Here is a 139,957-nt window from a genome sequence, read left to right as displayed (position 1 = left end):
TATACGTACGCGTTATTAAATTGATCCTTCAGCGGCGATCCTTGCTGGACAGCGATGGCGTACGGTTTCCTGGAGAACTCCTCTCCGACTGAGATCAGATCGCAGTTCGTCATGACGAGGTATTTGATGGTCGAGGCGTCACCGATGTAAGCGAATTGATTATTCGCGTATGGACCTTCGCTTCGGATTCGCCTTAGCGCTTCGTCGATACTGCTTGGAAAGCCAGCCTCTTTCATGGCTTGAAACATTTTCGTATACTTGTCGCTGACGGGATAATCCCAGACGGCCAGCTTCGCTCTTTCTACGTCCGACAAACTGTCGTTCAGGCTCATATCCTTCCAAATCCTACGATTAATTTAAAAGATACAATGCTTATAAGAGTTGCAAATAGTAAAACTATAGTTTGATATATTGAATGTGCAAGCAAGAATAATAAAAAATATATAAACCATTGCGATATAATAATCGCTTACTCGTAGAAACGCGCCTCGATGTTCGCCATTCTCTGAAAGTAGATGTACGCCGGCGACTTGAGCACCGGCGCGTACTGTATTTTGTACTGCTTGCTCAGATCCTCCAAGGTGTCGATGGTGACTTCCAGCCTGGACACTGTGAGGAAGGCTGCCAGGTTCGCCGTGTAAGATGCGATGATGATGAAGCCGAACAGCCACCATGTGGCCGCTACCAGCCGCCCCGACAGGTTCTTCGGCGCCTCGCCGCCACCCTGCGGCGTCAGCGAGGTCATGCAGAACCAGAAGCACTCGCGCAGGTTGAACTCCCTCTTCTCATCGTCCTCCGTGTACTTCTCGCGGTTATTCTGGTAACTGTACGGCGACCAGCGATCGAAGAACCACATGAGGAAGCTGGTGAAGAAGTAGGCCGCCAGGATGCACAGCCAGACCTCGCTCTCCAGCACGGTGAGGAACTTGAAGAGCGACGTCGACGTCTTCGACTTTTGCATCATGATCGTCAGGCCAACCAGATCGTAATAGGGCACCGTGAAGTCCACGACCTTCTCGCGTTCTGCCATCACCCAAAGTGAGCTCAGGGCAATGTCGGCGCGTTTGTCTATCAGCTCCTTGATCATGCCGTTCCAACTGCCGTTTTCGTTCAGTGATCCGTACTGCTGGTCCTCCACCTCGCGTATCTCATACTCAAAGGGCACAGACTGGCGAATCTCATCTAGCAAGTCGATGCAGAAGCCGAACCACTTATTGGTCTCATTGTTGTACATCATGAACGGCGGATGTTGCACGGTGACCACCCTGTAGCTCGTTACCGCGGTGTTGTTCATCATTCCTTGACTGGTGATCTACGCAGAAATATATTGAATATATCTCGTTCTATCACAGATTATTCTCTCGCGGATAATCGCGACGATAACGTGCAGGTCATATCAAGTCGACTCCGATGTGGGAAGCAATGCGGAGCGAGCTGGACTAAAATGGAAAAGCGAGCGCTTTCGTGACGCCGTCGCGAACAAACAGAAGTGCGTGCATACGTCCATTTGCTACCTTGAACTTTTTTTCAGGACAGATAAGCCGGCGTCATTAAGGAGAGTAATCAGACAGATATATGATGAGATATTCCAATGGAACGACAAAAGATTAGATCGAAAAGAATTTTCTTTTCTCAACACGCTTACGTGCCTCTTAATGAGTATCTTGTATTATTGCGTTTGCGTGTGTTAGTGCACACTCTTTGAGAAGGACATATAACTATGGAAATATTGCTTTAAAAGTAATCTTGACTTTCAGCACTCATTATTATTTATGAGCTTTCTTTATTACGTTATTGTGTAATACGGTCCCGACATTCTGTCCGAACAAATGGATATTTCATAAAACGCATTCCGACGACATTTTGCATGCAGCTGTGCAATTTTTATACGTAATCAATTTATCTTTATGAATTACAGAACCTATCCCGTGGTATACAATATAAACAGAAAAATATGAGCGATCGATCGCGTAAATGCTGCTCGGTCAGCCACGGCGGTCAGGCGTGATCAATAATCCTTGGACATAACACATGAGAATTGGAGAATGAAAAATCGAAAGGGTTGTTGCAACGTTGAAGACTTCTCGCAGAAAAATATTATCTGAATTTTATAACTCTAATCTCTCTACGTCGTGCATTCAAGTCTGAGTAATTCGTGCCAGCGAATCTCTGATTTCGGTAAAATAATAATTAGAGAATAATTTAGTTACATCATACTATCATACTAATATAATAAAGAGATAAAGTTTGTTCCATTGTTCGGGATAATCTCAGAAACTACTAAACCGATTTGAAAAAATCTTTCACTGGTGAATAGCTTAGATCTTCCTAAGTAACATAGGCTATGTGCAATCGTCTTGTAACTTCTAAAAATGTGCGCGTCGTAAAACAATACGTTCTTTATGTTTTATATTTTCCAAATATACCGAGCGCGCGAAGCGCGCGAGGAACAAGCGCCAGCTAGTATTATATAATTGGAGAGTAATTTAATTTGATATTCTCTATCAAAGCAGCGCGTTTCGACATTTCCATAAAATCTGTGCTTGCAGGAACTTGTACTTGCCTGCATGGGCGTCTCGATGCCTGCCTGCCAGTACCCGTTCTCCACCCGTGACAAGATCTTCTCATGCTCGATGTTCACCATGTACATGATCATCTTAAAATTTGCGCCATGTTCACCGTTCTTCTTCCCCCAACTGAAGCCCGCGTACGTCGGTGTCATGGTCTGCGAGGTCTCCATCAGTTTAGTGAAGAAGTCGAAGCCTCTCGTCGGTATGTTCGTGCCGTTATACGTATCGCAATTGATGTGAGTGGGTTCCAAGGGCCAGTCGCCGTTGTCCAGGGCTGATTTCATCGCGTTGACGCCCAGCAAGGTCAAATCGTAGTAAAAGCCGGACGAGAGCAGTGGTTTTGGTAGCATTGTCTTCAAGGTGGACTCCGCTTGACTCTGATTGCTTGACGTGGTCGGTGGTTGCGGCCTCAGGAACAAGATGGTGATGTTCTCGCACGCGCAACTCGGCCATACCGTGTCTTCCAAGGTCAGAATGAACCAACCGTACTTCCGCCCGGTGAAGCCCAACGAGTTTCCGATGTTCAGGATCCTGTCGATGGAGCTTCCATCGCCCAGTAGAAAGTAATTTACCACATCTAGATCTCGCAACCGAGATAACTGCATTTTTATTGCGTCCGGCGAGGCCTGCAGGTCATTGATGACGTGTCTGGTCGGCACGTTCAGCAGCAGGCTCTTGTACTTGTGATTCATGATGAAGTGCTTGTCGAAGAGGATGCCGGCGTTGGTGATGTTCAGCTGGATCGCCAGCTGCCGGATTACCTCGGGCATCAGATCTGCTGGTGGCATTATCTGAAGTGAAGAAGACCTCAAGCGATTAGCAAATGATGTTCGTAAATCAAACCGATTGTCGAATCTTTTGTTAACTTTGTCATACCAAACCATAACGTGATCCTTGAACAAATTACTTTTGCGCACAGTTGACCGCACTGCGTACCTGGATCAAATAGTCCTTTTGATCGAGGTCCAAGTCTCTCCAGTCCCGAATGTCGCCCTCCTGGCCGTACGTGGCAGACAAGGTCGGGACTCCCATCGCCGCGGTGAACGAGCTGGAAACACCGGTCATCGTCAGGTCCAAGATCAGATCCGGGACGGTGGTAGCGCCATTGGCGGTGGCCGAGCTCCATGCATTGCATATGGACTCGAGGCTCTCACTGATGTCGGTCTCGTTGATCTGCACGGACCACACGCTGCCTAGGTGACCCGGATATTTCTCCCGCAGAGCCTTCAAGGCGACGGTCATGCTCTCGTTGGCCACCGTGTTCCTCATGCCAGTAATTGTAACTAATTGAGGAAAAAGCGCCACGTCGGAACGTGGCATGCAAGAAGAAAGAAGGTAAAGTAAAGTCAGACGATTAATATTGAGTCGTAGCGCGCTCAGGCTGTTCCACTTAAATAGCCTGTTAATGAAAGGCTACGACTGCTCTTATATAAGACAAAGACGGTTATCGCGCATCGGTTCTCGCGAAAAAGCTTAATGGAATAGCTTGAAAAGCTGCCTTTCTTTTACAAGTGGAACTTGTCCGTGAAGAAAAGATGTGAAATTTTACCGAAATAGTAGTGACTAAGCTAGAGAGCTTCCAGCTTGTCGTATCGTTGCACGGACACGAGAATCTTCCCTTTGCGTAATGATAAATGTAACGATAAGTATAACAGCATCGTGAGCAATACTATACAATAATGATTACGTGACGGTAACGCGATGATGTGTTATACAATAATATACAATACATTAATTATAAAGCATCGTCACATCGCGCTACGACTCAAAATTTCCCCATAACACCCCTACAAAGGAAACCTACATAGGTTTACCGGTCTCGACTTTGCCGGTCTCCGTTCATCGCCTCCGCTCGACATCTCGACGTCTTCCGCTGCGTAGACCGCAAAAATGACCGACAGCATGTATAAAATACAGATCTTCATGACGCGATGCTCATACCCCATGATCCCTCGCTCGAGTCTTCCCTCTTGCGACCGGAAGCTGCGGATCATCAACCGCGACGGGACTGGACGACCCCGGCGAAATGGCGGAGGAAACCAACTCGATTTACGAGAAATACTTTCCGTGGACTCTCCGTGGAAACTCCGAGGACCTTGTGATATCAGTTATCAGTGTTTCTACATTTCCCCTCGCGAGGGATGACGGTGGGCGCATCGGGAGCAGTTCGGCAGCGCGGGAGTTCCTATCCCTTTAGGGAAACTTGTCGGTACTCCCTGAGCACCTGACGCGATTAACTTGCGTTCGCAACGAGCTAACAACGTTATTCCGAAGTCCGGTATCTCGGATTATTACCGATACTCGCTGTAAAAAGAAACTGGCAACGCCAGTGCGGCCTTTGCGGTTTAATTGCGATTCAAAGGGAACACGTGAGCGACGAGAACTCGTTATGGCATCATCAGGATGCTTTCTCCCGGGACGATTTTCCCCGGAACCACCGTACACATCCGAAAACTCAAAGCGGATATTGCGCGGACCGGTCAGCTGGCCTACTGGCGACTCTCAGGCGTCTCGCTCCAGGGTGCTCTCCGTTTTATTTGTGTTTGCCCATCGGTTGCCGCGGGGATGACCCTAATCAATCGTTTCAGCACGTGTGTCCGACACGCGTGTCATCACACGCGTTCCTTTTGAGAAAATTCGACGTGCCCGGCGTTTACGTGTATCGTCATACGTTTCACCGATAAAGCTACACGCGAGTTGATTTCGTCGTGATTACGTGCGAGTCACGCGCTACTCTCGTTTCTAAAAAAATTGTATAAAGTTGTAAGAAATGTAATTTTTATGTAATATTGTACATTTATAAATTTTTTAAAAATTATCTCCTTCGTAAGCAAGCAAGAGAAACCCAAAATAATTGATTACTGTAATACGAATTAAGTAAATTGTAACTGTTATTTTAAGGCGGTCGTAATCGACCGCTTTTACGTGGACACGTCTCGGACAGGATTCTGAAACGAAGAAATACCGTCCAGGAAGCAGAGATAACAGTTTTTATTTGCTTAGGACAGGACGAGTATTACGCGACACACTGTATTCCACTTCCGCTGACACGTGCGCTCGTACGAGGATCAGCGGGATGAATCTTCCCCGTGACTGTGATTTATAATCCGTTACAGTGCATTTTGTTCAAATACTGCATTTACATGTATTAAAAACTCGGATTGCATGTGCGCATTTTAATGACCACTCGATCGTTGTAGAGGTACCTCGTTACTATTGAGTGCTATTTTTAGACGGTATCACACGCAAACTCGCATCATCGGTACAATCACCAGCGGTTCTTATGAACGTAAATCGGTTATGAAAATGGTGGAAAGCTACATTCCCTGGTCTAGTAATTCATAACTCTGTGATAGCAACTAAACTACGTCCTTGACATACATGCACACTGCGGCGGTGCGAGCGAACAGGATTAAGAATCTCGAAATGTGTAATTTAAGCACAATCAACTCGAAGCCTTGTAATGATATCCAGCTCCATTTGTGCCGTGTTCAAGGCATCAGATATATGCAGATACCGCTTATGGCGGTGCTGCCGGATAATATATTACTCTCTCTCTCTCTAGCTTAGTCAATAATATTTCCGCGTTAATGCCAGAAATTTTACATAACAGATAGATATTACAAAAGCAATTACACTTTACATTTCCATTTACAAATTCAAAGCTGCAAATTAATTCTCTCTTTTTCTCGAACCCGAAATTTTCAAAGGTGCGATAAAAATAATTTTTCCTCGTGAAACGCGTTAAAGAGAAAATATCCTCCCCCGCTACTGTTGCACACTAAATTTTCGGCTTTGATATTGTTCACTCACGAAAAGCCGTTATTTTTCGTGGCACTTTTATCCCTGCCGCTTTCACAAACAGCCATCGATTTTTTCATACTGCGTCTCTATTTTGTACGATGAAACCGGTAATATTGTAGGCACAATATAACACTCGTGAGAAAAATGCCAATGGGAATGAGTAAAAATATTGCCGCCATATCACGAAACGTAAATCCAGAGTCAATTTCGTTACTGTTTGAACAGTGCGCTTTCGCTGGGTTCTCGTCCCACCACTTGTTTTCCAATTTCGAAGATATTCCTTGAACCATGGCTTGCGCAATTCTGCATACAAAACATAGAGAATTACATCATACGTTTATTACGCTATTAAAAAATTTCGTTAATTAATTCTGTGTACTCGTCAACAGAGCGGTACTTTGCACTCATAATAATATTTTAAATAACATTGTAAAATTATAAAAACGTAATTAGAGACACGTACGCGTCGTCAAGCTTGCTTTTCAGCGGCGATCCCTTCTTAACGGCAAACGCGAACGGCATCTCGCCAAATTCACGACCCACTTGCTTCAAGTCGCAATTTGTTAATACGAGATAACGGATTAGCATCGCTTCCCCTACATAAGCAAATTCTCGAGTGCGATTCACTTTCCGCACGCTGTCGACGGCTTCCTGTATGTTAGCGAAGAAGCCAGTTTTCTTCATCGCCTCGTATATCTTCGTGTACTTCTCCTCGACCGGATACTCCCATACAGACAGCTTGCTCTTCTCGTAATCCGACATGCTGTCGTCCAAATTCAGTTGTTTCCATAGACTGCGAAATATTTTCACGACTTACTGAGGCGATTCGATTTGTTGGAAAGCGTGCCTCGTGATCGGACTTGCTTCTTTCACGCTTGAGATGCGTCGTTTCGTATCGCCTCCTTAAGAACCGCTTACTTTTTGCGTCAATTGCTTCCATTATTTATAAACTACGTGAAGCTATATAATCGCTCCCGCGCACGAAAGATGCATATGTGCTAGGTAATTGCCTTTCAAATGACGGAATGGCTAATACGTATTGTATTAATATTAATGAATCGAAGCAAGTCTTACGCTAAATTTCAAATGTCAGTACGTCGACGCGTCAGTACGAAATTGTAATTTTCGAGTACGAGATAGTTAATTAAATGTGTTTGAATTATTTAATTAATATTATTAGTATTATTAATTTAAGCAATTCATCCGTATTATACAGGATTCAAAATCTATTATATCTATATGTATTGGGTTGGCCAAAAAGTAATTGCGTTTTTTTTTATATAAATAAAAGGCGAATTTTTCATGGGAAACAAAAACTTTATTAAACAATATATTGTCTATTTTGTTTGATTATCTTTTGCCATTTTTCAGGCAACTTCAAGATTCCGCGCTCAAAAAAGTTCTTATCTTTTTCAGCAAAAAACAATTCCAAGAACGATTTGATATCCTCATCAGCAGTAAAGGTTTTACCATTCAAGGCGTTTTGCAAAGAACGAAACAAATGGTAATCTGATGGTGCCAGGTCTGGCGAATATGGTGGATGTGGTAACACATCCCATCCAAGCTGCAACAATTTTTCACGAGTGACCAAACTTGTATGTGGTCTAGCGTTATCATGGTGAAACACAACACCTTTGCGATTCACCAATTCTCGACGTTTCTGTTTGATGGCAATCCAGTTGACGACAGTATACGTCTGAATTAATGGTTTGATTCCTTGCAAGCAGCTCAAAATATACAATACCTTTAAAGTCCCACCAGACTGACAGCATAATCTTTCTTTGGTGAATATCTGCTTTTCAAGTGCTTTCAGCAGGTTCATCACGCTTGCTCCACCATCTTTTTCGTTTGACGTTGTTGTAGACGATCCATTTTTCGTCGCCTGTTATCATGCGTTTCAAAAATCGATCATTTTCCTCACGTTTCAAAAGAGAATCGCAGATGTCAATACGCTTAGTGAGATGAATTTCTTTGAGCTCATGTGGTACCCAAATATCGAGCTTACTAATGTATCCAAGTCGTTTTAAATGGTTTTCAACACTTGATTTCGATATGTTAAGATTTTCAGCAATCTCTCGTGTCGTTAAACGCCGATTGGAATCGATCAGTGCCTTTATTTTGTCATCATCAATTTCGATTGGCCTTCCTGAGCGTGGTGCATCTTTCACATTAAAATCTCGAGATCGAAATTTAGTAAACCAATTTTGACACTGCCGCAGTTTTAAAGCATCTTCGCCATATACATGACATAACTTTTTATGAGCTTGCACAGCGTTTTTCCCTTTTCGGAAGTAATAAAAGAAAATATGACGAAAATGTTCTTTTTGATTTTCCATTTTGAAATCGACGGCAAAGAAACAATTGTTAACGAAATCGTGTACTTTCTTTTTGTAAAACAAGCTTGAACTGTGAGTTGTTAACCTACATAATGAATTTGCGGTTTAGAATGAAGTTAGTTACATTTCAAGACATGTATGTCCATCTATATTAGAAAAAAATGCAATTACTTTTTGGCCAACCCAATATATATCTAATATATCTATATACAGTTTTCTATTGAATAATAATTGCTTCGAGCGAAACACATATTACGTTTCAAAGTAGGTAATATAATTTACCTATCGCGAACTTGCTACTTGAGCGACTATGCACAAATTTCTATATTATTTTGATAAATCGGTTATTATCACATCACGTTCAATAATTGGAATTATTAAAGTTTATATCACAAGGTACGCGATCATCTTCAATTTATTCTTGTACCAAAAAAAAAAGACAAAGGCCATATGTACGGCCTTATAGCGTATTTACCGTTCACAACGCGGGTGTATCAAAAGAAACAGTAATAACAGTAATACCGCCCTGGATATTGTAAGTTCTCACAATCGCCATTGTCATCCGTTATCAGGGCTGCCTAATAATTCTTCGTTGGAGGATTTTCTCCACATTTGCTGAAGGTATCGGCTCGGTTCGGCTCAGCTTGCAAAGCTTCATCGTGCAAATACATTATCTCTCTCCTGTCGCGGCATATCGATTCTCCCGCGAGTTATAAAAAACTCATTATCTCTACCCGAACTTTCAGCTGTATTTTCGCATCTTTAGGAACGACATACGACGTTGCTTCCCAGACCATTATCCCGCGCCAAGCCTACACCCTTATTACCTCGTGATATCACAAATCATTCGCGTATTTTATTATCGATTATACCATTATTGCAGATTTCATACCGAGATTAGCCTGATCGAGAAGGAAGATCGAAAAGGAAGGAAAAGTTTCACTCACTTCGACAGAATCTTCTCGCTGTCTCGCAGATTCTTGAAGTACCTGTGGGCTGACGAATTGTAGACGGTCGAGTACTCCACCTGATTTTGCCTCCTGAGGTCGTCTATCGTTTCGATGTGACGCTCCAATCGATACAAGGTCCGGTAGACAGTGAGATTCGCGTTATACACCGCCACAATGACGAACACGAAGAGCCACCAGACAACGGCCGCCAATTTGCCGGCTAGATTCTTGGGTAGCTCGCCGCAGCTCTCAGACGTGAACGACATCAAACAGAACCAGAAGCATTCCCTGAGCTTTGCGTAACGCGAATTTGACTGGCCTCTGTACCTTTCAGGCGCATTTTTGTAGCTGATGAGTAAACAACGCTCGAACAGATAGATCAAAATTGATGTGAGGAGGAAGCCGGCAGCAAAGTTCAGCCAGACATGATAATCGAGGATCGTGAGGAACCACAGGAAGAAGGTGGCCTGCTTGGGCTTCCGCATCATGATCGCGATGCCGTTTTCCTTGTAGAAGGGCTCGGTATAATCCACTACCTGTTGAAAGAACAAAAGATATTTCTTGAAAATAATTGCTTTTGGACAAATATTGTGTTAGATAATAGATTTGTTACACTAAAGAAAATCATCACGGTTCATCAATTTTACGCAAATGACGTACCTGCCGCCGAGAATGCGTTATCCATAAGGGTGCCGCGCTGATGTCAGCCGCATCCGTTATCAGGTCCTTCACCATACCGGTCCACTCGCCCGATCTTGTCAGATGGCCAAAGTCTTTCGATTCCCGTATGTCATAGTCGAAGCCCGAGATTTCCGCTATCGCGTTCAGAAGATCGATGCAGTAGCCGTAGAAAGTACCGCTGCTATCGTTGTACATGACGAATGGCTGGTAGATGGACGTTACCACACGATACCGCGGTCTCGTGCTGACATTCATCTTGCGGGTTTCCGCACCGCTAATTGCGCTGGAAACACTCGGACTGCTGCAACTACGGCACCAACTTTGTAAGGTCCATCCGGGTTAATCCGGGTTTTAACTGATCTCCAATTAGAAAGCTCCGCGATACGCGATACGCGTCAATTCACAGGCGAGTAATAACGTAATCCGACCTCGGTATTGAAAATACAAGTTTATAGCAGAGAAAGAGAAAGAGAGACGGCTTGCAAACAAATTAAATTTTACAACGATGCAAAATTAGTGGCCCATAATTATCTTCCGTTTTTCAAGCTTGAAATCATTTCACGGGCGCTAGCTGCTGTATAATGCGCCACTAAAGCAAAAATTCGCCTTGTGCTCCGAAGTACTGAAACTAAAACGTACGTGCCCGCCCGTGTTTTTCGTTTGCTATCACAAATTTTCCCGCGCTGTGCTCGACAATGTAATATATCGTGCGAAATGCGAAGAATGAAGACCCAGTTGCGCCGGAAGGTCTCACCATCGCCGCGATGGTGGCTATGAATTTCGCCCCATGCTCCGTCGGAGCTCTTATAAAGTTCGCGCGGGTGTATCAAAAGCGTGAAACGTGCGTCGGTCTTTTCCGTCTGTTATCACGATTTTTTTCCCCAGTCACAGTGATATACTCACCCACACGTAATATACCGCGCGAAAATACGGAAAATAAGAACTCGCCGGCGAAGGCGTGCGGCCGCGAATCCCCGCGAAACGCGATCTCTTTACAACCCTCGCGCTTGTGTTTCCGCCCCGGTTGCCTCGGGGATGGCGCGCGGTCGGTGCTTACTTACCACCAATCTACCCTTTTCCTCCTCTTCGCTTTCTTTTCTACTTTTTTTTTCAAAGTACCTTCCTCCCCGTCAATAGTCGATACGGGGTATTACCGCGAGCTACTTCTGTTTTTACGTATTTCCGCGCGGAAATTGGACCGCGAGCACGTACGTCTAGTATTTTCCAGCACGCGCACGTTTCCTGTGCAACGTGCAATTTCGTTTGGCACGGTTTACGGGAATACCGTGCCTGTTACATTACGCCGGTTGTTACATTCGCGTCTGTCAGTGCAGAATTCTTGATGCTTGCATGGGAATTACACTACTTTTTCTGGGATAGTCAGAGACTCTCGGGTTTGACAATGAGATTTTCATTCTGCGGGACGTCTTACCTGGAAAAGTTAATTTAAATATCTCGCCATGTCAGAGCAGAATAAAACTTGAATCGCGACACTCGAGTAAACGCTAAATTGCTGCGTGGTTTAATTAAACTCTAAAGTAGCTTAATATTATGATTTGAAATTTTCACCGGAGCGTGGCTTGATATTGCCTCCAATTTTTTGCTGCCACTTCGAATTCGAAACGCGCACCCAAGTCGAGGGCTCGTTATAAACGGGAAAACGCGCGTATTCGCATGAACGGCATGTTAAAAACATGACAACGAAAAAATACGGGAAAATCACGTTCCAGGCCATAAGATTTGCATATATGCTGCGAACTGTTATGAAAGCATGTAAGTTAAAAATGAGATTTACTGGAAACGTTGAGCGCCGCGTGTGGTATTGCGGGCTAATTGCATTAATACCTCACGTGCAGCTTATATGTATTACGCTATATATTCGCCACTCTGGTAATTCAACGCGATCGTGCGTCGTACGTCGGCGAACGGACTTGCACAAGAGATCTCACAATCAACGACTCGCGAAATCCGCCCTTCATGAAAGAAAATTAAATTCCGTGCTCGCCGGTGAGCTGTAAATTATAATGGATTACGTTGGGGGATCTTAGACTCAATTCTCGCTAATTTAGAATCTCCCGACCTCCGTGGAACATTAAAAGAATAATAGCACACCTCATTAACATAAATTTTCTTTACTCGCGGCTGTGTTAACGCAAATTAATAAGACGAGTTTTTCCTTCCTCTCACTTTTTTGCCTGCCTGTCTGCCTGCTTGCATTGATTTAATTCTCGTTCACTCGTACGCGAGCCTTAGAGGCATTGATTGCACCTTACAAGCATGACTTATAACACGAATTATGATATGCATTATACTTGGCGCAGCTGAGACGTGACTAATTTCAAATTAAACTGGATTTAATCGTTTCTACAGTTTTGCACGACTTCCCGCAAATTGACCTGATAAATCTGTAATCGTAATGTGTAATCACTTTAATCGGAATTATTACTTTTATTATTGCAATCGCGAGAGATAAGAGCGCAAGCTTAGTGTGGCAGAGGGTGGTATTGTACGTGGCCTCACACTTTCATTTCGCATTCAGAAAGTAATCACGATAATTCCCACCTGGTCCCAAGCACTCGGTTGTTCCGTTAACGAATAAGCGGAAATCCATTAAAGAAAATTGCCGGAGCAATTATTCGATCGATAAGAGCGCATTTATCTGTAATAGAATCCTCGAAGGCGAAGAAACAGGCGACGCCCGCGGAGCGAAATTTGCATCGGCGCGTCTTCTTTGGAAACGCAATGAGAGGGACCGAGAGAAAGAAAAGAAAGAGATCGTAATGTGTATCCGAGTAACCCAGTGAAACGTAATGCACGAGATCGAACCAATTTCTCGACGCTGCTTTCGCAGATGACGTTTGCGAGAATCGCGTTCCACTTTCCGTGTCACTTCGTGAATCATTTCGACGCGGAAACTGCGCGCTGCGCGTGATTGCGCAAAGAAACAGTTAGAGAGCTGACGGAAAGTGCCCGGGGTTAACATCGATTTGCATACTGAGTTCGCGTGTCTGCGGAGTCTGGAAATGAACGTTTCACGAGAGGCATTAATGCGCTCGTGCATCGTCCGCGGAGGCATGCCTTATTTAATTGCAAAATTCTTCGTGGATTCTTATAATATAAGCCTCGGTGTCCCGAGTCGGCGTTTCGCCAGATGCTCCGCCTTCTCGGATCCGCCGTGAGATCATCATCGCGACGTCAATTCTGTCTCCACGTTGACGTTTATTCGCTCCAGACCTTCCCTGCTGATGAAACAAGTTAGATTGCCGGGTAATTTTACGAGCGCACGTGTTTCCGCGCGCGGATATCATCATCAACCCTCGAGAACGCAAGTGATACAAGGGGGTGGTTTTACTATCCGCTCTTCCGGTGGAAATGCTCGAACTTTCTGTATGCAAACTGCTATATCGCGATCTGTCGATATATCTTCAGTTGACCCTTATATCTTACTGGAATTTACGGTTACGATACACCCTCAACGCTCCCGTCCTTCGTCCAGCCATCCCTTTTCACCCCGTTGGACGTCCCGACACGCCGTAACATTCGGGCGACGTATCTAATAAAGAGAAATGGCCCGCGGGAAAATTATCGAGCGAAACGAAGAAATATACAAGTACTTACGCTTCACACACGTGCGATGGATTTACGCTGATTCACCGCCGGCCATCCTTCAAAGCGGAATTTTTTCATTGTAACCCACGATGTAATCCACGTGCGGTAAATAATGATGAAAGAATTCGGAGAACGCATTAGCACAGAGCTCGCGCGAGGCGCACGCCCGCGCAAAAACCCGGGAAAATATTTTTCAACCACATTAAGTGACCACCCTTTCGTCCCGCTTGAGTGCCGCCCCTTGCTCGCACTCCGTGCGGCCGCCCTGTATTATCCCGCGCCGGGTTTACGCACCCCTACGCGTATGTAAATTAAATTTTTCAGATCGGACAAGAGACGCTTTGCAAAAAGCGCCTATCATACTCTGCCGGCATGTTTCATTATTCCCGCAATATGTGGGTTGTCCCGGCCGCCGGGTTGTACGCAGAGAATTGCCACGTAACACGAACAATGCGGGAAACACTTGGCGCTTGTAACAATGCAATTGCGAGACGTGGCGCAGACGATTTGCTGGCGTTCTCAGCGTCGCGTGCAATGCGTCATACAAAATGTAGTTCGCATCGTGTGCTTCGCGTCTATGAGAGCAGACGACGAGAAAAAACCAAGCACCACCGAACAGCCAGCATCCGGATTTGCATAATGCTGCGCGTACACGCATACACGCGCGCGATGTGGAGAGAACTTCATTATCGCGTAATTTGTTATTATTTATTACCTCCGCTATCGGTGATACGTATAAAACCGCGAGATTATCGCGAATGAAAGTTTGCAAATTAACAGTTAATTACACAAGACGTGGGTGTATTCATCTCCTGCGTGCCTGCATCTCCTTTATTTCTACCATTATAATACTCAGCCGCATAAACAGCCGCGCGGAACCTGCCAGGGATTCAACTGGTGAGCACTACGTAAAATCCATAACATCGTATATATAACATCGTTTATTTTTCAATATTCCATTAGTATTCTCGTACATCCACATCTCACACATAGTATCTCTTTAAAATTAACGGTGACGTTTAACCATACGCCGCGCATCTATACAGGAATTGTGACACGTTCTCGATAGTAAAGAAAACAGGAAACGCACCAAGAGGACTACAAGGACTTGAAAAAGAAATTCGCTCGAATTGCTCGCGCGCAACGACAATAATTTCCCATGTGTGCACGTAGGGCCGAGGGTGGTTTTTCGGCAAGAATTCCGTCACGGAATCGGTTAAAGCTACGTTTGTGCATCCCCTAAACGATCCTGTCCGCCGGGGCTGCTCTCGAAGGAAATTTTTCACGTTGCTGCGCTTCCATCGTGGCGCGGGTACCTAATCGTCCATCGACACGACACACTCACCACTCGCACATTTACTTTACTGTACATACGCATACGCGTACATCAATATGTCTGATTTGTTCATTAATTGATTTTACATGCACACATCCAAGCGGCAGGCTCACATGAACGCTCGTTCGATCGGCGCTTTGAAATGCCGGCGGAGCTCTTCACTCCCTCACGGTCAGTTTACTCGTGACTATTTCAACGAAATTTGCAATGTATTTCTAAATTTTGTCGTCTGTTTTTCGTCCCTCTTCTCTTCCTCTCGTGATACAGATTGTAAATCAGATGAAAAATAAACGTTGCGTCCATTTAGTCGCAGCAACAATGAGATGGAAAAACTTTGAACCAAGGTTGCACACATAAAAGCTGAATACAACAAAGGAAATTTATAGACATGTGATTCTTTTTGTAAATTAGTGTATCCGAGGTACGAATGCAGACAGATTCCATGCTCTGATATGATAATACATTTAATAATGTTTCACGTGTCCGCGCTTTAAAGCACAGATATGTGAAATATGATAATTGCAAGTCTGTTAGACTGAATTGATGTGATGATGGATTTTATTCGTGTAAATTTTTATTAGGTGCTTTCCAGTATTTTTGAAACGGCACTTTGTGAAATGTCACGCTGCATAAAACTGGGTATTATTTGTCTCTCGGTACTTGCAATCTACGTTATATCGTAACCGGTATCTGTTTCCTATTTCTGCTTGAATTTATAAATATTTCGTTTCGTATACCCGCAGCATCGCGTTTTCCCTTGACTCACACTATGATTTCCTTTTCTGCAATATCGTATGTCATAAAACGCACCTGTATGTATATTCTCTTCGTACATAAGAGACATATCGTGGAAGATTCCAATCCATTTCCTCCTCTATGTCGCAAGAGAAAACAATTTCCAATATTTAAGCTATCAATATTGTTGCAAGCTTCAAGATCGCGAAATCCTGCTTACATGCAGGTAGAAATTAAACCTGTACCTGAATTTTCTCGAGAAAATTAGTTTTTTGTGTGCAAATAATTAGCTTGAACAGGAAGAGGGTGGCTCCGCCAGCAATACATTATCACGCACAGAAACGAGTACCTGTATTGCTATACTTGTAAATCACAACCAATGGAGTATCGGTTTATCAACTAGATGTGTGTGAGTGTATATATATATATATATATATCTTTTTTATTTATCATACGTATCTATTGTTGCATCTCTTGTTTTCATAATCGAGCGACCAGGCTCGATCACAATGTGGGATTCTCGCGCGTCACGAATCGCTCCGCGGCGTCTAAAATTCCGTCCGATGGTAGCAGATGATTCTCGAGACAATCCTGAAGAATTGAAGAGAGCAAACAGAACGGAAGGAAACAGTGAAGTCCCGAGTACCGGGTGCAGTCGGGGAACATGATTAAAACAAGCCGCGCGCCGATTCGTGAACCGCTCGTCGAGAACCGATACGCTCTTGATACGTATGTGTTATATTTAAAAAAAAATGCAATGCGATATAATATACAATATATATAATATAATATCATAAACTACGCATTTGAAATTCCTACCCAAGACGTCGACAACCGCGAAGAGCTCGAACGCCGCTGAATCTTTTTTACGAGGGGCAACGCGAGAGAAACGTCACGAGAAGATCGGAGATCAAGGGAAAGAGCGCGAAGGGAAAGGGCAGCGAGTTTTCCAAGTTCCATGGTTCACGTAAAGTGCGACGAGTGTAACATTATTTTGGCACTTGTTAACATCTTTGCGAGAAACGGCGAACCGGAGAAACGCGTTCTTCAAGTTGAAACAATGAGCAAATCAGGTTCGCTCCATTATGGAGCCTCCATATCGGACGGAGAACAAATCGAGATAATTTGTCGATGCATTTTGCATGAGGTGATCGAAGCACCAAAATTACGGGTGGCTCTCCTCGCTGATCGCGGATTACTATATTTCAATATTTTTTTTACATTTGAATCTCTTTCTCTCTTCCTCTCTATCTAGATTTGAATGAAGAAGCCCATAAAGGAACATATCAAATTTTCAGCGGGCTGTGCCAGGTTTTACGCGATTCTCTCGAAGCCGCCACGCGAGTTACAACCGAATAAAAAGCACACGAATACAAACACCGAAGTGTTTTACGTGCGTTTTACGCAAATGGGATCTACGTGATAGCTTTGGAGAAGACGTAATCCGGCGCGAGCCGCACCGTGCAACTACCTGTAGCGTTTTACAAGACAGGAGTTATGAGAGTTATGGAATTTCGATACCGGTTTAAAAACGATCGCCACATGTAATAGTATTCTGTCCTTCAGTTCCCTTATGCTCTTTCCCTTTCTCTTCCACTTTCTCTCTTCCTCTCTCTCTTTTTTTCTGTCTCTTGGGTAGGAGGCAACGCTGCATCGAAGAGTATAACTCGAGTAAAATGTATCTCCTAATAATTAAAAATCTTATGTCGTTCGTAGCACGGCTACGAACGTGTTCTCACAACCTTATCACAACCTTATTATAGAGTGCCCTGGTGACGAGGTCGAGCTTACACACACCTGGTGGTCACACGACCACGTTCTCTATCTATAGGTTTCTCTTAACTTCCCTTTTTTCCTCGTCTCTTTTTTTTACCCTAACGGTCGTCTTAATCCGTCGTTTGGCGCGGCACTCGAGGAGATGGCGATGTCTCGCCGCCTGTTCCCTCGTTTTATCGTTAGAGATACTTTAAATTGTATTCTGGTCATATAAATAGTACTTCGCGTGTGTGAGCGTTGTATAAATGTACGTGTATCCATGTGTGTGTATGTGTCTTTATCCACAGGGTATCTCGAAACCACCGATATGTATTCTATTAATGCGAGAGTGGGTGTTCGCTCGTCCGGAGTTTTACTCCCTCGAAGACGACTCCCGATGGCGAGAAAAGTTTCGCCGAAGATCTCATTCGAGAGCGGCTCCTCAATTCTCGCCGGCTGATGTTGCGATGATCAAGCAGCTGCTCCCGCAGAGGAGAAAAATTTTGCCAGACGACTGTAGCTCGCGTCTAAAATTTAATGTTTCACGAAGCGTTTCACGAACAGGCTGCAAGTGACTGACGCGATCTCACGTTCCGTTACAGCTAAGATTCGGATGAAACAAAGAGTATCTCACGATCAGAACGTCAGATGTTGAACTGCAACGAGCGATTTCCCCGTCCTTTTAAGAGCCGAGGGAGAAACCGTTTACGCGGGATAAATTAGGAGAGCCGTTCTCGAAACGGATAGCGATGATTCCGTGACACTTTGTGGTGTGTTGTACGTGAAACGGTAAAATCGCGTGTCGACGCGGATACATCGGGTTGGCGATTAAAGTGTAAGACTTTATACAACGCGCGACGTGCAACCGCAGGGAATTTACAAGAGAGCCGGTGTTGGTGACGTGGTGTGCCTGTCCACTCGCCCCTCGGGTAACGACTACTTTGTCGGGGTGCTGACGAGTGACACACGCTTCTTACACCCCGTCTCCTTACTAGCTACATGCCCCCGCGACTGAGATTCATGAGTCGATAATTAATTATTCACAACCATAGTACTTGCAATTGTTAAGGATCGGTAGACACGCGTCTGCCTAACCGGGTCTACTTAAAATACGCGCGCGTGAGCGCCATTGTTTTTCTTATTGATGAGAAGGGCACGTCCCTTCTTCTTTTTCTTTTCTCGTTTCCTCCCTGCTGGAACGACAAATCGGTCGACATTCCACGGGGACGCCTTCGCTTCTTCCTTGTTACTCGCACGAAAACTGAAGTTGCACAACGTCAAAACTGTCGCGCGAGGTGGAAACTGTAGCTTCGCGATCGACTCGTCACGCGTCTCCCTGATGACTTCGATCCTCTGTTGGGATCTGGTTGCGAGCTGATCATGATAGATTGCATATTTGTGCGCTCACCGGAAAGTGAACTCAATCATTAATCATCGTCTCCAACAGCTAGATTGTTCTTCGGAGCCACGGAAGAGAGAAGATTCACGCGGAACCGATAGAGGTTTCAATATTCGAGGAAGATGGTCGCATTGGCCAGCACAGAGAGCATAATTTCCTTTATTACGCTCGCGAAAAGTTTCCTTTCAACTTTCGCCCACGAGAGCTTTTCAGGGGCGAATTAGCGTCGGCCAGGCTGCCAATTTTGATTGCGGCGCACTGCGTACACCTCTCAAATGAAACCGCATCCATCTCCTCGGCATCTTGTCGAGATGCTTGATAAATTTTCGGAGAAATTCTGGTGATAAGTGCATATCACTCTTTCGGCTCTTCCAGCGTCATGGAAATCCGTTGTACCAATTGCGGAAAACTTTCGCAATCTTTTCTCATAATGTTCTAGTTCGCATACCAAAAGAAAGAATTTACTTGAGAAAAGTCGCGTAATCCGAAAACTTTGTAAATCTCTGATTTAAATCGGAAATTATTGGTCGATCTGATCTTGGTGACGATTTGATTTTTACAATGCAGTATTGATCTTCACCATCAGTTTTCGCGCAGACAAGACTTCTTCAATTTCTACCCACTATCTATTTTCAACCACGACGTCGGAATGATCGTATGACGAAGTTTACACGCGTTTCCTCCTTTCGGGACGTGTACAGCGTCGCGTCGCTACAAGTTTCCTGGGATAGAAAATTACGACTGTGCTCTTGATCGTCGCTTATCGGATACGTGTAACTTGCTAGATCGTTACTTTAATTAGTAGTCCTGAATGAATTGCCAGCGACCCGACTTTTGCAGCTCGTCGCAAAACGATAATAATCCCAGCAATTTACAATCTAGTAAATGGTAGTAACTTACTCGCGCCGGGTTCTCGTTTCGTAACTTGCTCTCTCTCGTCGTCGTCATCTTTGTGCAGACTTCGTTAAGGTTTCGTCGCGTAACGTAATGAGCTGCGTGCGAATAAGTGATCGGGGATAAGCGAGGCGTCTAAATTCCCGTTAATTGCGACGTACCGCGGCTGTCGCGGTAATACGACGAGCAACGCGCTTTTCCCTGGACGAAGAACTTACTACTTAACGACTCCCGTTGGCTAGCGAGACGGAAATCCCGCGAGTATAGAAGTCACGATGACGGAGCCGGCGACAGGAGTCCCCGTTCCGCGTGCTGTCAGCTCGCTGAGAATCTTCACCGTCTGAAAAGGAATCCTCCTCAAAGCAGACCACGGAGGAGCTGAGGAGCGCGGCTCTGCGAGGAGCTCAGCGGATTCGCAACAGCCGCCTGAACGCCCTTCTGTAATCGAGATTGAAGATCGTGTAGATGAGGGGGTTGAGAGCGCTGTTGACGTAACCGAGCCAGGTGATGAAGTACACCATCCGGTCCGACGGGCAGCAGGCCGGGCAGAACGGCACGATGACGTACATGAGGAAGAACGGCAGCCAGCAGACGACAAAGACCCCCATGATGACACCCAGAGTCCTCGCCGCGCGCCTCTCCTTGGACAACGAGATCCGCTGTCGCTCCTCGATAAACTGGTACACGGTGGCGGAAGTGACGGCGGCGGGGTCGATGCCAGCACCACGTCTGGTGGACGTACTGGTCCTACCGTCACCGCCTATCGTCACCTCCGTTGCCTCGTCGTCGACGATCAGCGACGGCTTCGCCTGCAGACGTGGCGTCGAGCGCTCGTTGTGATTCGTCTCCGAGCTGACCGATTCCTCGGCGTCGTCGGTCTCGCGGTGCCTGGTGGACTGCACCGGGCCCAGTCTACTTTGCCGAGCCCGTTCCCGCAGTCGTCTGCGTGTCGCCAGGAAGATCTCCAGGTAGACCAGGCTCATCAGCAACAACGGTATGAAGAACGAGCCCAGCGACGAATATATGACGTATCCCTGGCGCCTGGTGAGCTGGCAGGGCGTGCCAGGTTCCAGCACTTCTGGCCAGTCGTTCCAACCGGCCAACGGCGGCGAGCTGATCGCACCCGAGAGGATCCACACGCCGGCGATCGTCGCCAGCACACGCTTCACTGTGCGCTTCTGGGCGTAATTGATGGGATCGGTAATGGCCCAGTAGCGGTCGAGCGCGATGGCGCAGAGATTGAGGATGCTGGCGGTGCAGCAGAGAACGTCACACGTCAGCCACAACTTGCACAGGTGGATGCCGAAGGTCCACTTGCCCAGCACCAGGTACGCCACATTGAACGGCATCACGAGGATCGCCACCGCGAGATCGGCCACCGCCAATGAGACGATGAAGAAGTTCTGGACGATACGCAGCGGCCGATACGTGAACACACTCAGGATCACCAACACGTTGCCGAATATCGTCGCCAGCACGAGGAAGCCCAGGGTGAGCGTGGCCGCCACCGCCTCCCAGATTGGCAGGTTCGAGCCGGTCTCCTCCTCGGGAACGCTGCAGCCCACCTCGTAGTCCTCCGACATCGTTCCACCAGACTCGCCGCTTGAGTTCATGTCGTCCAGGGTGCCCCCTGCAAGCCAGGTCGTTTGTTATTGCACGAATATGGGGTAAGTAGATCCTTTGTCGGTGTGGTTCTTTCTTTCCCGTTCCGTCTCCCACGCTCTGTCCTCGTTTCGATCGACGTCATCGGGTAGAGCGCTCTCACCCTCCCTTTTCATATTACAGAGCGACGGAATCGGTTGAAATATGCAAAAATCAATCTGGCTTCGAAATCGTTTGTACAATTTGAATGACGTTTAAACAGCGCTCGATACGAAGTATGTGCATTCCTCGTGAAAGCACAGTCGCGTTTAATGAATATTCTAGGTAATACAATTGCGGATAATACTAAACGCTGAAATATCGAAATCGTGAGTGAAAATTAAGGCGAGCCCACTCCTTCCGCGCGAGAGAATTACACGGTGGTGGAAACGTATTTGCCAACTCAATTCACTTCTTTCAAGCAAACTTTTCGCCGTCGCAGTCCCCCGATAACGTTGATTCAGGACTTTGGTTTAGTTGGATCGTATTGGACCGCTAGATAAACACACTCGTATGCGGGTGTGCACACATGAAGGAAAAGATCGCGGTTTCTCTCTCCGTCATCGAGATCACACGTGCAACAAAGTTATTCCCTTCCCCCTCGCAGAAAAAGCAATCGGTGGTGATTAATAATTGTGAGAGCACTACCTCTCCCAATCTAAAATTAAAAATTGATAAAATCTTTCTCAACTGAAAAAAGCCACGTTTCAAGTGTCGGTCCGTGCACTTTGTTTATTAACGCGGATGAAATTTCCATTTTCGTGGACAATTAACTAATGAAATTTTCATGAACGAGTTAATGTAGGTAATAGAATCTCTGCGAGGATTTTCCGCGCAGCTCATTTAAACCTGTATCTTTTATCAGAGACATGACAACGTTTACGCTACCTGCATATAAATTCCCCGCGGTTAAAATGTTAAATGATCTCCCATCTGCATATTCATGCAGATAGACCAGGTGGTGAAAACTGATGAATAGAAGATAGATAGAACTATAAATGTCGATCATGCTGATCGCGAGATCGCGAGCACTTCGCGGTGAAGTTTTTCCTCTGCATTAAAAATTATCGGGTCGCAGATTGCGGCGCACGTTCGGTTTCTACATGCGGAGGGTGTTATTTTCTGCACGAGAGAGCTTGCGAAGGGTTTCAAAGCGCGGAGACTGTTTCCATTCTCGTGCTCGGAGTGTGCATCGAGCGCCGAGGCTTTGTCACGCTCTCTGAGCTCTTGGGGAAACGTCGTCGATGGAAATATAGGGTTTAACGATACGCCATAGATCCTGCCGAAGAAACGGACAACGACGAGCGCGAGCGGCGAGGCGATAAAGCACGATCCCATACACGCGAGGATCTTTCTATAAATCGTTAAGGACGCCTTTTCGATATCGCGTGTATCCTACAAAATCCCCCATAAAATCGTCCGAGGAAACTCGTCTCGTCCGGGAAGAATCTGAAAGCCAAGCTTTTCCCCGACGAAGGAATAACGATCGCGAGGCGCGGAACAACGCTTCCCAACGCTCGTTCTCTCACTTTCGCGCAATTACCGCACTTGAAAATCCGCGGGAACATCGCTCCGCCGAGTAACTACGTTTTGTTTACCGCTCGTCGTGTCAAAACCGTCCCAGGTACTTCATCATCCCGGTAGCCCCGCAGCCGGGGTTCCACCCTCTCGCTCCCGGCCGCTCTTTCGCCCTCTTTCGTCCTCAACCTTTCCGCGCCCGACTAATTCGAAGCGCGAGGGAACTGTCAAATTTCATTATTACACATGCTTGCTTGTCGGACAAATATTGATTCACTTAATTCTGAAAGGGGGACCGAAAGTGCACGCCAAGGGGGATATTTTTCAGGGTGGCGCGCGGGCGTTTTAATAACCACTCCAGCGGATCAGCAGCCCGTACGGCTGTATCGAAGAGATGAAAAAGAAAGAAAGAGAATTGCAGCGAGAGATTTTAATCACTGGGAAAATCACGGTGAGATCATCGTTCAAATCCTCGAAGGTCAACTGGCGAATTAGCCTGACTTTCGAGCCCTGCCAAAGTGCCGTATCAAGCCGCATTTGATTAAATGAATCGCGGAACTTTCATAACGCGTAACGTCGTTAGAGATTGGCTTTGCGCGCTCATCCGATTCAGCCGCCAATCGAGCGCTGTAACACGCGTAAAGTGCTCTCCATCTCGAAATTCGTCCTGTTTGCTGAAGGAAGAGACGTGAGAGGCACGATATCGCGCCCTCCAACTTGTCCCCGTCACATTGCAACGATCCCAGTGATCATCTAATTCCGAGTGAAGACATTATCAATAACGAATTCACCTCTCGCGCATGCAATCGCTCGCCCGAGCTAACAAGAAATCACTCCAACAATAACATTGAAACTTGCGATGTTAATATGCAAAACTTGCTAATCACGCGACTTCGGCGAATGCACGAAGCCGGGGAGGAGATTTTGCAGACAGCATCGACCCGTTGTATCACGTGCACCGTGACAATCCACCGATAAAATGCGGCCGATTGCGCGTCACAAGTCCCGCGCTTTTAAAACCGGGCAAATTCCGTGCGAAATTTCGAGCGGTATTAACGGCCGTTCGCAGCCGTAAACAATTTGATTATCATTCCCTCGACAAAGGAGTTGATACGCACCGGGCCAACCAAATTGCAAACGATTGCCATGATGAATAAAATTGTTTACGGCCGTCGTATGAATTTTCCGGGGAACGTGGTGCGAGCCACACGCGAACGCGTTTCACGGGTAAACGAAATTTTTAGGATGCCTCAACCCCTCCACATCGCGTCCGCCCCAGCTTGCACGACGACTAGCTGCCCTTAAAATCCCGTGAGGCGTGGATTGTGAACGGGCTTGCATATTTTTCGTCGGCATCGCGTCACGTGAGATCAATTCGTGCGCGATCGATAAATTCCGTTTTACGTGCCGTATAGTGTGATATGGTGATAGTGTATATAGCGTTACGTGCGACGGCGTCTCTATGAGCTTTTGCATACGTGCCACGGCATCGGAAGGCCCGCGACGATCTTGCACCCCCTCGAGTTGCGATCATACACGCTTTTGTCATATTTTTCAGTCGATTATGTGATGATGCCGGAATGCATTCTTATGCGAGTATTCTACGAGAGCGACATTTTCAGCCGCACGATCGTTTTATGTCTTTCAGCTTTCTTCGATGCATGATGTCGCATCTTCTGATGGGACATCCGATTGGCTTAATCTGTCTATTGTTCTGTAACTTCATCGCGGTTTGCTTAAGCTTATAATTGCAGCATCCTAATTAAAGTGCGGCAACTCATAGTTGTTTCCGAGTTCCGATTAGAACAGGAAGTACGATCGATACCAGTTGCACGGTCCAGTTTGAATAACATTCTACTATTCTATTGTTGTATCGTTGTTTGGTTCTCTATTGATAATCCCATCGCGGAATCGCACAGTGTAATTTGCCGGGATTAAACAAATTGTCTCTTCTCGACTTCCCCGATCTCTCGTTACAGTTTCAAACGAGAAACTCAAGGACCCGAAAATACAAGCCACGCATTTCGGAGAGCATTCAGGAGTTTAAGCATTCAACGTGAAACACAGCTTCCCCGCTCGCGCTACATTTTCTTTGAAACTACCGTAATGTTGTTCGCGATGAAATCCGCTTTTCTCTTATCTTGATTACTAATGCAATCGTAATGCCTTCGCGCTCGGAATGCGGACGGCGAGGCGTGTAACGACGAAAGACGTTCGAGTTTCGTGAATTTCAACGACAGCGGACAGATGATAGCGTCAGAATTATACGCGACGTGCGTCATTCACTTCGTTAGTAGATCGGACGCTAACTCGTAATGTTTCGAGCGTAGAGCATTAACCGCGGAATGGCATGCCCCCGTCTCTCGATGCCGATCGATGGGGCGCAATTGGCATGAACGTGAAAGGGCACTTGTCGAATATTCGGAGCGCATCCTGGCTTTAATCGCAAACGAGGTCACAGCTTTCAAATCACCATCGTCGTTAAAAAGAATTGCGTAACTTTGACGTGCCGATTAACTCATCTTTTTACTCTCGATCGTGTACACGTGACTCGTCAATTAATGCGACAGCAAATTCACAGATTCAAGTGCGTGGCCGGTCCAAATCACGCGAAGCGAAAACAAGGAACTATCATCAACGTGGACAAAGTAGAGCTTGATCGAACGATCGCGATGCGACGAAATCAGCGCAAGTTACTCTCGCTGTAAACTAAATTCAGGCGCACTTTCGAAGTAAGCCAGGAACACCGAAAGAAAGTTTCCGTCTTCCGTCCCGGAAGAAAATACTCGAAAATAATTGGATTTCCGCTCGGCGAAGTCGTCGTCGCGTTAAATTCTGCCCGCGAGTCGCTCATCGCGCCGTACCTCCCATCTTTCCGGTTGTACTCTTTCGCGCAATCTCGCCGGAAGTGTGAGCCATCAAACTTACTGTCAGTCCAACGCTACGCGTTTCCGGTCTTTCGCGCGAGAGACCGTCCACGGTGCATTGCGCGTCACATCTTGATCCCGATCTTGATCGACGATCGATCGGCTGATTTCAGCAAGGATCGCGGGTCGAGTCGGTCATCGGTTCCCACGGATTACACCACCTGCAACGGGAAAGTTCAGTCGTCACAATAATGCGAAACTACCCCCGTGAATTCGTTGGGGAAGCGGAATTTTCATTGAAAAGCTCGGTGCTCCGTTCCGGAGACAACGAACAAAGGGCCTCCTTCTTTTCCCTCGCTAATCAGGAACTGAGTGAAGCGTTCGAGCGGTAATTTCAATTTGCGTCACTTTCCATCATTTTATCAGGTCGGACGTCGATTATTAATTTTTTTGCGCTGTCACTGTCGGCATTTGTGTGCGAGTGACAAGTAGAAACGAAGTTAGCCTCCCTCGCGTCGCGGTAAAACGTGTAAATATACGCCGCGGGCAGCATCGCCGCATCGAAAAGTTTGCCCGATCTTTTTTCCCGATGGATGGCGAGGATTTCGTATACATGGTAAGGGGACGATTTATTTCGCGGTTTAACCCAGTTCTGGAAAAATGTGCACGAAGTTCGGGTCCATCCACACGCGACACGCAGTTACGACGCACCGCAGCGGCAGACTTATATCGCGACAAATAGCCAGGCTGATCATATTCCGGGAGAGAAAGGTGTACTGTTTTGCAAATTCCACGGGGAGTGCGATAAAACTTCCGGCGACGGAAGCTGCGAGCAGTAAAATCGTTCGCGTGCATGTTCGCCGTTGTAAAATGTAGGCGGAGAGCCTCAAGCTGGAGGATTCGAGTATCTCATAAATTAAGTGGAGGAAACGATATTGTGCGGAGCAACGAACGAGCAGCGTAAAAATAGAGTCTCGAGTCCCTTAACTCCGAATTGCGACGCGACCATTATTCGGGGATTTACCGGCGCGTTTTTTCGCGCTAAAAAGTTATTCGCTTATTTAGCGGCTTGCACGTTACGTTACGCAAGTGGTAATCATGTGATAAATGTGATGAGAGGTTTTTCCTTCGGTTCGGGACCCGCGTTCAGGACAAGCGAGAATTCGAGAATTACGTCATCGCAACTGAGTCAGCGTACTAAGTTGGCCTTTACGCTGACATTCACGGTGCTGCAACTTGCCAGCAAATGCCAGCAGAGATTAGGGAGAGCAAATTCTCTCCGCATCGCGTAACATATTCTTGGTTTTCCATTAAAGTAACAACGCAAACGCGAGCGTTTCTATCATACCGCGCGACATTATCGGAGAGAAGTCGTTGCGATTTGCGGAACTATATAGACGGTACACGGGGAAAACCTTTCTGCGAATGACAATAGTCGCCGTTAGCAGGCAAGGGGTTAAATCGACGTTGCGGCACGCTGCGCGTGTTCCGTCCCGGGCAAACTTCCACTTTGGAAAATGTTCGATTTCCGAAAAGGGGAGGGAACGTCTGCACGCATGAGGACCGAGAAAACAAAGGGGAGATTTAAATCGCGAGACGCGGGATGGCACTGTCACTACCAAGCTTCTATTGCGGAATGAAATTTCGATGCTGAAACTCGACAAAGCAGGAGAGATGTCAAATCTCTTCTCCGGGAGAACCGTACGGCCGAGGGGTGAAATATAATGTGCAGAGTATTACTCAATGGTAAGTTCTGCCCTTCGAACGAGGATCAAGATTTCAATTTAATTTATGCGCATTTTCTACTTTCTCCTCGGCAAGAGGCATTACATCGCTTTACTCGAAAAAAGAAAAATCTCTCAGACGCGGAAAGACATAGACCTGGGGAGAAAGCTAAAGAGATGAAGAGCACCGAGAGTAAGCAGAAATATTAATCAGATATAACGAAGAAAGGAAGAATAGGAAAAAAAGAAAGAGAGAGAGAACTAACATCTTGCGAAAGGGTGCGCGAAAGGTGATTTTTTAAAAATGTACGTCTGCATTCCCGCCGTAAATTCCTATCTCATTACTATTCCAGCAACATCCCCCGAGCTGACTACCGTCGGACTGACATATCGATTCCCGAGGGACTCATTTCTCAATCGAATTCGCTCGTAAATATACACAAGAGATCGCAGACTGGCGAGGATTGACCTGACCAGAATTTACGATGCTGGGAGCCTTATGGGATAATCGTCTTCTGCAAATCACTGCAAATAAAGTAATACGCGATGCATACGTTTTTTTCCGGCTAAATACGGGAAACGCGCGGAAAACGTGGGAATTCCGCGTAAGGAAATTACGACGCTCCGTTTAACGTTATGGTGGACATTATGCGGATCGCTCGGAACGCTAATTACTTCTCCATCCTCCATCCTCCATGGATCCTGCATGCAATTCGTCAAGTACTAGATATTCTAATCGCTTTACTTAGCACTTTACTTTAAGCGCGCTGCTTTAATCATAGTCTGATAAGTTACGTATTAATCACCTCTTTAGTCAACAACCGTCGCGCGTACAATACAATGACCAGACAATATTGCACAAATTTGATCCTCCGTCTTCTGTCGGTACTACGTGAAGCACGTTTCATCACAGTGCTTCGCGTTCCACAATTTTCCTTGAATTAATTCAGCTAACGTAAGAGGCAGACCGTGTTCAGCCATATAAATCAACCTTGCAGAGAGACGTATCTGGGAATTTTACCATGTAACCATCGTACACGTGTTGCTGGACGTACTTTGCATTCCACGAAACGAGTTTCACATGGGAAAAAGGAAAAACCATCCCGGACGAGATATTCAACGTGCCGCATATAACCGCCGTATCATGCATTTCCGTTGCCGGATTTCGCTGATGGATTCTTCTCGCAGGGAAATTGCTGTTCAGCTCCAGGGGAGCTTATTTCGCCGATCTATCTTCTCCACACAAAGGCTACGTGTAGCCGGCATAAGCAGCTACCTAAGAGAACCTCACAGTTTTCATAAATTTAAATTCCGTTTACGGACCTGGGTCGAATTAAACGGCCTGGAGATAAGGGAACGCCATTCCCGCGTATATCCTGCTTTTCTCGTTGCCGCAGCAAATTTCACTTTGTGTGCATAACTTCGTCGACTTTAATTGTAATAAACACACGCGTAATGTTGAAAGTGGCTTTCGGAAAAGTGCATTTTTGTGCGCCGAGCGTGACGCTAATTTACATATCCGTCAGTCGAAAGTATGTTGTGCGGGTTACCAAAACCTTCACCGCAAAAATGCCGCCGGAAAACTCGGCATATATAAATGTATAAATAACTCGCACGCGTCGTCGGCAGAGTTATTCGCAATTCTCCGCCTCTATCCGATAGCGCAAGTTACCCTAATAATTCCGGCGCGTCGATGCGCGAACAGCTCGACTATTGTTGCACAGTTCGAAACTATCCTGATCTTCAAGATTCCCATCCTTTGTGGGGCTGTTTAAAGTTGCCGTGCAAGTTACCTCCGCCGAACCAAGTCCACTTAGCCATCCTCGCCGGGATACGAGGAAGCTTGAACACGCGCGATTGAACGTGATGGGTTTTAAAAATATACGAAGCATTAATGCGAGAGTGAAGTACATGAGAATTTATGTGATGAAAACTAACTTTTCTAGAGGAAGAAAGCCAGAGAAAGAAAGAGAGAGAGAGAGAGAGAAATCGTATGTCAGAAAACACGTTGCATAGCTTTGTCTTACTATTAATGAGAGATGGTTTTATCAGTTTAAATAAACCGCATGTCCTCGCAAGTAGCGCAGACTCTGCAGCGTTCACTTCGCGAGAAGAGGACGATCGGCGAGATGAACACCGGAAACTCTCGCACTGATGGACCACTCAGTTATAAAACCCTCTTTATCTTTCTCTCGGTTTTATCGCTTTCGTACGGCGATAAAGGAGTGCGTCACGACTCGTGTACGCATTCCGCCAACTTCTCCGCACCTTTATGGCCCCTCGTATCTGCCTGCTGCTATCGTTCCTCTTTTGCATACTGACAACGTCCATGAAAGCATGTCCGCATAGCATAGACGACACACGTTGACCACGAGAACTCGTAACAACCGTGCAGATGAACCGCAAACATGGCGTGGCTTGTATCATCTTTCAGCTAATCGCGCGTAACTTCGTTCACGTGGGCCAGGACGGCCAGGCTCGGTGGATTTACGCGTCATTTGCCGACCGTGATGATGGCCGCGGGGGATGATTGTTGCAGCCATGATATATATGTCTCATTACAACGCGGTACTAAACACCAAATTGCGAAAGCGCGATAGCTACCACGATAGCTGTTGCTCTCCGTCGGTTGGACGGGTTTCCCTCAATTTAATACACGTCCATGCAAATTATTTACAGAGAGATCGTATGTTAATTAATTAACGAATAATGCTAAGTTCGTAATCGACCCCACTCATATTAATTAGCTGGCGCATCGAAGTCACATGAATTTCAACAAAATTTACAGGGTTGTATAACAGTAAAGAGGCGCGACCGAGCCATCGTGTTCAACGTTTTCAACGGCGAAGGTACAGTTGTCGCCGGGACAAACTAAACAGTTTCCACGGTTTATGGATTTGCCGATAAATTGCGCGCAACTTTCGGTGATACGCGCTTTATGGGCAATCTAGCGGAAACGCCTGCATTATCTGCTTCATTACTCTTTTGTCCGAGTTTAATCGGCTATCCTGATACGCGTTACGCAAACATTCTCTCGTCTTTTTCCTTTGCTCTTTGAACGCGCTCAAACTTTCGCGCATCCGAAGGATCCCGTTTCGTTGTCACGTCGAAATGACAACAGCTGAAAGCTGATCGCACGCGGAGGTGGAGCGGAAGTGCGTGTACAAATTAAACGAACAGTTAGGGTGCCTTTGCTGACGAGACCGAAGTATCGCAAAGTGTCCTGTCAAAGACCAATTCGAGGTCCATTACCGCAATGGATAAGCCGAAGGTTCGAGTGACATGGACATGGAGTATATATAAAGAGTCGAGTGACAAATACTCGATATAACAACACACACACAGTTCTTCTTTCAAAGATCCCTCATTACACATAAGAAACTTCGAGCACTTTACTGTGCGCGTGTAATATGTGTGGGCAAAAGACACAGCTGGAACCCAGAGCGGTGATAAAATGGGCCAAGCGACAATTACATTAATTACACACGTCGCTCGTCGATATTTATTGGGAATTTAATTTTTGCCTGTCGAGAAGAAGTTCTACATATCAGCAAACTGTTTGCGCGAGCAAAGTCGAACGCTTATATGCGATCAGTGAAATTGTAATTGACCAAATGAAGCTGCTTGGCGAGAGATGCAGCTATACACTCTTGTTGTCCGATCTCCCGAGTTCCATCTCGGTCAAGAATTTGCGCCCCTCGACGCCGCAATATTTCCCGATAAAATTATATTTGCGAGAAATCTTTTTCCTTCGTGTCGGAATTATCGGAATGAAGCCGAAAATGAAAGCGTGCAAGAGAGAGGCGCTCGTGGGGGGGTATGCAATTAATTTTATAATTATCCAGTACTTTACGCATTATGTATTACGTTAATAGACTACATACCATATATTACAACTAGCGCTTTTCGATCGAGTTAACGTTGTTACAATATTCCTTCATTACCGTCCATTGCAGAATTAATAAAAAAAAAGGATGATACGCTGACATTTATCGAGCGCTAGTCGTATTTATAACGAAATTACATATTGATAACTCGATCATTTCGAGAGTACACGGGATACAGATGCGTGAAACGACTCGATTTAAAGCGTAACGTGGGTGATGTTATTGTCAACACGTGGCGATATTAAAATTAGACTCGCTCTCTCTAATATCTCGATGATGAGAAATCCGTGCGCGAAGAAGAAATCGTAATCCAACGCGAGAGATTTCTTTAGGACAAGGACGTAGCCCTTGACATTTCCATTTTGCGACGAATAATGGGAGCATAGATGATCCGATGCGACTTGCATTTAACTTGCCCAGTCGCGGAAGTCTCGCAAGGCTGATTTTTCTTTTTCCCACTTTTTTATTTAATTCCAGTCCACACGGAATCACGTACTGGACACCGCCGCGCACTTATTGATCCCCTTTGTGCATCGTACATGAATTTTCTCGCGTGTGAATTTCCTTTAGGCCCTCGGACAAAGTACAAGCCGAGTGATATTAATGGAAACAACAAAATTTATCGGCGCCAGTAGTAATAACACTAATAACGAAAGAACGTATGATGGAGTAGAATAAGCTTTTAGTTCCCAGCAGAAGACACTTATGTTAGATTTGATGATGAACGAGCTCTCGTGACATGTACAATATATTGTATTACATATATATGTTACATATATATATATATAGTAATTTCTTATTTATCAGCGACATTAATCGGTCTCGCACTCGCACCTTACACAGATTATTCACACAGAAGAGAACCCACACGGGTACAATGGACTACTTGCTTCCGGTCAATCTATTACTGTCGTCCTATATACCGCGCATCAGTACCTTCGGCAATTTGAAAGAACATCCCCTGATCGATCACGATATCCGATCCTCTCAGCAGCATGAATAGCAAAAAAGAGATCCAAAGAATTTTTCGTGAAAATCTCTAAAGAATTCAGCGTCCTGTTAATTTAACCAAGGGGAGAACCATGAGTTGTTTATTCTTCTCTATAAAATGTTACTCGTATGCATGCTTAAGCGGAGAGACTCAAATGCCCCGGGCAAATTTCACCTTTTTCATGCGTGCAAGTTAATGAATAGGTAAAAAATTTAATAAACTTTCGCCGAGGGTACCTTTCACGTCGTTGACGCGAAACGCATCCAGATTAAATTGCGCGGTGTCGTTGATTAATATAAAATATATATGAAAGCCGAACAGAGAAAAGAGAATTTATAACATATTTTACCAAGTTATTCCACCGCGCACCGAACGACGCGTGCCGAAACAGGTCATGCGTGGAACCCTCCCGTGCGAATACAAAAATCGTAAATTAATCGCCGTTTTTTTTTTTCTTTTTTTTGTAAGATTACACACGCACGCCGAATTTCACCGAAAATCGGATTTCGCCAGATCGATTTCGAATTCACTTGTTTTCAACTGAAAACAGATTTGCGTGATCTTTAGCACAATTTTCCAATCTCACTGAGGAAAAAAAGGAAGGGAAGAAAAACGTAAGCAGAACGTAACGATGATCTCTCGCGATCGATGCATCGCGCGTCGATGCATTCTCCATGCGGTGATCAGAATCAACCAGTAGCGATTTTAAAGAACGGCTAGCCAAGCGATATTTACCGTCTCTGGCTCCTACACGATCAGTTATTTATAAAGCCATTCACGATAATCAATAACCTATGCCTCTTTCCTGTGCGGCGAAAATTCACTAACGTATCAGAGCGCACGAGCATCTCCATCACTATGGAGCGCGCCCCATTGTAATGGACCCGAAGAACTGTCGCAATCGAATTACAGGCCATATATCATTATTGCAGAACGGATATTCCTGATCTTCGCGCGCATTAACAGATCTGCACGGATTAAGGCGATTTAACTGTGACACGCGCGCGTGTAACGCGCGTTCATGCACATGCACATCGCCTACGCGAGTATCTGTGGGCAGCTGTAACATTCGCTTGCTGTTTAATCAAGACGTTTCTGGTTTGATACCTTGCAAGGAGATGCGAGTGGAGTACAAGGTAGCGCGCGGGATGAACGAGCAGATGTCCTTTCCTGAAGAGTCCGAAGAAATCGGATTTTGTGTTTTTTGGATCGTCTGTTGTACGATACACGATTCTCGTTAATAATTTATTCGGTAAAATATGATGATACAGAACGAAATTAATATAAATGCGAATAACATAAATGACACATCGAATGTTGGAATTGGAGTTTCGCGACAAATTTATTACTGAATTTATTATCGGATATGTGAACGCATTTCCACTATGTGTTTGAAATAAATCTTGTAATTTATTTGAATAGAATTTTCTCAGTTACAAAACAGTTTTACATTGCAGTCACCTGCAGAGATTAAAGTGCTTTTATAAAATGTGTGCCGTTTCAGCGATATTCTATTGATAAAAGTCAACTATCATATAATTATATAAATGCTCTTTGAGAGGAATCAAAGAAAAAACATTACTGATTAAATTGATTAAAACTGAGAAGAAATTTCGCTGTACAATTAAATATATCTCTCAAGGTTCCAGAGCGAGCCGCGCGTCAATGAACATTTTGCATGTAAATAGGGACAAAGTGATACAAATATATTTGATCAATAAATTGTACAACGGCCGATCCTGCTGTTTATGGCAAGTTTTACGTCAAGCTCTTGCGTTAACGCAATAATTCATCATGGCGCGTACTCCCATGACGCTATCTTTTCTAGCAGAGAGAGCAAATTGAAAAAATATTTAAACAACGTCAACGAGTCAAAAGGGGATTTCACGGAGAAAAGCGACGTCTAACCGAGGATAAGCTTTAACTACATCTCCGCCGAGGAGCATCTTCGACGTATATACTATATAACCGTTCCATAAAAGCTCTCACGAGACGCGTAACGCTCGTCGTCCCGAGCGTACGCTTGAAACACGCGCATCCCCTTAACATCCGCCGAATCAACCGGCCGTTTCGACGATCGCGATAGGGTGAGATGGATCCACGGGGAGAACTCGATTCAATCTCGTGGATCCTAGAAGAACTCGTAAACCTACCAGCAAACGATGAGTTATCCCACATTCGATTGGCTCGAGAAGACGATATCTATCAGGAGCCATCAGCAGGATAGATACTGATGGAAGCATCAGATGGATCGAATATGAGGACAGTTATAGCAGTCCTGCTAAAAATATGGGTTCTCTGGACATCATCGCGGGAGGAACTTGTATTATGAATGAGCATAGTTAATGGCGGATCGGTCCCGCGACCGATCCACAATCCTCTACCAGGAGCAAGTCACGGACGATCTCTGGCAACAAGCAATTTGTAACGTCACTCGGAGTCGCCCTTCGAGCATGGATTGCCGTCGGCGGGATCGACGGCATCCCTCGGGAAATAATGGGACATATCATAGATGGATGAGGATTCCTTTACCCTGGTGTACCTTACCTACCTACCTGTCTGCCTGCTTTCCTACCTACTCCGTCTACCTACCTCGCGGTAACTTTTCGTATTACGGATGAACGGATTGGAGGCAAGTTCCGCGACAAAAGTCGTGAAACTCGCAGGAATACCGTCCGTCCGTGATACATTATCTGATCTGATACACTAATTGATCTACTCCCGGACGCAAACATCCCGGTCGCGTGATCGATCGTGAACAATATCGGCGATCCTGATAGCAGGGAATCGGTCGAGACACTTCGTGACCCTCGTAGAACCGCATCACAGACAGTGGCGGTGGACCGTTCGCTCGTTGCTCGCGCTCTCTCACGGTCACCCTCGCCGCGAATCCGAAAAATTGCGACCACCGGTGCACACACGACGACGGAAGCACCAAAGGTAGAACCTCCACCAAGAGACCAAGGACCGCTCTTGCTTCACGTAATACTCTCTCGCGAATGCACCCGCGATCGCGCGTGAGACTCGGGTTCTCCATCGCGGAACGCACGTCCTCCGCGCGAGCTCGCGCGGCTCGCGCCGAGTCCTCGGTGGTCCCGCCACCCTGGGACGGATGCTGCGAGGAAGCCCCTTCGCTCGAGCGACGTTTTTCGCCGACGATAATCCTCTCTCGCGTACCTGAGATCGGTCGATCGGTGGCGCAGGGCGCGGCGGCATGATCCCGTCGCAGCGCGGCGCCGTTCGACGAGCACTGAGCAGCTATTCTGCGCCAACCCGGTTGCGTCGACGTCGAAAAGACGTGGACGCGCTCGCTCTCTCCGCCACCCTTCCGTCTCTCGCGCCGCGCCGCTCCGCTCGTCGTCGCGCCTTCCTTTCTTTCTCGAATTGGTCGCCGCGCGCGCGATCTCTCCCTCTCGCTCTCATCCGCCACCTGCAGCCACCCTCGATCCTTCTCCCTCTCGTCGCAGCTCTCCCACGCACCCTCGTCGACGACTGACGATGCCGCTACCGCCCGGTACTGCTCCCCTCGTTTGAGCGCTCCGCCGCTCTGCGCAAGCCTCCGTTGGACACGAGATGCTCTCTGTTGCTCTTCGCGAGGCTGCGAGAGAGACCGAAAGAGAGGGATTCGAGGTGGATGGGGTAAAAACGAGATAGTTAAAGAGACCAGCGCACGTCGAAGGGGATGCTGCACGCGAGAGTGGGATGAAAAAAAGGAGAGGCATTTTGTAAAATGCGCTATACGCGCCTCTGCTGCTTGACACCTCTCTCTCTCTCTCTCTCTCTCTCTCTCTCTCTCTCTCTCTCCTTCTTTCTCTTTTCCTCCTCTGCTCTTTCATTGCCCGATATCATTCCATCACTGCAGAAACTTCTTGTTGGATGTCATTAACCCCGCGCCCGGTCGTCCGATCACATTTTTCCCTTTGGCAGCCCGCTTCTTGTTCGCGGATGTATTGCGCCGCGGTTTAACTCCCCCGCAGTCAGGGGAAGGTGTCATTTCAATCCAGTAATGCTCGGAAACGCGCGATACTATTCTTTAGGTTGAAGCGTTACGCCGAGCTTCCTTATCTTTGCTTTTAATTACTCGGCAGTTGACGGAACCGAGAACCGGGGGATGAAGCTGCAAACGAACACGAGTCTCGCGTCATCCCTCGCTCACGATTCTTCAATACGATTCATTACTGGGCGCGCGTAAATTTACGCAGTGCTTGCATTCCAAATCCAAGATGGGATATGAAATTACATCGTTTCCTTATCTGCCGCGGCCAATAATGTATGCGTGCAGCATGTAAATAGCTTTCAATCTTCATTGTCCAACACAGGCGGCGTGTAATAGATAAATCGATACGACCAAGTAAACCGTCGATGCTATTCAAACGCCGCATTATCAATCGAGACAGATCGCTGACAATAACGAATAGATAGTTCCGCATGTTACATCACAGTAAAACTCTCATCTCTTGTCCTTGCAGAGAGTTTTAGATTGAGACATTGAAACATTTCTACAAAGCAATAGCAGGCAATATTTAATAAAAAAGACATCGTCTGACTCTACACATACCGTGGTCCTATAGCTATATAGCTAAGCTATTTAAGTAATTTATTATAGTCATAAAATTAGGTTTTAAAGTAAAATACTACACCTTTTTCATCATTTAGACTCAAAGAGCTACCACTTAGCTCCATAAAATCTTCTGCGGCACTTTAGATATAGAAATTGTATACCTAAGTTGCTAAAATCAAGCTGAGTTCCATGCGGCTGGGATAACATTTATGCGATATGATAAAGATGATGATGAAGGCGTAGGCTAAATAAACTATTTTTTGAGCTTCATTGGTCAAAACCCACACAACATCTAGTTTCCAAAACGCTCATTCTCTCGTTCAAGATATGAAAAGGACCAACGATGCCCGGAGAGACTAGAAGAATAAGAGTAAGAACAAAAGTAAAATCAGAATTAGAAATTCATAAAGTATAAGAACAAATTCGAGAGTAAGAAAACTTCGAAAGTAAGAAAATTGAGTAAGAGAAATTCGGATAAATTCAAGAATGAAAGCATTGTAAAAGTATTGTAGAAGCAGTGTAAAAGTAGTGTAATAAAATTAGATTAAACGAAACGCGAAGTGAAGTTGGAAAGACAGATAGTGTAAGTCGCAACTAGCATCAGCCGTGAGCGATCTCTAAAATTAAGGAATCATTCTATCGTTACGAATAAATTGTTAATTTTAATATCAACTTCGAAAACTATTCAACACAAATATCCCGATTACCATCGAATCTGCAAGGGTGATCCACGGCGCGTAGCTTATCGGGTCCGGAGAGTATTCAGTTTTGATGCAGAGAAAATAAGCATCCCGAATTCATATTCGACACTGCCGGGCGTCGAAACTTCGTAAATTTGAAAATCTTATTACGGTAACTTTGTTCCCAGAGTAAATTGCTTTAGTGCATGAATCCAAAGGAAAGGAGAATATCATATAACGCAGAATCGCAGCTGTAATGCATTTGATAATTAGATGTAGACGCACCTGTATGTAACCAGAGTTACCTCTGATAATACCTCGGACGGTGTTATCGCGTTGTATAATTTATAATCTGTCGTAGATTTGCTCAAGAGACGTGCATCATAACAGACTTGCACTATCACGCTCGTACTTTGCAGAAAAAAGCGCGAGCGTTTGTTCCATAATGCTCTATCTTGCTCGGCGAAAATGTGTTTGGACTGTTAAAATAATTAATTGCATTAAAATAACTTAAATTAAATTAAATTAAATAATTAATAAAGTCACTGTGTTTAATTTATTTAGTTTGCAAAGCAAACTTGTCATTAAGATAATTACAGATATTCCTGAAACACCCCATGTACATACTGGTCGAAGCTACGTTAAGCCAAAAAATATACTATCTTCATGAGGTGCAAGTTTATTCATTAAAATCATTAGCGAGTCTGTGAATACACATAAATTAAGGGAGAGAGAGAGAGAGAGAGAGAGAGAGAGAGAGAGAGAGAGAGAGAGCAGGGAAAGATTGTGAAAATTTATTCGAGAATTTCGAGGACTTGGTTTTATCGAACGTGAACAGACTTGTTTTGAAATATATATCCCTATAGGTATTTTAACGAAAAATTTTCAGTTAACTCGTAAGCCGCTTGCGGCATAGGATCCTAAAGAGGATTATTTATAAATTGAAGACAGAAACAAGAGCGGGTCGCTTTCGATTATTTGCTCGTTAATCTTTTTGGAAGGTTTCTTCATCGACTCGTTCGGCTGATAAATCGCTTCAATGATAATTTTCTGCATTATTCGCCTCGCGGCTCCCACGTTCATGTAAACCAGGGTTGTAAACCGGAGCAAAAATACGCTCTTTGGAGCGTTTTTGAACCGGTTCGAGTTTAAAAATTGCTCCGAAAACCGGATGAATTTATGGAGTAAATTATTTGGGACAGTATTGTAAACCGAAAAGTGAAGGATTACGATGAAAATAATAGTGTTTTATTTTATTATAAACACAAGATTATATTCCTATGACAACGCTTCCTAGTTGCTACGCACGTTAAATAAATGTTTTTTCTATTCGTTAATCTTTTTTGTAAATAACTTTTTAATGAACAACGAGCGCCGACTAAAACTTGTTGCATTTTACTTAGGGAGGATACTAATGATAATATATGTCAAGGTTATTGACATCGGAGGGTGATCCATTAATCTGAATACTTTATATATATACATATATATATTTATTTATTTATTATATTTGTCTGTTTTAATTAACTCCTTTTTAAATAAAGAAACCGCTCCAAAATCGGTTTTTTGTGCTCTGGTGCTCGGTGCGTTTTACAATATAATCAAAAACGGTTCGCTCCGGATCGGAACGATTTTATACTTCAAATTTTGATCTCGTTCTCTCGGAACGTATAAACTTCAACGGTTCGATTCGGTTTACAACCCTGATGCAAACACAACACAGGCACACACATACACACTGATTCTTTCCAAGCAGATAATTCTTCATTATATATTGTTAGTTCAAAATGCTATTTTTATCTCGCAAGTACATATAACGACATATCTCTTCACGCTTTTCCATTTTCCGTTTCTCGCTGCTCCTTAATAATTTTCCCACGGGAGAGATTCTTTTCCCGCCTGATACCCATGGTCACGGCTCCACGGGGACCCGTAAACGAGAGGAATTTGTTTGCAGCCGCGAGGGTGTAGTGGCGTCAAAGTAATCACTTCCTGAGAAGAGCGAGGTTTGTCTTACGTCAATCGCGAGAACATAAACGGACTTTTTGATAAATCGCGCGCGTGTCGTATGCGGACTATTGCGATGCAAGTAAATGTATCATCTATCACGTTACTTCTGACGTAATGACACGCGGTCAATTAAAGCCCGATAAGTATCATTAAAAATTCAAATGGTGGACTCGACTTGTGATACATATATGGATATGTATACGTCTCGAGCAACGATAAATCCCTGTCTACCGTCTGGATCATTGTAGATTTCCTGCAAAGATAAGTGACACTGCGATAATAATTGTCATCAATTCACACCTTGCACTCGCGATCGAAATAATTGCAAAAAATGCACTGTGCACCATACTTGCCTCACGTGCGATGTCACGCATCATTCAATTATTTATTTATAGATATAAGTCGACTCGCTCACGTCACGTCGAAAAAGAATGAGTTACGCGTTATCGGCGATGTTGTTTGTTCGACTTCGCTGGGTCGAAGTTCGCCAAACGGTCGAACATCATAGTGCAAATACGGTTTTCCTACATTCATCCCACATCCATCCTACAATCCACAATTCCAGATCCAGAAAAGCTTCGGAAAACGGTGACGATAAATGCCGAGTGACGTTAGGTGATAGGTTTCCACTGAAGAGGTTCCCGCATCTTGCCTCTTCCTACTCGATAACTACCCATTGTTTACTCTGTGATGCGTCTCTAATCTCTACAGACGCGATAACGACACGTCTTTTTCTGCCGATGTGATTTTGCGTAGAAAGCAGTAGTGTGTCGTTGACCATCGCCGCGGTTGCTCTGCTTCGCTAAAGAGGTACAAGATCAGTCCAGTCCTCGTCGTGCGCCGTAATCAATCTCCCTTTTCTTCTACTCGTAAAACCCGGGAGTAAAACTCGAGGAATCTCCAATTTGTAGATCACAACTTGCGTTGATCCCTGGTGTCGGAATTTCAAGAACGCCTGGCTGAACATTAACATATTTTTAGAATGTAATAAATATCCAAAAATTATATATAATAAAATAAGTTATATAAATAAAATTGTTCTGCACAAGATGAACTTTCCATGATCAGAATTATTCTGAGGAAACACCATTATATATCCTTTTGAACGTATCAGATCAGGATTATCCCGGATCTCGTTCAACGTCAATTTTAAAAGCTGTGTTTCAGCCTAGGTAGTTTTTAATTGCGATACTGTGCGGTCGGTGCGGATTTTCAGTTTGTTCAAACTTTGCTTGTGACATCCATTCTCCCTCTTGTAATAGATTTGTAATAGATTGATCACCTGACGGCGCCGGGTGATCAATCTTCTCCGCGTGATCCGATGAGAGTCGTTTTTCGGAAGAATAATCGATAATTGTCGCGAAAAAGTGGCCGATGAGTGTTCTTGATGGTGGAGCGATCGTAATTTCTGTGAAATTTTCAAGCGGCACCGATCCCGGTCTTCCTCCCGAGGGGTCGATAGTGGGAACGAGACGGAAAGACGACCAGCTGATTAATCGTGTTCCGAAGAAGACAGCATTCAAGAACCACCATGTATTCGATCCTGTTACTAACGAGATCCGTCCGACTCGAGCATTTCCCACGAAGATTGGCCTCCTCGATCAGCGGACTGCGCTTGCCGCAATTAACAACAGTACGTATCATGTGCAATGACTTTGTACGTTTGGCTGTCCAGAGAAACTCACGAAAATGAAATATACGGAGGACGGATATAATTATATCTTCCCTCCCCCCCTGCGACACCACCGGCGAGCCCCTTTACGCTTTGTCATTTTCTGCTGATTCTCTCGATCCTTCGATAATTCACAATGACGCGGCTGATGTCGAAAAATAAAAAACAAAAACAGAAATTCTAACGTGCACGAGATTCCGCTACATTGCACTACTGCAGCACGTAGTCATTCGTTTCACGAAAGTTCGCGTAAATGAAAATGAACGTGTGCCCGCGGTCTATCCACTATCAGCGAACACACGTAAGTAGCTCAGGAAGCTCGAACTCGAAAAATAGCTGATTCCCAGCCCGATACACGGTACCAGGGTATTTACACGGGGTATCGATACGCCCGCGCGTGGCATGAATGTTTCGAGTACATGGCGAGTTAGGCCGTTGATAATGTGCAGCACGTTTGCGATGTACCGCTCTGATAACGCACATATATTGATACGCAGCTATTGAACGCGCAGTCCAAGTCGGATAATATTTACTGCTACGAGATGCATTAGCGGACGAATTGTTAAATATCAGGTTCGATTGTTAACTGAATATTACATATGACGCGCGAATATCAAAACAGAGCTCGCGTGTAAGAGAGAGATGAATTCAATAATGATAAAATACCTAAAATAAAATATCTACAATAAAATACCGAAATTGTTGTTGGAAACGCTAGGTCATCAACAAGTTATTTTATTTTATTTGGTAATTTGAAATATTCCTGAAGCGTATAATGTACCACTCATATCAACTTACCTGTTAGATACGCAATTCATTGTTGCCATAATAAAAAAGTATTTTAAATTGTTATTTTGCTTGCTTTTTTCAGTCAGCAATATAGCTTCATACGTAAATTAAACTGTACAAATTAAATGTGGATCTTTTGTTTGGTTTTCAGCTCACCCGTTGTCGTTGTCGATAAATAGCATTGTCAACGTCGGCAAAAGTATGGAAAATTGCATTATCTCGAGTTACATAGTCGGCTTATATTGATGATATAAAGAATAGAACGCATCTCCTCAAGTCAAGATAACAGAATTACGCGATATGGTTTGTAATATACAATCGATAATCGCGTTACTGCCCCGGAATGCCCCCGCTTAGATGATGCGAAGGTTCACCTCGTGTCACTACTAATCCGGAATTGTATTTGTTGTGGAAGAGATGTTTAGAGTTTGAGCGTGGAAAGAAACGGGAATATCTTGGCGTATTATCTTTCTCATTAGGACATTAACGTTATCGAACATAATCGCAGGCATCAACTGAAATGTGAGATACGAGGCGGTGCTGACTACGCAGACTAGTCGCAAATAGATATTTTCGAGATGTTCGAGATACGAGTTTCTATTAGCTGCTCATACTCGAACTTTAATAATTTAACAGCACAAAACTATCTTGAGCCAAAATCGCTATAAGCCGTAAGGGAGAAAGCTGTACTGATACGTCTTTTAATTAAAGTCCATTCTACCTATCTGAAAGTTTACGCGATACGTGATAAGATTCCTAACATGTGTCAAACACATATAGCTGTAATATAACGTTTTCTTTATTCTTATCTTCCAAAGAGAACGAAGTTTTCTTTAGAATTGGCAGAACTGAAAGCTGAACCTTGATCAATTCTTATTTGTACACATTTGCAATTTTAAAAGACATGAGTAATACCTCCGATAAGATTTAGAGTGTATCTCTTAAATAGCATCTCGTAAATAAATAGCATCTGCAAATGCTTTATTGAATACGCGACAACGTAATGCCGTCAAATATAAACTGATAAGATCCAAAGATAATGATCTCACGCTTTAATAAGATTTGGAAAATACCCGCTGCTACTTGAAAAGTATTATTTAGATATTAAAATAAAAATTATCATTAAATAAAAGATATCATTTAGATATTAAATATTGTTTATCCCACACTAACGAAAACAAACCGATAGCTCGCGTGACGTAATTTCAAAAATATTCGCAACTTTCATTAGATATCTCCTATGAATATATTAAAATACTCGGTTTGCCTTGAAATATGAAGTACGACTAAACTACAAACAGCTCCGATTCTATTTCCATACTTTTGCTTAGAATAAATATTAATCACTCCTAGCGCGTCTCTTCGTTCTACATTATAACTTCATAACTTCTCGCAAACTACCGAAACTCTACCGTTGAACTGTTTAGCAATGCCAGACTTCTCTGTTGCGTGAATGTAGTATACAATGATTAATAATGTAACCCTTATTGAACTCACCAAGAAGTAGTAGTAAATTAATTTTTTATTAGCACAGTAATTTTCATCTTAGGTATTACCTCTCTCTCTCTCTCTTCTGAAATTCCATCTCTCATTATAACAACTTTAACTCGTTAAACATTTTTCCAAGGATAATGTCATGACGCAAGGGTACGTGCGCAGAGACTTGCAAACGTCGGAGCGACCACGAAGACAGCAGACCTTTACGGAGCGCACCGAGTTGAAGTACGCCCGTCGTCTGGTCATCAAACTTGGCAGCGCCGTTATAACGAGAGAAGACGAGCATGGCCTGGCTCTTGGACGTCTGGCCTCCATCGTGGAACAGGTAGCCGAGTGCCAGATCGAGGGACGCGAGTGCGTCATGGTGACCAGCGGTGCGGTTGCTTTTGGCAAACAGAAGCTCACTCAGGAGCTCCTCATGTCCATGTCGATGAGGGAGACTCTGAGTCCTACGGATCACACGCGGGAACATGCAGGTATACCTCCTTTTTTTCCTGAAGATCCATGTAGATCCAACTAACTGTTAGCAAAGAATTTATCTTGTTCGCTTGAAAATCGATTGGTGTCGATTGATGTGTTCTCATCAGCGGCCTGATGCGATTCCGAATCGTAATCTTGTAAGAACGCGGTCGGTCTGAACGCTATTCAGCGTCTGCGGTGCTCAAAGGCTATCGATCACGAACCCCTAAATTCAACTTGACCCGTTTCGTAAGTAATAAACCACCTTGCTTCCTTTACTCTTCCTGCAAGATAGGTTACTAAAGCACCGGTTATTGGCTGTGGTAATTGGCGCGGCATACTCCTGTGCCAATTCTATATTCTCCGGCACACACGCTCGTCTATCATACATATCGATATGGAGGGTGTGGCGTGTATATCCAGCGGACGTGGGTTTTAATTAATATTTTCGCGTGGAAAATTGCTGGAGACGAATTTCGCGTGTAAGTATGCGGGTCAACTGCTGTTAGCATAATTAAAACTGAATATAATGATCGTGTAGTGAAATCGCAATTTACGTTAATCCCTTTTGAGAGAGGATTGGTCGAGTAACGCTTCTAACCAATGATGCCCTCGTAATTTTAATTACAATTATACTGCGAGGCGCGTGTAAAGAAACCACGAGGCCGTAAGTACGAAGAATTAAGTAATTATCGATATAATTTCTGCTGCAGGTTCGCGTCCGCGCTCAATGCCCGTCCCGCAATGTAAGAGATAGTCATTTTACATATTCCACGATATTTCTATTACGAGGTAATCCAAGGAGACGTTAACTCAAAGAGAATTACACGATGCAATGATCGTGATATACGCGCGTCTCTCCGTACACAAATTGAATTAGTAATGTAACATGGAATAAGCTCGAAATGCATGGCATTGAGAGAGGAATCTATTTACCATTTATTTATTTTAAATAAATGAATAATAATGTGAAAAAGAGAGCGGAATGAAATTTCGCTGCACATTGTGCAAGACGGCGTACGGAGAATAAATGCGATTTGCACATGAAAATGGAACATTCCGCAGGATTATTTAATATGTATCGAATTTCCACGAGTATAATAACTTTCTTAATAATCTTCTCTTCACTGGGACATCATAATGATAATGTTCTTACTACCGTTGCCATCACCAGGCTTTCTTCATTAACGACTTATCGATCTGCAATGCACGTGGAGAGTAGACACGATACTGCGTAAACAATTTATACGGGTTGTTAATACTTTTACGAGAAAGTCATTTTCTCAGGTCGTACGTTTTAATATTCAACCAGTTATTAAAGAAACGCGAAATTATTAAAGGCAAATGCATGCCGCACATGCCGCTTACGTATAAAGTCTCAAGGAAAACAAAGCATCTTCAATAAAGTACGATGGAACTACTAAGTATTAACAATCTTCTTTTTTATACTTTACGAAAAAGAAGCAAGATCGATACGATCGTCCATTCCATAAATTCGCGTGTCCGTAAAAGTAGCCAAGCGGGAGGTGTTAACGCTCCGACAGTAGTTCCGGATGTCTGTCCGGGCAGCCTGCCAACTCGACAATGTCCGGTTTGCCTATGTAGGTTGAGCTAACAACTGCCCGACGACGAATTTCTGCGGGACTCCACTTGTCCCGGAAATCGTCGCGAGTGGTTCCTACGATTGGTACGTGTGTGTGTGCGTCAGCAAACCATTTCCCTCAATATCTTAATCATCCGCATGTCGTTCTCGATATTCGCCGAAATTCTTCGGCTTCGACTGCTCCGAGAGTCCCGCGTTCTCTCTCCTCAGCTCAATCTCACCCCCCAAAATGGAAAAGCATTACGTAATCTGTGTATTCCTGATATCCTGATGTATTCATGCAGGAACTATGTTGGAACCTAGAGCAGCTGCCGCAGTGGGCCAGTCGGGCCTCATGTCCCTCTACGACGCGATGTTCGCGCAATACGGCGTCAAGATCGCCCAGGTGCTGGTGACGAAGCCCGACTTCTACAACGAAGAGACGCGGAAGAATCTCTTCAGCACGCTGAGCGAGCTGATCAGCCTGAATATCGTGCCAATCATCAACACGAACGATGCGGTGTCGCCGCCACCGGATGTCGATGAGGAGGTAGCTGGCGGTGGTGGCAGACGCGGGATATCCATCAAGGACAACGATTCGCTGGCGGCGATGCTGGCTGCCGAGGTCCAGGCGGATCTGCTGGTCCTCATGAGCGACGTCGACGGGATCTACAATCTTCCCCCGTGGCACGACGGCGCGAAGATGCTGCGCACATTCAGCTCCGATCTTCGGGGTACCATCAAGTTTGGACAGAAGTCGAAGGTGGGCACCGGCGGTATGGACTCGAAGGTCAACGCCGCACTCTGGGCGATGGATCGGGGTGTCGCGGTTGTAATCTGCAACGGCACCCAGGAGAAGGCCATCAAGAGCATCATGTCAGGCAGAAAGATCGGCACGTTCTTCACGCAAGCTGCCGGCTCGGTTACTCCCGTCGAGGTGATCGCTGAAAATGGTAACTACTACTTTTTACTGTTATCGGCGTTTACTAATTTCAGTTTTAAAGTGTGCTCTTATATCCATAAATCCAGCAGAATCCGGCGAAATGCAACGCTGATTACGCTCAGCGCGCACGTATAACTCCGGGATAAATACAGCCGCTATATCGGACACGTGTTTTGCATACTATGTAATGCTTTTCGTGCTGGTGAAAACTTTTATTCACCGTACTTGCTACATGCGAGGCATTATTATTACACGCGCGCGATTTCGCTGCATAATAGAATTATCACAAACAAGCACGCAGATAAGCGAAACTAAACATGTATTATATTTGAATACCAACAATACAGATCGAGATTGGATTTGCGTTTGAATGCGATGTTCACATTTCTATTTCGAGCATGAATTTACTCACAGATTTGTTAACGAGAATTATATTAACAGATTATCAAATTCCAGCTCGCATTGGCAGTAGAGTGCTACAGGCGTTACGCCCGGAAGACCGTGCCGAGTGCATCAACACCCTTGCCGGCTTGTTGGAGTCCAGACAATCCGAGATCCTCCACGCGAACGCGCTGGATCTAGAGGAAGCAAGCAAGAAGAGCCTGGCCAAGGCTCTGCTGTCGCGTCTGTCCTTGACGCCGGCGAAGCTAAAATCCTTGAGTTCCGGCCTGCGTCAGATTGCGGACGATTCGCTAAACAACGTCGGCCGCGTCCTTCGAAGAACGCAACTTGCCGAGGGTCTGCTATTGGAGCAGATTACAGTGCCTATCGGAGTGCTGCTGGTGATCTTCGAGTCGAGGCCGGACAGCTTACCTCAAGTAGCCGCCCTGGCGATGTCCAGCGCCAACGGACTCCTCCTGAAAGGCGGCAAGGAGGCCACCACGAGCAACAAGTACCTGATGACGCTTGTGAAGGAGGCGCTGGACAAATTCGGTGCCGCCAATGCCATTTCACTAGTGTCCACGAGGGAGGACGTGGGTGATCTTCTCTCGATGGAGAAGCACATAGATCTCATTATCCCTCGCGGTAGCTCGGACCTGGTCCGTACTATTCAGGATCAGTCCAAGCATATACCCGTGCTGGGACACGCCGAGGGTGTCTGCCACGTTTTCGTCGACAAAGACGCAGACCTAGCGAAAGCTATGAGGATCGTGAGGGACTCCAAGTGCGATTATCCTGCCGCGTGCAATGCTATGGAGACGTTGCTGATACACGAAAGCCTGATGAGCGGTGGATTCTTCAGAGACGTATGCAACATATTGCACAAGGAAGGGGTGAGAGTTAGCTTTAGCTTAATTGAAAGATTTTATATATAAGGTTTATACTTTGAAGGGCTTAAATATTTTTTAAAAAGATTAGTGGGATCTGCCAATAGCGGTTTTCAGGTTTTTCTGAAGAATTGGAGACTGAGAGAAGCAATCTTTATTTCTTCTCTCAGTTTCTCTTACTTCGCGTCGCGCTACGGTATCTCGTGTCTGTAAGTAAAACTTTCGTCTTCTGCTGGGATTTCGTAAATGTCGGAAAGTTTATACTCGCAAGTTACGTCGAACGTATATTGGCTTTCTTGAGGCAGAATGAAAAAGAGTGCGATTCTTCCCACGTCTTTTTGTAGAATATGTACAAGAGGGAGAGTTTTACACACCTCATAAATTTCAATGACACACAATGACAGATGTAATTGTCTGTCAAATCGGACAACAAATAAGCGGGAATTTTTAATTTTTTCGATGTCTCAACATTTATCATGGCACATTATGACTTTATATATAAATTTATATACAAAATATATATAAATAAAAAAATGTGAATATTTTATATAAAGTTATGACTTTATATAACTAAAGCATATCTCATAATACATACACAAATATGCGAATACATAAGAGAAACTTTGAAAAGAAATATTTGCTTATTTGTCGTTTGATTTGACACATTAAATCGTCCACGTGTCAACCCTCTATCAATCTATATTAATTCCAATCCAACATTTCCGAATCATTTTACCTTTCCAATCAATCATTAAGATCATCATTCATTATAACTCTCTTACTCTCGTTGCTACGATCAAAGTTTTACATCCCTCTGATATTATACTCTCGCGTTACGCGAGTGACCTTCCAGGTGAAAATCAATTCCGGCCCAAAGATAAGAGAACTATTGACCTTCGGTCCACCATCTGCCAAAAGCATGCGAACCGAATACGGTGCACTCGAATGCACCATAGAAGTGGTCTCGGACGTCGACGACGCTATCAACCACATTCACAAATACGGCAGCAGCCACACCGATGTCATTGTCACCGAGCACAGTGACACGGCAGCGCATTTCCAGAGGGAGGTAGACAGCGCCTGTGTGTTTCACAATGCCAGCACTAGATTCTCAGACGGCTACAGATTCGGTCTCGGAGCAGAGGTGAGATTTAATGATGTCTGCATTAAGGAATATGTAAAATTGCAATTGATTATATTGGGGAGACTAAAGTATCTTCATAGTGTCACTTGAATTTTTGCAAAGTGAAAAGACGAGTCTCTCTTGCCCCCCTATATGATTTATCTTTGCGTTATTTAATTCATTTATAAATTAAATGAAATATAATAATTAATTATATTATTTATTATTATGTATTATTTAATTCATTTATGAATTAAATGTAATATAACGTCAATATACATTTTGTTAAAGGTCGGCATCTCCACGGCACGTATCCACGCACGTGGCCCGGTAGGAGTCGATGGTCTGTTGACGACAAAGTGGGTGCTGAAGGGTGATGGACACGCGGCCGCGGATTTCGCCGAGGGAGGTAGCAGGACCTGGTTGCATCAATCCTTACCTCTCACCGACTCGTAAACCGATTGGCTAACTTGTGATCTCGGGAATCGTCAAAATCCAGAGAAAACGAGAAAACTTTTTTCAGGGAAAAGCATAGCACATACCAAACGTCGCGAGAAAGAAAAATTCGCCCGTGATAGAATAAATATTAGCGAATTGTTCTGCGTAGCTGAGTCGAAATCGTAGCTATGTGAGAGTATGACAACGAAAATATTTGTAAAATCGAAAATTTCTGCATATAAGACTGTCAAAAAATATGCTGTTTATTTAGGACAAACGTAATTGTCATATTTTTAACAAGATATTCGAAATTCTTAAATAATGTTGACTCATAAATAAATTAATAATATAAATTATAATTTGAAGCGTTTAACTGACATCTTCACCACAATCTTCAAAATAATTAACATCTTTCTTAGCGCAAATATTTTCCGTACACAAAATCAGAAGCTGATTCGATATGATTGAGAGCGAAAGAAAGATAAATTACATCCCGAAGATTCTACGAGACGTGCAAGATGATATGCAAGATCCACAAGAGAAGTTTTAAAGTGTGTGCTATTATTTCCCGAATTCCTACGAAAGTTTGTTAATAACAGTTGTCGGGTCTTCCTCTTTCGTCCTTAAATGTACTCAACAAAATTCGGGGCGAGAGTTCGTATCCCGCAGTTAAGTGTTCGTGACTCTGTCGTAGGATGATATAAGTGCCGACACACCAGCGATGCGCCTATTGAACCGGCTGCTCTAGTTATGAATAATGTCAAAAGTTTATACGCGATTATAAGACCTATTTCACGGGAGACATATTTCTAAATTATGCAAATTAGGCAGTGTAGTTAATAATATTCCCCTGTATCTTTACGATAATATACTTTCCTCTACTTCATGGAATACATAATACGCAACAACGCATCACACTTCCAGGGAAAACTGAATTTTTATTGAGACGTATAAAATCACATGATCGCGATACGAATTAATACAGCGAGTTAAAATCCACAGACTCGATATATAATTTATGTAAAATTAAATCAGGCGTTTTTACGTGTCATATGATAACTGTCTCTCTCATTTTCTATATTACAAAAAATATTGAGGAAAATTCTTTCGTTATCATAAACGCGCATGTACGCGCTTTTAATTGATCGTGAATTCTGTACCGTTCAAGCGACTCATTCCGGCGCCCATAATTTGAAAGTTCTGTCGTACGAACCGGTCGCGATGAACTTGTGATCGGGCGACACGTCGATGCACATAATTCTCCCGTCGTGGCCCGACAGCATCTTGAGTGGCTGCCACGTTTTGTTGGACCATATCTTGGCGGTGTAATCGAACGAGGCGGTAACCAGATATTGCCCCTCTCTCCTCTGATACTTCACGTCGGACAGTACGTCGGTGTGGGCCGGTATCGTGTACACGCAGGTTCTCTTCCGCAGGTCCCATATCTTGCACGCGTTGTCCTCGCTCGCGGTGGCTATGTGGAAGCCGTTCGGCGAAAAATCGATGCCGTAAATGTTTTTCAAGTGACCCTCCATGAACATTATGCATCTACCGGTACGCAGATCCCATACGCGGCCGAAGGAATCGTAACCACCTGTCGCGCAGACACTTCCGTCACACTGAAAACTAAGAATGAACCAGCAGATAATCGCGACTCGATACACAGTAACGACCAATTTTAAGCGAAGTAATGGCATGGTATGAATGCGAGAGAACGTACCTGATGCAGTGCACAGCCCTAGCGTGACCTTCTTGGTGGAGGACTTCCACCTGCTGCTCCAGGTCCCACAGCCGCCAGGAAGCATCGTGACAGCACGTGCCAAGGAATCGTCCGGATGGATGAAAGGCTATTTTGGAGACCCTGTGAGGCTCGTGTCCCTCCACTTCGGCCAGTGGTTCCTCGCCCATGCCACCACCCCATAGCTTCACAGTGCCTACCCGCGACATTCGTACCAGTAAAGTTACGTCTCACAATTTTGTACAAGGAAAAGACATACGTACCATCCAATCCGCAAGTCGCCATCACGCAAGTCTGTCCTGCACCGTCACCTATCACGTCCTCAGTGATCGTAGCTTTTGGATGAAAAACGATACAGTGCACCTGTACCGAGTGCCCCTTCAAAGTGCGCAACAAGGTACAGTCAGGTACGGACCACAGCTTGCACAGCCCTGACCACGAGGACGTCGCAAGAATTTTGGAATTCGGACTGAACTGGCAGGAGGAGATGGGCCTGGTGTCCCCAATCTGGGAGCAATAAATGCTCAAGGCCTGCAACTTCTTCAGAAGCTCCTGCCTCTTAGCCGTGCGAGTAGCGGTTGGTAGTTTCAAGTCCTCCCTGGCCTTTTCCAGCCGCGCCTTTGCTCTGGGCAATGAATACGCTGCAAATGCACACAAGTCGCACCAAATATTCATAAACAAAATTCTCTGCAGCTTTATTTCTCTCTAAGGATTACGTAGGTATGATTAAAGCCTACCTGCTATCCATGATCGTGCGATCTGCAGAGACTCTGGACCCTCGTGGTACCACGTGGTCTCCGTATCTTTCTCAATGGTGTGAGACGGCTTCTCCTCTTCCTCATGTTTCTTCTTAATAGCATCCTCGCCCACGCTGGCTAACAGTTCCCTCAATCTTGTCCTCCTGTCTGCAGGCCCTTCTCCGAATAGACAGATCGGTTCGCCCAGTTGCCTCAAGTGCTTTTTCACTTCGGAATCATCAGTGGAAACGTTAATCTGCCTGGCCTTTTTCCTACGTTCGAACTCTTCCAGTAACGCCTGCCGATCTTTGGACATCTCATCCTCCAGCTCCATATATTCGTTTGAGATATGTACGTTTCCAGCCGAGATGGAGGTATTCGCGACATCATTCGCGCCTGCGACATCCTTCTCCTCGTCCGTCGTTTCAACGGCAGCCGCAAGCCGCGCACGTTCCGCTTCCTCCAACGAGCCATAGTGAACAGTCTTCTGCTTCTTCACGTAAACCAAATCCTCGTCGTCGGACATGTTACGAGGTTATGTATAACCTCCGGTTTTCTCTACTTTGCTATAAGTATGCAGAGAAAATAGATTATTAATACGAGAAAATGAAATTTATAATAGTTAAAATCAGAAAGATAAAAATTTGTTGGAAATAGTTGTTAATAAATAAGAACGAGAAATCTCAACAAGTATGCGAATATAACCTACAAGATACACGAATACTTTTATTATTGATAATACCTACGTTACGTGTATTAAACTTTGATCACTAAGACTATTACGCGTACTTTTATGTATGTTTATACATAAATATATAATACAATTCACTGCCACTCTAATTATTTATTAAAGTTACGTTGAAACTTGATTTAAATTTGCTACCCGATAAAATCAACCACTCGAAAACATTTGCTGTTCTCCGTGTTATAAAGTATTATTTCTCTTACTAAATTGTATTATTTATAACATAAATTTACTCATTATATTATTAAATATTACTGCTTAAAATAAAAAATGTGAATAATTTATAATTAAATAATATTATTTACAAATAAACGAGTTTTTGATCTGGCATTAAGTCGTACTACTTAAAAATACAAATATCTATCGCCGTTGAGTAAACCGCATTCAACTACGAGTGGAGGCCCGTAGCGGCTAGTTTTGCAACTAATCTTTGAGAAAATTGCAAAGTGCTCTGCAATTGTAAAATAAGTAGTCACTTGGAAAAAATCTTCTTAGTAGTTGGAAGAAATTCTAATAGATGGCGCCCCGTTTGGCGCCAATAATCTGTTGTGTTGTCCTATCTATTTTATCTCAAAAATTAATATTTGATCTGTATATAGCTTTCTTATGTTATATTTCTAATAAATAAAATAGTAATAGATAGAAATATAATTCAATAGTAAATCAGAACTTTACTATTAATAGATATAACTTAAAGTGAATAATAGATATATTTCACATTGACTTTGTAAAATTGTATTCTAATGACTTTACAAAGTTTGTACGAAACTTTTATGTAGCTGTGTTAAATCCTTATTTTGTTATTGTTGCAATGAATTTTTCTTTCCATGTTTACATTTATATTTATTTCCTATGTAGAACTAAATATAGCATAGGTATTACAAGTGAAAGAACAAGATAATCAGAATATCCGATCGTGACCGACTGAGATTCAGAAAAACTATGTAAGGAAAGTCAGATGGAAGAAGACAAAGAGGTAGACTACAAAGAGAAATGGATTAAAGATATATACGACCTGTATGCATTATACTACAAAAAAAGACTATCTTTTTTGGACATAAACTTCTGGAAAAAATGTGATAGAAGAGGTTAGAGTCTTACAAAGATCGTGTATATATAGGCAAGAAGTAAAGGAATACGAAAGTAATTTCTACAATTACCTGAAGTTATTTTTAAAACAAATTCCTATTTAGTCAAAATTTATAAGCTCGAGATGTATAAAATACTAAATGTTTTGCGATACAAGAGTTATCAAACGTTATATTATTGGTGGCCCTGAGAAGGGCCGTTCTGTCGCTGGGAATTCACTTGGAACTCGTGTACTTGGTAACCGCCTTCGTTCCCTCACTGACTGCGTGTTTCGCCAATTCACCAGGCAACAGAAGTCGCACAGCAGTTTGAATCTCCCGGGATGTAATCGTGGAGCGTTTGTTGTAATGAGCCAGTCGCGACGCTTCGGCCGCGATACGCTCGAAAACATCATTAACGAAGCTGTTCATGATGCTCATAGCCTTGCTGGAGATTCCGGTGTCAGGATGGACCTGCTTCAACACCTTGTAGATGTAGATCGCATAGCTCTCCTTCCTCTTCCTCTTCTTCTTTTTATCAGCCTTGCTGATGTTCTTCTGAGCCTTTCCGGCTTTCTTCACAGCTTTACCACTAGCTTTCGGCGGCATGACAGACTTCTACGATCGAACTGCACAGGAACGTACTCGACGATAGAATGAAACACTGGCTGTAGCTGACGGCTATATATAACAGAACAGTGGCAGTAGGAGCGCACCAATCACGTGCGAGCAGCGATCAACGTCCGCTCTCGCGCAGCGCCATTGGTCGATGCATCGACTTGCATCAGACAAATGATAGTCTAATATTGTTAAGTAGTTTTTAACTGTTTTTATTTAAATAATTATATTGTATTTTAAACTTTTTTAATCTGTATTTGTTAAAACTCCATAATTAATATAAGACTTAGATATAAATTACTTTGAGTGTAGAGAAATACGAGTATAAAGTTTTCCGAGAAATTCTATAAACAAAAATGCTTTATGTTATAAAGAATAGCGTTACGTGTACCTTATTAACTTAAATACTATTTGTTAAAATCCCATATTTATAATACATAGATATGAATGACTCTGTATATAGAGAAACACGACTATAAGGTTTTCTGAGAAATTCTATAAGCAAAGATGCTTTACGCTACAAAGAATAGCGCTGCGTGTACCTAATTAATTCAAATATTATTTGTTAAAATCCTAAAATTAGTATGAGACATAGGTATAAATGACCCTGATGTATAGAGAAATATGAGTATTCAGTTTTTCTGAGATATTCGACAAACAAAAACGCTTTATGCTATAAAGAATATAAAGCGCTGCGTGCAACTAATTAACTCAAATAGTATTATTTGTTAAAATCCTATTTAATTATAAGATATAAACGACCCTATATAAAGAGAAATACGACTCTAAAGTTTTCTGAGAAATTCTATAAACAATAACGTTACAAAGAATAGCGCTGCGTGTAACTAATAACTCAAATAATATTAGATTTAAGGTAAATAAACTGCCTTAATTAACTGTGAGTCTAATAAGTTTCCATTATTTCTAACTTGATATTCTTTCAGTAGAGAGCTGCAATAATTCTTATTATATGTATCGATAATTGTAAACTGCAAACTATGAGAGTAACACGTTGTCAACATTTGTTACGAAGGAGATGCTGAAACTAAGTAAAAATCGAATTACATTAGCACTTTAACAATTACATTTTTTTCACGTGATTTCCTATGCTTGTTTATTATGTTTCTTTCTTGCTTGTTTCTCATATCTCATAATACAACATAATACAATCAACAAATATGACAAGATATGCATACTTTTTGCAATACTGATATATCAAATAAAAAATGTCTTTGTTTATGGATCGACTGAGCGTCCTAACTTGCCGGCCTTCACGACAGACAAGGAAGCAAAACGTTCTCTGATTGGCTGGGGACGCCGTGGTGGGGAGGAACTGGCTTGCCACGGTATAAAACCGTGCGGCCGGGCGCCCATGACGTTATTCGACCTGCTTTCGTCTCGCTGAGTAGAGTTCATAGCAATTCAAGATGACTGGTCGCGGTAAGGGAGGAAAGGGATTGGGAAAAGGAGGAGCGAAGCGTCACAGGAAGGTTCTTCGTGATAACATCCAAGGTATCACCAAGCCGGCTATTCGTCGTCTGGCGCGACGTGGCGGTGTGAAGCGTATTTCCGGTCTGATCTACGAAGAAACTCGTGGTGTACTGAAGGTATTCCTCGAGAACGTTATCCGCGATGCTGTCACCTACACCGAGCACGCCAAGAGGAAGACCGTAACCGCCATGGACGTCGTATACGCCTTGAAACGCCAAGGTAGAACTCTCTACGGCTTTGGTGGATAAACGAAGAGCAGTGGATTGCTTCGAATCAATCGGCCCTTTTCAGGGCCACAAATATCTTTGATGTTTGAATATCTCTTCCACAATATAATTTTTTATAAAGAATTTACTTCATAAAATAAATTTGAAGTTAAATATGTAATAAGCTAGAAAAGTACGTAATTACTTCCTCTTGATGAAATAAAATATTCAGGTAACCAAAGTGATATAGAACTGTCAAAACCGAAAAATGCTAGTATTACCTAGCAACGCAAAGTCAAATTTTTGAAAGAAACGAGAAGTTGAGATAGAATGTTTCCAACATTCTTACATTTATGTACAAAACCTGAATATACGAAAATTAAATTCAGGGACGATGTGTACATATACACTGTTTTTATTTCTTTATTGCTTCTATAATTAAAATTCAAGTACTACATTACAATGTTTGAGTTTTAGATGCAACTTTTCTATTACGAGCTACTAACATATTCTATCAATAACATCGTTAGTATAAATTAACAATGATACAGATAATGAAAAAAACATACATTCTACACATGTTGAATGTGCAGTATATTTGTAGCGGACATAACATATATACAGTTATTAAATATTTCTTAAGCTTACACTAGCTTAACATAGTATAAAACTTGCATTAAAATGTATCAAATATAAAACATTTCACAAGTTCGATTAAATTAAAGATTAAAAACCTATAAAGCTTTTGAGGTTATAGAGGTTAGGATGAACATGCATCTATGGATAAAACAGTCAGACACAGTCAGTTATGTGGTTCGATTTTGTTATCGACATATAACAATAATTTATTCGAATTAAATATTACAGAATATTATTATAATAAAAATACAATTACCATTTTATAACTTGTAAAAGGTATAAGAATTTAATAATTCTCGATTCTTCATTGTATTGTATAATATAACTATATTGCTTATATGAAATATAATAGATCAAAGATAATAAATCATATTTTTGCGAAATTCAGGTAATCCTTCGACTCCTTCGATCCTTATAATCCTTTGAATAAAACTTGATAATCTAACGAGGACCGGTTGAATTTAAGTACATTTGAACACGCTCTGCACAAATACGATATGCAAATTCAATGTTCTTAGGCATAATAGTGACTCTTAAACATAAATAGCGAAAAGATTAATGTTTTCGAATAGTCCAACACACACACAACACACGTAACACGTACACACAAAAGTATGTTCTACTAGTTTCTTGCAGTGCCAATAACGTATAAAATCTAAAAATAGAGAACCAGTTTTGAAAGCTCGAATAATTTCAGAAACAAGACATTGGAATGGTAATTTATTAATTAATAATTTTATGCTTTTTTAATAACGACGAACTCCACAAGCTACTATTCAAGCCACGTGGTACAATCGTGTATTTGGAACGTGTATAATCGATCTCGCAAAACCACGTACTTTTTACCTCGATAACTACAGTTACCTAGAAATAAAACCTTTTTATGGAATTTGCAAAATCATCGGTATGAGGTATCCACAAAAGGTTAGGGAAAGCGATTTCAAGGAAACAAAGTATTTGCTGGCTACTCAATATTTCCATTGTCTCCTTATTAGGGAGAGTTGCACAAAGTCCGGTTAGGTGAACCGATGGTTAAAATCAGTAGGGCGCAAACTAAAAAAAGGCGTGAAATGTGAATTCTTGGGTTTCCTTACCTTCTGTTAGGCTAGGATGTTGACGCCCTGCTGATTTTAACAATCTGTTTACCTAACTGGACTTGGTGAGACTCACCGTAGTCAACGCTTAATATGTACATAAATTTCCAAACAAGATTTAATTCAGATTCTTTACTTTTTTAAATATGTCATTTTAGTTCGAGAAACAATTTGTCAAAACTAGAATAACACATTGGAAAACGCATGTAATTCATGAACGCAGGCTGTCCATGTACTTGCTACGTTACACACTAATTTACAAAGGGTGCTGTTCATCATCTGTAATGTGGAAGGAACATACTACAACCAGTTTGCTCACACATTCATATTCTCTGAACTTTTAGGTCTATTTTGCACAATGGAAGAAGTATGCTATTCTCGTAGGGAGAATGACAAGGGATACCGTTATCTATCAAAAATCCCCTTTCGTCTCTAACCGAAGAAGCCATCTAGTGAGAGAAAACTCGTGCTTATGCGGCTGTGCGCCGCTAAACACATCGCGATCGCGATTGGCTGCAGAATTGGTGGTGGGGAGACACGAATGCAGCGTCCAATGAGAGAACGCGGTAGAGTTATGATCGCATGCTTCCGAGAATAATATTCCCTTCCTTATACATGATAAAAGCTCAAACACGTAAAAACATGTCAGTACTTGGTTATAAATTTATTCTGTATGAAAAATGAATTATAATTATAACATACGCAAAAAATCGAAAAGAGAACAGATAAAAATATCTAATTCATAAAAAAATATATATATATGTTAGAAGTTTTTATATATGTTTTTAACCGTATTAAAATTTCAATAATGCTAGTTATATTAAAATATGCAGAAAATTTGTTGCAAAAAGTAATTGCTTGCTATTCAAATACCCTTTTATTAAATATTAAAGTTCTTTTATCTACATTAAATATATATAATAAATATAAAAATTTTTTGTATATTAAATATGCAAAAAAATATGAATAAAGGATGAATAAATTTATATTTAAAAATGTGCTTAATGAATCAGACATACTCAAATGTGATTGCATTTCATATGATGATACAGTGATTCTTGACACAATATTTACATCGTTGAATATTCAATCGCGTTTTTATATGAATATTAACTCTGTGATAGTACACATGACTATATAAGTTACGAAAGTAACTTAAATCAAAACTTCCAACAACTAGTTCATTAATAATTTTAATAAATGGATTATAGAATGGATTATTATTCAACATTGTAGACTATGATTTAAGAAACATTGCTGATTATAAATTTTATTTAGGCTTTTAATTTAACACATTAAATGTAGTTTGTAGTTGCAAAATATGCGAATTAATATAAACGTAATTAAAAAATGCATATTTTTAAAGATAGAATTAGCTGGAGACTTATTACTGCTTTTCGCAGGTATACTCAATCATGCTCTAGAATCGATGTTCATTATGCAAACGATGATCATGATATCTATTCATATGTAATGAGAAGATAGTGTATGATACTTATATGTATATTATTTTATATGCTAAACCTATAAAGAGAAAATCAACGAACATTACTCTCAATACTATTTTATTTTTGAAATTGTAATTTCGCAAAATATCCCATGTATATGTGTATATGTGTATATATATATATATATATATATATATATATAATCTTATTATACATATTATATATCGTTATATATACTTTCTCACAGGTACATTAATATTTGTTCATATATAATTTTATCACACATTATGGCTCTCCGAGAATCATAACGTTACAATGTGACATAAGACATGTACAAATCACGCAAAACACAATAAATTAAAAATACATTATTATACATCACAGTGCTAATAAAGAAAAATGCTATTTATGATATAATATATTCGCAAAGAAATGTCATGTTGAAAATATTTATCTAATATACCCGTTGTAAAAAGTCTTGATTAATGGACTGTGCCGAGGAACACATTCAGAACGTTGTACGCACGCTTAACTTCTAGTATGAGAAATTATATTTTTCAGTGTTAATTGAAGAGATGAATTATGGAAAGAAGATATTAATTAAATCAACAAGTACAAAAGATGCACAGAAAAATTTATATTTCGTAAAATGTTTATAATTTTTATCGGGTTATATTGCGATTCGGATTCTGCATTCTCTCAGTCGTGCAGTTCGACGACTTGAAATTAATTTGGACATCAAGTCGCATGAAAAACTCGGAAATTGCACAAAGGTAGCTGTATCGCATTTGTTTGTCATTCGTTAGATATTATTTTATATTAATATTAATTCCTATACGTTACTTAGCTACCTTGTCACATGATTCGTATAACAACAGTAACGTTCAACTACACATGAGCGAGCGAGGTGTTACAGGAGGTCAGCTCGCGCTGATTTCGGTATTTTTCACGCAAATTTCATGATTATGGGCATAATATAACGCTACAGTCATACCCGCGGTCCTCTCGATAATTAATAACATTTTGCAGCATTCCGTAAAATTATCTGCAAATATACTTTGTAATCGGTATTCACATTCTGTTGCACTAACGCTTGTATTCCGCTACTCGCGAAACTTGAATTATTCGACGTATATCTGGAGCCTCGGTGAAGGTAGACTTTTGCGATCGGTTAGCACAGCTATCACGACGTTCCATGAACCGCATAACCGTATCGTGCATCGATAATTACATTATTTATTAACTTATTTCTTCGGTTGTATCGATTCTCGCGAATGAACTGGGTGCGTGCATCGCACGGAACCGCGTTAAAATCGATATTTATCGTGGAAAAGTGCACGATAATGCACGTCAAACGAAACTAGCTACTTGCTGCTACAACAATAAACGCGTATTACATGATCTTCATTGTGCAAAATATTGTTTAAACAATGAAGAATTGCTGGCCGCTCTTTCATTCCCAGTGACATGTTACCTGCAACATTGCGGAGGCCTCTCTCCATGGTCCGTGCTCACCCTACAAGTGCGCCGCGCCGAGCGACTTGCGAAAAAATCGTGAACAGCATCTGATCTGTGAACGCTACGACGAGAGAGAGGTTATATTTGTACTTCGTTTACGAACAAGTAATCTCGCACTTCGCCATGGAAGATAAGAACGCATCTGGTAATGCTGCAGCTGTAGAGAACACGGCTGCTTCTCCGCCAGCCAAGAAGACCGCCAAGTCGAAGGCGAAAGCCCAACGGCCGAAGTCGAATCATCCGTCAACCGCCGAGATGGTAACCACTGCCATCAAGGAGCTGAAAGATCGCAAGGGCTCGTCCGTGCAGGCCATCAAAAAGTACATCGCTTCGACGTACAAGATCGATGGCGAGAAATGTGCTCCCTTCATCAAGCGATACCTGAGAGCAGCGGTTACTTCCGGCGCGGTGGTGCAGACCAAGGGGAAGGGTGCGTCTGGCTCCTTCAAACTTCCGATCGCCAAGTCTAACAAGAAGACTACTAAGAAAGGACCTGCGAAGAAACCAAAAACACCCGTTAAGAAGGCCCCGGTTGAGAAGAAGAAGCCGCCGAAGAAAGCGCCCGCGACGAAGAAGGTCGAGGTAGAGAAGGTAGCTGAGAAGAAGCCAGCGGCGCAGAAGAAGACCGCTAAAACAGCAGCGGCAAAGAAGGTCGAGGCCGCAGCTAAGCAGAGGGCTGCCGCTCAAACGAAAAATCTTTCCAAGACTAAGAAGGCTACCAAAGCCCCGGCTGCCAAGACAAAAACACCCAAACCGAAGACCACTAAGGCAACGGCTGCTAAGACTGGCAAAGCAGCGAAGAAATAATTTTCTGATTTTAAAACTGGCCCTTTTCAGGGCCCCAAATTATCATACGTCATGGAACCTCTCTCTCACTATTTCCCTCAACAACTGATATTTCCTTGAAAATATAATTAATAGTCAAATTATTTAATTAAAACCAACTTTAAAAAAACTTTGTGTTTAAACAAAGTAGCATCTACATGCAACTCGTGGAAGACGATCCGTCGAAATAAAAACTTTATTTGAGCTCGTTTTATCGAATAACCTCTAATTAGTTTGAGCTGCTTTGAATTGAACATTGAATTCCGTTTTATGTTTGTAAAATGGGAAATGTTTATTGGAAATTTTTCATTATTTCAGCAATAAACTCGCTAACATGGAAAGTAGAAATCGTTTTCAGTTGAAATGAAAGTTTTGAATTGAAATGAAGAAATTTTGGGTTAAGTAGTCAATATTTAAATAAAATTTGGGGTGGATATACAAATAAAAATGTACCATATGTTTGAAAAATAAGTTCAACCTAACCTAGATAGGCAACTAGATAGAATATTAGCTTATATTAACAGGCTGTTGAAGCCTAAAGTAATAGTCGACGTGAAAGCGCCATCATACAGATGGAACGACAAAATGTAGTGATCGACGTTACCGACACATTGACATTAGGGATTCGATTTTCAGGCACATGGGATAATAAAATAACAAATGTTGGTGTTTTCTTGTTGGTCGCATCAATTTCAGGACAGACAGCATTGCTATAAAATTGAATATTTATTACATATAAATAAATTAACAAACATTTTATGCTATACAAACTTTTTAACGACATGTTGGTGTAATCATTTTTTATTATAATTAGCTGCGTTCAGCAAAGAAAGCTGCTTTGCAACTGCTGTAAAAATTGTGAATCTGATTGGCGTATGCTTTTAGATTTAATCAAAATTAAGAGCATACGCCAATCAGATTCATGAATTTTACAACAGTTGTAAAATAGCTTTTTCTGCTGAAGCTGAACGTAGCCAATGATACACAATTTTGCAGACAAATATAGAGTGGATGTAAGAGGCTTATTTAATCAAATTTAATATGCATTGGCAAAAGAAATATTGATTATATTAATCGTTCATTAAAGATGGACAAATTATGTTTTGATAAAAAGTTATATTTATCGCAATAGATAACATGTTATACATATCTTTTAACTAGTAACTTTATCAAGGAATGATAATGAACTAACGAGAGAGCACCTTCTGGTAGGAATCTGCAGAACTAGTATCTAAACTTTCCTCAGTAGATATCTTTTCATATAACATCGAAATAAAAATATAAATTAAATTATTAAATGATATATTTAAGATAATAATTAACTAATTAGTTTTAACAAAAATTTGAATTTAAACTTTGTTATACTAAATGATTTTTATGTAAAAGAAGAAAAAAGTTACGCAACTGGCCTTTATGGAATTTAGGAGATCCTGCAGTCTGTCTTACCGACGAATTGACGAATGTTAATTTTTTTTATTTGTTATACAGAATGATAAATCCTTTTCTATAATTATATGTTTATCATATTGTGTCAAAAAGGAAAATGCAGAGATCGAAAGAGGCTGCTGATGTAAAAAGACGACTACCTAATTGCAAGTGCTTGGTGCAGCGAAACTCGGATCACTGAATATGTCAAGAGAGACTTTGAGTAACCACACTATTTTTAAGCCAATAAAATCTGAATGTTTTTCTCGCGATTATTCATACGCCGCGGTCGTCTCGAGTCATACGGGGCTACGAAGTACAGAGAGACTCGCATTGTTCCAATTACTATATACGCGCATCTTCGACAAGTAAGCGGAGTCGCGTCCGAAGGTCATCGTTATGCGAGAGCGATGAACTCCCTCGGAGAGTTGAACAGTGTCCTCGTCAAAGCGAACATTTTGCGCGCGTTGCGAGGGGGCTAGTTAAATCGTTCGGATTATTTATCGCGAATCTCGAGTCGTGAGTCGTGTATGCCGGCATACACTGAACGTACATATATACGTGTCCTTCCCTCACGTTTCCCATTGGCACGACCGTCATCTTCCGTTTATGACACGCGATATCAGGTATCGCCGTGTACATGCGTACATGACGCGTATTACAAGCGGACGGTCGATTTCCTCGACATGTGTCTATGAGCTATACGCGAAAGATTTTTCTCCGTGCTTTTTATTGCGGAGAGATTTCATCGGACAATAATTATGCGCGCGTTCGCGTTCTTCGCGTCTTTTTATCGGCACACTCGACGTAGATATACGCAAATCGGAGCGGGCTGTAAAACTTGGGAATAATCACGTCGTAAATGGGTCGTCGTCGCGCCTGGCCGTGCAACTACTGGTCTTTTTACATTCCTCGGATCTATAAAGTATCTTGGATCTAGCCGCTAATAAACCGTGTCTGGAATCTTCCGACGTTAGCGGGGACATTCTTTACTCCAGGTGCCAGCGTTCTCTCATTAAATGATTTCCTACTGCTATTTTCTGATAAGAGATACGCTGCGAGCGGCCTTCGTGACCGTCCGATCTTCCTTTCGAACGTGTGAAAGTTATTTCGTGCATCGCGAGCATAAAACGGATATGTTCCATGAATCGTTACGGACGAGATGACATAGACACAGATCCAAGTGGGCCTTGACCGCAATTACGGGCCCCGAAATGCGACATCGCGTTCGATCCTCTCACAACACATTCTCCTCCACATTCGCTCCTCTTACGCAGTCCCCCTTTCATTATTCGGCTCTGTTTTTACGCGTTCTTAAATGGCGCTCAAATTGTCGTAATCGTCTTTGGATCGACGGAAAAAGTAAATTACATAAGGAGCTAGGTACGTTAGAGCCAGCTGTCCCAAGTAATAATGTCGCCGTGGCATGTGCAGATTTGCGATCAGTCTTGTAGTGAAAAAAAAGGAAAACTAAAGGTGCTATTTTCATGCTGACGCTCGACGCTCATTTTTAGCGTCAAAACGTCAAAGGTCACGTGATCAAAATTAACGCTGGATAATGGTCAATTTTGATCACGTGACCTGTTTTGACGCTAAAACTGAGCATCGAGCGTCAGCATGAAAAAGCACCTCAAGAGAATAAGAGATTGTATTAAGTTTTCCGTTGCTTATTGAAGGTATCAGTGGTGCCTGTATGCGTGCTTGTTCACGAATGCGCGCACAAGTCCACGCATTCTACGTGCCACTCCCTGCCAGCTGGCCAGGTTCTTTGTTCGCTCGTTCGTTGAGCAAGAGCCCAAGAAACGGGCCGGTGCTGGCGGGAACCCGTCAATGCCATCGAGTTTGAGTGTCCTCACACGTGGCGCACGTTGCGGCGTCACAACCGCGTCGCGGCAAGGATTTAAGGGGATGCTGGAGTTGCTAGTGAACTATTTTTTCACTATAGCGATGGTAATTGCAGTTTCGAAAATTCTCTTTATTGCTTGTGCAGAATAAAAAATCCTTTTCCTCAAATGAAGTATAGATAGAAAGAAAGTCCGCTCTACAGGACTTTATACTCAAAATGGAAAAAAGTTAAAAACTTGCATTTGTCTTTTCTAACTTTCTTCCATTTTGAATATAAAGTCCTGTAGAGCGGACTTTCTTTCTATCTATACTTCATTTGTGGAAAAGGATTTTTTATTCTGTACAAGCAATAAAGAGAATTTTCGAAACTGCAATTACCATCGCTATAGTGAAAAAATAGTTCACTAGCAACTCCAGCTTCCCCTTAAAGATCCTCAAACTTGAATTGCGAGGTACTAATCGAAAACTCGCCGACCGGTAGCTATTTTGCATATCGAATCAATAGTAATAAAATCCTGTCGATCAAGAAAGGAACGCGAAAGGACGATTTGCTATTTTGTTATATTTCTATTTTCGACGGATTTACATGTTTTTCATATTTCAACTGCGTATTTCAAGTCAGCGGGATATTAGCAATGGTAAACTTTCCATATCTTCTCTTCGAAGATGTAGCAAGTCGAGTTTCTGGAAACGTTCACTCGTATGATCCGCGTGTTTGCATAGATGACTACATAAGTGCTTCAGGATTTTGGAACGATGGCTGGCTTCGGCGTCAGCTTCACTGACGGCTGATCATCGGGTGTTGCACTCAGGCTTCAGGCAATGTCAGAATTACCAGAATGATTGTTCCTAGCAAGAGCAATAAGATCTTTATTTTTCTACGAAGAAGTATAATGTATTTCGTAATGTACGTATAGCTCGATTGTCTACTTATGCGACGATTTTACGAAGATTCACGAGAGTTTCATTATTTATAGGAAGTTCAGGATTACGTATAAGACATCAAAAGAACATTACTTGAAATGCATGAAATGCGTTTTCGTGTATGTACAAGTGAATGTGGGGTAATAAAGGCACGACGCGTTCACTACGGTTAAAGATAAAGTAAAATGTATAATCTCGCATGAGAAGTCGTGAGTACAAACAATTGTACAAAAGCGTTTAAAAGAGTATAAAAAAAGAACATATTTTATATGCACACGTAATAAACTCCTTTCGATATCTCGATAATTTTTATTTTAGTTTTATTATTGTGACATCTATACATTATACAGCATTTTATCGATTTCTTGCACGATTATAATGGAAGCCAAAATTCGTGATGTTCTTTCATAAATCATTTATAAACTAACATTGTAACATTTCAAGGATCGGACGCGGCGGACTCTCTCTCTCTCATCGCGCGATCATCTCTTCACGTTCCTCGTGGCGTGTGTGGTAACTGGGTGACTTCACGCGGCCGCCTTGTCCCGGTATTACACCGGCCGCCGCTGGTCTAAAGACCCGAAAGAAAGGGAAAGTCCGTCGGAGACCGGCCGCGAACTTTAACGCTCTCAGTCCACGGAAAGCGAGCGCGCGTCTGCTCGCATCGTGCGCGAGCCAGCTCGTAGCTCGAAGCTGAACGACCGCGGCTTCTCTCGGTGTGACATCCGCGCGGTGATCGCGCGTGTGAAACGCGGAAAACCGAAAATGCGTGCGTGCGTGTGTGCGTGCGTGCGTCCACGTGCCAATCCGTCGGAATAGTCGGTGGCGCGCGGCGCTGCTCCACGTCGTGACACCCGGCGCGTCGTCGGGGGTGCATCGCGGCGCACGCACTGAGAGGATAAAGCTCATCTCGCGGCAGTGATCCGGTAACGATGCGGTCGATCGCGGACGTCGCGACGCGAAGCTCGGGAGCCGTCGAGATATAGCGGAAGGTAGGGTGGAGAGGATGTGCTATATATCGGTTGCATTGGCACCCGCGTCTGCTTGCACCGAGCAGCCAGCTGCAGCTGCTGTGTCTTGCGTTGTCGTACAACAGTCGTCTGAGAGAAGAATTTGTTGGCGATTTCGAGTTGTGTCATTTAGTTTTGGACCCGTCAACGTGTCCGTCTTTCTGTCTAATTTACACAATTGGCTTGCTTTTTCCACAGCGTGCTAGAGTATGTTGATTTACGTTGAATGAATTTATGAAGAATGAACAGATCGCGCTTCTGCACGTGTGTCCGTACTCAGTAAAGCAGCATCAGTCGGGTGTACTATTCTGCTCACATGTACACATAGTTATGGTAGACTTGGAGCAAGTAAAAGGTGATTTGACGTAAGCGCTTAATGATCAGGTAGTAAGAATGTTACTTCGTGTCCGACAACCGTCAGCAGTTTTCAACATTTTCTGTGGAGAACAGAATTATTTCCGCACACGGACACACTCTTCTAAACTTTATTATCTCGTATTATCGAATTTAACAATGAATAACGAATGTAACAAAGTAAAATATTATTTTTTCCATTATTCCGTTTCATCTAATTATGTATCGGGGAAGAATATGTTATCAAAAGATCACTTTGATCACTCCAGTAGAGCTCAGAGCAAAGCAATGGATGCTCCACTTCGAACAGGTAACGCGCTTACGCAATCGGCATTTACTCCGACTGCGTAAAACGCAGCTGCTTATCGCGTTACGCTTGATCATTGACATTACGTTGCACATTTAGATTGCGTTATATGATGACGCCGCGTTGAATACTAGTATTATACGGCTCTTACGCAATCGCGAAAATTTCACTTTTCTCAATGCAATACGTCGAGTCAAGCCGTCTTTGTCGCGTTATTACCTGCGCATTATGGAGATTGGAATGAGTCTTCGCATCGAACGTTTTCCCCCTCGTTTTCCTCTTTTGATCTCTCTCTCTCTCTCTTTCTCGTTCTCTCTCTCCCCCTCTTTCAGCGTGATTTTATTTCTCCCGATTTCTCGTGGTCTCGCAAGCTCGTCCGGCAACTCCTATCGCGAATCTAACTCCGTTTCGTACAAGGACAATCAACCGCTTTCGACAGAATGAGAAACACGGGGAAATAGGGGCCATGAACTCGATGAAAGAGCAAATCTCTCTCACGAATCCGCGCGGTTTTATCAATTTTATTAGGAACACGGCGTGCGATAGCTGTTGCAAGACATCTCGGTCGTGTTAAGGTGTTGCCGACTCACCTATCTGGTTTTCTGAGTTCTTTTTAGCAAGCGAGTGGCAAGCAAATGTATAAATGGCGCGAAGAAATATTGACGGATTGTCCGTGTGTGTTCCGTTTAAAGAAAGAATTTGGATCGAACCGATTTCGGAATTGGTGTCCCGATGTTCGGTCAACCGACTCTAGCACATTGCGCAACTATTGCGAGCACACAAGTTTGTTGCATAATTACCGATAAGTAATTCACTCCGGATCGGCGTAACAGATAATTGATACAGCGTGCATATTCAGTCATCGTATCTTAAATAATCCGATAATATGTTCTGCAATAGTACACGTTTTAATTTACATCTGCACGCATTTTAGTTTAATAACTCTTTTAATACTCTTTTAACTTGCAGACATGTCGATGCGAATTACGTAACACTGAAACGCATCAATTAAGCGCTCGCAATAAAGTTTATACGCTTCGAGAATCGATATGAAATCGCGCTTTTGTAACGTTAAGTCAATTAAGTTTCTAATTGCGCTTTGTACAAATTATCGAGAGGAAAAAGGACGACACTTAAAACATTTTTCTTTCCTTCCAGCGCGTCGAAGCGTATCGACAATGAAAGATCGACCATGGTCGGAGAGTGCTTTACCTTCTCGAAACCGGATAGCTCGGAACACTCGCGGGTGTCTCGCTTCCACTTGCGTTCTCATGCTTGTGCGTGCGACCTCTTGACCGGTGGAGGATCATAATGCTAGAGCCGGTTCTGGGAGGATCGTCGCCGATCTGGTGGTTGGTGGTGTACGCCAACATCCTGCTGCTGCTGTCGCCCCTGGTGTTGCTGATGATCGTCTTCCTCCCGAATTTCCCGATTCTGCTACTGCGGAGAATGTGTTACATACCGATCGAGTCGATTTGAATCAAACTGGTCGATCCGAGTCGATTCCGATCGGCGATTTATCGGATCTCAACGTTACGCGCGATAAGCAATGCGGACACGACTCACGCTACGTTGTGTCATCGCGGCGTGACGTCAGAATTGCTTCTTACATTAATATAGTTTATAATTTATTGCATCTTGATACAGCATATTTTATTATATTAATGCAGTGGATAACAAAATCGCGCGTTACTCGAGCATCGCTGAAGTATAATCAAAAAATAAGTAGCCTCGTGAACACGCGAGCGATCTTAAGTTAAGGTTTAAGTTAAGGGTATTTAAGTTTTTTTTTCTTTTCTTACAACGCGAGAAATTCGTGCTCTGATCTACTGTAATCTACAATCACGATGTCTCGTACAACCGCATCGGTACTACGCATTACGGTATTGCGTACGCGGAGTTCGAGTTGGAGGTCTCGCAGTCGCTCGTAATCGAATGCGTAGATGTGTTCCATGCGTTCGTTAAACCGCGAATAATACGGGGCATCAGCATTATGCGCGAGGCCTAGCGCGAGCTTCCACGTGTACGCTGATGTTTCAATGCATCGATTTGCCGAGTTGTGCGCACCACGTCGCTGAATTCCAATGGGGTGCCTTTTTTCGCCCTACCTACCGAGCGGCCGATCCGCGAGCGGAATTCTGGATGTTGCGCGATTTGCATGAAGCTCTTTTGCAATCGCCAGCATTCTCGTCGTTTATCGTTCGTCTATCTGCACGTCAGTAAACGAAAATGAGCGAGCACGCAACGGGACGACGCGTGTCCGTGAGCAAGAGAAATCAGAATTGCGGAATCTTCTTTGAAACACACGCACACGCACGTACGTACCTAGGTTTGATCCGAAAGTGTTCCAAGTAAAATTTAGTCAAATCTAAATTTATTTGTACTAAATGAAGGGACACGACATTTATAGATATAACTTTTCATGACTTCGAGTATTATCGTTTAAGGGGGTTGCTATAATTCTATTACATATTCCCGCAAAGGAGAATTTGTATTTTTCGAAATTGATATTTGAAATCTCTGCATCTTTCCCTGTGCGTTTCCTTGCGTATCGCGTTGTCTCAAGGATAAGCGTAGCGACTAAGTGACCGCAATTAGAAGGTGAATTAAGGAACGAAACGCCAAGGTGAACCACCCTGTACAGATCAATGCATTATTATCGAGTTATTTATGAACTTAGCCGGCAGTGCGAAGGGCGAGGAAGGCGGGGTGATTAGTACGTGTCACCTCGTTCACGCTAATTGAACGTTAGGGTAATAGACTCGCGTTACAGTACAGTAGCGGATCCGTCAACGAAATGATTGACAATTGTCTATGTGTATAATAAAAGTATGTGGTACACTTGTATTTTTCGTTCATTCATGTGCAACTATCAATTAGCAATGCTTCACGTTTCTACCTGCAGAGTGCGAATATCATAGCGGTACGTGCAACACGCGCGCGACCAGTCGGTTTTGAAAATCCGGCAGCTGCGCGGCACACAATTGAAGCACATAATTAATTTTCCGAGGGTCCGTTTCCTTCCTCGTGCAACGAGGAACAATCTCGCGGGACAATCTGGATCAGCGGTCCGCGTACCTACGTGGGACGCGTGCATAGTGTTACGGTCCATTGTGCAACCTGGCAATTATATAAGAACGGCTCATGCCGATCCCTCGAGTTACCGCGTCTTCGTCTCATCCACGCGCTCGTGCGATTTCAAAAGCGATTCCCCCGCCGTACCCTGAACGTGCGCGCGTACCTTCTAGACGAAGGAGCGTCGTCCGTTTGTTCGCTGCACTCGATGCACTCGGCGGAGGAGGCGCGTATCGCAAACGGCTGTCCTTCTACAGTTCTACCGGCTGATATAGGCTGGTCCGAGAAGTTGGACGTTATAGTACCGATCGGAGAGTACTTTCGCCGAGAGTCCCCGTAGTGGGGGAGGTGGGACTTGAACCCTGGAACCCCATGGGCCATATATACTACGGGCCCATGCAGCGCTCTTGCTACTTGTGGTGTCAGCTTCTCGCTGAGATCCCCCGCTTGTGCCGGGAAACGTGCACGCAAGAGAGAAGCTGATAACGACGCGAGAAGGTGAGTACACGAGAACGGGCCCGCTTCAGCTTCAGATTCGGCAAGGTGAACGTGCGACTGTGGAGGTTTATCAGAGAGAGAGGTAGGAAGTGATACGTGCGAATCCACGGCGCCGCGAATGCTGATGAGGTGATTCATTGTTGGCGCCTCCTGCGATCTTGCTCGGCCGCGCGCTCACCGCGACGAGACCAAAGCCAACTTTAGTCATGCTTTTCAACCCTTTCCGCTTGACGTCTGATTTCCTGCTCATCGGCTAAAGGTGACGGCTAAAGATTCCATTCTTGGTTCAACACGCGGCTGAAGCATGATGGAAGATACAAACGTTATTCGCATCGCAGATACGAATTTTATTTTTCATTTTATCATCATGAATGAGAAATAGAAAAAAGGAGCATATTGAGATTTTTCTTTAATATTAATATTTTGCTTACTTGATATTGTTTGTAAGGTAACCCTTACATTTTACATCGCAAATTATCCGTATTCCTATGTAAAGATTACCTGCATTCGCATGCACCGGTAACAATCTTCTGTACTTTCGTGCATGATAACAAATATAGCAGCAACGGGGCTAAAATTAACGCTTATTTTAGGTGCGATATTGTTGGAAATACCGCATTGCGACCTTGTAATGCTCTGCTAGCCATTACCCTGGGAGCTTGAACTTCAATCACGATAGAAATTCGCTGAACGCGATAGCTCGAGTACACGCCTATGAACATGCTCGGGATAACATGCTGTGCACGCGTATTTCGTGGATCGGTTATGCCGTTTTACGTGCTCACACGCGAGGTACTTGCGCCACCGGTGTCGGCTACCTTTCCAGAAACAATAATGATGTCGGCCGCTTCCACACGGCACACGGGAACACGCCCTTTTTCTTGGCCGATGCTGTTCTCCATGCCGCATATTTTCAGTCGCACGTACGCATGCACGCTTCATCAATAAAATAGCGTGACAGCTAGCTTGGTTTTCAGTTTACGCATGATAATCATACGTGATAATCACGCATTCGTCATTAACAATCTTATAATAAATTTCTTTATTTATTACACAGATACACTCACCGATATCGACTAACCAGAGCGTTTCTTCTTCTTCTAGATGAAGCTACTGATCGTGTGCGCGGTGATAGCCATCGCGGCCGCCGCACCGGGTCTCCTCAGAGTACCGAAGGTGTACAACGTCGTGATCACGAGCAATCAGAATCTGTCGCCGTCGCGGGCGTTCCCAGTGATTCAGCCGGTCATCCATCGAACCGCCGTCGGCTATGTGCCACCGTTCTATTATACACAGATAGCTCCTCACTTTGCCGGATCGCAAGTAACGCACTATCCGCCGCTGGTCGCCGCCGGTGGTAAACCCTCGGGAAAGGATCCAGTGCAGGCTTCACCGTCCACTTCCTCCTCGACGTCGCGTTTGGTCGAGTCGACGAGTTTCGGTATCGGGAAGCAACACGATCGCAGAAAAGAGGAGGATACCACGAGGAATGGCGATTCCCCGAAGCACTCCCCGAAGAAGAACGGGCAAGTGCCGTTGAGCTTCTACCCCAGCTACCATTCCTTTTACTACGAGCCGTACAACGTCTACACGTACAACGGCTTCAATTCGCATCTCGTACCACCCGGTACTTACTACATCGATTACCAGCCTTACGGCTCCCTGGAACCGATCCCGGCGACCACGCCGAAGAACGCTGATTCCGGTCACCTGCTGCCGAGCTTCCATGACGAGAGGAGGGACCGCACGAAGAACGAGGAGGAGGAAAAAATACCAGACGTACCACCGCCGCCTCTTCCGTCTTCCGTGCCGAAGAGGGCTTGAGCTAATTGGCAGTACTCTGAACTGAATGCGATGCATAGGCAGAGGGGAGAAAGACTTGGCGAAATTTTTTTAATGTTACGGAATGCGAATGCCATGGTGCCATGATAAAGAGTAAAATTCTGTTCGCTTTTTTCTTTTTTATTCTTTTTTAGAAAATTATGAAATCGTCGTTATAACACGTGTTGGAGAGGATGCGTCGGTGTAATGGTTCGATCGAGATTTGCACTCAATACTTTTACATCTAAACACATTGCAATTGCTTGGAACAATCTCCAATCTGCATGACAATGTTCGACAAAGTTCGAAAATTTTATTCAATTAGTATTATTACTATATATTACATACTATATATATATAATGTATTAGTAGGAAGCTCTCTCTCGGATTATTTTTACAACTTGCGCAAGAGTTTCTTCGAGAGTTCTGCGTTCCTCGTGACGTATTTTACGTATGCGCTTCGAGATTATTATCGCTTATTGTCGTATGATAGCCTAAACAAGTTTTAATTGATGTTGTAAAACGTATATATACTTATGAGATACACGCAATTTTTTATATTAAAGATTTTCCACATATATGGCTTGTAACATTATTTGATCAGCGGCGAGCTCATACATATTCAGAAGAAATTTTTTTTGCTCACGCCTCGACTACATGTTGCAATAATTATTGATTTTCCCGACAGCCCAGATTTTTATTATGTAGGAGAATCCCTTGTTCTTGTAACCCTTTAGTTTGAGTCTTACGTAGTCGTTTCCACGTCCACCGGAGTCTATGCTGACCGTCGCCCTGGTATTGTTATATGGCACCGCCTTCACACAAGTGATGCAGATGGAGTCATCAATGAACACTTCGAATAAAGATTCGAGATTCGAGGGACCTGTTAGTCCTAGCAGCAAATTGTGTTGGTACACGAGCTTTCCTTTGCACGTTCCCCAGACTTGAGAACCCTCCTCGTTCTGGAAAACGAGTCGCTTAATTTGTAACGTTGTGCCATTTAACGTATAGTGGACAATACGAAAGCAGTAAAATATAAAATACCAGAAATTTACACAAATTTTCCAATACGCCGGCAAAACTACCGATTATTATTAACTTACCGATTCGTCGATTTCGTCGGAGTCGTCGTTGTTTTCACTGCTGCAATCTTTAACGTGTCTTAGCGTCTTCGGTGCAAATGTGCCAGATAATGATATGTTCGTGCAAGGTGTGGGCGTAACGTAATGATCCAACGTGTTCCTCTGGACGCTGCTTATCGTCCGCGATTCGTTGTATATCGGATTGATTCTTACTGGTGGACGGAAAACCGTGCCGTTTCTCGTTGTCCAGTTTCTGTTGGGCTGCTCGAGCCCGAGTCTAAACAGGGTAGCGTTGCTCGTCCGATTGGCGTATCGCGAGTTTATCTCGCGCTGCCGAGCGTAGTATCTTTCCATGACGGCTCTTCTCTGCGCGGCATAATCGCTCGCGTTCCTCCGCGAGAAATTACCGTCGAGGCTTCTTCTGGTTCTGCTCGGTTCGCTCAAAGATTTCGAGGGCTCCTTGATCCAAACCCGCTTAGGAGCCTTCAGCAGCGTGACCTTCTTCAGCTTCGCCTTGTTCTCGCTCCTCAGCGCTTTGCTCACGTTGCCGTCGCGATCCAGCACCGCGTGGTCGCTCGCGTTTGACAAATCGATCGGCTCCGGAAGCGCAACGTATCTTCGGTATCTGCTCCCGTGTCCCGTGTTCTTCTTCGACACGAAATGCTCGTACTTCTTTGGGTAGACGATGTAACGCAACGATTCCTGATCCGGGAGGAAGTTGTCCTGCTCGGACAACGCCTCGTCCAGATCGAGTTTGTTGTGCGCATTTTTGCAAATACCACCGGTGCAATTGGGCGATTTGCCGCGCGCGAGTTCGTCGTTGTACTTGTGTATCACTCTTATGATCACTGGTCCCACCCTGGACTGCTGATGCGGGATTGTCGGCGTGGGTCTCTTACGTGGCTTTCGCAGTTTCATCGATGTCGAGGACGATATGCTCGCGAGGAGGACGAGCAACGCGATCGTCACCCCGATCATCCACGGTGTTCTATGGCGAACGATCATTTTCGCGTCATCGGTGCGAACGTGCGCGCTCCGAGGAAATCGATGCACTGATGCATCCGCGAATGTCTCATCATCTTTGACCCCGCTTTATCTTGGATCCTCGGGGTGAGGGACCTCACGGCAATCGTTCTTTCTTTGCAACAACGATCGACAACGGCCGGGGAAGGCAATCAGTCGGCTGGCCGCTATCCCGCTTTTTCCGGATGATATCGAGAGTTTTATAAATAGCTTTTCTGACATTGCGTGCTACGCAATATCGGAGAAAATCAGGTTCGGTAGGTTCACATTAGGAAGATTGATTTATTATAAAAAACGTGGCGTAAAAAACGCGTGTCCTTTTACATAGAAGATTCTGCTGGGCGTTGATTACCTTTAATGAGCAGACTGCTCAGGGAATTTCTTATTTGGAACTGATTGCGCAGCGTAACGTAATATGAATGTAAAAGTAGCGTATCATAAGGAAGTAAACGCAGGCACGCTCATTGTTCTATAATTAAATTGTTATTGTGCGGGTGCGCGCGCTTTTCATGTACGTGACGAGGAAAATGATTCATATGGCTTCCACGGTTATAGAATCATCATCCTCGTTATTTTCCGGCTTCTTTGTCTCCGCGTTCGGGTCAACTTGCGTGTCTAATTTCTCGATGCCGTCGTAATCGTCTACGTCGAAGGGCTCTTGCGTCGACGTCGGCGGAAGTAGCGGTCTAGGAGGGAACCCCGGATGATGCGACGGCGTCAGCACTGGATAAACCTGAGGCAATGCAGATTGATATATTTACATTGATCAATGAGTTATGCGTAATTTCAATGATCTTTCCCAAATTATAATTACCGGACTCAGCGGAATTCGAAAATCATAGATCGGTGTGCCGTAGTAAAAACTGTAAGACGGCAGAGCAGCTTCTGGTTTACCGTTTGCGTAAATGGTGCTCGGTATACCCCCTGTGTTCATGTGAACCTGAGAAACAGGAAACATGCGTATAACGTTGGAAGCAATGTTGCAGCAGTCTTTGCTACTTTTTTATAACTTACATTGTAAACGTAATAGGGGGAATGCGTATCCTGATACGTGGCGAGATAATGCGGCTGTGCGTTGAATGTGGGATGCATGTAATTGTCGTCGATCAAAGTGGACCATAGTGGTTTCGACGTTGCCGTCCCGATCACGTAGAAGATCACGATCAACATTGAGCTCTGCGAAAGGAGCGTAAAATTGAGAGCTCACGTTTCATCTTACATTCAAGCATGAAATATGCAATTTTAGTAATATTTTTAATATAGCGATATCCGTATCTCTTTCAATTGACGTGACTTGTCAGAGTACACATGCGGTCATTTCTCGTGAGCGCGGAGGAGAAGAATATCTGCGCAGCGCGCAGACTTTCGAAAATGATGTTGTTTGCCCGTCCCTCGAGTTTCATGCATTGCATGCGAATGATCGATCCGAGTTGCAAACAAGACGAAATTGCCTTTCGCGAAAACAGCAGTGCGTCAGCGCTGTACGATAACGATGTTCTATTAATACACCGCGGTATTCTGGAAGATATAAATAATTGCAATGCTTTCACGGATTTAGATTTACACTTAGAGCAAATATGATAAAGCAAGGAAACGTTCTCCATGATCCGATAATATTTCGATGGAAGAATCTGCGCAATCTCGGCTTTAATGTCGCGTTAAGAGACAAAAGTCACACCGTGGAAAATAGAGGCGTTAAATCGTGACGTGCTAAACGAACAACATGCAAATGAAGCAGAACAATGGCAGGTCCCGGGCTGTGAATCACCGGCAAGACACTCACCCGCATCTCTCTTGTCCGTAGGTCTCGCCGCTGATAGTCTCCAGATCGTACCCGTACTAGTCTGAATTTCAAGCCCTACCTGCGATTTATATATTCCTGCCTCGAGAGCAAAGTCCCCACCCCGTGTCCAACATCATCTGCGAGTTTTTTCCTTTTTTTTTTGCTCCTACGGATGTTTGCTCGTTGTGTGTCATCTCTTCTAGAGGCGTACGAGTGAGATACGGCGCACTACTGTTATTTTTTAACGCGGAACTCGTAGCGCAATTCACAAACGAGAGCCAGCAGAAGACGGCCAAGCACCAACTTCAGTACCGGCTCTTCAGGGATGATCGAACATCGCGTTCTCTCTCTCTCTCATTCTCTCCTTGAAGAGCTTCTAATAATTCTCTGCTGTATTTCGCATTGATATGTGTTAAAGTTTTTAATCGAAAGAATTGCGCGATTGTCTTCTATAAGATATAGTGTCGCGTGAACATTACCTTAATGTCATCGTTAACGTTACCTTAATGATCACTCACTTGATCACCACCAAGATGTTAGCTCCAACAACTTCGAGGAAGTTTAAAGATTTTTGTAGAAAAGAACTACTCGCAGTCAACTAATCTCCAAATTATTCGAGGCTGAAACGCGCCGCGAGATCTCGATCAGGGCACCGGTGTACTTAGAGCCGGAGCTGGAGGGAGCCGGAGAGATCAATTTGTTCGCGATGACTTCTTTCGTGTCCGTCCTATCTGGATCTCCATATATACCGTACTCCGTACACGTGTACGATCAGCATACTAGAGCTCGTAAATGTAAAGTCTTCGGAGATTGGATCGCGAGATCGTTGCAGCTGATAAAGCGCTCTACGTACTCTACCCCTACGTACAGCCTATGTAGCCCTAAGCGTCCTCTCCGCGTGATTTGCGAAGGGCGAGGAAGCGCCCGATTGTACCAGGTAGCGTGCGCACTCCGGATATCATGTTTAACATAGTCGGCGCGAACCGGTTGCATCGACTTTGGATCGACACCAGGAGATTGGCGATTTCGCTCGGCTAGATCACGAATAAATAAAGGGTGTGGCTGAAGAGACGTCTCGCGACGTGGTCGAATTTGAATTTCTAATGTTCCCCGATCGTGCCGCCCTTCTTATTGGTTTCTTCGCGCCACGGTCTCGGTCGCGATCGTTATTAGCGCCGTAGCAGCGGCAGCATGACGTTCGTGCCTCGCGTGGGTGCACCACCGCTGAATAGGGGTCACCTTGATGACGATCGAGATGCAGATACCATAATCTGACATTTATACCGAGCAGACAGGAGCATTATGGCGATTAAATGATCTCCAAATACAACTACGTCGGTCGACCGCTTGATGAGAGTTGGTGATAACGCGGGCGAAACCCCCGAACACATGAAGTTCAGCGCCGGCATAATCTGACATTTGGCAAATCGTCGTTAATCGCAGAGCAACGTGTAATGCCTGCTAAACGAAGTTATCATCAGCTTTGCTATCGCTCTGATCGCATATCGCTCTTTTTTATGGTTCTGTTTTTCAATTTTCTAATTATTAACCCCTCCTCCCTCTATGATAATTCAAGTATATCACAGACATTTCTCCGATCAATGACAATTTGAAACGTCAATCGTAAACGTCACTGCCAAGATATTTAACTTACGATTTTTTAATCTATTCTACTTTGCGATTTTGAAAGAAAGTATTTCTGTTGCATCCAACAAATTGCGGCCAACGCAATATTGCATTTAGTTTTTCAATAATTGTGAAAGTCTCAATGTCGTCAACACGAGGTTAACAACGTTGCGAAGAAAAAGCTCACGAACAACGTCTTCTTCGGGGGACTACCGTAACTTATACGGTAAGTTACGTAACACTTGTTAACAGCTTGTATCCTCACGTATAAAACTAGAGAGACGATTGCGCAATATTGTCACAGATTAATATAAGGCAGGTTATGGACCTGCAGAGCAAAGATCGATCTACGTGATCAGATCGCCACACCAAATATGAATTCGATGATTTATTCATTACTACGATCATTCATTTCTGATACTGATAGATCCTTCGCAGTATTTCTGCACCGAGAGCAAGGTGTCCTGACGAGAGGAGAGCGTGGACCAGTTTGAATTCGTGCGCCCTTTCGGAAATCGATAGGGGTGCCTCGTGAGAGGTCGACTGTGCTCGTGGAACTTCGCACGTCTACTAATCAATCCGGGGGGATGTTTTCGCTCTCATCAACAAGTGCCGCATACAGCTGAGCCGAACGTTTGCAGGTTGCTGATGCCGCTGCGACTGGTGTGCGCCAGTCGTACGGTACGGTTGTCGGAGGTCGTGCACGTCGGCGCAGCCAGTAGTGTCAGGATCACCATCCTCGAGATGAAGCCTTGAGCAGCGCCGCATCCTAGGCTGGTCTCTTTGGCTTCTCCTCGCCAGTTCCTTATCGACTCTTCTTGTGCCTTATCTCGTTTAATTGATGACTCTTCGAAACGTGTCACTTTGCTGTTAACGCGCGATGTTTCGTACCTTGTGTCGCTGATCGACGTGCCGCACGTGAGCCAGCACGCGCCAGCGTGACAGCCGCACGCGATTTCCTTAAACAACGGTTGATTTACTTTATTAATATGAATTCTTGCTGATATGACGTCTTAATTGTTTAATTGGATGCAGTCATAGGTGCGTCTAGTACTTAAGGGATTTTTCTATGACTTCATCTCCCTTCAGCATTGTCGAATTTGGTACCTTTGCGTAATCGGATGTTTCTAGGCTATTTCAAGTCTAGATAGCTGTCAAGTTTCATTTCGAGCAGTCTGCGGTTTTGAATAATCTTGATATTATCTCGTCTTTATTTATCTCTTTAATGTACACCTGCCAAATGAAATTTTGCAACGTGTTTACCTGCACCTCTAAGTCATTTTAACGTCGGTTCGCATTCTAGCGGAACCGACGGTGCTGCGCGAATCCGATAGAATTAGACTGTTGCGGAAGAGTATTTTCTGGCAGATGAAATGCGATTCCGCGATCTTTGATACGGCGCTTGGTAAATATAAGTAGCAATTATTCTCTCGGCTGAATCCTCGCGCTGTGCGAAAGAGATTTCAAGGTCCACACGAACATTTGTTCTGTCAGACACAGAGACGTTGTTTCTATTTTGGAAATTACTTGTCTCTACTTTTAGAGATATTACAATGTGTTTATCATTTCCACGAAATCAGATTTAATATTGAAAATCAGGTATGACAAGTATTCGAAGAATATAATAATTTTATTTTCCTGACAAGGAAAATAATAAAAACAAAACAGTCTCCGAATCGAAAGCGATCTTAATAGAGATACCTTACGTATCGATCGTTGTCACTTAAAATGAATTTTCATGGGATTTTACGTGTCGGTCAATGACGCCAGGGTGTCAGCTGGAGGAGGCGAGGGTGCATTAACGCGAGAAAGGAGGCGCGATTTTCGGAAAGCCGCTCTCGCTAAAAATAAACGTGCCTCGTGCGTGCGCGGTGTGCTCTTAAACATAGTTTTGGCAGGGAGAAACGTCAAACCGCCTCGGAGTGGCAAAGCGCGAGGATCGTTTCGCGAATTTTGCACAGAGAAAGAAAGAGAGAGAGATTGAGATTTCGCGTCGTTCTCCGTCCCGAAACGTGATTGTCCGTCACGAGAGACAGTTCAACGAACATCTGAGAGCGCAAATCCCGTTCTTCCGTTTTCCTTAAAGCAGTCGTGATTTCATTGTACTTTGACAAAGGCAGACAAATGGAGAAGATATGAAAGGTGCGTCGGAGAAGTGCGACAAGGAAAATCAACGACCGATGGAGACGGCGCAATCGGCCGACGAGAGCACGATCGATCTTCAGCAGGAAGAGTAAAGAGCTTAAAAGACAGAATCGTGTTTCGTGTGTATGTGTGTACGTGTGTGCTCGCAGTTCCGCTACTTCCGCTGCCGCGTTTCCGTTTGTCGATATGCGCTCAATGCGGCACTTCGTAGAGAATATCGATTGCGATATTCTGGCGACCGTTAAATTTATGCAGGGTCGAAAGTCTTCAGGTTGCTTCTTGCGATGCCAAGAATACCCGTTAAAATAGACCTATTTTAGGGAATCTTCGTGGCATTTTAAGCACTTTAAGAAACTTTAGCAAATTCCGTGTAAATCGCTAATAAATCGGGATAAATGGTAATCCGATCTCGCACGTGCATTCGCGTGTACTCGCTGCATTCACCTCGCTCGATACCCATTTAACGAAGCTACGTTCGTTGACATCGCGATTCGTTATACGCCCGGAACGACATTTACGTTCCAATTAAGCGGTATTGCTGAACGCGAGTACCATACATGCGCTCTCGTTTGTACCAGAAAGGAGTACCGGATGCGTCGCCGTTACGAGCGTCTATATAGAGAGCTACAAAGTTCGTTAATTACTCCGTTTAATAAGCCGAAACCGAAGGAATTTCATAATTGTTGTAAAAACCTGCATTCTGTAGCCTCGATCGCCGCAGCTTTCCTCGTTGGCGCACCGATGCTACACGCTTAATACAATAACTCATCCCCCGCTGCATCCCTTTAAGGGCACGCTACGCATTTTGAAAGATTGCACGCTGCGCAAGCCACATTTAGCGGCATCTTCATGCGCTGCAATAAACATATTTATTACGTCTCAAGTGGAAAAAGTCAATTTCCGAAATAATTTCAAGAGGCTTGCTGATCTGATCAGTGATGCCGAGTATCGTGGCCAAACAAAACATGTCGCATGTGACACCTTCGCTGGCTAATAACGCGGTTGGCCGCCCAATTATTCGGTGATGAAGTCCTTCACGCGGTTTTCCGCGATGGTTATTTTAGAGCATCGCTTTTTACCTGACCGCGTTTATTAACCTTGGCTGCGATGCACGTCGGTTCCCCACTGGTTGACTTTAATTCTCGCGACACTGACTAACTGCGGCCAACTGATCGCGAATCGCGATTAATGACACTTCCGGCTACGTTGGCCGAAAGCCAATGGGGGTTTCATTGACGCGACGAACGGCTCGTCGCATTGCCGATGATCGCCACCATTGTTCGCGCTGCAAACAATCGCTTTTGCTTCCGTCGTAAGTATCTGACAGCGAATTTACAGAGAAAACGCAAGGAGAGCTGCGATTCCGTGAGAGACTAATCGTTCATTGTCTTTTTCAGGTGCCGCAAAGTGCTGTGCGAAGCGTTAGCTTGCACCCTAATCTAATCCCTGCGTTTCGCTCGTCACAGAGTAGACAGAGTTCCGTTGTACGCTTCCGCATAGTGCGCACGTCTACACGTTTGACAGAGTTTAGCTTCTGCGATGCGATCGAGTGGCCATTCCGCTCCGCTTGCTGCGAGAAAGACAGGAAAAAAGAGTAAATGACACCTCGTTATTTTTGCCGTGCGGTTTAGCGTGATGTCAGCGGGCAATAAGAACCCGGACGAGGCAGTGAACGATGCGCTTCTGGAGAAGCTGCGGACCTGTGCGGCCAAGCCGCAGGAGACGGGTGACACCCTCAGATCGATCGCCGCCAAGATTCATGCACGTGTCACCTCGTCAGGTACGCAACTGTTTGCCGGAACTCGTTCAGGAACGATCGGATACGGTAAGAGTCTGCTTAAGGGGATCGCGAAGTCGTTCTCGCGCGGATTCAATTTTCTTCTGCACGGAACTCGTTGGAACTCTCGTCGCTGGTAACGAGCTTCCAGCGATCGCTCCGCGCGGCGTCGGTCCTTGATAACATTTTACGAATTTTACTTGGTCGTCGAGGAAAAGAAGAGCGCGCCCGATCCTCATCCCGATAATCCGCGACGCCGCGCCGCTGCGATTTCCCTTCTCATTAGCGTCTCGCATCGCGTGTCGCCTCCGTTAATGCCTTCCGGGCGACGAGGGTACGATCGCGCGCGCGAAACGCGACCGCAGCGATAAAGTTCTAAACGAATCGAGGTAGATTGGACACTTCAGGGAGCGATTCGTGCTTGGGGTATATTATTACCCTCGCCGAGCACGAAATCGCCGGCAGAACTCGCGCGATCTATCATCCCCGCGTGATTCCACCGCGGTGGAACAGCGAGGAAGATCGTGTTCGCCGCGTTTTGCGCTTCGTCGTATTGTCATTATCGTACGCCCGTACCGCGCATCGCTCGTAGAAAAACGAAGACCCAATGAAGCGAGAATAGACCATGCGATGCTTTCGCAGTAAACTTGTCGCTAAATCCATGTCGAGGAAATCAGCTGCGCGAGTATACCATGAGGAAGACACGCGTTACCAATCACGATCGTACGTGTATTCTGGACGCGGTCAACCTCGGCCAACCGTACGACAAAGTTGCGTAATGTAGATTCGGGTCGCTTTCGAACGAGCCGACAACTTCACAATCTCGTTTGTCTAGCGCTGAATCGCCGCTTCTCGCGTTTTATGCGACAGGTGACAAATGTGAAAGGATTTTATTTCCCGCATTTTTCTTCAACTGCGCGACGTCATACCGTTCATCGTATTAACGCTGCTCTTTTTATAACCATTTTAATTGTTATATATTTTGATATTGCTTTTTGTGTCGCTGCTCTTATCACAACGTTAGCTCGCCAATCTGGCTTCCGAACTGGCGAACAGGTGTGCTTACAGTATAGATAGAGCCGACACCGTTATTTTCGAATAGAAGAACCGCCTGTTAGCCGATTGCGTAATGATTGTCGGTAACGCTGACGACAGATCTGTTGGCCGCCGTCCAGGGAATTATGACTCCGAACGATACACACGCCGGGTGCACGCTGAAAGTGCGCCAATTTGATAAGGGCAACCTTCTTGGCTGGTGTTGCCGCGAATTATACCGCGATTCTCACGCGAATCTTAGTTTGCCGCTACACCACTACACGTGATCGCAACTAAAATCAGCTGAAATCTCGCGACATGGTCCGGTACTCTTGGACGCTTTTAATTGTTTACGCCGCCTTCCTCACGTCACCGTTATATTTGATCGTGACGTCAGAAGCGCAAAAATACATGCCTTCGTAAGAAAGACGGAAACGCTAAATGATCGTCCTGCATTTTTCTAGATCGGCGGGTACGCGAGCGCACGCTGGAGAAGCTCTGGCGCAAGAATTCCGGTGCGATGGAGTCGTTCATTATGATACTAGAGGTGAATAATATAATTAATTAACAAATAATTATAATTAATAATTTTTAATTAGAATAAGCCTTCGGTGAGTCCTTTGGCCACGTATCTTTCGCCGATCTCATTAAACGCGGTGCCCTTATCAGCGTCGCCGAATAAGCTACGAGCGTCTCGCGTGTTAATAGTTTCGAATCGCGTTGCGTTTACGGTCGTTCGAAGCGGCACGATATCGGCGCGGTGTGGAAGCAATTAAGAGTTTTGTGTAACCACGGTAATTAACACTATCTGCAAACTAGCACGGTCCTGTCACGCGACACACGTGCATTTATTGTCCACACGTTCGACAAAGTCGCGAACCGAGGTGGTATCTTCATGAAGAACTCGGATATCCAGTTTCAGCCCGTTCCAGTTTCTGACGAGCCTCGGCGCGCACGTTGATCAGGATAATTGCTCGCGTGCTCGCATTCACTCGATCCTTCGTGATTACTTCTTGCTATTATCGCAGCGAGTGTGACGCAATTCTTGCAACGTGTTGTACAAGAGAAAGTGTATTCAGATGATTACAAAAAGTTTTGTTTCCAGAACTGTAAGGACCACGTTGCTAACTGCAGTATCGCCAGCATATTGCGCGAATGCGTATCACCCCGAATGACCAAAGGCAAAGGACCGAAGGATAAGGGCAGCAAGAATAAGAATACTACAAGTAATAAATGCTTATTATCACGTAATTCATTTCGCGCCGTTTTCTGCCAAGAATTTGCGCGGATTCGACGGCGTTAACTCTCTGAGGTGTTTGAAGTAACGTGCTCAGTTTTTTAACAGGAACCAGTAGCCGAATGGCGGTCGTTCAACTGATCAACTTGGGTATCACGCAAGTCCTAGTTAAACTTTTAATAAATCTGCAACACGCAGACACCATCACGAGCGAAGTGCTCACTCAAGACGTCCTCTGGATTTTGGGCCAGGTAATTTTTATCGATCCCGAGGTCGGCGCACTCTAGTCGGAAATATCTTCCTCCTTACGTACTCAATCATTACGAACAATTACCACGCCAAGTGACCCTTGCTACTTCTGCACAAGTTTTACATAAGAGGAAAACTTTTGACACGTTACATAGCTACACAGCAGAACTTTTATCGACCGCACTGCGTATATCTCTATTACGTTATTGCGAGAGAGAATATCTTGAAATTTTTATAAGTTTTTAAAAACATTTTTTAAAGTTTTTAAGATATTCTGATCATTTTCAATTCCTTTGCAGGTAGCTCAGAGGGACCAGAAGTTCGTGTCAAAGCTGAGATTGCTCAATTCTATAAAAGTGTTCCATGTGCTGTTAAAGCAGCATTACAACAACAGCAAGACGTTATTGTCGTTGCTGTTGATTATCAAGATTCTCGCTAAAAACTGTAAGCGCTCATTTTTTAAGTATATTTTGCAATCCATGAATAACGTAAGCTATCTCTTCGGCAGCGTTGTCTTTACAAATCCTGGTGAAGGATGGCATTGCCAGCATCCTGGAGAAAACATTCATCAGCGTCGGTTACACGCCGCACTTGAAACTGAAAACGTTGCTGGAATGCTTGAAACATTTCACAACCAACAGTACGTATGTCTGTGTGTGTGACGTACGCTCTATTTTTCTCCATTAACGCGTTTCTTGCGCGATTCTTTACAACGCCATCTCTCCGATATTTTGTTTTCAGGACTTTGCTGCAACAAATTTGTTAAAGTGGGCATGATACACTTGCTGATGCGAATCTTTGAGAGGTGGGAGAGATACGACGGGCAGATGCGACTGAAGATCTGCAATTACGCGCTCAACACGCTTCAGCATCTTTGCACTATAAGTAGGTAGTTCATCAGCGCGGTTCTTCACCCGTGAAGAAAAACTTCCGGCGTCTCTGAAACTATCGATCGCACGTGCTCGCATTCCAACATCCTCTATTAACTCACGAGAGTAAGATACGCCCGTATCTCACGCGTGCTTTTTCTGTCCATCGCTCTAGAAGCTGGAAGGAAGGCTATCAAGTCGAACAATGGCTTGCAGCTACTGTACCGGTTCTGTACAAACTGCCCGGAGGACAAGGCATACGACTGCCTGCTGTCACGTATCTGCGGGATAATTAATCAGTGCCTGGAGAAGAAGGAGTTACCGGTGCCCGAAATATCGCCGGCGAGGTGAATGAAACGTTCGAGGCCGTCCCGAGTAATGGCGCCGAAAACCTGCCGTGACAATCGTAATACGCTTTAAATCCGACTTGTGTTCGCGCTAGATGAACTTCAGATAGAGAATGTTCAGGTAGAGAATAGCGTACTGCGAGTGTTACGGGGGTCCACTTGTGCGAGACACAAGTATATATACCTGTAGCTACGTTCTAACGTACTAACGCGTTGTAAGTGGCATGACGTCTCTCATTGACGATGACGATGATTAATTGTACGCGGAGCAAATTTTTGATCGGTTCTTTTTGCATGCAGATTCGTTCTGCCCGAAGTGAATGTCAGGGCGAACAGTGCTGAAAGCGGTAGCGACATCGACAGCCAGGTGTGTACTTTTTCACGGCAAATCGGAATTGAAATCGTAACGCATTGCGAGCGCAATATTTGATGCGTTACCGGATCGAGCTAAAACAGCATGGTTCGCATTCGCTGATGATGCATGGCACTGCGTGCTTAACGATTTTCGCTTTGCGCACGAAATGTCCTGATGTTTCGCAAGTCGTACGACCCGTCGTTACAGCATTATACATTCGTGACTTGAACATCTATTTCCGCGTAGGCGAACAGCGTGGCTTCCACCGACAGGCTGTGCAGCGATCTAGATTCCGGTGACGATGAGGAAAGCCAAGATTCCAGAAATACGACGGACAACGCGATTCACGTGGACGACGAGGTGGAAGAGGGCAGATTCTTCGCTGGGGTCTTTACCTCGCAGAGATCCGAGGAGGATCTCGTTGGGTGCGTGGAAATTCATTCAATCGATTAGTCATGTATATTGGGTTGGCCAAAAAGTAATTGCGTTTTTTTCCAATAGATGGACATACATGTCTTGAAATGTAACTAACTTCATTCTAAACCGCAAATTCATTATGTAGGTTAACAACTCACAGTTCAAGCTTGTTTTACAAAAAGAAAGTACACGATTTCAAAATGGAAAATCAAAAAGAACATTTTCGTCATATTTTCTTTTATTACTTCCGAAAAGGGAAAAACGCTGTGCAAGCTCATAAAAAGTTATGTCATGTATATGGCGAAGATGCTTTAAAACTGCGGCAGTGTCAAAATTGGTTTACTAAATTTCAATTTGGAGATTTTAATGTGAAAGATGCACCACGCTCAGGAAGGCCAATCGAAATTGATGATGACAAAATAAAGGCACTGATCGATTCCAATCGGCGTTTAACGACACGAGAGATTGCTGAAAATCTTAACATATCAAAATTAAGTGTTGAAAACCATTTAAAACGACTTGGATACATTAGTAAGCTCGATATTTGGGTACCACATGAGTTCAAAGAAATTCATCTCACTAAGCGTATTGACATCTGCGATTCTCTTTTGAAACGTGAGGAAAATGATCGATTTTTGAAACGCATGATAACAGGCGACGAAAAATGGATCGTCTACAGCAACGTCAAACGAAAAAGATGGTGGAGCAAGCGTGATGAACCTGCTGAAAGCACTTGAAAAGCAGATATTCACCAAAGAAAGATTATGCTGTCAGTCTGGTGGGACTGTGTATTTTGAGCTGCTTGCAAGGAATCAAACCATTAATTCAGACGTATACTGTCGTCAACTGGATAAATGAAATGATGCCATCAAACAGAAACGTCGAGAATTGGTGAATCGCAAAGGTGTTGTGTTTCACCATGATAACGCTAGACCACGTACAAGTTTGGTCACTCGTGAAAAATTGTTGCAGCTTGGATGGGATGTGTTACCATGATGTTACCACATCCACCATATTCGCCAGACCTGGCACCATCAGATTACCATTTGTTTCGTTCTTTGCAAAACGCCTTGAATGGTAAAACCTTTACTGCTGATGAGGATATCAAATCGTTGTTGGAATTGTTTTTTGCTGAAAAAGATAAGAACTTTTTTGAGCGCGAAATCATGAAGTTGCCTGAAAAATGGCAAAAGATAATCAAACAAAATGGACAATATATTGTTTAATAAAGTTTTTGTTTCCCATGAAAAATTCGCCTTTTATTTATATAAAAAAAAACGCAATTACTTTTTGGCCAACCCAATAATAATTATCAGTGAATATTTTCATTTCTCCATTCTAGATACCACACGTTCTTCAAGGAACTGGGCAGCCTTCGGTCGCAACTACGTATCGTTGAATCGTCCAACTTTAAAGTGATAGACTCGCTACCGGAGAATGATCAGATAAATTCGTCGCTCGTGAGGATCGAAAAGACGAGGGCTTCAGCCAGGGATTTTCCGAAATCTAACGATTCGAGGAATCAATTCGCGAATAACATGACCAGCTTGAGAAGCATAGAAGACATATCGGCGAGCGTGACGGATCAGTGCGCGTATTGCACCGTGGCCAGCAGGGTGAAGAGCGTTATCGGTTTCGTCAAGGTGGCCTATCCGGATCTGATTGGCGGTGACGGTGCAGGAAAAGCCGAGCCACTCAACACCAAGGACAGAAAAGTCTGTCGCGCGAAATTGCTGACCTGCGTGGAACGCGGCCTCCATGCCACCGTGAGCGTCCAGGAAGTGGTCTACGATCTAGACGCTCTCGCGAGTTCCGCCGCTCGAAATGAGCCGAGAAACGAGCGAGCATCCCTCGACAACTGTGACGAGGAGAGGGTCGGCGTGCGTGGCCTGGACACGAAGCAGTTGCGATTCGAGTCCAGATTCGAAAGCGGAAATCTGAGGAAAGCTATCCAGGTATAGTCCGCCACACGCGCTTTATGTAATCGATTATGCCCGCGTATTACGTAAAAGGCTTCATGGTTGCTTAGAGCGCGCACGCCGCAATTTCTACGAGCAATTCAAGAATATTTAGAGTAAAGTTCTCTTTTTGCCAGCAATAATACGATGAAATCGTAGCAAAAAGGAGGTACGCGCGTTCGCGTTTGAAGAGTGCAAGATCGTTGGTGTATTACAGTAAAACCGTTTTTATTCAAGTTTCCATCATTCCACGCAGATAGGCTCACGAGAGTACGATCTCATCCTGACGCCGGACGTAAACAGCGGCTCGAGACATCAGTGGTTCTACTTTGAAGTCTCCAACATGGAGGCGAACACTCCGTACACGTTCAACATAATCAACTGCGAGAAGGCAAACTCGCAGTTCAATTTCGGCATGAAACCGATACTCTTCAGCGTCGTGGAGGCGCAATGCGGCAGACCGGGCTGGGTGAGGACCGGCGTCGACATCTGCTACTACCGGAACTGTTACCAGCGGCCTCCTACCCGAGGGAAGACGTACCTGACGACGTCCTTCACCGTCACGTTCCCGCACGCGTACGACGTCTGCTACCTGGCGTATCACTTCCCGTACACGTACAGCCGACTGATGACCAGCATCTGGAAGTGGACGAGCAGGATTTCTGCGGCGAACGTGTACTTCCGCGCGGAGGCGCTCTGCGAGACTCTAAACGGCAACGAGAATCCCGTGCTCACCATCACGTCACCGGACTCCAAGATCAATCCTATACACGTGAGAATTCTATTCCTTAAAATGCGAACCCTCTCGCTTTTAATTGATGTTTAATTGACGCGGTAGATTTTTAATTGACGTGAAGCTGACAATGAGTGTCGTTCGCCTTTCAGGCACGCAAGATGATCTTCTTGACGTCTAGAGTGCATCCCGGTGAAAGCAACGCCTCATGGGTGATGCATGGAACTCTGGAGGCCCTCCTGAGCGATAGCCAATACGCCAGCAGTCTACGTGACGATTATGTGTTCAAAATAGTTCCTATGCTAAATATAGAAGGAGTCGTGAACGGCTGGTGAGTTAATGATTACGTGTTTCGCCGTTTCTGTCGATCAAAAATTACGACAGGAAAGGATTTCCAGCGCTAGCAAAAATGGTACAAGTGTTTTTCGCAGAAATTTAAACGTCTCTTTAACTTTAACGATCAAGAATGGAATGGAGAACGTAGGCACACGCCATGGTACCGTAAGATTGTAGTCGTACCTTTATTAAAGTTCAGTTACACAAGTCGCACATTCGCGCCGTTGTACGCAGAATTAATTAATGTGGAAGTGACTTATCGTAGCAGCTAGAGAGCGACATTTCACGTTGATAAAAACTACGTACGCCGAGATCGCCATACGTCTGGATGACCGAAACGTTACGGCCGATGCTCGCGGTGTCCTGTTAAACGTCCATCGTGCAACCAAGAATGCCGGCAATCGTTTCGAACGTTTCGTCTTGCAGACGTATGGACACGTAAACGTTATGATGATGGGAGGAGATTACTTTCGCATTCCTTACGCATGAAGTTACAAGACGCCGGCGGACATGCAGTCTGATAATGATCCTGGGGCTTTCGGTGCGCACAATTTCGTCTATTATTCGACATTTTCTCGTATATTTCGAATTTCGGACCACTTGGAAATAGCGGGATCGAAATAATTGAATGAAACGATGACAAGGATCGTCCGTCGACGCCGTCGGTGATCGTGAATGAGGACTGAATAATCGAGTAAATGCCCTTGCGAAATTATACAGCTTGTCGAGTAACGTCGGCAGGAGAAAATAATTCGTCTGTTTGAATTGACACCTCTCGGCCTCTCTGTTCCATATATGATGATATCGTTTGTTTGGTCTCTTTCAGCCGCGGTGTTGTTACTCGTTCGCATTCGTTTCTCGTATGAGCACCGATTAATTCTAACGATCCGAAGTAATCGTCTCTGCCTGCCGCCGACCGAGAAAGCTGGTAATCGTGTCCCTCTGATTCGTAACTATCGAGCATTGTACCGGGTACGCTTTAAGTTAAGAGCTAGAAACACCGGCGAGTACAAAGATCTGCAGCGACCTGTCGAAATCCGGCGCAAAGGCGACAGCTCGCTCGCGAAACGCACTCGTGCGATATACGTACATATATCTAGTTCCTCAAGAGAGAGTGTGTCGGTGTATGAGTGTTGGCACGTGTGTGTGTGTATGTGTATGTGGGTGTTTCTTACCAGTGTGTCACTTATGAACGAAATAACGCGACGGTTGCCTAGGGGGAAGTAAAGCGTTACTTGGACGGAGGGTCTAATACTTTGCCGTTGGTGCGCACTTTGATGTTGTACCTGTAGGCCGGTTCCGCCTCTGGCAGGATCGTGCTGCTGTCGTCGTCCTGGTCCTTCATCATCGCCGAGTCCGCCGCCGACGCCACGTCCGCCGGCTGATCGTTCACGTAATCCTGCACGCTGTCGTACGGCCCGATCGTGTGCGAGTCCTCCAGGCCGTTGTTCGGCAGCTCCGTCTCCGCGGCCAGGTCGCCGTAGTCGGGTGACTCGCGATGCTCCATCCTCATCTCCGACGAGGAAACGGAAGAGGAGGAGGACGAGATGGCGGGACGGGACGCCGATGGTCGCAGGATCTCGCGGGTCTCGAGACCGGCGAACACGCTGTCCTTGCGCGCTTGGGACGCTACAGCAGCGTGCTCGGTGAACAGACTCGCGATATCCGGGATGTGTTCCGGTCTGCTGTTGTCCAGGTTGCCGACAGCCGAGCGCTCGCGTTCGCGACCGTCGTCGAACGCCGACGCCGTGTTCGCGTGCTGCTGATGTTGATTGCCAGGTGCGGGAGCGGCTGTGGTGATCAGCCTGCTGACGACCGGATCTTCTAGTAGCTTCTCATCCGCGGACGCGTCCGTTTCCGATGGTGTCGCGTGTTCGTCCTGGACGTCGGTGCTCGGATGGTGATCGTCGATGTTGGTGCTGTGGATTTCGTGATCACTCGCTGGGTCGTCGCTGGCTGGCGCCGAGGTGGTCGTGATGTAGGGCCGGTGGTTTCTGAAAAGGCAGAGGGCTCATTGAAGGGTTGCTTCTCTGTGCAGAATTTAAGAGAATTAATCTTCTTCCAACCTGTCGAGAATCTCTTTAGGATTTAATTGCAGTTGGATCAGCGTGTTACGACTGTTAGTGATTTATCTTAAGCGCTACGTGTTATCAGCAGACAAAAGCGTAGCTTCACTTTGTCAGTAGTCAATCTAGACATGAATCTTCTCATGGCAGTTGTCTGCGCGAGTCCGTACGTGTGTCAAGTGAAGCCATACTTTTCGCGTGTGTGAGAAATGTGTCGTTTTTGTGAGTACCGTCACAAGAAGCGAGAGAATTGATTGCGTTATACTGAGCTGCAGTAAGCTGCGAAGGTGTATCTGCGCAGAATCCTCAGCGGCTGAGCTATTCTCAGCTATCGACACCTTCATCCCAAAGCTATTAGCTGTGCGAGGAAGAACAGGTTTAATACCGGCGGATCGAGATGCAGCGTTTCGATCGTCGCAATAATCGTACCCCGCTCTACCGCAAACCGCGGAAGGAGAGCACTTCTCGTCTCTCAAGCTACCCCTATTCCCCGCGGGGCTGCACGGAGGAAAGAGCTTACAACTCCGCCAACATCCGGTTAAGTATCGTGTCTCGTTTCGCGTCCTCGTAAACTGTCAGCGCTCCGCTGAAAAGGGAGACGATTCAGGTTCCAATCTGCGAGCCGAAGATCGGAATTGACGTTGCCGGGACTGTCGCACGTACTTACGAGCGGCTACTCACTCGCGTAATAAATTTTCATGTCTCGAGTCAGCGATTCCGGCATCCTAGTCGGTAGTCATACGACGGATAAGCCCTATCAACGTAACGCGTTTGCATATCTTATCGCCGGAGGATCGCTTACTTTTCGTCCGTGCAACGGCGAGAGTCATTTCGAACGCAACGACATTCCCCCGGATTCCTTTCGTCCTCTCCCTCATCCCCTTGTCCATCTCTCTCTTCTTCCTTTCGACGTGCTCGTGTATTTTTTGTGACAAGTATTATCTCACCTCTTACCCCTGAGTCGCGGAGACTGGAATGCTGCCGTAGTTGTAGTAGTAGCATCTTGTTTGCTCGCAGATAAAGTCCTTTATGAGGGTGCAGTCCTGCGCCTCCCAGGCTAACGTAGGTGCCATCATCGCGACGCATCCGTCCGCGCTGCCGCTGTCGCCGCTGAAACCGAGAAACTCGCTTTTTGGAATTTAAACGAGAATGCCAGTGGTCGTTAGCTATTCCGTGCACGAACTTCCGGATGCTAAAGTGGACTGCGGAAGAGCGACCGATATAATCGTCGTTCGTGACGATTACGGTTGACTAGCACATGATACTTTGATCAGGAAGACTCGTTCTATCTCGTGAGCACTTTTACCATTGTTGTTTCGCAATCGAATATCGTTATTTTAATGATAGGGATATTTAAGAAAGTCTCATTAGATCTCAGCAGAGATATTACAGATTTTTAATAACAAATAGTACTAAAAATTTTTTAAAATAATTTATGATATCTGCATGAACATGAACAATGGATCCATTGAAAACATACCTTTCACGCGCCACCCTCTGAGGCTCGGTACCGGGTGGCACGTCGGCGGGTCTGTTGCCAGGTCGCTTCAGCATGTAGTCGAAGGTGACGTTAAACGGCAGTCCCGTGCTCATCCACAGAAACATGTCGGTGCCTAGCTTGTTGCCGGAGGTCCAGAAGTCGTATTTCGTGTAGCCGGCGTTCTTCAGGTATTGCGTCATCGTGTCGGCCTTCTCTTTCGTCTCGAAAGATGCCAATTGGAGGCCCAGCGAACGGCAGTACTGGTACGCCAGGAAGTAGTTTAGCTCCGGACTGTAGGGATTCATTCGCGACACGAAGTACTGTATGCCATCCAGCTGGATCGTTGTGATTCTCTGGGCTGCGAACGGAATGTGCTGCATTATCTTTCTTAATTACTCGGAAGTGGTGTTTGCGTTGCATTTTACTTCAATTTCGCATGCGACCAACCAGAGACTACGAGCGGGCTGATTGTCAGTCGCACGAAATTAGGGCGAATTAGTTGATACAATTCTCACGATACGCGTGACAATTTAATTTAAATATGTAGAACGCACATGCTTGAGTTATCGGAGCAACGCACGCAATGATTTAGTAGCAGCGCACATTTACACAGGAGAAATCAAGCAGTCGTAATCGTATTGTCGTAATAACTGCTCGGAATTCTTACATCTTTAGTTTTGTTCGTATTTTATGTGAAAGGAAATATACATTCTCGTGGGGCTTTCATGGTTGAATGAGGCACGTGCCCGTCATTAGTTCCGACAAGGCCGCAAATGGTAGCAGCAGGGAAAATGCGCTCTATGAATTCTAATGCAGATAACGCACCATTTTAGTATCGCAGCGCGAGGCTCGCACGATCAGGAACCGTTACGGCTAATAAAATCGTCTGACGTCTTTCGATGCAGTACGCAGGCCTGATCATGTTGATACGACTGCGCAGCAAACTACTACTTTAGCTTGGAATGTTTTTACAGATTTATATATGATGGTAATCTTTCCAAAGGTTGCTCGCAATAATTACTCCGATTATATCACAACTCGATTTGAGAAAGAACGATTCAAATTTATGCTTGTCAAGAAGCCCGTCGCTTTCGTTTGATATTACTTATATAATACATAAATATGCGGCGCAAAATATGGCGATACGCAAGATGCAATAAGAGGCATGAAATGAAAACGACTTCTATTTCAGCGTCGTCCCTGACCGTTTCGTAATACGATTTTAATTTCACTCTAAATGCGTGTCCTGACGCGCGGCGCGTTTTTAGTCGGCTTCACAATGACTCGAAGCTTTATGAGAAGGTTCTGTTCTGTTCGCACGATACATGGAGTTGCGGGTTCATTGAACCGCCACGGCTATTTGGTTAACTGTACTTATGAATTATGACGCGCCGAGACCCCCGAATAGCCCCTAGGTGACGAGTATCGCAACTAATGCCAGCCTCTCTCATTGTTCCCACTCTCGATTGTTCTCCGTTCCACATTTTTGTGGCGGCGGAGGCTCTGTGAGAGGAAAGATGATTGTCTTCGCGAGCGCAAAAATCAACATCATTAAAAAAAAAATTACGCAAAACCCTAGCAACTATAAATTCAAGATGGACAAGCCTACGAAGAAATTTCAAAGACTGGAAGAGACTCAACGATGCGAAAAACGCAAGATAACGCGTTACTCTATCATTGGACCTCTCAAAGAAGAGAAAAGAGAAGAGGCCGGAATTCCCTCGTTACAACGTTTGAAAAAAATCTGCGTTAATCTGATCGATCGAGATTTCCTATACAGGTCCACACGGCAACTCCGCGTTTATGCAAATCCGTGCTAGGTGGACACGGGGAGGCAGGGGGTGGAAGATATCCGTCTGACCGGTGTAGGCATGAGTCTAGTCACGGGTCTGGATACTTCGTAAGCGCATCCGGAGTAAAAACGTTCCGGATCGTGAAGTCGGACGTGCAGGTGGTGGTAAATGACCCGAAGACCTTGAGACGTCTGCCGCCGGTGTGCGCGTGCGAAAGAAGAGAAGCGACTGGTCGCTTTAACTACAGCTTCGTTCACGTAACGCGTTCCCGCCGCGTCCGGCTTAATGATTTTCGATGCGAGAATCCCCGGCTACCTCGGGGACGGGTTCACGTATGCGAGCGTATCGCTCGAACTCGTCGTCTGTGAACGCTCCTGCTCGTCCGCGTATAATGTCTTCCCGATTTTTAATAGCTGCGGCTAACGAGTCTCCGAGTACAGCTTCACGCAGGGTCGTTTCGAGATCCTCGCGGGCCCTAATCTCGCTTTTGCTCGCGAACAAGCTGACGGGAATGCAGAATTTATGTCACTGCGCGGTTTGTTGTAACGAGAGAGACTTCGTGATAATTTTATTTGTGAAATTTTTATCGCGTTTCGTTCTTCTAGTAGTTGAGAGATGATGCGTCTTTGTCGGATTTGAAAAAGTTATTGCGGTCTGACGGATGGAATTTCAGAGGAGCAAGAATTCTCGTGAGAATACGTGATGTGTTCGGTGCATTATGTGTCGCTTGCGTGATCTACCATCGGCTGTTTCCGGTTTAAACTTTGAATACGTTGAATACGTCGGCGCAGTTGGTGTGCAGGGGTGTCTTCAATGGCACGAAAGCGCGCGTCCGGGAGAGATCGGTTAATACGAAAAGGCAGCACAGAAATATATTTAGTAAGAACATGTACTGAAAATATATCGGAAAAAAGTACAAGGAAAATTTCAAGGTTTGCATCTCTGACAATGGAACAACGAAATATTTTCCGTGTAACAACAACAGAAACATTTACAGCGGACTTGGTCGCGAAATTTTGATGAAATATTTCAAGCCATGAACTCCCTCGCGCACGATTCAGCCTCTCGTGGCTCTCCTCAATCTTGAAATTCCGTCAAGCGCTAGAAAAGACGCCGGTTGATCACGAAAACGACACTGGACGCAGCATTCGAGAGAGTGGACGAAGAGTAGCCCGCGTACGAGGCACGATCAAACGGAAGAGACGGTCAATGCGGCCGCGATGAGGCGAAGGGAACAATCATTCCATAATAATGAAGACGTCACCGCGGGAGTTTAAGGGCGATTACGATGCCGGCACCACGTCGTGCGTGCAAAAGGGTACTAACCTGAGGCAAAGGCCGCGACAACGAGGAGCACCAGGACGATCTTCATGTTAGCGCGTCGATTATTCTGCTGGCAACGATCAGGCAGTTCAGTCGTTTCCGTTTCCGACTCTCGTCTCTCTCGCTCGTTCTCTCTCTCGGTATACACCGGATGTTAGTGTTAGGGTCGCGTTCTCTCGGACTGGCCTCGCGCTGCGCCGTGGGCCCCCTTAAGAGTCTTCTGCCCGGATCCCGGAGGAGGGGGATCGTTGAAGATGATTCACTGGCTAACCTAGAGCTGGAGCCCCAACGCGCGATGGGGAAGGCGGCGGCGGCGGCGGCGGCGGCGGTGGCGGCAACGGCAACGATGACGACGATGATGATGATAAAGATGATGACGATGAAGAAAGAAGACGACGACATGGAGACGGATCGAAAACTAATCGAGCGGCGCCACAAAAGAATACAGGTGACAAGGTCGAAGGATGGAGACACAATGAGTGCCCAACAACGTGCAGGTATGGTCCTGCGATTGATGACATCACGCCTGATTTGGCACGGGCTCCTCTTCTACCTCGACTATAAGATGATATGCAGAATCCCGGATACGATTAGAATCCGATTATGCATTCTCTTCTCGTGACCATAATATATTCGGGGACCACCGAGGGCCCAAAAAGTCTTCGTCGAGGGCTGGAAATATATTCTTAAACACGTGATATATTATAGATCTAATTGTCATTTTGTAGATCGGCTGGCTGCAGACATATAATGTACGTTTATGTTAGTTGGAGGTATATATACACCCACAGAAAAGATTTCTGGACTTAATGCTATTACTCTTTAATCTATCATAAAATAAGATCGCTATAGCGACAATCATATTTATTATTGAAAAGAAGCATATTTTAATCTTGAATAGAAAATTCGAAAATCTAGATTCAAATAATCTTGGTGCTATCTCATTAATTTTCTCAGAAGGATTTAGATAAAAATTTGTAGCAAGTTCAAAATATTCTTGATTTAAGAATATTGTGAGATCTAAAAGACATCTTATTCTATTCTTGTAAGAGAATTTGTAGAATCTGCACTAAACGGCCAATATTTATGTGTTGTAATCGAAAATCGGGAAAGTGTTTCTGTGTATTTCTGTGTTTCTGTTATTTACAATGAATAAGTGCAATACTCTACAAGAAATATTAAAAGATATGGAAATGTCTTATCTCGAATCTTATTTCTCGAGTAAGTATATACAGGGTATCCGGTAATGATCGCCCCAGCTTCCGTACACGAGTAGAGCGGATCGAGACGAAGAGAAAAGTCCTATACCGTTTTGCGATATTCGCAATAATAATCCTATACCTCGAGCGGCTCGGCACTCGCCTCCGCGCGCTCTGGATTCGCTTGACTTTAATATTCAATATTTCGATTATTATTGCGAATATCGCAAAACGGTATAGGACTTTTCTCTTCGTCTCGATCCGCTCTACTCGTGTACGGAAGCTGGGGCGATCATTACCGGATACCCTGTATATACTTACTCGAGAAATAAAATTCGAGATAAGACATTTCCATATCTTTTAATATTTCTTGTAGAGTATTGCACTTATTCATTGTAAATAACAGAAACACAGAAATACACAGAAACACTTTCCCGATTTTCGATTGCAACACATAAATATTGGCCGTTTTATCGGAATAAAGGACGCAGAAGCGCCGAGTCGACGAGCGACTGTGAGAAAATGATGCGTCGACATCGACAAAGCCTACTATAAAGTGGCGCTAATATCAAATTATTCTACATACAAGAATATATAAGCATAAATTTGTATATGTTACTCTTGTCTCGAGACAGTAAGACAATCTTATTTAATTCGAGAGAGAAGAATAGAAATTACTCATTTAAATTAAAAATTGTTTTATTTTCATATTTTTTATACTTGTAATACGATTAAATTAGTCAAGAATATTTTTCGTCTTGTTATCAGAAATCCTTTCTGAGGGTGTACTTTTACGTGTATGTATATTCATACGAGCGATGGTCACATACATCTGCATTCCGGATCGCAGTACGTTAATCAATTTCCATCGATCGCTGATCGTTAAAACAAACAATTATTTTTGCAACAGGAAAGCGGCATTACTTGCTCCTGCTCCACTTGTCGGGGGAGCCCGTCGAACTGTGTAGCGTTCGTACATACATACATACATACATACATACATACACGTACCATCTCTCGTGGGCACGATTGTAAATTAACGCAACGCGCGATTACATCGGGCTAATTATATTAACTAGCAAAGTTGTCGAATGAATAATGTTTGCCCGGCAAACAGGCATAACTCATTTGTAAGTGGCGTATCGCGTGGACGTGAAATAATGGAAGAGCGAGGTAATGGCAAGAACGTTATTATCCGCGTATCGATCAATGTAGCGTTTATGTTAATCCCATTAATAATATCCGCGCGCGCGCGCGCGCGGGCCCAGCTCACTTTGTTCTCCGCACCGTAAATCCTCTTTCACCGTGACGTCGTCGGTTCTTTCTGGCCCGTGCGACTCCACTTTGCCGCGTCTTCTCCACGGTTCTCCGTGGATTTGTATCGACAATGCGCGGCAAAAAGACGGCCGGCTTCAAGGCAGACTTCATTTCTGAAACGCCTCCGAGGGGCCACCGCTTCTCGCGGACTTCTCCCGATACTGTCCACCCCTAAAACTCGCCTCGTTTTATTCGTCAGCGAAACGTCGGCGCGCGCGAGCGCGCGCGATGCCACCGCAATCAGATCCAACGCTAATTGCAACAAATTGCTCACCTCCGAGAGAGAAAACCGTAAATTACATCCCTGGACACCGGCCGGCAACGGCCGGTTTGTGGCCATTCGTGTCCGTCGTATCCGTTCCCGGGGTTTGAACAAATAACAAAAACGGAACGGCGGATCTCGCGGATGCGTCGATCGCTGATATCCGTTTCCTCCGCTCTCGCTCTCCAGGAATTTACAGAGATATCCACATCCAACGAACCGTGCCTAATAATCGCGATCAGAGCGTCACCCCGCAGAGGTCACGTAGACCGTGCAGGAGGCGACGATGAATTCTTTCGGCTGGAGATTCTCCGCCGCGAGAACTCCGCGAGAGAATTTTCAACCGGTTCCCCTCTTCGCGCGCGCCTTTGGCGCCGTCCGTTCTTACGGCGTTCCTTCTTGATGCTTCTCTGGAGCGCATCATCATCATCATCATCATCTCCGTGAGCGCGGCCACGTCTTCCCGTGAGATCCCATGGAATTCTGGTGCGACCGGCCTCACGCCTCGCGCTGATATCGCGACGCGTGCGATGGCTACCGGCCGCGTCTCAATTAAGCTTTCGTGTGATTAATGACGGAAGATTCGATCGAACACGCGGTCCCCATGGTCCGCTCATGGTGTCCGGCATTAACGCGTTATCGCATTCCTCGACCGTCGCGCGTCCATTTGCGCGCGGTGCCTCGTCGATCGTTTCGTGAGGAGCATATTTTACGCGCGCGAGCTACCCGCGTATCCCAGGCCTATCCTGTATATGAGCGATATTCCATGATCGTGATGCGTGCGAGACTGCGATTTTTAGTCAGTGCCTAACAAATACTCTCCCGATATATTTCACTTCAATTTGATTGAAACTTCTTTATTTTCGCGATAGTGGCTTGCTATACCTCGACGACGGAATCTCTCTTCGTCCTCCCGCTATTAGGAATTCGAGATTTATCTCTGTCTCGACATTAGCCGCTGGGGGTGCGGAGAAATGTTACTCGCTTATGAATTTCTCCGTGCCTACTCTCCATTCAGTCGACTACCGATCGCCTACCGGTTTATGGCGCCATGCGCGTTGACTCTTCTATTACGGAGATACCTGCCGTACTCGAAACGCGAAAAGCACACACCAGGTATCCTCTTTTTGCGCACGGACGTACGGTATACTCGTTTATTTAACGTGCATTCCCGGTCGATGATATTCGCTCGCGATGGAGAATCTTTTCTCTCATCTTTGAATAAATATCGCAGCGGAGATAAAATTTTCACAAACACGTGCGAGACCGAACTACTATTTAAGCACTCTGCTCGATTCGCTACGATTTACCACGGATATTTCCCGCAAGTTTCACAGCAAGTTATCGCCAGCGAACGTTTCGGCGAGCCTCGAATGATGAATGTGCGATGAAGCTGTAACGCCGGTATCGAATACATCGGGACGCGGATCGGCCGCATCGATAACGCGGCTCGCAAAAACGCCCGCGTCTCAAGGTAGGCTTCATTTCTGATCGTGTGCTCCCGTCCGCATGAGAGATCGATCCACCTGCTCTCGGAATATCACGCGGCTTCGATCGGTTTCTCTCTGGAAGCGCCTCTGTCTTCTACCGGTCGCTCGATTACAATATGGAACCGGTACAAGGGACTGTGCGTACCCCAGAAAACCGCGCGTCCCTCTTCTCCCCCTTGTGTGTGTCCACTTGCCTCCGTATACGGCATTATCTCCCCTCGCGAGATGGCCGATGGCGAAATCGCGGCGGATCAATGATCAGAGATACGGCGATGTGTTATTTCTGGTGCGCGGCGCGCTGTGCGGGCGATCGTGAGCAAAAAGAGCCCTCGCGTGACATCCAAGACCTACCGCACCACGGAAACCGTCGGTCTTCGCCGGCTCGGCTCGGCGTCTCTGCGTTCACGAGAGGACGCCGCGAGCTTAATGACGGGGTAGTGCGCTACGCCGGTTTCCTTCGTGGACATGATTCAGGAATGCAGATGAGTCGGTCGGATTCCCGCGCGCAGCGTCTCGCGGTTGCAGCATCCTGACCATTTTATTGAACGCGTTTAATATGAGAGGTACGCAGTACCTTTGTAAGATTCGCGACATAGGAAGGGAAGGAAGGGAAGAATTATATATTAATATTGTATTAATCGACGAAGGGCTCGCGATCGGAAAGAGTTGTTGTCTTTAGATTCGCATCGTGTCGTAATAATGCATTTTGTGAATGTTAAAGGTAAGACACCACGTGTAAAGACGTGTAAAACTAGCTGGTTGCGTGGGATGATGAGTTTCTTCAGAAGTGGAATTCGGCCGCAGGAAATTTCTTCCGATTTCCGTGCACATCAAGAGCGCGCCGTGAATGCACCGGCTCGTACCTTGCGGCGTAAGTCACGTTCCGCTGGTACCTTGGTATAGGTCAGTTTAACAGGTTGAGTTCCCATCGTGGCATTCCCGTGGGAATGCACGCGTCCGCTCGAGTGCACTTAGCTTCGCTGATACTCTTACGGGGGTAACCCTCGTGAAGTTTACTGTGTGGTGGTGGTGGATGAGACGAAAGCAGAAGCTCGGTGTGCTGGATAAACAAGCAAACTTGCAACAGCACCAAACTACTACCAGCACCACCATCACCACCATTGCTGCAGTTTCTCGTCGTCGTCCCCTCGTCCTTCCGTTCTTCCCTACCATCACTTTTCTCTCGTGCCTCGTTTTCTTCCTCGCCTTCTTCTTCTTCTTCTTCGTCTACTTCTACTTCAACTTCTTTTTCTTGTTCTTCTTCTTCTTCTTCTTCCTTTCTTTCGTTTGATCCGTTCCATGCGAGGGAGACGCTAGGAACAACTTCTCACAGCCGCGCCAAGGGACTTGGTCTTTTTTTGCTAAAACAAAAGCAAAGACGGGGATTCGCCGCGGCGGGCAGTGACGGCCAACGGCGGCCAGCAGCGACCATCGCTGGCCGCGCGACCAAGAGGAAGAAGAGAGGAAGGCGGTGGTGCAGGAGAAGTGAAGAGGAGAGGATGCCACAGGGGGATTCTTGCCGAGGTCTATTTCAGGCCCTGCAAGCAATCGCTATGTAAGGCCCCCTTCTTTCCTTCCCGCTCTTTCTTTCTTCCCATCCTCTACCCGTTCTGCGTCCCCCTTTCCTGCTCTTTCCTGCCGGTGCTCCTTCATCTCCATCGCGCGCCTCCTCTCTTCTTCTCCTTTTTCTGTGTGTACGGAACTCTCGGTTTTAGCTCTCGCGAACAGCCTCGGACCAAGACGATCGGAGGAGCCATACTGCCCTGAAGGCTTCAACGGCGCCCGCTCCTCCATTTTGATACCTCTAGGACAGTGGTCCTCATTCGGTGGCATGCGATTAATCGATCCTCGTATTTCGAATATGACTCAACATTTTTTCAATGATAGAAACTACTGATAGCGACTGGAATTAATTTCAAGCAAGCCCATGATAAACTAATGAAATAATTCTTGGAATGGCGTATTACCCACGTAGAAATTTCAAAACGGTCCAATACTGGGACTGTACCGTTTGCCATCGTGGCAGTACTGGCCGCCAGTATTGTACCAGTACAGATTCGACACAGGAGTGTAACGCCATGCCGTACTTAATTGCCAGTACTGATCCGACACTGGCAATAATATATGGACCAGTATTCGGTAAATAACTGCACCAGCATTGGGCATAGAAGTGGACCAATTAATGTATTAATGTATAAATGTATTTTTTATATATATATAATATGTATTTTGTACTATTTGTATTTGTGACTTAAATATTATAAACAAAGACTAATGCAAACAACATTAGTAAAATCATTTTGTAAATGTCGCGTGAATTAATATCGCGTTTAAAAGAAAAAGATGTTAAATCGGTTTTCCGGATGGTTATTTATACGTGATAACGCAAATGTTTCTAGCGAGAACGTCACGCCTGATCTGGCCATCTATCGGTCGCTGGTGAATCAATATATTGTTATAATCCTATTCTAAAAAAGGCGTGTTAACTTCGTGAAGTTCTTTTTTATCGAATATTGAAGCCTCTTTTCCGCGACGAATTTCGTGTGACTTGAACTTCGTGTTGCGAATGTCAGAATGTCATAGTGGCTGTCAGTGCGGTTATATTGACAATTGTATTTATTATATTATTTTTATTTTATTTTTTTTTATTTCTTATTTTATTTATAGCGCGCGCCTGTGTTGCTAGTTATATATTATCGGCAATGTACGTAGTCCAATGCTGGGTCTGTGTCGGTTGCCGAAGCATGGCCTGTCTCGCAACCAGTACTGGTCCATGTCTGTATTTTATAATGGCCCGTCACATGGCCGGGTTTTTAATAAGTACTGGGACAAGACTGTCTGCCAACTCTTTGCAGTACTGGCCGCCAGTATTGTGCCAGTACAGATCCGACATTGGAGTGTAATGCCGCTGCCGTATTCTGGGCTACCAATACTAGGTCAATGTTGGGCCAGTTAAACAACCTCGGCAATTTCTACGTGGATGCATGTTTTGCAAATTTTATACCTGTTAATATACCTCTCATTAAGTTAAGTATTTGCCAATAATTATTTCAATCTGCAAAACTGACGAATATTCCGTAAATTTCGTCTTTTGCGAGCGGCGAGCTCTCACAATTTCGTATTCGATTTATAAGAATCGTGAAGCAACCTGGAGGAAAACGAGCTCTGGATAGAGATCGTCCCAACGGTCGTAGGGTATACGAATAGGGTACGAAAGTAACTATTTTTAGAATTCGGTTCTATCCCAAAAGGATCCAATTATAAGTGCTCAGGAGTGGTCGAGCGACTTCGTAGTACGAAAGGGCCGCGCGACCTTGCACACTTTTTTATGGTTCACTCTTTCGGAGCCATAATTCAGTTAAAGTACCAGAGCAGCTTATGGATTTGCTCTTTTCTTTGGAGTGGCTTAAAACAGTGATTCTCACCTGCATCTTCAAGTGAATCTTTACGATAAAAAGTAATCTCTTTCCGTCGAGCAAAATTATTTCATATTTACAGAATATAGAATTATAAAAAAATTCACGACATTACATCTCGATGTTATGAATTTACTTTGGAATTTCAAGAAGTAGAAATACACTCACAAGGAGTTGAAGAGTTAGAAAAAAATAAAAATTTATAAATGTTATCGGTATCTCTGCTGTATCGCGATAGGAATGTAGTAAGATCGATGAAATAGAGTCTCAAGTAAACGTGGATATGCAAATTGCGAAATTTTCTAAGGAGGCACCGACTGTGCATGATAATTCTTAAACGGATAACGATCATGAGACGGCATACACTTCGAATCCTATTTTTTCTTGCATAACTACATACTGCCATACGGATAATCGATCACCATGACGCAGAAGACGAACGGGTCTCGGCCTGCACGAGGATCCAAGTTGAGAACGTTGTCGACTACCGATCGTTTCTTCGGAGCAGGGCTCATCGATTACGTACCCGCGCGGCTTATTATGTACACGCTGTCTCGCGAATTTATATTTAGACACTTCATTTCTCTCGCGGGATATAATGAAATTATAGCGGCCGTGGAATGCGGCGCGATCGTGGCGGAATAAAACGCGCGGAATACGTAACATCCCGGGCACGGACACGTTGTCGGTGCGGCCGATTTCTCTCGTCTCCGGCGCTATTAATGCTGTGATTAATGACGCGATTAATGACGGGACAGCCGAATTACCGGACGATAATGAAGCGAGTAACACCGCGTTGCCACGCGGGCCGCTTTACTCACGCCCCTGTTGCGCGGTTACGTGCCTGGGGTTTAACAGGATGACCTAGAACCTGAAACCGTGAACCCGCTCGCGATCACAGGGTCGAGGTGAAGAGGCACGGCCCTCCCCGGTTTTAACGTGATCGGACAGCTCGTTACGGCGGCGCGTTCTCCAGGGAAGAAAAACGAAAGGAGACGCTTCTTCGTATGTGGCGCGCGTATTCACGTCCCGCGTAAAAGAGCACGGGCGTAAAAATAATTTACACGCGGTAATTTACGCGTCGTTGCCTTTACATATGCAGATTGAACGCAGAAGCAACGCGAGACGACCCGTAAGGTCGCTCAATGAACGATATCGTACGAAATTTATTTTCTGCGCGCTCGGGCGATTGAAATGGAATTCGTCTGGCTCTATTTTATAGAAATAGAATGTTTCGTATTACATACGGCGTGTGTCGCGCGCTACTTGTGCAGAGTAATTTTTTCCTTCGCCTTTCGCTTTCGCGATTTGATATCGAGGATCGTTGGCCTGATCAGTTGGACTATTATGTGGCCTGCGAGATCCGCACGGAAGAAACCGGTAAAACCGACGTAATTTTTCGAATGACGGTTGCTTTAATGGCGGTACCTAACTGATAGGCGTTTCAATGATCGTTCGCGATAACAGTGCGGCCGGAAATTACACCGTCATAATACTCAATTGCTTCGAGAAAATTCATCAATCGCGAGGAGGATCGCGTAATCGCCGGGCGCATCCTGCGGTCGCAGCGGACAAATGCAGACGTACGCTTATATCGCGTACGTCTCGTAACTAAAAGGACCAGCGGATTCAGGGAGGGAAAGAGGAAGAAAAAAAGGTCGCTGCTCGTGGTATCGTCGAATCATTCGGTCCATAAATCTTCATTAAAACGACCGGTGCTATCCGGCCGATCCACTTCTGGAATAATTTATCGGCAGCTCCGCGGTGCGCCGTGAAAATTTCATTCGCTCTCGCGCCGGATATTCGCCCCGCATACCCGCGCGCGTTTTCTTATCAGTGTGTTAAGCCGCGAGGAGGACATCCTCGGCACTATGAATCACGCTCGCGAGCACAAGAAACCCGCGAGAAAGCCGCATTCCCCGTTTTGTTCCCCGCGAGAGGAAACCGCGTCGGCGCCGGAGAAGAGCGCCTTCGAAGAAACGATCCCGTGAGAGCGAGAAGCGAGAGGAAAAGAGGTAGAGACAGAGACAGAGACAGAAAGAGAGAAAGAGAGAGCATAGAAGAAGCGAATGGATTTGCTCGCCCTTTGCCGCCCGTAGAAAAAGGGTCGGCTCAGCCCGGAGAGCATCCTTGGGTCGGAGGAGGAATGTAAATCGAGACCGGTCACGAATATTCTAATGTGCAGTTAGTCCTTACACGACGATCGCGGGGGAACGTCATTCGGTTCCTCCCATCGGCACAACCACCACGGAATTGCACCCGGGATGCACGTTTGCGCGGCCAGAATCCTCCTGCTTGCGTCACGACCCGCGATTAGGTGCTCCAGTGCGCCTCCACCTCGAGAGAGAGCCCCGGCACGCTCGACAAAACGCAAATGACGATGTTGAATCTCGTAATGACGACATACTTGCGGTATTTTTAATGTCGTAGCGGGGAAACAGGTTCCTTTCTTCTTTTCCGATTTACAGGCTTCTCCCCGACGTTGCGTTCATTAGACTCGGTGTATCGGGGAATGACCTGCTGATGAAGATCGTTTATAGATCATTCAACTCCTTGTTGGCCAAACTGCGAAAAATCTTGGCTCTACTCTTATCTCTTCTTCATGCTTTCGGTTTTAAATATCCAGCAGGATTTATGACGTTCAAGGCTCTTCCGTTCCGTTAGACCGTTCCGCAGAACAGAGAACGTTATTCACATAAATATTAATAGTGATTTTTTCTTCTTGAAAAAAACGCGCGATTGATCGCACGATAATGTCTGAGAGACTGTTGAACGCGTGTTACGCACAGTTCGTTCGTAGTGATGCTGGCGACGCGTTACGAAACGACGCTGACAAGATCGCTCGTGAGACGTGGAAACCGAGCTGTGGAGGGAAGAATGTCTACCGGTGGTTGTGCACGATCGAACCCCGGGATAACCCCAAGAGAAAATGCTGCCTCGCCGGAGAAGACGGAGATAGATGCGAGCGGACATGATGGTAGTAAAGTTCACGGAAGAAATATACGATACATAGAGGAAGAAGGGCCTCAGGAAAGCAGGAGTTTCCAAGACGTCCGGAGGATTTCGCTTTACGATCGCAAGAACGGACCACGAGTCCTCGTTCCTGCTCCTCCTCCCGGATTTTTCTCTCGGTCATTCCGAGAATTCTCGCGGTCCGATCGACAACCCTTTTTTCGAGAAGCTGCTTCTACCGCCTTACTTTTTTACGACGGGATTTATGCCCCGATCCTGGCTAGCCCGTAACGAGAATGAATTTAAATGAGCGCGATTAGGGGAATGGCTGTCGATTATGTAATACCTTCTACAGTCAAACATTTCTCAGTTTAAATTCTTCGTCGTAAATAATCTGTGCCTATAATCGAGGCTGAGAGAAGTCTCAAGAGAGACAATCGGACAAAAGATTGAAACATGTAGACACACGACTATGTTTTAATTATCGCGCACGGAGGAGATGCGAGTGTTTGCTCATTTAAAAATTTTTCACCGCGCAAACACGCGAGCGGTATCCTTTGAGCCGAGTCCGAGACACGAAGCACACAAGTCCGAGACTCGTGTGCTGGCTTAGATGTAATTTGTACAGAATCTCTCTAGAGGTGAGAGAAGTTCGCACAGTCAAGGTTCCCTCCTCTCTCGAAGTCATTGACATTGGCGGCCGGCACGAAGAGACCGATGCAGCCCATTACATTGAATGGTTAATAAAACAACGACACTCAGCGACACATTGTGCAGTCATTCAATTATCGTTTCTAAACGTGTGACTCATCTTCTTTGTGCCTCGCGAATCCGCTCAGTTACCTTCGTAAATTCGGTAAGGATTATTGACAATCCAAAGAGGCTTTGGACTTGAATCAGTCGTGTCTAGGACAGTCTATATTAATGATTCGCAGCTTTCAATTTTGTACTTTAGGTGGACTTGTTCTTCATCATTTTAATTCAGTGGGACGTTTTATTTCCAGGACTTTTCACAAATCGCCTCTGTTTGCGAGCGTAATGCTCGCCGTCAGATGTTGAACGTCTTCAACAGCATTACGAAGCGTCGCGCTTCTCCTCGCGATTTCGTTTCGGTGCGCGTTCTGAAACGTGGCCGCTTTTTTGGCGTTGCACACGCATGATGAGATCTATTATCTCCGATGACTGTCCTTTTGCGCCGGCTTCTGCAAACGTGGCGCGCCGGTGAACGTCCCTTCTCTTTCTTTCAACAGGACATTTGTACGCATCATCAGGTGTACAACAAAGTCAACGTGTCGACAGCAGTTGTCATCCTCGCCATGTGCGCTCGTCGCGAAATCAATTGTCTCCTGAGCGCGCTTTAAACGCATTTGAATCGCGTTAGATTTCTGAATAATTTCTTCAAATATTCTCTTCTGATGAAAAACGTTTCAAATGCTCCGACCAAGCCAAGATTTCATTTCTCTTCGTCTCTACGTTTGGAAAGTGCTAATTCAATATTTCGCATAGCTCGAGACATCATTGCACGACATCCCAGAGCGGTGTCAGGACGACAGTCTTGCTCTCTGAGCAACGGTCTTGGTCGGTTGTCACCTGCCATATCCCACTATTAGCTATGCGCAACGTGAAGGCGTCACTTCCTCCGGCTCGGCTTCCGGCCGCCGGAAACGTCCTTCCACGGCTGAATCCTTAAATGACAACGATCTCTAGGCGGGCTGCTCCCTCTCTTCCTCTCGAGTGATCGCCGATCGCAAGTGACACACCGAGACGAATCACCGAGTGCATCGTTGCATAACCCATCGCACACGCTTTCACGTTACGTTAACGTTCGTATGGACATACCGAAAGGGAATGCAAATTTTGGTAAAAATTGGGAGATTACTGGGTGCGTTTACGTCGCGAAGCGAGAAAGCGTCTCAGAAGGTAGGGCGGTTAATGACTGGTTAATAAATAACACTTGCAAATTGCTTCTCCCAGAGAGGCACATAAATATCTCGCGCGGCACGGATGCTCGGAGACGTTAAAATGATCTCATTATGGAGTCGCTCGGCACCCATGGGCTCTGCTCCCGCCATGGTGAACGTCGAAACGGAACGCACCGTGCTGAAAATGTATCACAGCTGGAAATGTGTGTCACTCCGAAAAAAGCCAGCTCGGAATTTCCAGTCTCCTTGCTCGACGATACACGTACAGGCAACCGCGGCTCGTTCTCTCAACAATTTCAGTCCTTCAACGCGCGACATGCTCGCAACATTCCGCAAAACGTCCGACTATATAGGGTCGGCACCCGGTTCCTCTTCAACAAAGGTCGAGCTTCCGTTCTCAAAGATAACTCTTCGTTGTCCACAGCAATCGGTACGGCTTGACGAACGAGGACCTGAACCGACGCTGGAGCAACCCCAATCAGCTGTACCATCCGGTGATCTATCACACGAAGGGTTTGATGGAGTACTGCGCCCGAGTGCTACGAAGACCGCCCCACGTTTTCGTCGACTATCACGGGCACTCGCGGAGGAAGAACGTGTTTCTCTTCGGCTGCTCAAGGTCGGGTTCCTGGAGTGCCGCCGACAGGGCGAAACCGGATCAGCCGGTGCAGTATTTGGTAAGGATCGACGGAAAGGAGTGGACTAGCCAATATTTCTGCCATCGGCAGACCGACCCGCTGGACGTTTGCCAACGCGAGCCTGATTCGCGAGAGTAATTACACCCCGATTCGTCCAGATTTCCTCCCTGTGATAACGTTAACTGGACAGTAAAGCAAAGTCCGAGGTGGCTCGGACATCTGATTTTCATTGGACCCTTTCGAGTGCAATCTCGTAATCCTCGCGATTCATTCTGTGCCAGATATTACCGCATCTCATGCAGAGGACCTCGCCGGCCTTCGCCCTGCCACTGTGCTCCTTCAAGGTCGAGAGGAACAAGGAATCCACCGCCAGGGTCGCCGTGTGGCGGCAGTTGGGTGTTTCGAGGTAAGTGGCGGCTACATCCTGACCAGCGAGATCCGACTGGCAACGAGCCTCCTCCGTGTAGCAAGGTCGAGGTTACGCGTGTATCTCTCGAGTTTAAATCGCATGCCGCAGCTCGTAATTAACGTCAGAATTAGCTCGGCAGAAGACTTCTATTTATATCTCGCTAATACTCGCAACGAGTATTTTTGTCAGTTAATTGAATTTCATCCTTGATACTCTCGCAGCTATTATTAGCAAGAATCAGTAATGGCACTTAACGTTTCACCCGAGCAGAAGTTACACGATGGAGAGCAGTTTTTGCGGATGCGATCAGGGTGCGTTGGCGGGATTGCACTTTGACACGGAGCACCTCAAGGCCATCGGAAGGGACTTTTGTCAAGCTTTGTCCATGATGAAGAACGGCGGGGACGACTGGGCTATCGAAAGGTACGTCGAAATTATAATACTTTGTTTATCTATTTGCATCTCGTAAATCCAATTAATTAAGTATCAATTTAACGGTTCGCAGTTGACTTAAGTAGAATTATTTGTTGTAAGAAACGAGACGAATGCTCGCAAGAGATTCAGTATTGTGCATTCTGAGGACAAAAAGTGCCTCCAATGAGTTTTGCTTAATTAACGAGTCATTTTCAAAGATTTAAATTATTCGTTAAAATAAAAGATTCTAATGTTTTATTCGGGACAGATCGACCGAGCAAGCCTGTTGCCCGAGAAAGTGCGTCTTGCGAAAATCGCGGAAGGTTCCAAAATGTATTCAAGATAAACACGCTGTACATCACACTACGGCAATTTCTTAGTAAACGAGACAATAATTTACCAAATGCACTACAAGGCAAGATTTGTGTGTGATCGTTCGTGTGCGCATACTGCTAATTTAACACTTTCGCCAAAATTGTGTTTTATTACCAATGTTCTTATTGCTGCGAATTAACATTTATACGCATCGATATTAAAGTTTCAATTAATCGAGACAGTCTGCTTGACATAATTAAATTTGTTGTTCAATGTGTCTTTTGTTAATTACGCTGGTTGCACTTTGTAGGATTCCCACGGGAGAACACATCATCGAGGAATCAAGATGCGTGGACGATGAAGTATCTTCCAGCAGCGAATCCAATGAATCCGATGTCGAAACCTAGGACTTACTTGCACTTTAGTAAAAATTAAGTCATTTTAACAATGATCAATTTCTTATGGATTTTTATTCTGCCGTAAACTTAACAGTTAATGCAGAGATTACTCAAATTCCCATTTTGTGAGCAGCGAAACAGCGCAAAAGTAGTATTCAGTACATCACAAAGAAAAATATTTTAAGCAATATTTATTTAAAACTTGTAACAAACGTTTAAAACGATTTTCTATGAAAATACTATCTACATCCTAATTATTTGTACATATCTTGGAAATTAATGCTTCGCAAATTATAAGTTTAACAATGTGAATGAGATTACCCGCTACAGATTCAATGACGTGAGAGCACTAATTAAGTTAGTATGGCCGCGTACAATATTTTGCTCGTAAATCAAATTCGAAGATTCGATATCGCAAAATTCTATCATCTGCACATTTAAAATCTGACAAAGTAAGAAAGTTTGGGAAGTTTTTGTATTTTGAGAAATTTTATAATAAGAAAATAGCTTTGAAATGATGTTAAAGCGATAAGAAAGTTGTATCATTTTCTCATATACTACAACTTATAACACGTAATTTGTGATTATGCAGCGAATGTGGGAAATAAATTGAGCCGTGATTTCCTCGGAATTTGCAACGTAAAGTTTTCCGATGCTGTTTGCTATTTGCATTCCACGAATTACATTTTTCGACGAGATCTTCACAAGTGTATCGAGAGGCATGTAAATTTTGATGCAAATTAAGATATGCTGCTTACGCCGCTTTCTGACCGAAGCATTCTTTTATTATTCAACAGGCAAATCTGTAATTTATCTAATTTCTGGTAAAAACACCTCGTCAATTAAACATAGTCAGTCACGTGGTACATGGTACGTGGTACGTATATGGCATTTTCAAGATCGAATAGTTATCGTCACATAATTCGATACTTTGCACGTACGCATTGCACGAATGTATTCTAAAACATTCTCGCATTCTACAAGTAACGAACACACATAATACTTCGATATCAGATAACAAAGGATTCTTAAAGCCGCTGCTCTCGCAAGCGAAATCACTTCATGGCTTTACGTGCTTCAAGAAATTCGTCGAGAAACTAAATAACATTGTCGAGAGATAAAAATTGTGCCCTGTACAAGTAATTGATTGACAGAATCAAGAGATTACGTATATCGTATGTGCAAACAAGGAAAGAATCGCGCTATTTACAAATTAATTAATGGTTAATCGAAGCAACGCTAAAAGAAGAAGTCGTTAGTACATGATCACAGTTCTCCGTGAGACTCTATCTAGACCTATAAACAAACACGTCGGAATGAACTGGTAACATTATTGTCTGTTTCGCGCGTTTACCATTTGATCATCGTGTAACCCAACTTGCCAGGATGGCAGCTCTAACTTCTTCCTTATTACGAGTGTATATAAAGCGTCGTCAAAAAATTGGTTCCGTACAAATAACCGAGAAATTCCCACCGAGTACTTTACGTAACTGCATAAAATGCCGTACCCTGTTGTTTAAACAAAAGTCAGAGTAATTGAAACGCGAGATTACAGCCCTATCGCTACCGAGCCAGTCAGCGTCGAGACGCGCAAATAATTCTCATGCAACAATTCAGTGCGCACTCTTACATTTACATCGAAGCGAATGGAAAAGAGAAGCAGCGATATCCGAGGGTATCCGTCATCGGCGCTGATAGCGCAGAGCCACATCTTATTTAGTTAACACGCAATTTCTCTGACGGGATCAACTGAGGATCTCCGAGTCATCTACGTTTGATTCATTTCGCTTAAGCGCGTGCTAATTTTCCTCTAGCAACGAGAACAATTTCGAACGGCGTATGCAACGCAAGATTACAACGGATTACATCGATTAGATCCTTCGCGCCGGAGGTCTCTTCAGGGTGGACCGAGGGGGGTGATCTCACTCGCTGTTCATCTTCTTCACCCGCAACTTGATCTGCTCGTAGGTGACCCACAGCACGATGTTCCAGGACACGAGGCGCGCGAAACTCGGTATGAAGCCCTTGTAGAACGCGGACGGGCCCTCCTGGACCAAGGTCCTCACGGCGCAGTCGATCGCGCCCTTGTACTCGCCGGGGGCGCTGTTCATGTAGCGCGTCTTCACCACGTCCACGGGACTTGCCGCCAGGGTGGTGCAGAGACCCGCGGCCGTCGCGGCCGTCAGGTGACACGGTACTCCGTCACGGAGGTAGCCGCTGGCCAAGATGAGATCCTTCATGATGTCGTAACAGACTATCTCTGCCACGTTGACGATGGCGTTCCGCGAGACGTTTGGCATCGTTCCTATACGCGTGACAGAACGTTTGGATCACTATGATTTTCACAAATCTCTATCATTATTATTTATATTCTGCAACCATCTGCTATGGATTTTCAACGCAGTTTTTCAAGATAATCCTGAGTAAAATTTCATTTTTTTTTTTCAAATCGAACGAAACTCTGCGAATTTCTCCTTACCTTTCCACAGGCCTCTCACGCCCTCCACGTTGGCAATGTTCTTGTACGCCTGCATGGTGGAGCTATATCTCATCGTTGATTGCCCATTATTCCCCGCCTGCAGACGAATCTTGACGACGTCGGTCGGCTGAGCGACCAGCACTGCCATAGCTCCCGTTGTTATTCCCGCGGCGACGCGTACGCCGATGTTCAGCGAGTTGCCTCTATTATTACCTGTCGAAAAAGTGAATGTTGAAGAGCGAAGGAACTGGATAAATTAATAACTTAAAAATTAAGATGCAGAGTACGAGACGGACGGCGCGGGCGAGGCGGGTGGGTCGCGCGTCAATTATATGGGCTCGTTAAATAACTTTCTAATTGCACATGGTATCTCATTAAAACATTGTTTTAGTGAGATGTTTTTACTATAGACAAGTCAGGCTCATTTTGCCGTTAATTTTATTAATAAGAAATGTATCACGCTTTATTGTCAAGAACACAGTGTCATGCCGTGAGTAACCGCGAAAGCAAGAGTCAACTCGTTGACGGAATCGAAACCGTGTCAAATAAACTTCATCAAATAAGTTTCATCAAAAAAAAAAATAAAAAAGCGATGCAATACTAAAAATTGCATCTAGATTATAAGTATCGAGATTATAAGCTCGCGTACAAGTTTCTCTCGTTTCACTTTCTCTGATAGATGTTAGTCATGTCGTCTGAGTAAAGTATTTATTTTGCTTGAAAAACGTTCAGGTCCTTTGTTGTACATGGAATCTTTTTAGCTCCCTATGTTCCTATTTTCTTACTGTCAACTTATTTTTCTACCTCGCTTTCTTTTCTTTACAGCATCGAAATCGACGAGACGAGGAAGGACACACGTTTTAAATATCCCACAGCCGAGGCGATCCAATCCGCGTATGGAATTTACGAGAGTTTTCGTGCCAAAGCGAGTGGTTGATATAAACGATCATTTGTAGAAACGCATGTCTGCGTCATATATGTCAATGTGTCTATGCATGTGTATCAATGCCAGGCAACATAGATCATCTCTTCAGTATTTTTTTTCACAAATACTTATAATAAATATGTAATAATTATAATAAATAAAAATAAAATATTTACCAAAGAGAGAGCAGATTTTTAATGCTTACAATTATTATTAGATAATTATCTGCAAAATATCACTCAGCACTGACACGCGCGTATATATATGTATGTGTATGTGTACATGTGTGCTGCGATGTGTTCCTGTGTGCGCGATGTGTCTCTGTGTAGAGAAGTGGAATAGCACGGCGCGGTTACTCGTATCGCACGAGATATATTATCAAAAAGTTAGGAGTTTGTTGGCTGTACCGTCGATGATTCCAGCGTAGAGTGACTTCACGCTGTCGTAGAGGCCCAACCGTATGCTGGCGAAACACATCTGTCTCTGGAGTCCCGCGGATAGACCTCCGTACAGGCTCCTGTAACCACCCTCGCTCAAGCTCACCGCCCTCACAATTCACCCTCAAACGCATCCCCAGGGCATATCTTTTTTTTACACATTTCTCCCTCTCTCTTTCTCTCTCTTTTGCTTTCTCTATCGACACGTCTTTTCTTTTACATTGCTCGCCTTCTACGCAAATGTCACGTGCAACTTTTCCGTCTATTCTCTCCCCCATTTTCCCATTCTATTTCCGCCTTCTACATCCGCGCAATTTCCCCTACATTTTTGCTATGAGCGCTACGGTCTTCCTAGACATGAAATGCTTTAGCGAAAGTCAACGCCGTTCGTTAGCCAAGTGATTTATAGCGGCGCGAGAGAAAAGAGAAGCGGCTCGAGAATCGAGAAATAACTAGGAGAGAGCGAGCTTCATCGTCAGCTGGCCGTGAATTTGTTACGTTGTGTCGCGGCGAAATTTAATCAAGAAAGGTACCGGGACCAGTGATTCGAAAACTACACGTCAACGAAAACATACTTGTTGGGTTAAACTAAACAAAATAAAATTAAAGAGAGAAACTGAGAAAGAAAGGAGAGAAACAGCATAAGAACTTAAGAAAGAATTACGAAGGGGAGACGTGAGAGGGACGTAAGCGGGTTGTCTCTCGATATTTCGTAGACCACTCCGTTCGTCAATGATTATTACATCAGCGACGAACAAAGAAGGAGATTTCGTAATATTTCATGCGACGTACGAAAACATTTATGCAAAGTGTCACGTATCGCGGCATTGCAGCAGAAATTATTTCGCAAGGATTCATGCAGATTCATAAATGTCCTATATACAGGAAAGAAAGGAAGCAAGGAAGCAAGATGACTCGCCCAGTTTGCGAAGGACGGTAACCGCGAGACACGAAAGACAACCCGCGTGATAGAGAAATAAAATAGTAAAAATAATGAGAATGGCAGAAAGAACTGATGGGAGTGCCATCGACAAGGCTCGTTACCGCTTATTTCGTTCTACATCTCTTGACCTTCGCTTAATGTAATATGTAACGAATCCTTGAAAGCCAGTTGTATTTTTCCAACTACCTGGCTCGTGCATAAATTGCTCCTGCACGTGGGTGAGAACCGGGAGCACTTGTCTATGGCATCCAATTGGCGAAAGGCGAGATGAAAATTATATTTCTTCGGTAATTTAAATTCTCGAAAAGTTTCGCAGAAACAGCGGAAAGCGGCTTTTCGCTTTGCAATTTATTATCTCGGGATATCGCGTATTGTCACATTTCAGAGAGATCGATACTCGAATATGTATAATAATTGTTGTACGAGCGCAACGAGTCCCACGAGTAGGTTCAATGAGCTTTAAATTGAATCCCCGGGCAAGAAAGACCCCTCTGCTCTCATAGATCCTTATATACATCGCGATTTATGTACAAATATCAAAGAAACGAGTAAATCTGTTCTACCTACCAGCGTTTCTTAAGACACTATCAAGACAATGAATGACGTACCTTGCGCCTTCATATCTGATGATGTTGCCGATGGTCTGCAACAGTCCGGGTTGGCTCGCTCTTACTGCAAGAACCGAGCCTTCCGCTGACAGCAATACGGCTTGGCCTTCTCCCGCGATCTTGAAAGATCACATTTCGTAGGTAAAAGAGACGTCGACTTGCAATACGGAAAACAAAACGAATTGTGATCAACAGGCTCACCTGCATTCGGACTTTGGCGGTGTCCAACGGAAAGGTGACCAAATCGGCGATGCAAGCCGCGGTGCCTGCGGTAAGCAGCTTCACGCCAAGTGAAGAAGAGTCATCGGATACCCCTTGCTTCATGGTTCCCGTTGTCCAAATTACTTTGTCTCGACGCTTCCCTCTTCTCTCTTTTCCTTTCAATCTCTCCTCGCTCCTTATTACTGCTGATGCGTGCTGTTAAGGGTGCGCGTGGTCGGTCTCGTGGAGGGTAGTGCACGATTCTTGGATAAATCTGATAAGTCTGACTGTCTGATTTCTGCCCGCGTGACAGTACGGTCCCTCCAGCAGGATCCTCTCTTTGTTAGGCAAGCAATCCTATGTACACTATATACAACGTCCTACCAGAGGACAGGAACCTTCAGGTGCTCATGAATTCGACGGTGGTTTAAAGGTGCGGTTCCCTGAAGTGATCGGGATAAGCGTGGAGTCCTCCCGATCGTGAGCACTCGTGTTTGATTTCCTGGTGGTGAACTTCTTTATACATACTATTCTTCTGCGAACAGACGATGCGAGAGAACGTTACACGATATACTCCAACACACGGAGGAAGAGCAAAGAGTCCGGTGTAGAGATCGATGCGAACGTAGTCGGCGATCTGGTCTGTCGCCGCTACATTCGTCACTTTTATCGTGCGTCGCGCGACGGCGATTCCGCGAAATAAAATTGATAATTTACAAATACACAGTAATCATTCACGTAATCGCACGTCTGCTAAAGGTAGCCGGATGGATCGCGCGCTATCGGAGATCAATGGCCATGAGGCGGTGTTTTCCAGAACCGATCGATCGATCGAGTATCCGCGTGAATTGCGGGCGTAGATACGACATCGCGAGACGTAGGCGCGCTGATCTTCAAGCATCACGGGCAAGTGCCCGTTAAAAAGGCCGCGATGACGTACCGTTACGTTAATCGCGGTCAACGGTCGGTAGGCTCGTCCTCGTCGCCGCCTTCCTTATCACGGCACGCGACTTACGATATCAACGTATTTCCCACGGATTATGTCGTGCTCTGGCAGAAGCGCAGATTACAGTATCGCCGCGACCGACGTGTCCTCGTCTCTGCGCGTGAAAAAGTTTTCGTCGGTGCATGGCCCCGAGTACCGAAATAGAACTCCGAGTAGGATGAAAGAGAACTTGGTGATCTGCCAGAGCAAGACATAGAGAGATTGAGGCTTAACTTGCGTAATGATTAACGTGTCGATGTCTAGAGGTACACGATATCCATGTTTACGTGCGTCTACCATTGTTCGCGGTGCCAATCTGACTCACGAAATGTTTGGATAATATTACGCAAAGGCTGCCTTAATAATAAATGTAATTAAATCGTCGGATTTGCCGCGGCAATAGCAATCGTGACTTTGAGTGGAAACATAAATTAACGATAAGTATATGGATAAGCAGACTAAATAAACGACGGAGTAAAGAGAGTTCAAAGAACGCGATCGGGCGAGGACGGCAGACTTTGTTCGATCATTTTATTTTGTAGAACAGCGTCTATTGAATATTGGCTGATCGATTATTGGACTTAAGTAAGCAATTACAACAGCGACAACGGCAATGCACCACGACCATGTAGTTTGCTATACCCGTTCAATTGAAGAAACGACGTCGCCGGCGACAGACTTTGGACCTCTGTCTACTTTTTCAAAAGGCAAACTCGAGAGGGATTACTGGCGTCGCTCGTGGCATCGATGATAATAACAATGATAACTTGGCCCCTTTATTCGATCTGATAAGGCACACGGATCATCATATCTGGTTCATTGAAACGCACTAAAATAGCCACCTGCGCAACGAGCGGATTGGTGGACCGGAAGTTTTGTTCATAGTCCATTTTACGCGCCTCTGCACGCGCCTCGACACTCGACACCGGCACGAACGCAATTGCGCAAGACGAGTATCGTCATGCTCGTGAAGAATGTGGTACAAAGTCCACCTTTCGAATAATTTTCGCGTGGAACGGAGCTGCTGCATTCGATGTTGATGTCGCGTCTTCGCGACACGACACACGATCAATTTTCTTTGAATTATCGTTGAACCGCTCCACGTCCACACGCGACCTGAAGTAGCTAATAAAATTTGCAGAAGCTGAGAACTGCTCCGTGTCATAAGGTCATACTGCCATAATCGTTTCCCTATTCTAAAATTGATTGCAATTGATTTTCCCATTTCTCTTTCTTACCGTATCATCGGTATATTTATATTGGACTGTATCAGACTATTCTTTTTTTCGATTCTAGTACAAAAGCATGAATAATCGCCTGACTTGTTGCTGATCTCCTTTCAAAGAAATCACGATAGCCTTCGAAACACGGAACTCTCGTCGCGGTATCCTTGTGCGCGGGAATACGCCGATGCGAAACGAAAGGTGTATTGATTATCTCTGTCGTTGACAGGAAATACGAATAAAGAAGAAACAGTGTCATTCTGCGACACAGCAACCCCCTTTCCCCTCGATGTCAGCGACGCGTTTTCTTTAATTCCACAAAAATTTCAAGTTCGGTCATTTCATTTTCTTCTATTTTCGCGAAGTTGTATTATTAGAACATTGCTTTGGAATGTTTACTAACTTAAAATCACTCATTAAAATGTTTCTCGCAAAACTGCTATCTGACGTAATCGGATATGGATTATACCGGTCTAGGCCACGCAGTTTAGATCAACAACAGTATCAAAGCCCGCGAGTTTTCGCTTTAATCGCGGAAACCCCGAGGATCGTCGCATTGCGCGACATTCTCGAGAATCGCTGAACGGCGTATGAGTCATTTTTGCAATAAAATAAATCGCAATCGGGTCGCACGCGAAAATATTTTTTCCGGGTATTCCTTCTCACGTACCTCGGCGTGCGTGGGTGTTGAGGGAATCGATGTGACTTCGCGCGCATATGCAGCGCACCGATGCTGATACTGATGCTTTAACTACGTCTATTTGTCGCTTCGTTTAAGCGGTTTAGATTTCGCTAAATTGCCTGTGAGGTAATAGTCGTTTGAATATGTTTGTCCATTGTAAGCGACATATATTATGTCAGCTCGCAGAAAACTCTCGGTCGCAACTGCAGAAACTGCACTCGTTCGGCGTATGCGTTCGGTGATACGCAGTTTGCTAATCAGTTGGCACCAGTTTGCTAATCGTAGTTTGCTAATAAGCTGACACTACTATTTACTTTAAAAATAATTCATTGTCCATTTTATAGGATTTTATTTGATCAAAAAATCGATTAAGAAAGATCTAAAAAAACCGTGAAATCAGTAAGATTGAGAGGATTTTCACAATCGATTATACTCTCGCTATATCTCTGGAATGCACGATTGTATGCTTAATAACAGGACGAATCAGCTGAGTCGCTCAGAAAATCAACAGTGCCTGAAATCGTGTGTATATATCGATTTGTACTACATCGATTTGTAATCAGCTGTCGTGTCTCACGACAATTCGACAGACGTCGAGGCGTCATTTACCATCGAAATGTCACCGCACATTGATTTTTCGCCGAGTGGTTAAATCCCGTGATAAAACAAAGGGATAAGCCACGCGTACACGACGCAACAATTCCATATATTCCTGTTCGCTATCGGACTTTACCACTATCGTACGTGATAATCAACCTTGAGCTTTTACATCGTGATAAACTAAGGAAGATATTGAAAGGGCCGTCTCTAATCAACATGCCAACACGTGTAAGAGATTTCATAATAAACGGCGGATATTGTTAGAGGACAACACAGGGGAGAAACGCTCAGGTTTGATGAAGAAAATACAGAGCGATATGCAAATCGAGATGAAGAGAGTGAAAGTCGATCGACAAATTATTTGCAATGTTAATAGATAATAAAATAAAAAGGAAATTAATGAAGGATAAAATTGCAGTCTACTTACCAAGTGTACAGTGAGTGAGTAACAACACAACTGGAAGGAGGCACGAGAAAGCACCCGGTTTATACCGGCTCCCCGACCAATGGCGGAAGTTCAAAGTCGGCACCGGCCAATGAATACTCGCTCGTGGCGTCACTTTCCGCCAAGGATCGACGGGCTTACCGAAATCGATAATTTCCAGAAGTCGCGGCAGGGTGGATAACGCATATGCGCTCTTCGCGAGGACTCGTGAGGGTGCTCGCAACCCTTCCCAAGGATGCCGGGGGCGCAGTGCCATTGTGCAGTGCAATGTCTGCTTGCACAGTGGTGTGGACTTAAATCAGGATTAAAGATCGTGATTGAAGAAGATCATATCTCGCTTATGTTGGACTTCTAAATTAAATTAAAAATTAAATTAAATTAAATTAAATTAAATTAAATTTTACAAGCTCATAAACACAATTTAATTTTCTTAAAGTTAAATAATTTACGCGCATTACATTTGTTCTATTGTGTAACATTTTATTTATTAAATGTTTTTGGTTACTTTAAAATTTAGTTAAACATTCTATGATGTATTGCTTGCATTTTAAAAGCTTTAATAATACATGATGCAATTCTGCCATAAGTCTCTATAATGACATTGCACAATGCAAAGCCTTCTGCATAATAGCATTACATCAGCCTTGATGGATAATAGAAATGTTGTATTTTTAATTATCTGCAATTAAATTTTCATGTTTGTTTGCTCTTCTTGTTCCTCTTTTTTTATGTAGTATACACATTTTTATCCGTTTTCCTTGTAGAACGTGTACAGATATGCGTCGGACACATATACGTATATGCATCAAACATTTGTGTGGCAACAGCAAGTCATATGTAAAATATTCTCATTTAAGAATTATTTATTCAAGCGCGGCCGTTCATTAATAATACGCAGTACACGTCCACTTTGTACTTTGCCTTGGTGATATCAAAAATAGGGGTCAAGGATAGTGGAGGCTCGTAGCGGACGCTTTGAGAACTGAAAATCAGCGCGTCGTAAATTCCAGTGCGCCTACATTATAGCAACCCGAGCGACGCACCAGCGCCTACGGAACGGCAACCCGTCTTTCGCGGAATGCCTGTGGAATGGCAACCCGACGTACACGCCACAAGTTACCATTAGAGAGACGTGTCGCATTTTTTATCTTTAATTCACGAAACGTCCGCTACGACTCGAAATAATAAATTAGGAGCGGTTATATTTTTATTATAACACAATAAGTCAATAGTGTAAAATAAAATTTAAATTGTTTTAAAAAATTTTTTATTTTAAAGTGGTATATCTCAAAGCAAAATGTTGATGCTCATTAGCAGCGTGACGCTTTGTATTTCACGTCAAGTCGCCAACAATGCAAATCGATATGTGCCAATTGACTGATGCAAATCAGAGGGTGAATGGTCTTGGTTACGTTTGACTGTTATGATTGTGACGTGCGACTTTATTAACAAAATCCGCGACATGTTGTAAATAGTAGTAGATTCGGTCAAGTCAAACAGTCCAGTTTGACACAAAATTTGTCGTGAATTTCTCATATTATTGCGACCAATTTATATCTGTGCGCCTTGTTCGATCTCCTGTGTATTGTATCGCGCGAAGGAACATTATTAGCACAGGCTTGTTAATTATCAGTACCAGGTAATAGCAAAATACTATTTAAAAATGATACATATAAATTCTCTGTAAAAAGATATCTTATTCATTTCTTTCTGACATGCATAAAATCTACATTTGAGAGATCTCTCCTTCCCATTCAAAGAATGTTTGCTATTTATACTCTTGTACGCAGGCGACATACCAAATTAATATTAATGTCCAAAATGTCTATGTCATCGTCAATGGATGAGCGCATGTTAAGAGGAATCAGAAAGGTGATACCGAATCTGATCAGCACTAAGCATAAAGGTCAGGATGGCAGGATTGGGATCTTCGGTGGTAGCACCGAGTACACGGGAGCACCGTACTTTGCAGCGATGAGTGCACTGAGAACCGGTGCCGATCTCGCTCACATATTCTGCACGAAGGATGCCAGTGTGCCCATCAAATCGTTCAGTCCGGAGCCTATAGTTCACCCGGTGTTGGATCAGTGTGATTCGATAAAACAGATAAAGCCCTGGCTCGACCGACTGCACGTTGTCCTGATCGGACCCGGGCTCGGCAGGGACGAGAAGGTGTTCAAGACGATTGTCGAATTGATATCGATCTGCCGCGAGATGAGGAAGCCGTTGGTCATCGACGCGGACGGGCTGTTCCTGGTCTGTCAGAAGCCTGAGATCGTGAAGGACTATCCAGGAGTTATTCTAACGCCGAACGCGATGGAGTTCAGTCGGTTGGCTAAAGCGGTGCTGGACAGGTCCATCGCGCCGAATCCCCTGGCCAAACCCGCCGACGTGAAGCACGTCGCAGAGGCACTTGGAAAGAACGTGGTGATACTGCACAAGGGAGCTAAGGATGTGATCGTGGATGGTCATAAAGGTACCGAGACCGTGTCCTGCGAGTTGGCTGGTTCTGGTAGAAGATGCGGCGGACAGGGCGATCTCTTGTCTGGCTCCTTGACCGTGTTCTGGTGGTGGGCGATCTCTGCTGGTGCCAGCGAGTCCGCTCTGTCACCCTCAATAATAGCGTGTTACGCTGCGTCAAGACTAGTTCGAGAATGCAACGCATCGGCCTTTAAACTGAAGCAGAGGGGAATGTTAACGTCGGATATGCTGGAACAGATTCAGCCAGTCTTCAACGACACTTTTGAGACTCATTGCATCAAGTAATGAACAAAGCCTGTGCCAATCCTATTTACATTTATGTTGGTTATGAGTGATTGATAATGTCTTCCTTGAATAGAATAATATAGTAGTTTATTGGTTATTTTTGTATGCAAATACAGTAACAATTTAGTCTGTTACTTTATTATTATGGATTTTAGAGCTTCGTCGTTTAATGGGAGAGGTCGAACTCGAAGCACTGATACCTGACACATTTCCCAACGTTATTATATGCAATTTATAATTTCGATTAATAAATTCAACTACACGCGTTAAAAACTAAAATGAAAGTGTAACTAAAATGAAAAAAGTGAATAAATATATTTTAGTATGTATGTACATCTGTTATTTCTACGTAATTGCAAAACTAGGTTAAAATTTCTCCATAATAATTCCCAATAAAATAGAATAAGAAAAGAAAAACAGAAAAATTTAAACAGATTAACAAAAAAGAAGATAAACATAAAGACAAGAGATAACCTATCAATCACAGTCTTCTTCTTCTTCTTAGTGTTTAATGGCACCCGATCCCTTTCAGGTTCGATACGGCCAATTGCAAAAATGAGTGAAACACGAAATAACAAGTTGAAAAAAAGAACACTCGGAACAACCGTTGTGCACTTGACGACTGTCCCCTTCGGAATCATCAATCACAGTCGGTGTATGACACATGGACAGTAACCAGGAGAAAGCGAGATGTAGATAGGAAACTATCGAAGGCTGTAGTAACGACATCTAGTATAGCTGCAGGCAGAGAGAGAATCTAGAGAGAGTGAAGCGGATTCACCGGAAGTCGCCATTAGGTGGGCAAGTTTGGTGATGCGAGGGAGATTTAACCCCTTTAGATTCCGATGACTATACATATGTGTATGTATATCGATTACTTAATTAAAAAACTGTTACAAAATGAACAAAGATAAATCTTTATACCTTGATGGACACACACACACAATAATACTTTGATAATATATTATTACAGTGTTACGAATGGATATAAGCAAAGGTCAGGTGATAATGATACAAGAGAAGAAAAATTGTTTTTTTTTCACATATTTATACTGTCATAAGTGCATGAAGTGTTATTTATATACAATTTATAAATGTGTATAATATGAAATAAAGTATAAATAAATGTATATATTACAAAAATATATATATATATATATATACAAAAATGAATAAACTTTGTAATGTGAAAAATACAAATGATCCAGCAAACGCAAAATACCAATTACATTATTATTCAGATATAATTTCGAAGTCAGGTAGATAAATGCAATATACATATACTTGTGTTATGTAGCAACTGCCATGTAAAGTGAGAAAGTATAAATATGTTGCTGTTGCTTGTTATTTGTTAAGTATCCTATCCAACACATCCTTGTGTTTGTAGTTGATGCATAATTCTATAGGAGTTGTCTGTTTTATCTAAAAGAAAAAATACACAATGTAAAAGAAACATTATTATGCTATATGATGAATGTAATAAGTGAGGACATAGTCAATATAACATGTTATATAACTTGTGTTGGGATGTTGGGGAAAGTAAACCAAGAAAACCAAGAAAATTAAAAAAATGTCAATTTCATATTAACAACAAAAATAGTAAGTATACATATTATTAAAAGTAATACAAGTCAGTCTTATAACAAAAGTAGAAAGAATATATCATTCAATATTATGCATAGCCATTGTTTTGCTTCCAAAATACTGTCTACATTTAAAACTTTCTGGAATTGTAATTGTTTAACTTAACGACGAAGCTCTAAAATCCATAATAATAAAATAACAGACTAAATTGTTACTGTATTTGCATACAAAAATAACCAATAAACTACTATATTATTCTATTCAAGGAAGACATTATCAATCACTTATAACCCTGAATTAATGCTTTATCACACACTTTGGCCCATATTCATAGTCGGATCTTATATTTTAGACCGTTTTAAGTTTATTTGCAGATGCTGTATGAATCATTTCATTGGCTATGGAGTACCTGCAGATAAACTTAAGACGGTCTTAAATATAAGATCCGACTATGAATACGGGCCTTTGGCATTCGTTTGAATTGTCCGGAAGCGTACTTTATTTAAGGAACACTAAAAGTTGTTGGAGACCGTTTTTTATTAGCTCATTAATACGTACTTTTTCTTCCAATGCTTTTATTCTGCGCTTGTAAGCCATTTCTTTTTGTTTAAACGTCCTTTTCATTTTTATTTTCGATATTTCACTTTTTTGGTACTGCTGGATTACAGTTTTACATTTTGTACAGTTTGCAATAAGTTCAGCAACTTTGGAGTTAGAAGAACATGTCTTCTCCTTCAAACTTGCATCACCCACTTCTTTTTCAGAAGAATTTTCTTCGGCACATATATTAACAGTAGTTGTCACTGCTGAGGTATTCGTTTCTTGACAATCTCGATTTTCTTCAATACGTTTTTCAATAAAATTTAATGGTTTTAATAGAGAAACTGTTCGTCCTTTGCAGATGTCTACTTTTTTAACAACTTTATTGATGGAACTCATTTCTTGACCTATTTGTTGTTGACCTTCACATTTTGGTACTAAAGATGTCTTTTGCATACATTGCGCTGCTGCTGCATTAGTTTCTTCAGAACGACATTGAGTATCTCCTATATCATGATAAATATAAACTATATGTAACATATCATTATTTATACGTATTATTACTCATGTTTACTTTGTTTTAATACAACAAATAGTAGTAGCATAAGGGCCCAGACACAATGAGAGGAATAAGGAACACAGAATAGAACATAAGAAATAAACAAAATTTCGACCAATGAAAAGCCATGCATGCGTGAACTGGTGATGCATGCATGGTTTTCTATTGGTCAAAATTTTGTTTATTTCTTATGTTCTATTCTGTGTTCCTTATTCCTCTCATTGTGTCTGGGCCTTAACACGTACTATCTGATACTGTTTAATACATTTCATTGAATTTCATACACTAGCTTCAATACTTATGTTTTGTAATTACAAATTGTCTATGTACACTTTACCTGTTTTCCATTTTGCTCGTTTACTTGGTACCTGGGTAACAAGTTCCCCAAAGATTGTTGGAACTGCATGTCGTTTTAACTTTTTGGTTCCATCTACTCGTATAGTTTCAAAAGCATCATGCGTAAAATGATACTGAAAAACATACAGATTTAAAGATTTATTTATTTTACACTATTTTAATATAACATAATGCAAATCTTGCTCGTTTACTACTGCCAATCTATTATCACATTCTGTCAGCAAGTTCTGTCCATAGAATATCAGATTGCAAATACACCTTATGAAGACTATGGATTTGTCGATAGATTCTGCTCCATTTGTTGTCAGACTACTGATTGCTAACTGATTGCTTGCTGGGAACTTACCTCACATAATGCTGAGTGTTTCTTTGGAAGCCAATCTTTTCGTCCAACATTGATTACCCATTTTGCTCTTTGTTCGGGATCTCTAGGAAACATGCACATTTTCACCCCTTTCCTACTTGTGTTCCGGCACTCCTTTGCGTCACAACCTGTCATCTAATCATAAAATTAATGTATATTTTGTAATATACAATTAATCTTAACATGTGTACGTAAATACGTTAAGTAATTAACTTATGGCGAATTCGATTGGATGCACTGGTGCGCACTGAGTGCATACTAAGGCTTGGTTACAATCAACTTTTATAAGAAGAAACATAAGAATATAAATATAAAAATTGACTGTAAACAAGCCTTGGTGTGCACTCAGTGCGCACTAGTGCATCCAATCGAATTCGCCATTACATTTTTCAAATAGTGAATCTCATCGCATTGAAAGTGTGAAACGTCAAACGTGCGAAGAATGCAAGCACCACGAACACAACTTGCGGAAGTTGCCCACCTAATGGCGGCACCAATCAGAAAAGAGAACACGATCCGCTCTCTAGATTCTCTCTGGTTGCAGGGAACTAGGAGGGAAAATTTTGCACACAAAATTACAAGTGTCCATCACATATATCTGTATATGTATACGCGAGTCGTACACGTGGGAATTGTAATAAGTCTGTATTTGCAAAGATTTTTATACATCCTCGTTAGGAGTCCTCGTGAAAAATAGATCGTAAGTAAGAGAACAGAGATTTTGGTCATACCAACAACAATATAATTATAATTTTAAGTTAAGAAGAAAAGATGTAACACGCAGAGGTTACACATGCACTAATTTCGTTGCTGTATTTTTAGTTAATTGTGTTTTGTACAAATACAATTTATATTATTAATAATAATTTTTATAAATAATATAAATTAAAAATAAGCTTACTTTATATTCCTTTATTTTACTCAGGTCACCAAACTAAGTTACCAAGGTATACCTATGGTGTAAAAAATGAAGGTGAAAACAAAGAAAATAAGTCAGGAGACTTCTAAAATGGGAAAGAAAACCAAAACGACAATTAACAAGAAAAAGAATAAAGACTTGAGCAAACTGACTGCAGAGGAATTCTTGGGACAAAAGTTTGAACACGATATGAGCAGTGATGATGGCGAAGAAAATGGAGATATAAGTATGATCTTACATACATTGATATTTCGTTGATATTTTAAATTACATATTCTTACTTTTTTTTGCTATCCTTTTAGATGATCAGGAAAATGGAAGCAGTAAGCAGGAGGACAGTGATAGCTGCGAAAGTGACTTGGATCCTGCGGAACATATGAAATCGTTGAAGAAATTAAAAGATACCGATCCCGAATTTTATGACTTCTTAAAGAAAAATGACAAAAATCTTTTAGACTTCAAAATGTCAGATGACGAAGATGATGACGATGATTTTTCGATAAACAACGATGATATGGACATACCTGATGAAAAGTTGGAGGCATGTGTTTTTTTATTAATATTTAAACAAGATTTTAATTGTTCTTTCTACTTACCTTCTGATAATTTGTTGACTCTTTAAAGGTGGCCAGCGACAATAGTGATTATCAACCAGAAGAAGGAGGAACTGAAGGTAGCTTGAAGAAGAAGATCACGATTCAATTGCTCAAGACCTGGCAACAAGAAATACAAACGGATAAGTGAGTTTTCCTCCTTATTTCTTTATGGATAAATAGCGCGAAAGTGACTATTATTATCCAATAATTTATTTTTACCAAGCTGGCAAAGGTTGATGTTACAAAGCGCATTATGTTTCGACCGATGGTTTTGGTCCTTCTCAAGTGCTGAATATATTTTCACAAAAGGTCAGTTACATTCTAAATCAAAACAAACAATTTCCACAATGAATCAATTACAATCTAACAATATAAATTATAAAAATTATAAAAACGCACACAATATCATCGCTGTGACGCTCCAATACAACATATAAGTACTCACTTGCAGAATATAACCAAACCAAACGATTTTGAACTACGGTGACAAAGTAAGAAAATGACACGAGTCAGTCGATAGACTGTCTTCATCTGAGGCGAATCTTATTATCTCTCTGCATCACAATAACAAGGTCACATCTACTTCAAAATATTGCCGTATACACTTGGAAGGTTTTCTGTGTCATTTTGCGCATTGATTGTTTTATTATGTCGTTTTATAAAATACATTTCGGCTATTTCACGTTTCTTAATATGTTCTTCCCGATGTAAAACCTGAGTGTTAATCCAATCAAATTCGTGATTGCAATCTATATCATATTCGCTTTGTAACATCAACCTTTGCCAGCTTGGTCAAAATAAATTATTGGATAATCGATTGAATTACTGGCTTCATATTAAATCGTTGACTGTATTATATTAAAAAATTTACAGATCAACAAGTACTATCAAGCATGCTATAGATGCATTCCATGCAGCTTTGGAGAGTGTTGCGGTATCGCCCGATGATTCTACACTGTATAAAGTAGAAGGAGGTGTAGGTCAGTGCTTACTAAGAAATCATCAAGCTCATATATCATTCTTGAAATAATTATTAGTTATTCCGTTTTTATCGAAACATAAATATAAAAAATTTTCAGCATTCAATGGCGTGATGGAACTTTGCGTAATGTACTTGCCAGATGCATTGAAACGCTTTCTGAAGCTTGACTCAGAATCTCACGAAGCGCACAAGTCTAAAAGGTTCGCAAAGGTGCGGGGAATTCTGAAATTATACCTGACGGATTTAATCAAGGTGCGTAATCAAGATAAATCCTTCTTTCATATTACATTAAACAATAACTTTGGCATGTATTAATAAATGTCTCGCGTTTTCCACAGTTACTGCAAAGCGTGACCTCGTCCAGCATTCTTATGGTGCTTCTAAAACATCTTCGCCAAATGTTGCCTTACACCCAATCGTTTTCGTCCTTGACTAAACCGTTGCTGAAGATCTTGTTGGAGCTATGGTCAACCGGAGAAGAAACTGTTCGCGTCGTGTCCTTCTTGAACATATTGCGCATCACGACTAGTCACAAAGAATCTATACTCGAGAAACTGCTAAAGGTATGGTTAACGTCACAATTAAACGTATGAATATTTATGAATAATTACACATTTATTTATTTATTTATTAAGATCTTTTCTATTTCAGACCATGTACGTGAAATATGTCCAGAATTCCAAGTTTGTATCGGCCGATACATTGCCAGGGATAAATTTCATGAAAAATTCTCTGATTGAGATTTATCTGTTCGATCACAATCTCTCGTACCACCATGCCTTTCTGTACATTAGACAATTGGCGATTCACTTAAGAAACGCCGTGACACTGAAAAAGAAGGTAAGTAGCATCAAGCAGCAATTAATTGTATCATTTAATGTAAAACTTATATTATTAACGTCCAGACTTTTGTCCTTTTTGCCAGGAAAATTTCCAAGCCGTGTATAATTGGCAGTACATAAATTCCTTGCGCCTCTGGACGGACCTGGTAAACAAGACGAAAGCAAATTCGGCGTTGCGATCTTTGCTATATCCATTAGTTCAGGTATATCTAGTTATTTTTAGTGAGTATTAAAAAAATGATGTACCTTTTTAATGAGATATCGAATTATTCGTTCACAGATTATTATTGGGACGATAAAAGTCATTCCAACAGCGCAATATTATCCCCTGCGATTCCATTGTGCGCAAATGTTAATAAATATCTCGAAGGAGACGAATGTGTATATACCCGTACTGCCGTTTCTGCTGGAGGTATCAAGTCACTTTTGTTTTGGAAAAAATGTAGAATCTCGTAATTGCAGAATTACAAATGCAAATATTTTATAACAATCTGATTTTTCAGCTACTGGAGACCTTTGATTTTAACAAAAAGCACAAGACAGTCGGTCTGAAACCTACACCCTTAATTTATATTTTGAGATTGTCGAAATCGCAATTGGAGGAAAACACTTGTAGGGATAACGTACTCGAAACTGTCTACCAGCTTATACTGGAATACTCGGCGAATGAAAGCAATAAAATGTACTTCCCAGACTTGTATATTCCGTGCATAATACATGTATGTAAAAAAAAAACACTAATGAGGAGAGAAGCTGAGCTATATAGAAATTTTATCAAATTCTGAAAATTAAATCGATATTCATTTGCTTTTCAGCTGAAAGCATTTTTGAAAAAGTGCCACGTAGCAGCCTATTGTAGGAAGATGAAGCATCTTTTGGGCCTGATCGAGGAGAATCGAAAATTCATTCTAAGCAAACGGTCCACGATACATTTGGAGCTGCACAACATGGAGAATGCCACAGAATTGGAAAATCAAGTCAAGGTGGAAGGCACGGCAATAGCCAAATTTTACGCTTCGTGGATCAAAATCCACGAGGCTCAGAAGCTTAAACTTCTCAATAAAAAGGAGGACGAGTTTACCGTTCCCGTTGTGAGGAGGAAGAAACAGAAACTGGACAAGGAGGGTGCGGAGGGCAGCGAGGAGGAGAGTGAATGTGAATTGCGTATAAAGGGGGTGGAGGATAGCGAGGAGGAGAGTGAATTTGAATTCCGCATAAAGGGAGCGGAGGATACTAAAGAGAAAACTGAAAACTCATCAAGCGAGATCAAGACAAAGCCTGAAAAAATCAAACAGAAGAAGAAAAGGGAGAAGAAGAAGAAGAAGATAACTGATGATGCCGAGGATAAACAATTGCAGGAAGAAATGCCAGATATTGTTCAGGATATAAACAGCGATGACTGGGATTAAAGATAATTGTGCGCTCTGTAAATCGATAACGATGCTTCAATATATGCGATTGTACATATGTATTATATAACCTCTCCTTGCTTGTTTCGAAGAAATGTAGCATGTATTTTCTAACCCTTTTTGCGACGCGTTAATGAAGAGGCAAATTGGCAAACTTCGTGATTTTGTAGATTTGTACGCTAGCGCCCTCGGCAAGTATTGCGGCCAAAGTAGAAAGTAATATATCCGAACGCGGCAACGGGAAAAATACTTTTACGAGAACAAAAGAGAGGTTATCCGCGCGTGGCGCGTACATCATTACATATCGAAACAATTACAAGTTGTAATATAACATCTCCTAATATCCAATAATTTTGACTTCGTTTCTACATGGAATAATTCTTTCGCGGTCGATCGTCGCGTGTCATCTCGATATATCGAAAGACGCCATGTCGCTATTCGATTCATTTCAAATTTCAGTTAGTAATGGAGTGCGTCGCGGCGTGATTACGTGCGTGTATTTTAATTGCTCGTAGGTTTCGATTGTTCAATAGTGAATTTTAGACGCCAAAAAGTATCCGGACTGTTCGTCGTAAAGAGACGGTTCAATATCGTGTATATGCTAATATATCGCCAGTGCAACGATAATCCATTTTTGTGTACCTGGAATCGATCGTAACCTCCTTTGCACCTTCATTATTCTTTCGCTAAATGTAGCAAAAATCACCAGCGGGTATGTACATGTCAGTTTATTGCATTAATCTTTTTACTAAAAAGAAGCATCTTTGGATAGAAAAGTCAATAATTTCACGTTCGGTTTAACAAAGAAAAATGAGTTCTCACCTGTTCATGTTTAACAGGAAAGAACGATATTTCATCTCGCAGAAGTGACTTTCTGATATCGCGCAGCGGTCTCTAATTCTGCCTCGCTCTTACCCTAAAAATAAGTAGAGATATTAATTATCATTCGCAAATAACGACAATACCGATGATACCCAATGCGTATGCGTGTGTGCGTAGGTACATGTACCTCGCGCAAATATAGCAGCGGCCGTGCAGTAGAATTTACGCACGTTTCCAATTAATGTTTCCGTTTATCTTAGCTTAGACAGAATTGCATTGCATGCTTATATAATCGTACGTGCGTGTATGGGACGCATATACGCGTACCCACGCGCGAGCGTGTGTGGGTATTAAATCCGTTGCGAAGCGCGATGCACGTCGCTGCTCATTCATCTCGCATCAGCAAGTTCTTCGCGCTCGATTGTTCTTTCGTTCCCCCGGCGAGGGGATATAAATCATCTCGTAATCCCGCGAGCGAGGGAATGTAAGCCGCGAATAATTAAGGATGTATCGTGGAAGCGTGACGCGGCAGATAATTAGCCGCAGGTACGCTCGCCCAGGAGAGCATCGTTACTAATCTATCCAATGTAGCTCGTGGTCGCGCGTCCGCAGTCCGCGTCGCTCTTCCGGTCCGCTGAACAGACTCCGCATGCAGTTACACGAGGGGAGAACAAAGGGGAGACATCCGTTTCCGTTCGGCGATTTGCCGGCGTAATCGGAGTTTTCGGCTCCGGCGAGTTCTCCTCCGACCAAGTTCACGGTTCGGCTTCATTTGATATTTATCTTTTACAAGCGGACCGTGTGGCAGCGAGCAGTCTCACGGTATCCTGCACAAGTGCAGAAGTTTGTGGTTCTAAGTAGGGTGCGCCCTCCTCGTGGGATCTAAGTGCGACCTGCGAATGGATGGCTCTTTTATATATGTAGGAGTAATAATTAGCAGAGTAAACGATAAGCAGATTTTGCTTGTGCATTTTCTCTCGCGAGGGCAAATATCGGGGATAAGAGCCACTGTTCCTTCTTCAAGTAGCTTCTTTGTTTGCAAAAATGGAATTCATTTGCTGAATAGATGCGCGCGTGGAAGTCGCCGCTCGTCTCGCTTGCGTAATTTTTATTATCGCGTCACGCTCATTTTTATTAGCGTCGTTAAGCTACGCACGCTCCGGCTAAGCGGCTTAACGCCGTTCTGATTAGCAGCCACCTGCGGACAAAGCCGAGCCCGCGCAGGACGGCTATTTTTTGGGATTAATAGGCGATGTTTTTTGCGTTTCATGCACCTGCCGTATCTCCCGCTGTGACACGGCCGAGCGTGTCCCCCGTGGACGCTAGGAATTTCGGCGATTAAGCGCGACTATCATTCCTCCCCGTTACATTTCTCATCTCATTTGCATGCAAACAAGCGACACAAACTGCACATTTTATCGGCGAGAAGAAAGCGTTCGTTAAACTCGGATTTAATCCCGGGCGAAAAGAAATTAGTTTCGCTACAGTAAGCTACGATAAAGTTAGTCTACTAATAAATCACGATATTTCTCGTCTCTCTCGTTTAAGTATAAAGTTAAATTACAAGATGTATTATTTCTTTCTGTGTTGATGATGCATTACGGTTCAGTGTCTCGTCATTAGGCGCAAATTTATCGGATTATTGATTACTGTGTACACATCTTTAGTAGTTCGCCTCAATTGATTTTACTTTAAAGCGTGCTAATCACGCTGAACCGACACACTATTGTACGTCGGAGGTAGTGCAAGTAAACGGGCGAGGCCCACGCCACCATTGTTTTCACAACGTCTAACGAATGGTTAATTACCGCGCCGCGGCTACAGAAATGCGTTATTGTTTGCAAGTACTGAAAAGGATGCAACCGGGACAGAAGGCCGATGCAGGATACAGCGGATGAGAGGATGGACGGGAGCAGCGGAGCTGGGTAAGGGAACAAAGAGGAGGAATAAAGGGAAATGCTTTGGAAATTTTAGGGGAAGTAGAGGAGGTCGAAATGAAGCGAAGATGGAGGAAGAGAATAGAGAATAGAGGCATTGCGTATGCACAAGAGAGAAGGATCTTGCTCTCTCTCGGTCCCTTCCTCTCGATTCAGCCTTGTTTGCCGGCTCATTAGTCGCAAAATGGCGTCTAATCTGATTTACACGGCTTCTTCCTACGCTTCGCGGGACACGACAAAGAAGAACTTCGATTATTTTCGAAGCGTCGAACGCGGCGGTGCTTCATGCCCTCGCGTCGCAGACAGAGAAAGCGAAGACGTTGCTCGCCCCACGGCTAACACACAGAAGTCCGATCGAAACGAATTATCGGGTCAATCGCAAACTCCTCGCTGACTCGCCTTTTATCGAGCGAAACGGGTATATCGGGTGTACCGCATGAATCTCAAGTGCTTGGAAATGATGTTGTATGTTACAGTGGATGATGGGCTTTAAAGTAGCCGAGATACTACTTTGTTGATTATTCTTTGTATGCATGTAGAGAATACAGAGAAGAATCTTTAATCATGTCTCAATAAGAGAAAAATATTATTCAAGTCTTGCAAATGTCTATGTAATATATATCCTTTATATCGTATTATATTTTAGACTTTACGTTATCACGTAGAAATTAATCCTCTTCATCGTGTTTACACGTTCGCTCAATCCTCGCTGATAAATCTTGAAACGTTCTATAGAATTCCAAAGACCGTAACCTGCGGCCAGGCACGTTCGCATTATTGTTCTCTCTTATGAGATTCCTCTTCGTGGATAATTCCGCACGTACGTAGCCCTTCCATCCGCCTTTTCCTTATCTCCACTTCGCGAGCTTTACTTCCCTCGTGGAGCAACGCAGGATGGATAGAGATCTTCCACTAACTGAATCGTCGTCACCAGAAGGAATTGTTACTTGCGTGCACACAAGATTGGATTTTCCAATCATTAAGTAGTTGATGGCCCTTCGTTCCTTTTCCTCAACAAGAAAGAAGAGTATTTCTTGTTTCCGTAACGAGAATGTGAAATATCTCTATTATTTAAATTATCGGTTAATATCTAAATTATCGGATAAAGTAGGATAAAGGAATACCAGAATTTATTTGTATGATATTTCGATAACAATGAAATTGTTAATGAAGAGTACACAAGATATTATTTATACGATATGTTTGCCGATATCCTCTAATGATGAAGCGATAAAAATATTCTTTAACGATACATTGTTAAACATACATACGGTATTGTGCGTGCGATATTTTTAATAGAATACCTTTTACCTTATTGTATCGTTATTATTATCGTTCATCTGTTAATTACGCAAAATGCGATGAACAGAAGGACTAGGACAAACAGAAATTTAGCTGTTGTAATTCGAGTACATGCCAGTTCCCTTCGCCACGAGGAACATGTATCACGAGCTATTAGTACCGCACAAACATTATCGGCGCGATCCTAAGCTTATTAAACAAATTTCCCGTGATATGAACGAAGAGACCATTAAAACTACTCCCCTTCCTCCATCCTGCATCTCGCGGCCGCCTATGCTTACGTACTCCTCGTTTAACTAACGCATAACAACTTCGCCTCGAAGTATTAAATATTCACAGGAATTACATAGTACTGGCGCGTGTAGTTTCATAAACTCGTCGCTCATCATGTTGTCTATCGGATGCTGCACGCCGCGAGAGGAACGATGAAAGCGCGCGTCTCAGGTATCACCGTTGTCGGTATCGATGTAGTTTCTCCCCCGGGACCGTGCGTCATGCGAAATTACCGCAGGGGAATTGGTCCAGCGATATCGCATCCGTCACAATCGCGAGGAGACGGATCTCCTCGTGAGTTTCGTCATGTTTGAGCGCTCACGTTTTCAGGGGCTTTCAGTGATAATAATTTTCAGTGAAAAATGTCTCGATACAAACGTCCCGTGATATTCTCGTCACAAGGATACCTTACCTGTAACACGATTGATGAAATTTCAATATTTTCCAACATAAACTGATGCAATTGGATCACGAGCGTGATCATCCGATATGTCGATACATTGATGTTGATACTTGCATGTAGGATGTAGAGATTTACAAAATTTATTATTAAAATACTTCTGTCAGATGTCCTGTTCTCCACTGTTCGCCGCATTTCCTTCTTCATTTTCGATTTCGTTAAATTTGTTAAATTTTTATAGCAGTTTCAGCGTGACGCGTTGCGATCTCATGAGATCCGCACGGCGCGATTCCGTACCGCGGTATTATATTATTCCGAAATTATCGTCCACATAGTACGACGTGAGTTATGCCACGATGATGTAATAATAAGATCGCGAAAGAATGTGAAATGCTTCAACGGAATGCTGATTTCCATTGAATTGTGAACGCTGAAATGCGTGATAGGATCGCTTCTAAAATTATTTCCGCGATGATAGCGAACAGCGACATTCGATAAGATTATTGATGCTCACCGAGTCAGACAAATGAACGATATCTCGTACACGTCCAATCTAAATTATTTTAGATTACTTCCTTTTAAAAATAAATACACCTCTGTATGAAACATCTGTATGAAAGAATATTTTACAATATTGCGATTGTGAATATGACACTTGATTGACGTTTACATTGAAGATAATATTGATCTGTCAATTAAGCGATATAACTGCATATGAAAATTGTACATTTACGTCATGCTCCCAATAACTCTGAAAATTATCTCATTCAGATGTTTCTTGCTTGCCACACAATCTTGTTTAAGCGATTTTATATTATAACAATTTTATCTGACAGATATTGTTTATAAAAAAAATTATTTTTCCCGGTCGGTGAAACTGTGCTCTCCTGAGAACGTAAATGTACGGTCCTCATTACACCATCATGCGAGAGTCGTTTACCGTTTTGAATAAACGCCAAATTCCGCCCGTTTGCGGGATGGTGGTGTATCGTGAGACCCGAAAACCGCTACGTACGCGTACCTACGCAGCACGTGTACGTGTAATAATTCAACGTGCCGTAATAACGAGTTGCTAACTGGCTAATGAATAACCGGTGCAAATTAAACAGCTCGCAAATCGAGTTTCCCCATGCGCGGAGTGTTTGCGGATCCTGATTGCTCATGCCGATAAGTGAAGCTTACTGGCAAAGAAAAAAAGTGTCGTAGCACGTTTACTTGACTGCACGAGCATTGACGAGTACATTGAATTTCAAGGAAAAATCCGGTTTTCTTGTTTTCTATGAATAACTTGATAGCATCTCGCTTTAGCTAATCGAAAATATGTCTATTATCGAGAAATAACCTTGTGCTTGCTGTACTATTTATTTTTGTGAATTAATAGGCGCTTGCATATTTTACTTCACAGTTTATATTTTATATATAACTTTGTACAGTGAATTCAGCAGCGATAATGCTTCTTCAAATTTTTGTTGCACCGCTGGTGCATTACAGATGCTTTATGCATCTGCTCTATGCACATTTTGGAACATATCGCGTAAAAGGCATTTCGATTGACGTATGTAAATAATTTCAAAAGGCATTTTGTCGTTGATATTTATTTTGTTATTTCTAAGAGTCGTGTGCCGAATAGATATATCTTCCAAAGAAGTTATTTCAAGTACCACCTTGAAATCTACTATTGCAACACATAAAATAAAAATATGATTTAATGGAAAAAGCGTATCAATCTTATCAATAATTTATTATCCACATGCAATAATAAAGTTTCATCACAACTTATATGTTGCTTTAATTCTATACATAATATCTTTTAAAGTATTGTGCATGCATTTTATGCATAGCATGAAATAAGATACGTTCAATATGTTATAAGTGATTCAGAATTTTCCTACATAAATATCAAGTACTTGTATATATATGTCATTGTTAAGTAGAAAATCAAGCTAAAGACTTACATTCGCTAGTATACGGAGGCTAAGCCAGATAGGAACAGCATACATTAAAGATGAAAATCTTACTTTACTTATTGGGAACAATTATACTAGTGATTGTAACGTCATCTGAAGTAAACGCACTTGCTGCGTCCGATGCGTTGGCCACTTCAGTCGGCGAAGCTGATGCTGAGGGAGAAGGGAGCATTAATGCTATCCACGATAAGCATGAGATAGAAAAACTTTGTAAAGCACTGTGCAAAATCACTGGACAAGAACGACGACGAGTGAAAAGAATTTGTAAGTGCTGATCAGTGCTGATAAACTAGGCCACATCTAAAGTGTAAAATGATAAATTGTACAGATCTTTTTATTGAAATAAATATAATATAACAACGTAATAAGCATAAAGTTGTTTCTTTCTAGAATAGTATTTTCGCATAGACATAGTAGAGTGTATCTCCAAATCCTAGAGCTTCGACCATTATCTAATTTAACATCACTTATGTGGATTTTCCCGCATTCATGTCGTTTTCGGCATAGATTAATCCACTTCGTTGCGCGTTATTCCTTTATGTCAGTTGATTTAAAAAAAACTTGCGACACAAATGTGTACAATTTGTTCACTGTGCACATCCATTGATATTTATGACACATAATTTCCTGTGAAAATTCATTATTTCTTTCCTGCAAAATTTTTCATACGTATGACATTAGCGGAAATGAACTACTTTATTTATAACAAAACAGAATGGTAAATTATTCGCAAAATTTGCACATATCTTCCATGAATAAATATATATTCCAAAGAAGTTATTTCAAGCATCAACTTGATATCTATTATTGCAACTCATGAAATAAAAATATGGTTTAAAACGTATGGTTTAAGCGATCAAATTTATTATCCGAATGCAATAGTAAATTTTTATTACTACTTATATGTTGCTTTAATTCTCTACATAGTGTCTTTTAATGTATCGTGCATACATTTTATGCATAGCGTGAGATAAGATACGTTCGATATATTATAAGCGATCTTGAATTTTTCTGTATAAATATCGGGTACTTGTACGCCAGTGTCAATAAGTAGAAATCAAGCTAAAGGCATTCTCCAGTGTACGGAGGCTAAGCCAGATACGAACAGCATAAAATTAATCAAAGATGAAACTCTTACTTTTCTTGTTGGGAACAATTATGCTAGTGATCGTAACATCACCTGAAGTAAACGCAACTGCAGCTTCCGACGCGTTGGCCACTTCAGTCGGCGAAGCTGATGCTGAGGGAAAAGCCAAGTTCGTTGCCATCCCCGGGTCTGTGCTAGACGAGCTGTGTAAAGCATTGTGCAAAGGACGATTACCTAAATTTTTGCTTGTACT

At 43.6% G+C, this 139,957-nt stretch overlaps 17 protein-coding genes across 33 annotated transcripts in view; 7 read left to right on the top strand and 10 right to left on the bottom strand.

Annotated features, from left to right (window-relative positions):
• Positions 1–5,081, bottom strand: part of LOC105280757 (ionotropic receptor 25a) — a 5,803-nt gene extending 722 nt beyond the window's left edge. Inside the window, exons 1-5 of the mRNA XM_011341527.3 lie at positions 4,375–5,081; positions 3,507–3,853; positions 2,564–3,361; positions 474–1,312; positions 10–345 (exon numbers count right to left, since the gene is read on the bottom strand). Coding sequence (XP_011339829.2) covers positions 10–345; positions 474–1,312; positions 2,564–3,361; positions 3,507–3,853; positions 4,375–4,564 — 2,510 coding nt within the window. The 5' untranslated portion in view covers positions 4,565–5,081. The remainder of the gene's footprint in view (positions 1–9; positions 346–473; positions 1,313–2,563; positions 3,362–3,506; positions 3,854–4,374) is intronic.
• Positions 5,082–5,545: 464 nt separating this feature from the next.
• LOC105280755 (ionotropic receptor 25a) lies at positions 5,546–11,136 on the bottom strand. The gene is made up of 4 exons (XM_020032124.2): positions 10,321–11,136; positions 9,658–10,196; positions 6,838–7,167; positions 5,546–6,677 (listed from the first exon to the last, which is right to left on the bottom strand). The coding sequence occupies exons 1-4, from the start codon at positions 10,594–10,596 to the stop codon at positions 6,461–6,463; spliced, it is 1,362 nt and encodes a 453-aa protein (XP_019887683.2). The 5' UTR covers positions 10,597–11,136; the 3' UTR covers positions 5,546–6,460.
• Positions 11,137–14,873: 3,737 nt separating this feature from the next.
• Positions 14,874–36,027, bottom strand: LOC105280754 (tyramine receptor 1). Its single transcript, XM_011341516.3, has 3 exons — positions 35,875–36,027; positions 26,157–26,316; positions 14,874–21,699 (listed from the first exon to the last, which is right to left on the bottom strand). Exon 3 carries the CDS (start codon positions 21,680–21,682, stop codon positions 20,474–20,476), a length of 1,209 nt encoding a protein of 402 aa, XP_011339818.1. The 5' UTR covers positions 21,683–21,699; positions 26,157–26,316; positions 35,875–36,027; the 3' UTR covers positions 14,874–20,473.
• Positions 36,028–40,451: 4,424 nt separating this feature from the next.
• Positions 40,452–50,078, top strand: LOC105280753 (delta-1-pyrroline-5-carboxylate synthase). Of its 2 annotated transcripts, XM_011341515.3 has the most exons (7): positions 40,452–40,758; positions 41,373–41,581; positions 44,037–44,382; positions 46,253–46,900; positions 47,347–48,164; positions 49,012–49,302; positions 49,573–50,078. In XM_011341515.3, exons 2-7 carry the CDS (start codon positions 41,480–41,482, stop codon positions 49,735–49,737), a joined length of 2,370 nt encoding a protein of 789 aa, XP_011339817.1. In that variant the 5' UTR covers positions 40,452–40,758; positions 41,373–41,479; the 3' UTR covers positions 49,738–50,078. The 2 variants fall into 2 exon arrangements, with proteins under 2 accessions (XP_011339817.1, XP_019887681.1); XM_020032122.2 differs by lacking the exon at positions 40,452–40,758 and having other exon boundaries at positions 40,782–41,581.
• Positions 50,079–50,637: 559 nt separating this feature from the next.
• Positions 50,638–53,364, bottom strand: LOC105280752 (U4/U6 small nuclear ribonucleoprotein Prp4). Of its 4 annotated transcripts, none has more exons than XM_026971762.1 (5): positions 53,245–53,364; positions 52,195–52,760; positions 51,721–52,098; positions 51,440–51,653; positions 50,638–51,345 (listed from the first exon to the last, which is right to left on the bottom strand). In XM_026971762.1, the coding sequence occupies exons 2-5, from the start codon at positions 52,718–52,720 to the stop codon at positions 50,892–50,894; spliced, it is 1,572 nt and encodes a 523-aa protein (XP_026827563.1). In that variant the 5' UTR covers positions 52,721–52,760; positions 53,245–53,364; the 3' UTR covers positions 50,638–50,891. The 4 variants fall into 4 exon arrangements, with proteins under 4 accessions (XP_026827563.1, XP_026827562.1, XP_011339816.1 ...); XM_026971761.1 differs by lacking the exon at positions 53,245–53,364 and adding an exon at positions 52,937–53,214; XM_011341514.2 differs by lacking the exon at positions 53,245–53,364 and adding an exon at positions 52,941–53,214.
• Positions 53,365–53,761: 397 nt separating this feature from the next.
• On the bottom strand, positions 53,762–54,663 carry LOC105280750 (histone H2B). The gene has a single exon (XM_011341513.3). The coding sequence runs from the start codon at positions 54,613–54,615 to the stop codon at positions 54,244–54,246; it is 372 nt and encodes a 123-aa protein (XP_011339815.1). The 5' UTR covers positions 54,616–54,663; the 3' UTR covers positions 53,762–54,243.
• A 1,292-nt stretch (positions 54,664–55,955) lies between these two features.
• On the top strand, positions 55,956–56,871 carry LOC105280749 (histone H4). The gene has a single exon (XM_011341512.3). The coding sequence runs from the start codon at positions 56,052–56,054 to the stop codon at positions 56,361–56,363; it is 312 nt and encodes a 103-aa protein (XP_011339814.1). The 5' UTR covers positions 55,956–56,051; the 3' UTR covers positions 56,364–56,871.
• Positions 56,872–61,054: 4,183 nt separating this feature from the next.
• LOC105280748 (histone H1-III) lies at positions 61,055–62,181 on the top strand. Its single transcript, XM_011341511.2, has one exon. The coding sequence runs from the start codon at positions 61,144–61,146 to the stop codon at positions 61,825–61,827; it is 684 nt and encodes a 227-aa protein (XP_011339813.1). The 5' UTR covers positions 61,055–61,143; the 3' UTR covers positions 61,828–62,181.
• An 8,985-nt stretch (positions 62,182–71,166) lies between these two features.
• Positions 71,167–73,681, top strand: LOC105280746. The gene is made up of 2 exons (XM_011341509.3): positions 71,167–71,283; positions 72,388–73,681. The coding sequence occupies exon 2, from the start codon at positions 72,388–72,390 to the stop codon at positions 73,105–73,107; it is 720 nt and encodes a 239-aa protein (XP_011339811.1). The 5' UTR covers positions 71,167–71,283; the 3' UTR covers positions 73,108–73,681.
• On the bottom strand, positions 73,331–75,392 carry LOC105280747. Its single transcript, XM_011341510.2, has 2 exons — positions 74,208–75,392; positions 73,331–74,066 (listed from the first exon to the last, which is right to left on the bottom strand). The coding sequence occupies exons 1-2, from the start codon at positions 75,189–75,191 to the stop codon at positions 73,758–73,760; spliced, it is 1,293 nt and encodes a 430-aa protein (XP_011339812.1). The 5' UTR covers positions 75,192–75,392; the 3' UTR covers positions 73,331–73,757.
• Positions 75,393–75,475: 83 nt separating this feature from the next.
• Positions 75,476–77,332, bottom strand: LOC105280745. The gene is made up of 4 exons (XM_011341508.3): positions 76,993–77,332; positions 76,224–76,385; positions 76,024–76,149; positions 75,476–75,942 (listed from the first exon to the last, which is right to left on the bottom strand). Exons 1-4 carry the CDS (start codon positions 76,996–76,998, stop codon positions 75,742–75,744), a joined length of 495 nt encoding a protein of 164 aa, XP_011339810.1. The 5' UTR covers positions 76,999–77,332; the 3' UTR covers positions 75,476–75,741.
• A 1,944-nt stretch (positions 77,333–79,276) lies between these two features.
• On the top strand, positions 79,277–112,101 carry LOC105280741 (cytosolic carboxypeptidase 1). Of its 9 annotated transcripts, none has more exons than XM_020032116.2 (19): positions 79,277–79,588; positions 81,828–82,075; positions 82,161–82,588; positions 84,040–84,122; positions 84,681–84,801; positions 84,921–85,063; positions 85,361–85,505; positions 85,570–85,701; positions 85,803–85,946; positions 86,106–86,277; positions 86,578–86,644; positions 86,879–87,057; positions 88,392–89,004; positions 89,264–89,779; positions 89,893–90,071; positions 109,721–109,973; positions 110,216–110,340; positions 110,614–110,766; positions 111,026–112,101. In XM_020032116.2, the coding sequence occupies exons 3-19, from the start codon at positions 82,399–82,401 to the stop codon at positions 111,135–111,137; spliced, it is 3,327 nt and encodes a 1,108-aa protein (XP_019887675.2). In that variant the 5' UTR covers positions 79,277–79,588; positions 81,828–82,075; positions 82,161–82,398; the 3' UTR covers positions 111,138–112,101. The 9 variants fall into 9 exon arrangements, with proteins under 9 accessions (XP_019887675.2, XP_011339799.2, XP_011339801.2 ...); XM_011341497.3 differs by lacking the exon at positions 81,828–82,075 and adding an exon at positions 80,517–80,851 and having other exon boundaries at positions 82,395–82,588; XM_011341499.3 differs by lacking the exon at positions 81,828–82,075 and having other exon boundaries at positions 79,277–80,851; positions 82,395–82,588; positions 111,026–111,172; positions 111,383–111,467.
• LOC105280740 (C-type lectin 37Da) lies at positions 90,238–96,920 on the bottom strand. Of its 2 annotated transcripts, none has more exons than XM_011341495.2 (4): positions 96,742–96,920; positions 93,623–93,980; positions 93,097–93,252; positions 90,238–92,070 (listed from the first exon to the last, which is right to left on the bottom strand). In XM_011341495.2, the coding sequence occupies exons 1-4, from the start codon at positions 96,785–96,787 to the stop codon at positions 91,308–91,310; spliced, it is 1,323 nt and encodes a 440-aa protein (XP_011339797.1). In that variant the 5' UTR covers positions 96,788–96,920; the 3' UTR covers positions 90,238–91,307. The 2 variants fall into 2 exon arrangements, with proteins under 2 accessions (XP_011339797.1, XP_019887677.1); XM_020032118.2 differs by having other exon boundaries at positions 91,935–92,070; positions 93,090–93,252.
• LOC105280743 (mitochondrial uncoupling protein 2) lies at positions 111,649–121,065 on the bottom strand. Its single transcript, XM_011341507.3, has 6 exons — positions 120,981–121,065; positions 117,064–117,598; positions 116,863–116,981; positions 115,282–115,391; positions 113,950–114,162; positions 111,649–113,775 (listed from the first exon to the last, which is right to left on the bottom strand). The coding sequence occupies exons 2-6, from the start codon at positions 117,184–117,186 to the stop codon at positions 113,393–113,395; spliced, it is 948 nt and encodes a 315-aa protein (XP_011339809.1). The 5' UTR covers positions 117,187–117,598; positions 120,981–121,065; the 3' UTR covers positions 111,649–113,392.
• A 1,012-nt stretch (positions 121,066–122,077) lies between these two features.
• Positions 122,078–124,068, top strand: LOC105280739 (ATP-dependent (S)-NAD(P)H-hydrate dehydratase). Its single transcript, XM_011341494.3, has 2 exons — positions 122,078–122,637; positions 122,789–124,068. The coding sequence occupies exon 2, from the start codon at positions 122,811–122,813 to the stop codon at positions 123,762–123,764; it is 954 nt and encodes a 317-aa protein (XP_011339796.2). The 5' UTR covers positions 122,078–122,637; positions 122,789–122,810; the 3' UTR covers positions 123,765–124,068.
• A 724-nt stretch (positions 124,069–124,792) lies between these two features.
• LOC105280737 (THAP domain-containing protein 4) lies at positions 124,793–128,800 on the bottom strand. 4 transcript variants are annotated; one of them, XM_011341490.3, is made up of 6 exons: positions 128,684–128,800; positions 128,369–128,452; positions 127,151–127,303; positions 126,785–126,917; positions 125,907–126,394; positions 125,057–125,186 (listed from the first exon to the last, which is right to left on the bottom strand). In XM_011341490.3, exons 3-6 carry the CDS (start codon positions 127,301–127,303, stop codon positions 125,109–125,111), a joined length of 852 nt encoding a protein of 283 aa, XP_011339792.2. In that variant the 5' UTR covers positions 128,369–128,452; positions 128,684–128,800; the 3' UTR covers positions 125,057–125,108. The 4 variants fall into 4 exon arrangements, with proteins under 4 accessions (XP_026827774.1, XP_011339792.2, XP_026827775.1 ...); XM_026971973.1 differs by lacking the exons at positions 128,369–128,452; positions 128,684–128,800 and adding an exon at positions 127,381–127,515 and having other exon boundaries at positions 124,793–125,186; XM_026971974.1 differs by lacking the exon at positions 128,369–128,452 and having other exon boundaries at positions 128,684–128,777.
• LOC105280738 (nucleolar complex protein 2 homolog) lies at positions 127,718–132,004 on the top strand. Its single transcript, XM_026971972.1, has 12 exons — positions 127,718–127,868; positions 128,094–128,313; positions 128,390–128,628; positions 128,712–128,827; positions 129,557–129,663; positions 129,763–129,917; positions 130,004–130,228; positions 130,317–130,505; positions 130,591–130,710; positions 130,788–130,919; positions 131,011–131,226; positions 131,323–132,004. Exons 2-12 carry the CDS (start codon positions 128,136–128,138, stop codon positions 131,914–131,916), a joined length of 2,271 nt encoding a protein of 756 aa, XP_026827773.1. The 5' UTR covers positions 127,718–127,868; positions 128,094–128,135; the 3' UTR covers positions 131,917–132,004.
• The last annotated feature ends 7,953 nt before the right edge of the window (positions 132,005–139,957 follow it).

This window comes from Ooceraea biroi, chromosome 8 (genome assembly GCF_003672135.1).
Source record: "Ooceraea biroi isolate clonal line C1 chromosome 8, Obir_v5.4, whole genome shotgun sequence".
Lineage (NCBI taxonomy): Eukaryota > Metazoa > Arthropoda > Insecta > Hymenoptera > Formicidae > Ooceraea > Ooceraea biroi.
Note: the sequence above shows the minus strand (reverse complement) of the source record. Positions and strands in the feature narration are given on the sequence as shown.

Coding starts and splice junctions, on each gene's coding strand:
- LOC105280755 (XM_020032124.2), bottom strand. CDS start 10,596: ATGAATGTCAGCACGAGACCGCGGTATCGTGTGGTAACGTCCATCTAC. Junction 10,197..10,320: donor TAACGCATTCTCGGCGGCAG/GTACGTCATTTG, acceptor TTCTTTCAACAG/GTAGTGGATTATACCGAGCC. Junction 6,678..6,837: donor AAAAGCAAGCTTGACGACGC/GTACGTGTCTCT, acceptor TTTTGTATGCAG/AATTGCGCAAGCCATGGTTC.
- LOC105280754 (XM_011341516.3), bottom strand. CDS start 21,682: ATGAACTCAAGCGGCGAGTCTGGTGGAACGATGTCGGAGGACTACGAG.
- LOC105280753 (XM_011341515.3), top strand. CDS start 41,480: ATGTATTCGATCCTGTTACTAACGAGATCCGTCCGACTCGAGCATTTC. Junction 48,165..49,011: donor ACATATTGCACAAGGAAGGG/GTGAGAGTTAGC, acceptor GTGACCTTCCAG/GTGAAAATCAATTCCGGCCC. Junction 49,303..49,572: donor GATTCGGTCTCGGAGCAGAG/GTGAGATTTAAT, acceptor ATTTTGTTAAAG/GTCGGCATCTCCACGGCACG.
- LOC105280752 (XM_026971762.1), bottom strand. CDS start 52,720: ATGTCCGACGACGAGGATTTGGTTTACGTGAAGAAGCAGAAGACTGTT. Junction 51,654..51,720: donor GGCGACTTGCGGATTGGATG/GTACGTATGTCT, acceptor TGTCGCGGGTAG/GCACTGTGAAGCTATGGGGT. Junction 51,346..51,439: donor AGGGCTGTGCACTGCATCAG/GTACGTTCTCTC, acceptor GTTCATTCTTAG/TTTTCAGTGTGACGGAAGTG.
- LOC105280750 (XM_011341513.3), bottom strand. CDS start 54,615: ATGCCGCCGAAAGCTAGTGGTAAAGCTGTGAAGAAAGCCGGAAAGGCT.
- LOC105280749 (XM_011341512.3), top strand. CDS start 56,052: ATGACTGGTCGCGGTAAGGGAGGAAAGGGATTGGGAAAAGGAGGAGCG.
- LOC105280748 (XM_011341511.2), top strand. CDS start 61,144: ATGGAAGATAAGAACGCATCTGGTAATGCTGCAGCTGTAGAGAACACG.
- LOC105280746 (XM_011341509.3), top strand. CDS start 72,388: ATGAAGCTACTGATCGTGTGCGCGGTGATAGCCATCGCGGCCGCCGCA.
- LOC105280747 (XM_011341510.2), bottom strand. CDS start 75,191: ATGATCGTTCGCCATAGAACACCGTGGATGATCGGGGTGACGATCGCG. Junction 74,067..74,207: donor CCGACGAAATCGACGAATCG/GTAAGTTAATAA, acceptor CTCGTTTTCCAG/AACGAGGAGGGTTCTCAAGT.
- LOC105280745 (XM_011341508.3), bottom strand. Junction 76,150..76,223: donor CCCCCTATTACGTTTACAAT/GTAAGTTATAAA, acceptor CCTGTTTCTCAG/GTTCACATGAACACAGGGGG. Junction 75,943..76,023: donor TTCGAATTCCGCTGAGTCCG/GTAATTATAATT, acceptor GCATTGCCTCAG/GTTTATCCAGTGCTGACGCC.
- LOC105280741 (XM_011341497.3), top strand. CDS start 80,754: ATGAAAGGTGCGTCGGAGAAGTGCGACAAGGAAAATCAACGACCGATG. Junction 84,802..84,920: donor CAAGAATAAGAATACTACAA/GTAATAAATGCT, acceptor GTTTTTTAACAG/GAACCAGTAGCCGAATGGCG. Junction 110,341..110,613: donor CGGCAGTTGGGTGTTTCGAG/GTAAGTGGCGGC, acceptor TCACCCGAGCAG/AAGTTACACGATGGAGAGCA.
- LOC105280740 (XM_011341495.2), bottom strand. CDS start 96,787: ATGAAGATCGTCCTGGTGCTCCTCGTTGTCGCGGCCTTTGCCTCAG. Junction 93,981..96,741: donor TGTCGCGGCCTTTGCCTCAG/GTTAGTACCCTT, acceptor TTCCGTTCGCAG/CCCAGAGAATCACAACGATC. Junction 92,071..93,096: donor CCAGTCTCCGCGACTCAGGG/GTAAGAGGTGAG, acceptor CTGCCTTTTCAG/AAACCACCGGCCCTACATCA.
- LOC105280743 (XM_011341507.3), bottom strand. CDS start 117,186: ATGAAGCAAGGGGTATCCGATGACTCTTCTTCACTTGGCGTGAAGCTG. Junction 114,163..115,281: donor CTACGCTGGAATCATCGACG/GTACAGCCAACA, acceptor CTTTTTCGACAG/GTAATAATAGAGGCAACTCG. Junction 113,776..113,949: donor CGTGAGAGGCCTGTGGAAAG/GTAAGGAGAAAT, acceptor TCACGCGTATAG/GAACGATGCCAAACGTCTCG.
- LOC105280739 (XM_011341494.3), top strand. CDS start 122,811: ATGTCCAAAATGTCTATGTCATCGTCAATGGATGAGCGCATGTTAAGA.
- LOC105280737 (XM_026971973.1), bottom strand. CDS start 127,425: ATGCACTCAGTGCGCACCAGTGCATCCAATCGAATTCGCCATAAG. Junction 126,395..126,784: donor ACGAGCAAAATGGAAAACAG/GTAAAGTGTACA, acceptor ATCATGATATAG/GAGATACTCAATGTCGTTCT. Junction 125,187..125,906: donor TAAAAGCATTGGAAGAAAAA/GTACGTATTAAT, acceptor TTTTTCTTTTAG/ATAAAACAGACAACTCCTAT.
- LOC105280738 (XM_026971972.1), top strand. CDS start 128,136: ATGAAGGTGAAAACAAAGAAAATAAGTCAGGAGACTTCTAAAATGGGA. Junction 128,314..128,389: donor CGAAGAAAATGGAGATATAA/GTATGATCTTAC, acceptor CTATCCTTTTAG/ATGATCAGGAAAATGGAAGC. Junction 131,227..131,322: donor ATATTCCGTGCATAATACAT/GTATGTAAAAAA, acceptor TTTGCTTTTCAG/CTGAAAGCATTTTTGAAAAA.